Source organism: Ischnura elegans, assembly GCF_921293095.1.
Source record: "Ischnura elegans chromosome 13 unlocalized genomic scaffold, ioIscEleg1.1 SUPER_13_unloc_2, whole genome shotgun sequence".
Classification (NCBI taxonomy): Eukaryota; Metazoa; Arthropoda; class Insecta; order Odonata; family Coenagrionidae; genus Ischnura; species Ischnura elegans.
In genome coordinates, this window is record NW_025791658.1 from 8,001,032 (window position 1) to 8,104,966 (window position 103,935).

At 36.9% G+C, this 103,935-nt stretch overlaps 2 protein-coding genes across 3 annotated transcripts; both read left to right on the forward strand.

Annotated features, from left to right (window-relative positions):
• The first annotated feature begins 31,723 nt into the window (after nt 1–31,723).
• Nucleotides 31,724–61,499, forward strand: LOC124172672 (leucine-rich repeat and death domain-containing protein 1-like). Of its 2 annotated transcripts, XM_046552128.1 has the most exons (7): nt 31,724–31,808; nt 45,696–47,191; nt 48,218–48,860; nt 52,869–53,153; nt 56,503–56,714; nt 58,630–58,832; nt 61,420–61,499. In XM_046552128.1, the coding sequence occupies exons 2-6, from the start codon at nt 45,705–45,707 to the stop codon at nt 58,796–58,798; spliced, it is 2,796 nt and encodes a 931-aa protein (XP_046408084.1). In that variant the 5' UTR covers nt 31,724–31,808; nt 45,696–45,704; the 3' UTR covers nt 58,799–58,832; nt 61,420–61,499. The 2 variants fall into 2 exon arrangements, with proteins under 2 accessions (XP_046408084.1, XP_046408083.1); XM_046552127.1 differs by lacking the exon at nt 61,420–61,499 and having other exon boundaries at nt 58,630–58,874.
• On the forward strand, nt 61,428–95,633 carry LOC124172671 (protein artichoke-like). The gene is made up of 6 exons (XM_046552126.1): nt 61,428–61,579; nt 81,122–82,680; nt 83,516–84,170; nt 91,830–92,108; nt 93,557–93,768; nt 95,389–95,633. Exons 1-6 carry the CDS (start codon nt 61,508–61,510, stop codon nt 95,555–95,557), a joined length of 2,946 nt encoding a protein of 981 aa, XP_046408082.1. The 5' UTR covers nt 61,428–61,507; the 3' UTR covers nt 95,558–95,633.
• The last annotated feature ends 8,302 nt before the right edge of the window (nt 95,634–103,935 follow it).

Consider the following 103,935-nt stretch of genomic DNA (forward strand, 5'->3'; position numbering starts at 1 on the left):
TAAACGTTCCTGTTTTCTGAAAGACAATAAATAACTGTATGTTACTACAAAGTTTGAAAGAAATCGACCAGGTTAAAATTGACATAATCTTGTGTTAATCTTTTGGAAATCGTAATTTTCGGTGATTTTCGGAATATTTTAATTTTTTTCTGACTAACCAAGGACGACGAAAGAAAATTGTTACCTACATTTCGTAGACGATGTTATGAGCATATATAATAATCATTTTCGTTATCATACACTTGAAATTAAGTCGAGGGGAGCGGAAGTTATGAAAATATTTTCGAAAAACCACTTTTTGGACGCCATTTTGGCTGCAATTTTCTTAAAATGAAACTAAAAGCATTGCACAGTCACTTGGCCACGTTTATCAGCTTTTAAAAAATGCAATAATAATTCGTGTGGCACGCACGGTTCCCGCGCAGTAAAATAAAAACCGAAAGACGGTCCCCAGAAAAGGCGCGATTTCGGCCATTTTGTCGTCCTAGCGACGACACGTGGCGGAAACTTCCAGTTTTCGGATTTTTCCTCCGGATCATTTCGGAATCCCCGCACGCGTGCCAATTTTCAGCTCTCCAGCACTTCTAGAAGTGGTCGGGAATTTGTATCCATGAGTGAGTCAGTCACCACGCCGGCTGTATATAGATAGGATGAACCAGGGGTTAGGAAGAGTAGCAATCAATTTGGAGCACGCATTGTAGTAATGCCAGGTGTAATAAATGTCATGCTCCACTCGATACGTGCGAGTAGATAAGAACTCGACTCGATACTCAACTCTAGATCAAAATGGGCTACTCGCACATTCCTAACTTTAGGAATTACCTGATAAGCAAAAATATATGAATAAATTTTTAAAATTTCTTTTCAGGATCCGCCATTTGCCAGAAAAGATATTTCAACCATTCAAAACACAGAACGGGACATGTGTCGAGTTTGTTCTCGATATTAGCGGAAATCGTCTGGAAGATGTGCCGGAATTGTCGATACCGGGGTTGACACACCTGAACCTATCCAAAAATCATCTGACTTTGATCGAACCCGATATGTTATCGCAAGCACCACGTCTGTTGGAGGTCAACCTGTCGCACAAGTTTATTCATACCATACAAGATCCATTGAAGCTTGACGAATATAATGTACTCTTTAGCAAGTATTTGGTCAACTTGCAAGTCATCGACCTATCGTCAAACAGATTAACGGTTCATTCTAGCATTTGGCCCGTCCTGGCAACCTTAGAATACTTCCATCTCAGCGGTAACAAAATCACAAAGTTTGCGTTTTACACCGAAACCGAAGTGGTGGACTCTTATTGTGCGCTCATTAAAAAACTTTTACCTTTTGAAGGATTGCCATTTCAAGGTTGATTTCAGGCTCTGGAAATCTGCAAAGATGAAGCACGTTGACCTCTCCCGCAACCGGCTTGATCTGGAGGAATGCGTCGAGTACGTGAATTCCAAAAGGCTTGCGTGGGGCTGTTTTTCGCCCCTCATCTGGCCCCCAGCATTGGAGGTGAGAAGCCTTGTAGTGCATCTATTTTAAGGGACAATTTTTGCTAGGAAAATGACGGCCAAGGGGTACAATTGATTTTTTTTAGATTTCGGTGCTAACGTTTGGCGAAGAAAACAAATGATGTCAACTGAATGTTGACATCTAGGCTACGGGTACTTTTTACAAGTGTCGCGGGTCGACTTCGGGTTAATCGTTTTAAAAGTTTCATCATTGCTCGACGTTCTATAGCAGTTTGCCAACGTATTTTATTGCTAGTCCGGTAGATGTTTCACATCCATATAAAACAGCATCCATGCGTAGTTTTCACTATTTTCTTCCACAGCCTGGTCATGCTGTTACAGTATACCTCTCTCTTCTTATTATTTTTCTGCATTGCCCACAGCTTCCATAATAGCTATGGGAAACACGATCTCTAGCGACCAGAGAAGCAAGAACAAATTATCAGCAGTAAAGGTAAAGCCATGAGAGCATTCCAAGAATAGAGAGACCTCCTAACAGCGGGAAACTTGAATGTGCAAGTAGAGACACAACTTATCAGAGCAAACATTTGGAATATGCTTCTCTATTGTCTTTTTCTCCTTTAAACTCCTCCAGTCTTCAGTTAATATTTTCATTGAAAAGTATTATATTTTTCAAGCTATCGATTTTTGGGCCTCGATTGTTTCTGGGTGTGCAAGAAGACTACTTCATTTTTTAACAAGACGGGGAACCACCTCACTGTAGCAGCTTACTTCGTGAATATCGGTATGAATCTGTACCAAAGCGTTGCATTGGTTGGCAAGGATCCAAATGACACAGCATATCACACGTTCCATTTCACCATTTACTTCCTCAGACTTCAGGCCACGCTCTTTCATTATATTTCTCTCTTCTTAAATGCGATGGTGGTTGGCATAACATGGTGAAACTCCTTCATGATCACAAAGGTTAAGAAAATACTTAGCTGTTTCACAAAATAAAATATATTGCGACCGGTTTCGATACAGCGTATCATCATCTGGCTAGATGATGATACGCTGATGATCAGTGACACCCTGTTACATTATTCTGCGGGGTTTCGTTTAAGACCACGTTTATGTACCAACACTTCCTATGAGTCTATTTTTATTTTTATTTTATTCCCAAAAGGAGATGATGGTCAGATGATGATACGCTGTATCGCAACCGGTCGCAATATATTTTATTTTGTGAAACAGCTAAGTATTTTCTTTACCTTTGTGCTGCTCTCTTCTTATTAAATTATGAATTTCCCTCAGCTATGGTAATAACCACGGAACACACAATAAATAGTGACGGGAGGAGCAAGAACAAATTCTCAGCAGGAACTCCAAATCGATGAGAGCATTTCAAGAAAATAGAGGCCACCTAATAGCGGGACACTTAAAAATGGAAGTAGTGAAACAATTTATCAGAGCCAACATTTGGAATATGTTCCTATATTGTGTTTATCTCCGCAAACCTCCTCCAGTCTTAAGTCTATATCTGAAGGAAACTCTACCTAGCCGTTGCATTGGTCATCAAGTATTTGCTGACTTAGGCCCCTATTAGCCGAGGCAACCAGACGCGCAACCGGTGGCGCGTCTGGTTGCCTTGGCTAATAGGGGCCTGAGCAACGCAAGGTGGAAGGCGCGGTTGCAGGGCTCAGGCGACTGGAAAGTCTGGTGGCGCATCTGGTTGCCTCGGCTAATAGGACTCATTTGATTCTATGCCCCACGACTGACCAGTTCCACCGGTGGCGCGTCCGGTTGCGCGTCTGGTTGCCTTGGCTAATAGGGGCCTTAAGCATTTCTCAAATAGGTCCTCCACGGTAACTGAATTTGGCACCCTGTGACGTCTTTCTGTTGGGTTACGTCAATGTCTACGTTCATGTACCACCACTTAATAGGAATCTCTAACAGGTAAAGAACCGGATCCGTAGTGCCACAATATCAGTGACGAAGGACAGTGACACCCTGTTACATTATTCTGCGGGGTTTCGTTTAAGACCACGTTTATGTACCAACACTTCTTAGGAGTCTATTTTTATTTTTAATTTTATTCGCAAACCTCCGAATACAGCTCTCATAGGTCATTTTAAATCGGGGTCTTCAACAAATTCAACAATGAACGCCTTTTTTATGTCAGTTTTATGTCAAGGGTGTATCGCATGTGCGCATCGATTTTTTTGTGCCACACGCCATCAGTAAAAGAAATAAAATTATATGAATGAAATTTTTGGTGGAAATGACAAAATCAGAAATGGAGATACTTAAAAAAAAAGTCAGTAAATCGAAGAATAAATTATTCTCAGGTGGGCACATTTTCTGATAACTAGAATTCAATAATATTGCTTCAATGAGGGTTGAGGCCGACTTGAGGATCCCCTTTTGTAATATTCGTGATGAAATCTTTTAAATTTGATCGCAGGTCATCATAATTTCCCACAACGATATCGCCTACGTACCCATGCAGTTTCAGCCATTACAGTTTTATTATAATCCGACGGTTTTTCCAGGAGATTTCAAATTTTCATATGGCTAATGCCTCAAGGCCAAAATCCGAGTTTGAAAATTCACCCTTCACGACAATGTAAAATCGAAATCGTTTATTCCTCGGAATTGTTTCGACGTACGAAAATTCCAAGATAGCCAAAAAATCAAACAAAAAATCCTGCACCTTATATTTCAAGGAATTTGTCGTACGATCATTGCAAGTTGGTCAAAAAAATTCTAAAGTTATCCCATAAGAAAAGCATTGAAAGCGTTCAAACTATAATAAAAAAATACTAAATGTCAATTCGTCTCAATGGCAACCAAACCAAAAAATCTAGTTTATGTCAAAGTATTATAGTTATATAGTTAATTAATTATTAGAAGGCGACTTGATGATCCCCTTTTGTAAAATTCCTGATGATATCTTTTAAATTTAATTGCAGGTCATCATACTCTCCCACAATCAAATTGCCTACATACCCATGGAGTTTCAGCACTATCTGCCAAACCTGCGTTACGTCGACCTGAGCCACAACAAAATCATACGACTGTGGTATGGGGATCTCCTCTTCACCAGGGTCCGGGACTACATGGACCTAGAGGTGATTGGGAGAATAGAGCGAGAAGAATTGTGGTCAGGTTACACCCTCGATCGTTATCCAGGCTCGAGAAACTTGACGATCGACCGCAGGCACAACTCCATTGCTTCCCTGCAGCTCCCAGACGATAAGGTAATGTTGCAACATGTTGCAATAACATTATAAAAGTATTCTGCTGATTAAGATAGATTTCCGTGGTGTACTTAACCGATTAATCCCCACCCCCGCTTACAAATCATTCGCTTCTGCCGCTAACCCTGAATCCTTTCCTTCCCTGGCTACCCAAAATAATTCCTCTATTGTGGATGAAAGCTTCTCGGGTTTCCAACCGGGTCATGGTCTGCATGGTGTAGGCCGACGTTTCGTTGGGAGACTTTCCCAACATCCTCAGGGCTGATGATGCCGATGTCGCGGTGTTTCGATATATATACCCTCCTCCTTCACCTTGGTGGTCTCTGATTGGTCCGGGATTTTTCCTCCTTCCTCGTCCTATTTAATGCCAGGTTCCAAGCGCTACTTAGCTGCAGTCCTCGATCTCTATTGATATTGTTGGGGTGAAGACGGATCTCGACGGCTTCTTTAGTTATCCGGTCCCAATAGCCTCTTGTTCTTCCAAGTTGGGCAGTTTCTTCCCAATGGATATTGTGATTTTCCTGGACACAGTGTTCCGCAATGGCCGATTTTTCCAATTGTCCGAGTCGGAGGTGGCGTCAATGCTCCTTCACCCTCGTCTCAATGGTCCTCTCCGTCTATCCAATATACACTTTACCACATTCGCATGGAATGCGGTGAATGCCGGCTGTCTTGAGACCAATAGGGTCCTTGGCTCGGACTAACTGATCCCGGAGTTTGCCAGGAGGAAGGTGAATGCTACGAATATTGTGTTTAGCAAGAATCCTTGGTATCTTCCCCGAGACCGTGGAGACGTAAGGCAGGATGGCTTTTGATGCTGGAGGCCGTTCTTTGTTTTGTTTGTGCCTTTCCTATGTCTTACCTCCTTCCAATTGCAGGTTTAACTTATTTTTACTGGTACCTGCACAGGAATTCAATGTTATATGGAATCAAACTAATGCTCAATTCGACAAAAAAATAAATAATAAAGGATAAAATAATTGAAAATATAAAATAAAATAATTAAAAACTCTTTTGCCGTCTTTGCTGCAAAAGAGAATTCTTAAAAAAAAGAGAATAATTCCATAATTCAAAAAATTGCATTGTTTTTAATCTTTCCTTTTTCACAGTACAAACGTTTACACTGACAACGATACAAATGCGCCAATTTATTAAATTATTTTGTCAACTGGCTGGTTGTGGTGAGTTTGTTCTCATCGGTACAGCGGAATAAACGAACCTTCGGCGCGGACAATATTCGCGGCGCGGCGTGGTTTCCTATTTTTTTTAAATGCCTAAATCGAAAGATTATTACTCTTGGAGTACGTATTTCGCGCTTTTAGATTTTTAAATGACCATATCTATTTTTCGCGATTAAATGAAAAGTGAAAAATTTCAAGCGCGCAAAAACGCGACGCGTAAGAAGGAAAGTCCGTGCGACGCATTTCTGGTTCTCCCTCTCTCCTTGTGAAGTGACCTTGATCGAGGCTCTGAGCGCTGATAGGACGCAGGATGCTAGCGGATAGCTGAGTACCTTGCTGAATGGTAGCGCTTGGCTTAAAAAAGTTTTATTAATACCTTATCAAACGAAGAAAACTTTCCGACCATAGCCAGTTTTAATAGGTGATTATTAAGACATGTTTCCCTGAGCTCTGTGCCTCATGCATGCATTGGTAACCTCAGACGATGTATAACTCCTATCCTCTCGTGTAGAAACTAGGTCCCTGTGATGTCACGTGGAGTGGAATCGCATGGGCGCCAATCTGGCCTTTTTCAAATGAGGCTAAAATTGACCATTGCCATTCGTCTAAACCGGTATTTCAAAAACCAAATAATTTATATATTATGAATACACTAATGGTGGGTAACGAATCGCAATCAATGCCTATCGTTTTCTTTGATGAAGGAAACTACCCTATTAGCGTTATCGCAATATTATTGAATTCTATAAACTCAATTGTTTCAGGCTTTACTTCGTGAAAATCCATTGTAAACTATAAATAGTTATGGTACCTTTTCTCACGATTTATTCAAGAGGACCGGTTTCGTCGCAGAGGCGACACCATCAGGTACAGAAATCGTTATTTTTACAGTTATTTTGTTGTTCTTTATTGTTTTAAACCAGACAGCTCTCGGCAACCAGATAAACCAGCTAAACAACGACGAAATAACTGTAAAAATAACGATTTCTGTACCTGATGATGTCGCCTCTGTGACGAAACCGGTCTTCTTGAATAAATCGTGTGAAAAAGCACCATAACTATTTATTGTTTATTGAATTCTTATTCTCAGAACAAGTTTCTGCCTCAGAATATTTTTTTCTTCGATTATTCTGACTTTTTTAAGTATCTCTAGTTCTAATTTTGTCATTTCCACCAAAATTTTCATTCATAAATTTGTATTCTTATGACTGATAGCATTTGGCATAAAAATGGATGCGCACATACGAGACACATTATTTAAAAAAATGACATCCCCCAGCATGTCCTTCAAGGCCGAATGGGGCATTTCCACCTAAGTAATACTGATTAACTCCCGGCGAAGATGTCTAGTGTACAAATCAAGATAAAAAATGAAAGATGTAACCTAATTTTTTTTAATTATTTTTTTTCTATTTATTTACCGGAGTTTTCCCAGCGCTGCGTACACGCAGCATTTTCGTTTTCTTCAAGTATGAATGGAACTAAGAAAGAAAGTTTCATTTATTCATACTAATTCATTCTTATTTATTTTTAGTAATTAATATGTTTTTACTGTTATCAATTTCATGGCCTTAAATTACATCAATACCCTGCAGATATGTTTTTTTTTCGTGAAATCCTTTTCTTTGTCATCGTTGCTTCATTTCTACACATCAACGGTGATACAGTGGTTACTATCACAGCGATTACAATACTACAAGCGGATTAATTTTTTTGTTATATTTCCTTATGGCAATGATGCACGCTAATTTTTTTTTAGAAAAAAGACTTTCAAGTATTAAGGTGTCGAAGTAAAAAAAGGATCATTTTCTCCCTTTCAGATCAAAGTTGTGATCCCCGGCTGCGACATAGACAGCAAGTTTTCCCGCGTCAAATTACTCCTGGGACACAACCCTTTCGTTTGCGACTGCGAGGTCTTCAAGCTCTTGCGGTACGCCTCCAAGGAAATACGGCCAACGTCTGCGTTGGAGAGGCTTAATGGAGACAGGCTGGTAGTGGCAGCGGTTATTGACATACAGGACCTCCACTGCTCGTAAGCATCTACAGCACAATCCATTAACTGCCAAATTTGTTTTTTTATATTCTTTTTACTTTATTTGTGTCCGTCTACATCCCGATAGTTAGGAAAACACGCATTTTGAATCTCACGACGACCACGATGTCAACCGTGAGCCCCAGATGGGACTCGAGGTATTTGCTCATTGTTCCCAAGTGACGCACATTGGCAATACATAACGACGATTATAATATTGTATACTAACCAGGGATGAAGAAAAATTGAGCTAGTTGGAGAATAGCCACAGGGAAAAACGTCTTTTGTGCTATCAAAAGCCAGCTTTTCCCTCCACGACCAAACGGAGACCTCTGAGCGCAAACGAGCTCGCGTGCACATGTCAATGCATACACGTGATCATTTCATGTCTCCTTTCCCTAACGACATCCTGTGGGAAGACGCTAAGGTCCTGTTCCTATATATTGGTCATAGGTGGCGCTGCTATGTAGTTTAAAGTACCGGGTCTCCATTTGGGGATCATGGTAGTTAATGGGATAACTTGGTTAAAACTCTTACACATATACACCTCTGTGTATTATTAAAGCACGCTACTTATTCTGTTAAGATGACTTCTCCGACAACAATCAACACCTTTCATACTTTTTAAAGAAATTAACTGTGATAGGCAACAACCAATTCTAGGCACAAACCATTTAAATTTAACTTCTGACATTCATCCATTAATTTTAGGAACCACGTTATTATGGACGCTGTATATGAAATGGTTGCACAAGTAATTGATCAATAAAAATAAAAATAATAATAACAATAATAAGGGAGAATAAACAGTTACCATTTTTCATGAAATATATATGCTTTAATGTGTTCATTGGTGCAAATACGACTCTATTCATCAGTGATAGTGTTGTAATGCTTATAAACTCGATTGTTTCTTGGCTTTACTTTGTGAAAATCCATACTGAACAATAAAAAGTTATGGTAAGTACCTCTTCACACGATTTATTCAATACGACTGGTTTCGTCGAAGAAAAAGATTTCCACGAAGAAAAATAAAACTTTCAGTGATAATCATAGAAACTATGACGACCAGGAACAAAAAAAACTTTTAAATAAAATGTATAAGTACTGAATAGTTAATAGCAATTAGTAATTAATTTACAAGTAGCTGGTAATGTATACAATGTACATATAGTACAGAATAAGTACTGCAGATGATGTCGCCTCTGCGACGAAACCGGTCGCATTGAATAAATCGTGTGAAAAAGTACCATGACTTTTTATTGTTGTATTGCTTATATTTATGTAAAAAAGTCATCAAAATTAACGAGGGTGGTGTACGTAAACTTAGCCGCAGATTCCAATATGAAACTTTGTAGTGTTGTAGTCCATTGGGGGCTGTCCAACAATTACCTCCATATGGGACTGCGCAACCAATAGTTTACAGAATACCCGCAGTTAAACATTTACAGGTGTAATATATTAACATAAACGTTAGTTCTTTTTTCAGTATGAATGCTATCCCAATGTTTACGGTGTTCTCTTCTTACAAGGTAGTCCCCGGTTCGATTCTCGCCATTAACATTTTATTTAGACCATTATTCCAATTATTTATTATTTATTATTTTATTTATTAAGACTGTATTCAGGCCTTTTTACTTCGTTCTTTCGCATTGTTCTATTCATTTTGGCCTAAATAGATGAATTTCTGAAAAAAAAAACCTTTTTAATCATCATCATTGGTAAACAATCCTAGGATTGGTTTGACGCAGCTCTCCACTCAGTTCTCCTATCATCTAATCTTTTCACTCCTACGTATTTCTTCTCTTTCACATCTCTCTTTACTTGTTCCATATACTTTGTTGGAGGTCTTCCTTTTCCATTCTTGCCTTGCACTTGCCCTTCGACGATTGTCTTCATCAGGCCATCATGTCTCAAGATGTGTTGGCTATAAGGTCGTTCCGTCTTCTTATTAAGGTTTTCATGAGGCTTCTCTTCTCTCCTACTCTTCTTAGGACTTCCTCATTACTAACTCAGTCGATCCATTTGATTTCCATCATTCTTCTGTTCATATCAAATGATTTTCAAAATGATGCGTATACGCAACGCTGGGAAAACTCCGGAAAATAAATTCAAAAAAAAGCAATTTTTAAAACTTGAGTTACATCTTTTATTGTTTATCTTGATTTGCACACGCGACGTCTTCGTCGGAAGCTATCAGTGTTCCTTTGGAGGAAATTTCCCATTCTGCCTTTTAACGGACATGCTGGGGTGTGACATTTTTCCTAGGGTGTCTCGTATGTGCGCATCGATTTTTTTGTGCCAAACGCCATCAGTCGTAAAAATACAATTATGTGAATGAAAATGTTGGTGGATGTGACAAAATTAGAACAAGAGATACTTAAAAAGGATCAATAAATCGAAGAAAAAATTATTCTGGAGTAGAAAATTGTTCTGAGAATTAGGATTCAATAATCTTGCGTTAAACCAACGCTGGGGATTAATGGGTTAAAAGTTTTTTTTTGTTACTGGTCGTCATAGTTTCTATTATTATCACTGAAAGTTTTATTTTTCTTCGTGGGAATCTTTTTCTGCAATGCAGCAGCGTTTCCCCATGTTTTCAGGCGAAGGCCCAGTTTCAGGTGTTTTATTTAAGAAATTTATTATGTTTATTTGTTATTGGAGAAGTCGTGCGAGGCGTTTATGAAACCCGATGGTTCTTATTTGACCCAATACACATATATCGCGGTACCTACAGCATTATTAGCTTTTATCCTCCAAGTCACACACATTTTCACTAATTACTGCCATGATCGCATCAAATTTTCGTTCCACTTCGGGATCCAAACAAGTTTTAAGTGTCCTGGGCCGTCACCTACCCTACCCCCCAACCGCCCTACCACGTTCCTCTCCCGAGCCATAGGACTTGCCCTGAGTTTTTTCTTTCGTGAGAATTTATTATTTTTCTTTTATTTCAATCAATTAATTTTCTTGATAAACTCGATTGTTTCTGGCTTTACTTTGTGAAAATCCATTCTGGACAGTAAAGAGTTATGGAAATTTTTCACACCATTTTTCCAATACGACCGGTTTCGTCGCAGATGCGACATCATCGGGTACAGAAATCGTTATAACGATAGTTATTTTGTTGTTGTTTATCTGGTTGCTATTACGCGTTGGTAGGGAGGGTTGCGTTGGGGTTGGAGCGTTACTCAGCTTCAGGGGAATTTCCAATGGTTGATAAAAATATTCTCATTTGCTAAAATTCCACTCTTAACCCTTTGAGTGCCACGCAACGATATATCGTCGTTTGCAGAATGCGCCAGAAGTGCCAACGACGATATATCGTCGTCTATTATGAAGCCCGCTAAAACAATATTTTTTTCATACAATCAATATTTTTTATTGTGTATAATACCAGAATGGTTTCTTTTTTATCGCGTTGCATTATAATTTGAATTGTTAATTGCAACGATCAACATATTTTTAAATTTATATGACCATATGACGGACGGAAATTTCCGAGGATCATTTTAGGTCTTTACGAAACAGCTTCTTGATGTTGTACTTCATAAGCCACATTGTTTGGTCACCTGTAATCAATTGACTATCATCTTATACACCCTCTTTTGTAGTTATACCAGTTGTATTATTTTTTGCGAGCACCTATTTCTTTTTAAATTATTTGAAAAATGTTCTCCCCTGCGAAGCGCGTCGCATTCTTTTTCAGAGCGCGAACGATATATGATCGTTACAGGAAGACATGAGGTTTATATCTGTGCTCAGTTACTTCCAAACAGGTCATTTGTAGCTCAATGTGCCATTTCAATCGTGTTTTTGATATTTAGCACCGAAAGAGAGAAGTGAAGATACTATGTAATTGATACCGTGCTATCACTCGCAGCATGGGTATCGGTCAGCTGGAGCGCTGTGTCGACAATGTGACTCCGATTTCCAACCTCGTTTTCATGGCATCTAAGACAGTAGTAATTGAAATATGATGATGGTGAGCATAAAACAATACATTGTGTGCCGTCTTTTGCTATCTTCTATACAATGACATTTCCCCACCTATATAAAGCTCACAGTTCTGTTTGCGTAGCCAGTGTTCATCTGCGACGAGCGGGTTTGTAATCCCATTTTGCCTCCTCGAAATTGAAGTAGCCCATTGATTCAGTAAATGGCGTCAACATCGAGAAATGAATTTACGCTTGGTGTCGATGATGACCGACTAGTTGAATATATAAATTCGCTAAGTGATGGTGACGACAACTCTGTGCTAAGTGAGGACAGCGCCCATTCTCGTCGTAACAAGAGTGAAGAGGAAGTGACATCAGACTCATATGAAAGTGTGATATTATTTGCTAAGAAGAGACCGGCAAGAATTGATTATAGTGATGATAGTGACAGTTCTGATGAACTTGAAAGTGGAAGTGGAAGCAGTGATCGTTCTCCTGAATTTGTTGCAGTTCAGGACAATTGTGATTTACCCCAGGCTCCAGGTTTTGAATTCTTGGAAACTCCTGGGCCCAAACGTCTTCCGCCTCAAAATTCTCCTCCAATCGCATACTTCGACCTCTTCTTTACAAGAGCATTCTGGAACTTGGTTGTGAAGGAGACTAACAGGTACGCTGAACAGTTTTTGGCTTCACATGATGGACTGTCACCAAATTCGAGAATGCAGAAATGGCGTCCAGTCACAGTTGAGGAAATGAGGGCTATTATAGCGGTGTTCATGGAAATGGGTATCACGAGAGGAACATCCATTTTTTCCTACTGGTCTACTAACTCTCGCTTTATCCCTTGGTTTGGAAAGATGTTTTCCAGAAATAGGTTTCAACTGATTCTGAAATTTTTCCATTTGACAGACAATACGAAACTATTTCCACCTGGTCATAAACTATACGATCCTTGTACTAAATTTCTTCCCATTGTTGATCATGCTAACTATGTTTTTCGCCACCATTTTACCCCTCATCAGTACCTAAGTATAGATGAGTCATTAGTAGGCACTAAAAATCACTCCCAGCTATTGCAGTATTTGCCTAACAAGCACCATCATAAATGGGGAATAAAATTCTGGATGCTATGCGATTCTGTGGTGAATTATTGTCTGGCATTTTATTGTTATAAAGGGGCAAAAACCAAAGAAGACAGCGAAAAAATAAAAAAAACACGGCTTAGGGCATGTAGTAGTAAACAATTTACTGATTGCTGGAAACTATTTTTTGAAAGGGTATCATGTTGTAGTGGACAATTTTTTCACAAGTATAGATTTAGCTCGTGATTTGTTCAAAAAAAGAACATTTTTAACTGGTACGTTGAGACGTAATAGGAAAGGAATTCCTCAACCCCTCAAAGAAAAATTCAGCGTGGGTGAAAAAAAGTATGTTAGATGGGAAGAGCTTCTCCTCATTGGATACCGAGAAAAAAAATCACAGAAAAATCCAGTGTTATTACTTTCAACGAACTCGATAGCCAAAAGCAATTACGTTGTTCGAAAGGGTCAAACATTGCCAAAGGAAAGGCCACAAATCATTGAGCAGTACAATCGGTATATGGGTGGGATTGATACTTCGGATATGATGCTTTATGGTTATTTAGATGAGAGAAGATCAATGAAATACTGGAAGAAAGTAGTTTTCAATGTAGTTTCTAGAATGGTACTGAATGCCTATATCATCTATAAATCAAGCAATCCTGGAAAAAAAATTTCAAGATTGCAATTTATGTCTGAAATAATAGACAGCATTGAGGGTGAATGGTTTCTCACAAAGAATAATCCAAATCTGTCAACTCCCAGCACAGTGTCAACGGGAATATGCGGGATAAGGAAATTGCCAGGGAGGAGGGAAAAAGTTTGTGTAGTATGCAGTAGGAAAGATGGCGGCCCCGTCCACAGATCTAGAACAATTTGTGTTAAATGTGGAAAAGGTCTACATGGACTGTGTGTTTCCTATCATATTTGTGAATAACGTTACATTCATTTATTTCATTTGGAAGTAAGTTTGAAATGTTGCAATTTTTGTATGAATGTCAACTAACATATGTTTAATAACTTTTAGTGTAACTGTGAATAATTTTTTTGTAATAATTACCGCAAAGTTTTGCAATTATTATCCAGATATCTCTGTCATACAGTTTTCACATGTTTAAGACTCATGGGTGAGAAAATATTCGTATTATAATTTTCTTGATATCTCCTGAATTTTATGCAACTGTCATTGCAAGAATAAAATGTAAAAAAACTAAAAATTTGTGCAATTTTCTTTGCGATTATGTGACAATATTCTAGAAAAACAATGAAATTTTATGTCTACTCTTGTTTTGTTGATGTAGAAAGGATTTTACGTCTCAATTTTTGGATCAAAAGTGAAAAATTAAATAATTCAATCTCGTAAAATCAAGATTAAGCTACAACAATTGCGTTATACCAAGAAAAAACAAGCAAAATTTTTAATTTTTATTTTTAAGAAATAATTTACTCCTAAATACAAAAAGAATTATGCAAAAACAGCTATAAATGAGCAAATTATTAAGGTTTGCAAAAAGGCCTACAAAAATAGCAAAATACCCATGGCACTTCTGGGAGCACCCACCAAAAAGCCGGTGGCACTCAAAGGGTTAATATGCTTCCTAATCTCCAACTCCCCCAAGCAGTCCACCCTTCTTCCCTTTTTCTCAAGGCGGAGAATTTCCGGAACAAAATCGCTCCCGTGTTCACTCTCCCAAAAGTGTTTCGCGAAATGCAATCTGTCTAACTCCCCGTTTCTCAAATGCTTTCCTTAAATTATTAATTAACAATTAAATTAATTCCTTTAATTATTATTTAAAATTAATACATCAGGGTTAATTAACATATGTTTTAAGTTTAAGACTTGTACCTTTATTAATAAAGCGTCTCATTGAGCATCGAAAAGTGTTTGAAATTTTTCCTGGGTACGTCAGGTTCATGTACCTAGGTATAAAACCTTTTTTACCTTGGAACGCAAGGTAAATTGGTGAGAAATATTTAAAAAGGGAATAAAGGAGATGAATATGAATTTTTTATTGAATTTGAAAATACATCAGTGTGTATTATAAAGAAAATTAACGTAGCTTAGGTAAAAACTCAAAATATTTCACTCCTTTCAACTAAAAATAAAATTAGGGCAAACCATCCTAAATTAAAATCCATCTTTTAAGTCCAATAAGGTGATAAATTTCACCCTAAAAAAGCAAATAATAGAATACTAGACCATAACTTACGGCTGACTACCGAAGTAACAAACGCAGAAACATTTTCGTCGGTAAATCATGGTTCTTTAGTATAATAGGTAGTCATTCGTAATGTCCGCTGAATTTACTTTTTCAATATTACGTCTAAAATACCAAATAATTAGCTAATACTAATCAACATCATACATCAATTTCACTGATATTATGATATCCACTGTTGGAGTGATCCAAATTTGGAAAAAGACTTGAATATACAAGCAAAAGTTTTTTTTTCAGCTTCGAAAACTTCGCCTTATTTCTACCATTATAAATTTCGTGGTAATGGTGTCAAACGAGTATTGAGTATCAATATTATTCGGTAAACCGAATAAATAATGAACACAGCATAAATGTATCGTTCCAAGAAAAGAGAAAAATTTCTTTGGGGTGTCGATGACACCCCTTTCTTTGCATATAACGTTATATTTCAGAGTGTGCCTTCTCCCGGGTTAATAAAAATTCAATTCGTACAAGCAAGTGAAAATGATGCCCTAATGGTGGAAGATTCTTGTTATTTTCCCATGGACAGACCTTTAGTGCTCGGAGCCGCATATCGTTGAGGTTATACTTGTTACTGTCGCCCATGCGATGCCACTCCACGTTACGTCACAGACCTAGATGCTATACGAGTAGTCAAGTGCGAGAAGTGTCCTCCTATTCCCTTGATAACGCTCCCAGGAGGAGGAGCGAAACGTTGAGTGTGAAAATGTTACCTACGCAGCAATTCCCGAAAACAACCACCAACATTGATTAGTGTGTTCACAATATACAAGTTATTTGGTTCTACAGATGCCGGTTTAGACGAATGTTTATGGTCAATTTTAGCCTCATTTGAAAAAAGCCAGATTGGCTCCCATGCGATACCAATCCACGTGACGTCACATGGACCTAGTTTCTACACGAGGAGTAAAGAATTTTACATCGTCTGAGAAAATCAATGCGTGCATGAGGCACAGAGCTCAGGGAAACATCTCTTAATAATCACCTATTACAATTTTCTAAGCTCGAAATGTTTCCTTCGTTCGTTTCATAGGGTAGTAATAATCCTTCATTAAACCAATCGCTACCTGCTGACAGGGTACTACGGCGCAACTGCCATGCTCGGCACAGTATCATGGCGGCGTCAATAGCCTCGCACGAAGGTGGGCTCACACGACGGCAGCCGGAACCAGATTGTCATCACACGGTTTTTTCCCAGAATTCATACTTTGCCGTTGCATTTTGGGGCGCTTGAAATTTTTCACTTTCCATTCAACCGTAAAAAAATAGATGTTGAAATTTACTAATTTAAAAGCGTGAAATATGTTCTTCCGGAGTAGTAATCTTTCGATTTAGGCAATATAGAAATTATAGGAAACATTCCTTTTGTGTGAAGGGTATGTCAATAGAATAGAGAGAAGTAGGGAACTGAAAAATATGATTAAGGCAAAGCCAGTCACCGAAATTGAATTGTTTTGTGTGAAATTCACTGAGATGTTGGACTGCAATATCTCCACAAGCAAAACAAACTCTAATTTCCGTATTGCAAAGAGTTTGCGCATTTGTTCTGAGGGAAAAGCAACGATACTTTGTTGAGGGTTAAATATAAACCATATTATTATTATTACATAAATTGTTACAAGTCGACCATAATGTCGGGTGGTAACATAAAATCAGGAAGTACATAATACAAAGAAACAGAAACGGAATGGATATCCACGGTAAAAACAATACACTAATTCTGATCTCATACAACTAAGAATTAAACATTGTCCCAATAAAACAATTTAAAACAATCCATTAAATACATTAATTCTAATATAATAAAACTAAAAAATGAGCATTGACCCAACTTCACACTCTCCTTTTTAAACCACTATTTAATTAATCAATAAGTGATGCACACTTCTCCCTAAAAATTTTGGCATTTGCAGGGAAGATCTTAAAAATAACTTCAGGTAGGTGGTCATTCAACTCCTTCATTCCTCTATGCAGGAAGGATTTTCTCAAAATGTCTGTTTTCTGTTATTTTTTATTTAATTTTTAATTTATGGTCTTTCCTTCCTATGTAGCAGGGTGATTCCAGCTTCAGACCTAAATCTTTCCAACCCTGCTCTTTTGTAAAGGCTTTGTATACCCCGCATAGCCTATTAATGGTTCTTCTCACTTTCAGAAGTTTCCATCCTAAGCTCCCTAGCATATCTGATACACTTTCCCCTCTTCCATGTTTTCCTAGAGTGTACCTGGCTGCCTTTCGATGAACCCTTTCAAGCTTAGAAGATTCATTTTTTAGTATGGATCCCACACAGAAGTTGCATATTCAAGTACAGGTCGAACCCTGGTCATGTAGGCCATTTCTTTCGTTTCTTTTTTGCTCTCTTTAAATTCCGCATGACAAAATGCAGGGTTTTAAATGATCTCCCTACCACTTGATCAATATGCGCTCCACAATCAAGATTTTTTATGGTATGCTATTGTATGGTACTTGATGATAAATAGAGGAAACATATATATCTGTAGTCTTTATATTTTTTACGATGTGTTGGTATATTGATAATTGTACAAATTTGTTAAGATCTAGTTTTGTGCACAGATGGTCGAAAACTTCTGATATGTAGTGTTTGAACGACGACGCAGGCAGGCACGATTTTTTCCTCAATCGCCGAAGCGATTGTGTTGAAATGACATGAAAAGTAGGACATTATTTAAAAATGAATTAAATTCCTAATCAAACGCTTCGCCTCCTGTTCATGACCCATCACAGATTAACCCAGTGACGTGCAATTCTTGTAACACTACCAGTGAGGTGCGTCTGGGAGACCGCAATAAATCAAAAATTCATTAAATATTGCTACGCCATTTTTATTGTTTTGTTTAATTTTTCTTTGAATGCTCAACTATTTTAAAACTTTTATTAAAATTTTTATACTCCCAATAACAACCAATTTGTCATAAAAAATTTTATTTGAAGCAGGATCAAAAAACTTATGCCAAAAGCACTTCAGTTATAATTATTATATTTATGTATCAATATTTCGCCAGATTCAAAAAAGACGTTAAAGTTAAAGTTGTCTAAATATTAAAGTTGGGAGGCTAAATATTAAGTAGCCATGAAATTTATCCCACTTCTTACTTTTCTCTATGCATTCTTAGTAAGTGACGTGCGGACTTACACAGACTGTTAATCAAGTTCAATTACAAATTTATAGAAATTAATAAAAGGAACGTTAAATTTTAAGAGTGGGACGTCCTTGTTATTCAAAAATATGAAGCTAACGAGAATAATAGATATTTTGAAATCTTAATTTTGAAAATATTCATAATTTTACAAACTCAGCGGTCTCTCTGACCGCACGTAAGCGGTTAAGGGTTAAAAAATTCCTCCCTTGTCATTACATTAATATGCCTTATCTAAAAAAGTAATGCGTATTCGAAAGTAGACAGTTGATCCCAGTGAAAATAGCGAGTTTTGAGGAAAGAGGATTTTCTATTCTTATCATGAGGAAAAAAAGAAAGTGATGGAGAGCAGTATGCGTTTTCTAAGGATTCAAAAACTGAAACAGCTGATTGTGCGATTATAATTGCCTGAAACGATATTACTTTGACTTAGCAATTGCCCTCTGATCAAAATGGCAGAAAAGTTGTTTTTGTTTTAATATAAAATGATGTGTATGTTAATGAATATTGAGAGAGGAAATGTATATTCTGTTGGTCCATTTAGTTTTCACAGTGCGTTTTTACATTGAAATAAAGATCAAGTTTCGTGTGAAGGTGATTGAAAAGTTTTGACCGGTAGTGAGGTTTTTAATTTTCCGAATGAATTTCTAATCAGAGTTTTCGTGTTTACAGGAAGCCAGACTCGGTCAAGGGGAAAGCGGTCGCGGATGTGGAGTCTTGGGCTTACCATTTGTTGCCCCTGATTGGCTTTTGTTGGAACGACACTGGAGTTAATTCAGTGTTGGGACACAAGGCAACAAACTCCACTGAAGTAGAAGGAAAAGTTGAACCACCGGCATAGTTGAAGGACTGGTGAATTTCTAGGCGACAAATTGTGCAAATCTCAAAACATTTTTGGCGAATAAAATTTTGATCATGTTTTCCTGCAGAATTTCTTCGTAACTTTCCGAACTTTTTCCTCAATCAAGATTTATATTGTAATTTTTTTAAGCTAGTCTTTATCGGCGCAAATATGGTAGAACGCTGAAATTTAGACATTTGCAAGAATTTTTGCCGAAGCTCCACAAGTTCGCGTTATACATATAATTTTGCTCATTGTTTGTTCGACTACAACAATAAAAAAATTCACATTGTTTAAAAGTCGTCCCGTGGCAATTCATACCACCAGCATGGAGATATTCGTTTTTTAAGTTTATTTTAAGTAACAATATCAGTTTAAATTAGTACAACAGATTCGGCTGTTATATGGTGCAAGTTCTTTGATACTTTTCGACCAATAAAATGTTGACTAAATTTTTCGTAAATTTCTTCGTGAATTTCATAACAATTACCTCAAGCAGCTATTATATAGGAAGATTTTTTTTCAAACTAGCCTTTATCGTGATAAACTTACCAGAAAACTGAAATTTATGCATTTGTGAGAAATTCTGGCAGGAATAATGTATTGTTTTACTCATTCTTTATGCGACTACAACAGTGAATCACTTAAATTTATTTAAACATCGTCTTGCGGCAATACTTACTTACTTACTTACTCCCAGGGCCATACATATCTAAGTAGATATTTGGCCGCACCAACAATCCTCTTCCATCTATCTCTATTTCCTGCGTCCTCCTCGGTCGCTCCTAATCGCTCCAGGTCTACCTTCACTTGGTCCCACCACCTTCGCCTTGGTCTTCCTCTTGGCCTTCTTCCTTTAGGATTCCTCATTATAACTTGTTTTAAATGATTAGTGTCCTCTCTTCTCAAAATGTGCCCAGCCCATCTAATTCTTCTACATTTAAACTCGCACACTACATCTGGATCCTTGTATAGCTCTCTTAATTCTCTATTGTGTTTTCTCCTCCACTCTCCTCCTTCAGAGATAGGTCCATATATTTTCCTAAGGATCTTATTTTCAAAAACAATTAATTTTCTTTCTTCCTTTTTATCCAGTTTCCAAGTTTCACTTCCATATAACAGTACGGGTCTTATGATTGTTTTATATATTCTGATTTTAGTAGTGTGTGATAGTAATTTTGAGGACATGAGTTTGTTGCAGGCGTAGAAGCATCTGTTAGCCAGATTCAGACTGTTTTGTATTTCTATTGCTTCTTTGTTTTCTCTTGAAATAAAAACGCCTAAATACTTAAAGGAGTCCACTTTTTCAAATTTGTGGTTGTCTATGCAGAGAGGATTTTGATTTCTGTTCATTTCATTTCTTGTAAAGTGTATATATTTAGTTTTTCCATCATTTACTTTTAGTCCTACATTAGCTGTTTCTTCCATGAAAAGTTTTGTAAGCCGGCGTATGTCGTCTAAATTTTCTGCTAAAATTACCACATCGTCTGCAAAAGCAAGTATATTTATTCTGGAGCCAATTGTTACGCCTTCGTCCATTTTTGCTACTTTTTGAAGAGCTTCTTCTATTGCTAAGTTGAATAGGATTGGGGATAGTCCATCACCCTGTCTTACGCCTGCCTTTATCCTGAAAGGTTCCGACACCCGTGCATTTATTCGTACTGAGCATGTGGAGTCTGTCATACTTGTTTTAGCGAGGTTTATTAGCTTTTTTGGAATTCCGAACTTGTCCAACTTTTCCCACAGTCTCTCTCTATTAATACTGTCATATGCTTTTTGGAAATCGATAAATATTGCAAAACAATCTTTATTAAACTCCCAGTACTTCGCTATAATTTCTTTGAGAGTAAATATTTGATTTGTTGTGGACCTGCCTCTTACAAACCCTGCCTGGTGATCTAGAATTATTTCACATGTATATTCTTCAATACGATTTAATATTATCTTAGATAGGACTTTATAAGGGATGCTAAGGAGTGAGATTCCTCTAAAATTACTGCACTCTACTTTCTCTCCTTTCTTGTGTATGGGGACAACTATTGCTTCCCTCCAGTCTTTTGGCATTTCTTCTCTTTCCCATATTATTTTCATTAATTCACATAGCTCATCTATGACTATATCTCCTCCCGTCTTCAATAGCTCTGCAGATATTTCATCCTTACCAGGAGCTCTATGGTTTTTTAGGGCTTTAACTGCTGCTTTGACTTCTTCTCTAGTTGGTATTTCTACTTTGGGTTGTACATGATAGTAGATATCTTCGTTATCGTAGTCAGGTGTGATGTCCACTCCTTCTTCATTTAATAGTTCATAGAAATATTCTCTCCATCTTTCTACAACTTTCTGCGTCTCCGTTACCATAATTCCCTCTTTGTTCTTCACACCGTATGACTTCGGGGTGGATCCTTTTTTAAAGAATCTTACTTTTTTATAAAACTCTCTTGCATTATTTGCTGTCCGCTCTTGTTCTGCTTTTTCAATCAAACTGTTTATGTATCTTGCGGCAATGGACATGGCCTAATGGGCGATATTCGTATTTCCGATTTAATTTCAGGGAGAGGAACAGTTCGAATTAGATCAAACGTTTTAGGAGCTATACGGTGGAAGTTCTGATAAAAAAAAATTATTGCGGTAATCCGTAAACGAAGTCTTCACGCACCATAAAAAGCTCCTGCAGTAAATCCGGAGAAATAAAAAATCACTTTCTACTATCTTACTTCGGTTTTTTTTAATCCTCAACCTTTCGTGAATTAATTCTCCACAACTCTTCAACAAAACCTTGACCACCAGAGTACATAGTAATTTTTCCGTTGATAAAAACGACATTGTCCGGGATGATGCGAAATTATGTATTTAATGGAAATCTTAATATTTTCTACATATTTAAATAAAAGACGGCAGCACTTTTCCATAATATTTTAGAGCGTAACACGTGTTCTGGCTCACAGAGCCATCATCTGGTACAATTTAATCTCATGCATATATAAACATCACCTCATTATACATGAGGAGGTGGGTGTGAAGATTTCAAATGTTTCGAGAAGGGGTGGGAAAAAGACGTAAAGAGTGGAGACAGTGAGAGAAAATGCACCTAAAGAGATACGGGAAATCCAAGGTGGAAGGGGGGCTCTAGCCATGACAGTAGAATAACGGCACTAGAGAAGAAACACAGAAACCGGGAAGAACCGGGAAAGGGGGTGGATCAGATTAACCCGTCATTCCCCAGACTGTATGCATGGCTTTTAACTTCGGTTATTTCGCACTTTCCGATTCGCTTTGGCCTAATTAAGATGCATTTTAGGAAAAAAATATTTTCACCATATTATGCGATTTTTTTAAACGCTGTGTTCACGCAACGCTGGGAAAACTCCGGTTAATAAATACAAAATAAGTAATTTCAAAAAAATAAGGTTATATCTTTTGGTTTTTCATGTTGAATTGCACACTCGACATCTTCGCCGGGAGTTCATCAGGAATCCGTTGGAGGAAATTCCCCATTCTGCCTTTCAACGGACATGCTGGGGTATGTCATTTTTCATAAGGGTGTCCCGTATGTGTGCATCAATTTTAATTCCAAACGCCATCAGTCATAAAAATACAATTATATGAATGGAAATGTTGGTGGAAATTCAGAACTAGAGATACTAAAAGAAGTCAGTTAATCGAAGAAAAAATTATTCTGACGTAGAAACTTGTTCTGAGGATTAGAACTCAACAATGTTGCGTTAACGCAACGCCAGGGATTAATGGGTTGAAAAGAGGGTTAGGATAAAAAGGGAGGCCGCGTGTCGTAAGACACTGAGAAGTGTACATTGCGGAGGTGGAAGGAGATCAGTGTGGGAGAGGTGTCATTGCATTTTATTCTTTCATGAAATCCTTTTCTTATTACTATTGCTACATTTTTACCTATAATATATATAACTGTAGAGAGAATACGTAATACCGTGTGATCTCATTTTTTCCTGGCGCATAAGGTTCAGAAAATGTCCTCGGGTTTTCCAACAATTCATCATCTTCTCGTCCTCCTGCGATATGAGCAGCGACTTCCTCCTTCACACTAAGGGGATCTGCTGATTTAGAAGACGTTGGGTCACGTGGAGAACGCGGACCAATCGGAAACCGTAAAAGATTTCTGCACGCATATCCGTAACCTAACTGCAGAAAACTTTCCAACTGCGGTACATGCCCCACACAGAAAATAAACATCTATTAGATATCTACAGATAGATAAATAGTTATCTAATAGACATCTATCATAGATATCTATTAGATATATTAATGTCAAAATAGCAGCAGTTCCATTAGATATCTACGGTAGACGTCTCTTAGACATCTACTGTAGATGTCTATTAGATATCTAATTATCTGTTCTATACTTATCTATATCTATAAAAAAATTTCTCATGCCTATGCTTGATGCAATTAACATTAGTGAAAAAATTGTCGCCGTATGATCAAAATGAAAACTAAAAAAAATTACCAAGACAAGGCATTGAACTTGTGTTCCCCGTTCCACAGCCAAGCGAACTCACCACTACACCAACTGATCCTGTTGTCAAAATAGCGCTTTCTTGGAATTGTATAACAATTGTTAAAAATACGACTCAGAAATTAATTAATTACAGCCAAACTAAGGCCCATTCAATGGAATCATACATCTATTCATAGATGAAAATAGACCATATGTATAGATACAGTTGGCATAGTCGCCACGCATCGTTCTACGCGTCGCAAAATTTTTCAAGTCCGCCATCACTCCAGTAAGGAACCAAAAAAATTGTCCCTAAATCAAATGTTATATCGCTTCCATAGCTCATGAATCGCGTTTTAAATCACACTTTCGGAGATGTATCCAAAATCGCCCCTTGCCACCTGCACATCTAATAGATGTCTAATAGAAATCTATTAGATATAGATCTATTCATAGATGAAAATAGACAATATATAGATATCTATAGATATCTATTTTCCGTGTGGGGCATAGCATTTTCGTAAGAACATACCTGAAAGAGACTTAAAAGAGAGTTAAACTGAAATTTCGTTATACGGGAGATACGTTATGCGGGAAATTTCGTTATACGGGAGGTACGTTATGCGGGAAATTTCGTTATTCGACACCAAAAATAATTTCGTTACACTGAATATGTCGTTAAACTGTCGTTCGTTATTAAGAAATTTCACTGTATCAGGAAATAGAGTTTATAGGTTGAAAGAAGTCTCGCGAATCAAGGGCAAACTCCGATGGTATTCACCGGATAAATACTAGTGGTCATGGCAGCACTCTTCTCTCTGCTCAGTGCATTCACAGGGCCGCCAGGAAGTTCGCCGCAGTCGCTGACGCAAGAGTTGCGTATAGCAGTCTACAAATAGGACGGTAGTCAGGGCTGGGAGATTGACGCGACAGGACGACAATCGAATGAAGCCACCTTTGTTTTCTCTTTGAAGTCTTTGTTTTCACACCCAATTCGCCATTTTGAAGGTAAGTCCAACCTGCAGTTTTTTGCTATTATTACTGTATATCTTCCCATGTTCCTCTGATTTTGTGTGATTTGTGAGCTAGAACATTTCATTTCATTGGCTATAATAAAAGTAAATACCGTGTAAATTAATCCTATAGTTCATCTGGCTTAACAATTTTGGATGTTCGCCCTTAATACTATAAGGTAAATTTCACTGTATCGACATAAAATAACATCCATACATCATCGTATTGAAGCAATATGGATAATTTTCAATGATATGTAGCATGGATTCATTGTTTTCCAAGCACATAATATTAATTTTATTACCTCATCAACAATAGAAATGCTGCTTTGGCCTTCTATCGAATGTATTATTGTATCGTTTATAACTTCAATGGACCTCTGGACAAAATTTTAATTTGCCTTCAAATATGTTCTAAAAATCAACAAGGATAAATATATATGTAAAACGTTTATTATATGTAATAATTTTCCATGGAAAGTTTTTTAATCGCAAGAAAAGGAAGCTTTCTCACCAGCAGACACTCGCACCTCAATACGTATTTCCACTGGCTGACGGAAATATGACGTCAGCTCATGCAACCATGCGGCGGTACCATGAAATCCATGGGGGTTCGGCGGATTTGCTATGGGATCTTCAGCACGGATAGGCACTTCGCTAGCGTTTCACTTTGAGAAGTGTACATAATATGTTCATAGTCATACACTCGTAGTCTGCCTTGCGGCTAATAGTATCAATAATCGTAATCAATGGCAAAGTGGCATGAGAGCGATTAAGGAATGGATGTGAGGCTCCGGAACAGCATAATATCGCCGTGACGTGCTTTTCCGAAGAGTGAAAAAGTTACTAGGGATATTATTTTGCTTCTGTGGGCATCATGGATCCTGGTTTCGATAAGGGAGACGCGAGAAACTTGCCTAAATTTTCAACTGCCTTAATGTTTACATTCATAAGTAGAAACAGTAACTACATAAATTCTGAGACCCGGGGGAGAAGATGGCTAGGTGAGTATATCGCCACGATTGGAAATTGATTTACTTAGGGTATTAGTTGATGTTAACGTTTCTAAATCCTTTTTTCACATAGAGTCGGACGAGAAGAATAAGGCGATGATGCTATAGGTTACGTGCAAGTTAAGCGTGATAAAAATGCTCGTATTCGTAGGTTCGATCGAAGGCCAATGTTGTTGAAGCCCGTCTTTTGGAGGAGAGCGGCGAAATCGAAGTTGTGACTCTTTCGTGTAAGGATTGCATAGCCAGTTTGGGTACGTAAGACTTTACTCTTAAGTGGTATTGTATCTTTTTTATTTGGCATTTTAAGGTAAACAAATTTTCCCGTTATTTATGCGTGAAGAGCAACCTCATGAAATTTTTAAGTGGTGAAATCTCCGATTTAATAGACCTAACAATTAGTATTTCCCGAAGCGTGGAAAATATAATATAGAACTTCTTCGAAGTAGCCCACTTGCTCAAAATTTCACTTTTAAGTAACTTAATAGGACAAAAAAATTCCCCTTTTTCTGTTGCTGTTCCTTACATTCTTTACCTACAGCAAAAATATGGGAGATAAAACTATCCGCTTATTATTATTACATTTGTTACCTATCAAAGAGCTGTAGGGTTCTACGGTACTTATTCATTTGGTTTTGTAAGCATATATTCGACTTACTCTAACATTGTTAACTCCAGTCTTTCCCTAGTTTCAAGAGAAAAATACTTCAGTTAATGATATTAGAGTTTTCGTAGTAAGTAACAATAAATCAAGAAACTGAAATTCGTCGGCACTTTTTCATCCGAACAGTTTGTCGTCCACCGTCTTGGGGGACCGTGTGAAAATACTTATTTGAGGCATTTCCACTAGTATTACTGCACATAGGCACAATGCAGTACTTATAGCTGTGCTTCGACAAATCGACGAAATACGTAAGACAACAAATACGGCGTAATATCCACCATATCGCTAATTCTTTACCTCCTCTACACAAATGCGCACGGACACGAGCAACACTATAGCATGAGCTGACGTCATTCAAGATGGCAGTGGTGCGAATTACGTTCTTCTTGCATGGCAAGTGACAGCTATTTTAAATGCCCGAAATAAAAAAAATGCAAGATTATGCGGCCAAAGTGTTACACCAGTTAGCTTAATATTTACACGAACTTTTCAGAAAGGTCTTTACCTTGATAGGTGTCCAGAGGTCTATTGCATTCACTGAAACTCAATTTGAACAATTTCATTGATCTCCTTCAAACGGAGTCGTTTGAATAGGAAATATGGTTATGTTCACCTTATAATTAATCGTAGAGGGCGTAACTTGGTGGAAATCCAAAATATCACGAATACAAGGATCAAGAACTTTGCTATTTCCGCATAATATTTTATTAGCAGGGTACCTTACAGGGGACCTTGATATTGTTACCCTGTAACGAAACTATGGTCGGTGCTAATAAAATATTATGTGGAAATAGCAAAGTTCTTGATCCTTGTATTCGTGATGTTCACCTTAACTTCACAATAAAAATAGATGTGGATATAAAATAAAATATAAGGTGAGCTTGGAGACTTCAAGATAACCACATGCTTATACTACCTGGCAATACTCTGAAAATATCGGACTGCATCGTTCATAAGTGTAGGATAAAATCAATCTAATCGACGTAACTTCATATCGTTATTAGTAAGCATTTTTGGTAAACATTTTCTATATCTCCGTAAGGTATTTGGCCGTCCTAAAAATCTTACAGTTTGTTTCATCCCAAAAATAATACTTTCCATTCAAAATGCGTCTAACGAATGCACAGTGTATCTATAATAACATTTATTGAGACAAGGGAATTTATAATTTTCGTTTGATTTAATTTTCATCTTATTTCACACCATTACAGTTATTTTTCTTTCATTCGCATACTTTGTTAAACAAAAATTACACTCGAGTATAAAGTGCATCCAATGAGATTTGTATCGGTGTAACTCGATTATGAATCGCTCCAATGGAATGGCAATCAATGAAAATGTTGACTTAATTTAAAATACTTTACCATTAATACTTCACTCATCATGATGATTACTAGAAGATTGAATATGACATGCTCCACACAAAATGGCGACAGTGAAATTTCAAATGCAGGCTATATTTTTTAATTTAAAATCAATTAACCAAGAGGATTACCGGAAAAGTAGTGTTAAACGCGAGGATAAGAATTTATTGAAGATTCAAAATAATCGAATGCCAGAGCCTGAAGGTCGAAATTCGAAATTGAATAATATTATTCCGGTGTCATTCATTAAGTAATGCCCCACATTATTTTAAAAAGAAAATTAATATACATAGATCATTGTTCTAGTCGGTGCTTCACAAATCATGTATGTTCCCTGCGCTGGTGAAGTTTGACGCCGTTATGGCAGATAGCAGAACCGTAGTACAGAGTTAAAATGACGTCTACATACCTCTCACGTTAAAAGCAACGTGCTGTTATTGAATTTTTGTGTACAGAAAAAGAAACCGGGATGAACGTCCATAAACGTTTGAGTGCGGTGCATGGTGACGCTGCATTTGGTAGGAGAGAAGATGGGCGTTGGGCAAAGAAAGTTACATCCTCATCAGGAGATGCAGAAACAGAGCTCCATGATCAGACCACGCTCTGCATGGCATCGACTACAAGACAAGAGCTTTTACCACGAGGGAATAATACATGCACCCCCAAAACTTTAAAATTCTAGGTATTATTTCGCAAATTTATTATCACATCAGTAAAACTACGAATTATTTTTTAATTTAAAAATTTAGGTTTCATTTCGTATTTTTACTATCTCAGCAGTAAAACTACGAATTATTTTAGAATTTAAAATTCGAGGTGTCATTAGGCTTTCTTATTATTTTCTCAGCAGTAAAACTACGACACATTTTAGAATTTTAAATTCTAGCAGTCATACCGTATATGGATTATTTGAGCAGTAAAACTACGAATTATTTTAGAATTTAAAATTCTAAGGTGTCATTTTGTATTTTTATAATGTCAGCAGTAAAACGACGAATTATTTCTGGAATTAAAAAATTTAGGTTTCATTTCGTATTTTTATTATCTCAACAGTAAAACATCGAATTATTTAATAATTTTAAATTCTAGGTGTCATATCGTATTTTTTTTTTCTCAACAGTAGAACTACGACTTATTTTAGAAATTAAAATTCTAGGTGACATTTCGTATTTTTATTATGTCACGAGTAAAACTACGACTTATTTTAGAATTTAAAATTCTAGGTGTCATTTCGTATATTTATTACCTCAGCAGTAAAAATACGACTTATTTTAAAATTTTAAATTCTAGGTATTAGTTCACAATTTTAATATAACAGTAGTAATACAACGAAATAATTTTGGATTTAAAAATAAAGTTGTCATTTCGTGTTTTTTAATTACGACACCAAAAATATTAAATTCTAAATTCATTCGTAGTTTTACTGCGGAGATAATAAAAATACGAAATGACACCTAGAATATTAAATTTTAAAATAATTCGTAGTTTTGCTGCTGAGATGATAAAAATAAGAAATGACAAGATAATTTTAAATCCTACAATAATTCGTAGTTATACTGCTGAAATAAAAATTACGAAATGACACGTAGAATTTAAAATTCTAAAATAAGTCGTAGTTTTACTGCTGAAATAATAAAAATACGAAATGACACCTAGAATTTTGAATTTTAAAGAAATTCGTAGTTCTACAGCTGAGATAAAAATTACGAAATGACAAGTATAATTTAAAATTCTTAAATAATTTGTAGCTTTACTGCTGAGATAAGAAAAATACGAAATGACACCTAGAATTTTAAATTCTACAATAATTCGTAGCTTTACTGCTGAGATACGAAAAATACGAAATGACACCAAGAATTTTAAATTCTAAAATAATTCGTTGTTTACTGCTGAGATAATAAGAAAAACGAAAGGACACCTAAAATAATATATTGTAAAACATTTCGTAGTTTAATTGCTAAGATTTAAAAAAATACGAAATGACACCTAGAAGTTTAAATTCTAAAATAAATCGAAGGTTTACTGCTGATATAATAAAAATACGAAATGACACCAAGAATTTTAAATTCAAAATTAATTCGATGTTCTACTGTTGAGATAATAAAAATATGAAATGAAACCTAAAATTTGAAATTCTAAAATACGACGTAGTGTTACTGCTAAGATAATAAAAAAAACGAAATGACACCAAGAATTATAAATTCTAAAATAATTCGTAGTTTTACTGGTGAGATACTAAAAATTCGAAATAATACCTTACAATTAAAATTCTAAAAAAAATCGTAGTTTTACTGCTGAGATAATAAAAATACGGAATGACAACAAGACTATTTAATTCTAAAATAATTCAATGTTTTACTGCTGAGATAGTAAAAATACGAAATGAAACCTAGACTTTGAACTTCTAAAATATGTGGTAGTCTTACTGCTTTTACAATAAAAATACGAAATGACACCAAGAGTTTAAAATTCGAAAATAATTCGTAGTTTTACTGCTGAGATAATAAAAAAACGAAATGACACCTAGAATTTAAAATTCTAAAATAAATCGTAGTTTTAGTGCTGAGATGATAAAAAAACGATATGACACCTAGAATTTAAAATTCTAAAAAAGGCGTAGTTTTATTGCTGAGATAATAAAAATACGAAATGTCACCTAGAATTTTAAATTCTAAAATAAGTACTGGTTCTACTGTTGAGAATATAAAAATACGAAATGATACCTATGAATAATAATTCTAAAATAAATCGTAGTTTTAGTGCTGAGATGATAAAAAAACGGTAAAAGCGGTAAAACTACGACTTATTTTAAAATTTAATATTCTAGGCATTATTTCGCAATTTTATTATTACAGCAGTAAAACTACGAATTATATTTTATTTTAAAAATTTAGTTGTCATTTCGTATTTTTATTATCTCTGCAGAATATTACGACTTTTTTTAGAATTTTAAATCCTAGGTGTCATTTCGTATTTTTATTATCTCAGCAGTAAAACTACGAGTTATTTTAGAATTTAAACTTCTAGGTGTCATTTCGTATTTTTTTAATCTCAGCAGTAAAACTACTTCTTTTTTTAGAATTTAAAATTCTTGGTGTCATTTTTCGTTTCCTTTTATAGCTCACCACTTTTTAACCGGGCGTTTGATAGTGAGATGTCTACGCATTGCTGATGAAGGAATATGTTATGTATCCCATGTAACTGCTTGCTTTGCCATGTGTCTTCTAGCTCCTCTTTTTTTCTTCATCTATTGCGTTGTCTCTGACGTTAAGGTGGAGTGGTGTTGCTCTATCATCATTTTTTATGACTGACTTATATAGTTACTCGTCTCGCTTTTTTGGAAGAAGTCATTTTTAAGTGTATCTATAATTCTGTTATGTAGGTGCTTAATGCGTATTAAACCTCTACCACCATTATTTCTTTTAATATATAACCTTTTGATAGCAGCATTTGGATGATGTGCTTTATTATCTGTTAATGCTTTCCTTGTCATTCTATCTAGGTCTTCTAAACCTGTATTCGTCCAATGAATAACACCAAATGTATACGTTAAAGTTGGAACATCAAATGTATTGATGGCATTTGTTGTATTCCTGCTATTTAACAATGTTTTAAGTATAAGTTGAAGCCTATTTTTATATTCTCTAGCGCCTTTTTCCTTAATTTCTTTCAGTGGGATTTGAGTGTTCTGCAGTATGCCAAGATATTTCTATTTTTTATGTTCTTCCATGTTTTCGATTTTTCCGCCATCTAAAAGAATATCTTGCCCTCTTATTGTTATTATTATATACACACAAAAACAACGGTGTTCAATTTTTGGAACACTAGTAACAGGAACGGGCTGGATTGCCCTCCCGACGATCCTGTGTTCCCCTTGTACGATTAAGTACGACGCAAAATAAACGGAAAAAGCGCTTCCAGATATTGCAACATCCTTTGGGCGTGACAAATGACGAGTTGGCTCCGTCTGCCGAATTCTTTTTCGTCGCCACTATTGCGGACGACAAGGTTGCGCAAAATTTGACCTTAAAGAGGAAGGTAGTTCCGGGCAGGGAGATAGACGCGAGAGGTCGACCAACGAGAGAAGCCACAGGGCCACCAGTGTCATCACATCCAATTTCCTTGTCTAAACGTAAGTCCAACCCATAGTTCTTCTTTACTATTATTCTTTATGGTCTCGTTTCTGCATAAATGTGTTTTCTGAGCTAGAAAAGTTAATTTATATTAGCTATAATTAGAGATGCGTGAAAATCGCAAATGCGATGACTGGACATTTATGATACTTTTACGCAAATTTGCCTTTTTTCGACGGCGAAATTCGTACTTTTTTTGCCGAGCGCAGTTTTAATGCTCCGCCCACACTCATCGCTTAAAGCATGTGAGCTGACGGGCCAGCTGCTAGGTTGGCTGGGACTCTACGTGGCCGCGAACTACAAGTGAGTGCGAGCAAGCTTCACCTCCGCCACTGTATGTCTCATTCCTTAATTTATAATTGTTCTACGCCGTAATTATTTAAAATATTCTGCATTTTGTCATATTACTGAGTTTCACTACATCCTATCATCAGCTACCTCATTATGAAAATAAAAAATAGACGCAAACAAATGCGATAACCTGTTATTGAAAGTGCGACAAAATAAAAATAAAAGTGCGATTTTCACGTATGTCTAGCTATAATATAAGTAAGTACCGTGCAAATCAATCTTATAGTTCCCCTTGCCAAACAATTTTGGATATAGTCTGTATACCGTGGGTCGGCGTACGGGTCTGCCGGGTTCCAGAGTCCGTCCCATAGTTTTTCTGTTCGGTCCTTACCTCCACCCAGCGCATTGTGGGCGGAAATGGAAAAAAAGCTGGCCAAAACCCCAATTATCACTACTTTTTTAAATACATAAGCTGCATAGTATTGTTCTATAATGTCTATAAACCCAAATACGTTAACTTTTTTATATGTTTATCTTTATTTTATGCGTAATATCCTTCGAAATGTGATGAAAAATCGCAAAATTCCAAATTTACGTTTTAAGCCGCGGTGCTCGCGGACCACATCAGGTAGTTGCCGGCTCCATGCGCCACCCCACGGTATGCAGACTATAAGTGCCTTTAATTAATTCAGATAAATTTCAATCTATCGGAATAATTGTACATAGATAGAATATCGCATTGAAGCAATATGGATAAGTGTAAATAATATGTTGCATGAATGCATTTTTGTCCGTACAGTCACTCAGTCAGTACACGACATTAATTGAATTTCCGTGACGACAGTAAATACGCTGCTGCGTGCTTCTATTGAATGCATTATTTTATCGATCATAACTTCATTTACTAAATTTGTTAGCTTTAAGATTTATTTGATTGGGTAGCTTATAATTTATTTCCATTATGAGTTTCAGCATCGCATTTCATCTAAATGGAAAACAAAATTGTTAGTGAAAAGGCGAATCTAAGGAAAGTCGTTTTGATATTACTTTTAGAAAAGTAAAGCAGGTGGACTGTTGGTCTTGTTCTCATGAGACCGTTAATAAGGAATATGGCCTTGTAATTTCATCGATCTCGTACGAACGGAATTGTACGGAAAGGAAAAATAGTTATTTCTCATTAACTTAACAATGATAATAGAAATGGATATAAAATTAAAATCAAGGTCATTATGGAAGCTTAAAGATAACGAAATACTTATTTTAGCAGCCCCGTAATACTCCGAAAATATCTGACTTCTACGCTAAACAGCATAGGATAAAATCACTCTGATAGATGTATCTTCATATCCATATACCTTTTGTTAGTAATCATTCGTAGTAAACATTTTTCTTACTTACATAAGGTGTTTTGCTGTCCAAAAATGTCATGTAAGTTTTATTAACCCATAGTATTGATTCAAAATGCGTCTATCGAATTCACAGTTGTGTCACCCACTATAACAAAAGAATTCGTTTTTTACAATACTAAATATATAAAATGATGTTTCCTGGAGTTTAGGTCAATAAATTAATATTTAGCAGCCAACGTTTCGTTTTATTTTAAAAACATCTTCAGGGCTATGACATCGATAACCTCAGCAAAATTTATTTTTATTTAATACATCAAAATTAATGGTAACCTAGGTTGTGGCAATACCGTAGAAACCAAATATCAATAAATGTATTCAAAGTTTAGAGGTATGTCAAAATTTTTTCTGTATATTCCATTCTGTTCAGATATATATGTTTATATATATATATTTCTATATATTATATTGTTTATAAAAAAAACCGATTGTTCCTTTTTTATGTATATATATTGTATATTGCCTTATTCTCTGCATTTTATATTGTTTCACATTTTTTTTTCCTAACACAGCCCTGAAGATGTTTTTAAAATAAAACGAAACGTTGGCTGCTAAATATTAATTTATTGACCTAAACTCCAGGAAACATCATTTTATATATTAAAATAAGGTCAGGAAAAAGAAAAAAAAATAATAATACTAAATATCACAAATTAAAATCACAGTAAGGGTTTCAGTGGCACACATTAGTAAAACAGATAATAGCGGATAATCAAATGCAGGGAAAGTAGTTTTTTATTGCTGGTTGGAAAACAGATCGAGTGGAGTGCCTATCACTGCCAAATGTGACCTTTAAAATAAGGACTATGTCGTTCGATTAAATTTTCGTTCATCTCACCAAAAACGAATCATAATTAGAAGTATTTGAGGCTTTTCCCCTAAAATTTAATTTGCGATAAGATATCGATAAAAAAATAACCGTTGGCATGCCGACTGAAAGATAACTAAATTTTTATATTACCAGTTAATTTATACACTTAAATTTTTGGACATAAACGGTTACTATCATAGGAGAAAAGGAAACTTATCGATATAATTTCATCATGAAATATTACTAAAGAAAATACTTTTCATGAGTTTATAGTACGTTACTGTCTTAGCTTACTGTTAAAACTCTCACCCCAGAAAATAAAATAATGAGTCTGCAAAGGTGAGCTATCGAAAACACACTTGCGTAGACTATAATTTCGATTCTAAATTTATGATTCGATTCATTTTACTTTTGCTTTTTTCACACAATCATTGTTGTTTTTCCTATAACTTTCAGTGCCATACTTTGTTCAACAAAAAAGTTATTGGCGAATAATGCGTGTTCAAAGATATTGGAATCGATATAATTCACTCATTAACCCGGTAACGCCTCAATTGAAAACTTTATGCGATTTTTATGGAAATCATTTATCTAAATGTCAATGAAACTCTCAGTAATTAGGTGCAAAATTAATTCTTTTACCACTAAGAGTTACGCCAAGCGGTACCATATGGTACCACCAACATATTTCGCATCATAACATCCCAAATATTAGGCTTACATCAAATAATCATACTTTATACAAGACATAAGGGTAGTAGTAAAATAGTAATTACATAATAAAACCTTTGCAATAGCAATACATGGGGCGTAAGTAAAGAAAATGAAATGATTGCTTTGAAAAATTCCGTTTTATTTTGGGCTAGTTGATAATTCTCAAACTTCAAACGGCTTTAAATGCGTTAAATGCAGCCATTGAAATACCAAACTTTTAGAAAATGTCATTAAAAATGTTCTCAGCAATTTAAAACTCTCAACAATCCTAATACATTACGATAAATAGTATAAAAGTTACGTTTAAAACTGCACTACCGGCTGGTACCATTTGGTGCCGCATGGTGTTAATGGGTTAATCTATCGAGTGGAATGGCCCTCAGTGGAAAAAGTTGACTTCAATCCTCTGGACAGGCAGGTAGTCAAGAAATTCAAGATCGCATTCATCAACAAAAATGGCAACAATGAATTTGCAAGAGCAAGATACTTTTCGGATTTCAATAATGAATAAAACAAGATGGTGAGGATGCGAAATACCCTCAACGGTTTTTCTTGAAGATTTGTCTGACGCCTGTCTATTCATATAAACCCGAACGGCATAATCCAAAGTTGAAACTTCTCTGACCTCCACAATGGAAAATCGAAAATTGTTTTCACCGCGACAGTTGCTTCAACACATGAATTTTCCAAGATAGTCAATTATCAATAAAAAATCTAGTTTTTTTTATATTTAAAGGAATTTTTTTCGCTATTACAGAAAGATGTGAAATAAATCCAGAGGAAGGTCCATAAAAAAGCATGAAAAAAAATATGAAAGCGACCAGGATCAACTACCAGAAAAATTATAACTTGTTGTCCCAACGATATTAGACGATTTGTCGATGAAAGAGAAAAAACTAAAGATGAAATCGTTGGAGACTGATAGTGGGGAGCAATGCGGTTTCGAGCGACTTACGGTCCAATATTATTCCGACCCTGCTGGGCGCGATTCGTCGTACAGAATACTGAACAGTACTGGCGCTAAGTAAATTTTGAGAATTACGTCTGCCGGTGGAGTTAAAGCACGTATTATGGACGTTCAGAATAACGTATTGCAACAGAGTCGGAATGCGCAATATTATTACGCCTTATAAATGTAAAGGGTGTTTCAAAAAGGACTTTACAACTTTGAAAATTCATATAAATTTTATTAAACAAGGTACAGAGCTGGTTTTGGTGGTTTTTTAAAGGAAAAACCTTTAATTTTTTACCTAAAACTATAAATGTTCTATGTGGCTTCCGTTGGTTATTCTGCAGACATCCCATCGGTAGTCTCACTTTGTCTAACTTGCTCAACGACTTCGTCAGATGTGCTTGGACGATCTGAGGATTTTTTATGTTCCACTGAGCACCCTGTTTCTACAAAACACCTATGCCACTTATAAATTGTAGGCCTACTAGGAGAATCTTTAGCGTACTTGGTACGAAAATTTCGCTGAACTGTAGTCGCAGACTTCGATTCCTCAAACCAAAACACACAACTAGCACACTCCGGTCCAGTGAAGGCATCCATCTTTAACGTAACTGTCACTAGCGCTTGTGCAGCGTGATAAGGTACTAGCGGACTATGCAAGTCCAAAGTTTAACTAATTTCCTTTAAAACAACACCACAAACAGCCCTGTAACCTTGTTGAATAAAATTTATATGAATTTTCAAAGTTGTAAAGTCCTTTTTGAAACACCCTGTATATGCGAATAGCACGTTGTAATTCCATCCAGAATGACGGCCGTAGAGTTGATCGAGGGTAAAAGACCGAGGTGTGAGGAAAGAGGAAGTTCGATTCGTTAATCTCGAGACAACAGAAAATCAAGTATTGTTCATCTGCGCCTCATCAGGAGATGCAGAAACGGAGCTCCATGACCAGCCGCGCTCGGCATGGCATCGCCTACAACAAAAGAGCTTTTACCACCAGGAAATACATGCTCCCACAAAATGCTGGAGCTAGGCCTTAGAACGTAATGGATACTCTTTAGAAAAATAGGGCATGGACAAAGACATGTTGATGCATATTGTCACCAAATTCTGAATCATTACAATCAATTTGTTCTGAGTTTAAAACGGGTATTACTTTTTGAACTTCCCACGTAAATTAAAAATATTACATATAAACAACGTTTTTCTTGCCACCTTAAAAGAAGAAAATAAATTTCTCGTCTGCGTCTTGATACATCTCATGTCGTGATCGTCGTCATATCTGCGCCTTGATATGAATTGTCTTGATATGAGTTGTTAAATGATTTTCAAATGGTGGGATACTGTATGACAATCATTGCGACCAATACGGAAACGTTTGGTGCATATAAGGTTGCATGCTGTGTTTGCAAAAAATATTAATTTAGATTACTATCATTTACAGATGGGATTTACATCGTTATTTAAATTGATAATATCTGCTTTTAATTGATACTTTACACTATTATTAAGGTTATTTAAAATTCAGTTTATATTGAATGAGAAGGTTATGCTCAGTACTTAACATTTAAACGTGTTAGAAATTAGAACCTAATGAGTTGATTTATTAATATTAATATTTTAGAAGCCACCAGATAACGTTTAAGTACTCAGCAATTGTGCATGAATGGTTTATTACCTCACACGCAATGTTTGAAGATTTAATATCTGAGCGTTTTTGATTCTGTAATAGTTATCATACATCATTTAAATCTTCAGCTATTCAAATTTGTTGATTTTGGATAAGAATATGGTTGGTAAATGAAATAGCAGTTTGATTAGAATTTTTAAGAGAAATGTCACCTATTCAGAAACTTCAGGTTAAGAATATAGAATGTCGTCTACATATGTATACCAGTATATTGTGTTATTTGTCGTAGTTTAATTTGAGCTCAAAATTCTTTTCTCCAAGTTATTCATCAAAATCTCTGGTAAGAGAGGAGAAAAAGGGGAATCTATAGCAAGCCCTTCCGGAAGTTTAAAAACTTGGTTATTGGATCTGACATAATCATGATATTAATAATAAATACATTTTTTCTTCTATTCTTGACCTCTATTTTTTAACGATTTGAGCTCTTCGAGTTCTTATCATGTATCACCCTTGCTAACTATAGCGTAAACAATAGCCATACTTTCGATTTGGGCAAACCGAAATATTAGATTATTCAATTAATGTGAAAAAATTCAAAGAAATGGTTAACATGTTTAAATCAATCGACAGCTGTAATAAAAAATCAAATATTCAGAATTTTCGTATAATTTATTTTCATTTAATCGATGGAAAGTGATGGTATCCAACGTAATTAAATATTTACCTTTCCTTTAATCGCGAAAAATAGATATCGTCATTTTAAAATCAAAACGCGTGAAAAACGTACTCAAGGAGTGATAATATTTCGATTTAGGCAATTTAAAAAATAGGAAACTAACCTATTGTCTAATATCCACGAAAACTTAGAAGAAAACAGCCTATTATTCTACAGAACCACTTCTTACACCAACGCATTCTATTTTGACCGAGCATAATTTGAGACATATATATCCCTTGGGTCCTAAAGGGTAAATGATGCATTATTATTATAAAAGGTTTGACTACATTTTAATAGCTACTCTAGCTGCAATATATTTTTGATAAAAAATTGTTTCTCAGTGAAAGTAGTCTTTGAATTTATCACAATATTTATTGTTCGGACAAATCCTACAGGGAAATATGCCATTTTATGACGCAACAATCTTCAAGTAATGTTTTTATTTCCACCTATAGTCACATTTTACGTCATAATATTGCTGAAATGCCGTTATTTATAAACATTTTTATATTAAATATTTGGTAAATTGTCAAAAACCATTTCAAACAATATATTTGCACTTGAAAACCATTTCCCAGGGTACCGCCCAATAGAATGCTTACGAACACCTCTCGCGCGAAGTAACGAAGCGGGACACTTCCCTTTAACTTGATTTACCCATGTTAAGTGACCATTTGTTTTTAACTTTTACGATCATAGTAGAAGGAAAAATCGATAAGAAAATCGCTTTTGGCAATCTGTTAAGCTCCACCCCATCATGTAAGCCCGTAATTTTACTTAGAGTTCATCGGATTTTGGTAAATCATTTTTCAGACAAAAAAAGGACATTTATTGCGGATGATATACAATTTATTTACAATATCCGTTTTTTAGACAGAACTTACGTTTGCAATGTGATTATCTAACTGCAGGTGATAATCAAATATAACACTCCAAGATATTTCACTGTTTTTCCACTTTGCTGAGAGGGAAAATGTGAGCAGAATCTTAAATTGTTTCAGGCAATAATATGCGTAATCTCCTGTTTGCGCAGTTTTTAAGTCGTTCGTAACCGCAAACTGCCCACTATCACTCCCCGTTCTTCCTTTAGATAAGAATTGAACATCCTTTTTCGTCATAACCTCCTCATTCCACCATGATCAACTCTAACGTCGCTATTCTGAAAGGAATTACACCGTGCTATTCGCATATATAACGGCACAAGGAGTAATATGATTGCATTTTCCGACATCGTTGCAAAACGGTATTCTGTACACCCTAATATAATCCATAGTATATGAAGTAATTTTCTATAGCCTGGTTGAACCATAACACCGTCATAAATAACATGAGCTCCAAAGTTTAAAGAGAAATTTATTTGAACGTTAAATGTTTTCAGGCAATCGTAATCGCATTCTCTTGTTTTCGCAGTTTTTAATTAATCTGAAACCGCAAACTGTCCACCATCACTCCCCATTCTTCCTTTAGATAATATTTCAGCTTCCTTTTTCCTCAAATGTCCCGCATTTCCCCTTTGATCGACTCTACGGTCGTTATTCTGGATGGAATCACGCCGTGCTAATCGCCAATATCACGGGAGAAGTCGCAGTAATATTGCGTTATCTGACCCTGTTGTAAACTCAACGGTAAATTGTTTCAGCCAATCCTTTAATCCATTGTTTTCGCAGATTTTAAGACATTCGAAACAACGAACTGCCCACCATCACAACCCTTTTTCCCTTGAGATAAGAACTGAATTTCCTCTCTCCTCAAACCTTGCTCTTATTCCTTAGGCTACAGCCACTATTCCGGATGGAATTACACCGTGTATTTCGCATATATAACGGTAGAAGGCGCATTAGTATTGCGTATTCCGATCTTGTTGCAAAACAGGATTCCGTACGGGCGTAATCCATACTTCAACTCCACCGGTAGACGTACTTCTCAAAAAATTTTTTATCGCCCATACAATTCAGTATTCTGTACGGCAAATTATGCCCGGTAAGGTGGGAATAATATTATACCGTAAGTTGCCCTTAACCCATTACCGGCTAAGTAAAGAAATTCTGGAAAATGTATCACTTTTTCTCTTAATTTTACCAAATAACATTCTAAGTAAGGTAAATTGAAAATATGGACCTTCCAAATAATTTGCTATGGTAGAAAATAAATGTTGCGTTTTCGCAACTTTGGCTGAATCAGGTGTCTACATGTAGTTATGCAACCCGCATAGCAATACAATGCCTTCTCAGAGAAATATGCTATTTTTACTGTCAGATATAATCCTTTGCCTTTTTATGCGACGTATATGAAAAATATCGTCATATTGGATAAATAAAATCCTTTGATATTATGTTTCCAATTAGTTGTTGTATTATTTGTCCTAACTCCAATATAAAATCGAAATGCTTTACGGTTTGAAAGAAATAAGTGAAAGCAAAAATTTTCTCAAAAGAGAATGCATTTCACATTTTTTCATTGACATTAATTTTATCATTGCAGATTGAATTACAACAATTAATGACTATATATGAAATACTTGCATTAAGCATTTTGGACTATTCAAGACTATTAAAGCATTTTGGGTGCAATGGAACATAAACATTTTTTACATTCAAACATGGTTTAGCTTTTACACTGTCGTTTCGGCAATTATTGAATTTTTTAACTCTTAAGCCAAATCCGTCATTTCACGATTCCGTGATGAGTTAACAATAGAACCGCTGAGCTTTCCAACCCCACCAAAACCGCGGCACGGGACGTTTTTGTCCCATTGATAAAATACCTATCGTGTTGATCCCATCGTGTTGATGTTGATCCTATCGTGTTTAAGTATAACTGACGGTTTATATGTGGTTTTTGTGAACAAAACACGTGTTAAGGTAATGTTTAAAACGCTTTATTAAGCATAACTAGGAATACTGTATACTTATTTTGACTCAGCAAGCGCAGACCTGAAGACGCGCCGGGCAGAGGTGAAGCGGCCGGCGCTGCGTGAGTAGGCGGCCGGCGCAGTGCACATATTATTCCCTTCTGCGCTTCTAACTGGCAGAATAACGGTATCCATGCATCGATCCCCTTCGCAATAAACTGTTATCATGCTAATTACAAAATAAGGGTACTAAAAAACCCGAAAAGGTATGTTTTCCCCATACGGGACAAAAAAGTCCCAATCCGCGGTTCTTGGTAAATCGTCGCTTTTCGCGCGAACCAAATTTGTAAAATATTTTTGATATAACCAATAGAAAGTGAGTAGAAAATGAGTAAAATTCTGTAAATTTCAAAGGTATCAAACCACTAGTACATGAATGGTAAACGTTTGCAAAGGGCGATGGGACAAAAAAGTCCCTTCCGCGGTTCTAGTGTCAAATGGCCTTGTTTATGTTTATGGACGTGGATCGCATAGGAGTACGTCATCTACTGACTGATTCACTTCACTTTTTAGATGCATCCCTGCTAGATAAGATTTGATATTTCCCAATGACATTTATTTCCATTGCATAACCTGTGCAATTTTCTGGCGTTAGTGCAAACGCCGTCCAGTAAGTTGAAAAGCTAGGTCCTTCTTTCCCCTGAATTCTAGTGCGGTAATTTGCATTTGCAGTATCAAGTAGGTCCACACCTATCACGTATTTACTATACTCCTGAATATCACAAGGCTGTGGAATTGTATTTTATTTTTTCTGATGAAACATTTTCCCGTACCCAACGGAAGTGCAAAACTTGTATTGCTGTCAACAGTGGCAATCTATTTATCATTCCATCGAACAATCTTAAGAACTCCAGCTTTATCAAATGTTTGTTTTAATTTTCCTCTTGGCGATGGTTTTACTATATTCTATCAGTTACTCCTTCGTTATATTTTACGGATGGCTGTGACAAATAATCCTTTTTCTTTCAAAACAAAAAATGGTCTGACAGATGAAAAGAAGTTATCGAAAAACATACGATGATTCGAGGGTTCAGGGATAACCTTGAGAAATTCCAGAATAACTCTAGCTTCCAAAAATTTTCGATCAAACTAATTTTCTATCGCCTGGTTGAACCCTAAAACCGTCGGAATAACATAAGCACCAAAGTTTAAAGCGAAATCTAAAAGGATTGTTTTTAAAGTACATTTATGCACTTGGTGTAAGGTACCATCTGCTTATTATTTAAAAATTGATGTGCAAATATTCGGAATTGTATTAATCTTTAATTCAAGTCGTCAAATTAAGGTCATAATTTACAAATCTGTAATTTTTGTCCAGACAGGTATTGTTTGAAAAGTGTAGATTATTATTAGTAATCTAAATATGTTTTGGTACAATGATTTCCGAACCAAATCCACGCCTTATTGTCTTCTTTTGACCAATATCATCATATCAATATCTCGCTGTGGAAGTCGGTGATATCGCTGAGTCGTGAAGTAAGGGAGGACTAATTCGGAATGAATGTACAAAGTTTTGTTTTATATTGCACCCGAAATGCTTTCATGTAATTCATAAATAGTCATTATCTGTTTTAACTCAATCTGTTGTTGAAAAAATTTCAATAAAAAACAGGAAAATACGTTATCTTGTGTAAAAAAATTCAGTTTGACTCATTACTTTCAAACCGCAATACATCTCTTTTCTATATCGGGGTTAGGTTAAGTAATGCAGCATCATTGAAAACATAATTTATAACAATATTAAGTATCAAATATGAAGATATTTGTCAGATATGTGGCATAAAAAGGAGTAGGATTAGATCTGACAGTAAAAACAGCATATTCCAACGAGACGGAAATTGTGGTAATACGGGTTGCATAGCTGCCTATAGATTCGGCCATAGTTGCGAAAACGCAACATTATTTTCCCAATCCGATTTTTGCTTAATGTTGATTCCCTGACGAAATATGAGCCTTGATATCTATTATATGAAATTTTTACGTCCACATGGACGCATAATAAACTTAATAAAGAAATTAGTTACTCTTAGGAAAAATTTTTTATCTTGCGTAACAAGTGACTTGAAAATTGACACATATTGAGTTCTTTTTATAAAAATTGAAATACCAACGAAATGTCATTATAATCTCACTAAAAATCAGTATAAACTTATTTTTATCGAAAAAAGCTTGAATAAAATTCAACTGAAACGTTTTTTTTTGCATTTCTCAATAATGTTGCGTTTTCGCAACTTTGGCCGTAAATGAGTTAACCGTAACTTGTTAACTATCGGTCGCCTTTCTTCCCTTAGATTAGAATTGAACCTCCTCTTTCCTCAACACTTACTCTATTCCCTTATATCAACTCGACATGGCCTAAAGTGCTTGTAAAATATGAGGTTTTTATTAACATGCAGCATTTTATCTTAACTCCTCTGCACGGTATAATTAACTTAAAATTAATGCAGAATGCGTTAACTTGTCTGAACTGTATCGTTAACTTAAAAATAATGAATACGAAATAATTCAAATTTATGCCAATATGATCGGGCGCCGAGAGGGAGCACCACGCCCCCCAGTATTCAAACACATTGTGTCATTAATCGAATTCCAGGATTTTCGAATTTATTTTTCTTGCTGGAAAATAGATCTAGCGAAATGTCGATCATTGATAAATGTGACCATTATGGTGAGGAGTATATTATAATATTTTGGTTCGTCTCGCAAAAGAAGAAACTGATATAAAACGATTTTATAACATCCTATTATTAATGTGGAGAAATACAGAAATTTCCCCCGTTATGTTTACGATTCGAAAGCTTTTCGAAAGGATATGCATAAAAAAACGAGTAAAATAAATGGAAGAGAGCCTGAAAACATTCAATAGCTTCCCTTTTTAAACTGCAACCACCCGTATAGCATCCAAAGGTCGGGAGTATGAAATTAATTGGCTGTTTTAAGGTAAGTCCGACAAGTAGTTTTTCCCTATTAATCCGTTTAACGCCTAGCCGTAGCAAATGGTACCAGCTGCTAGTGCAGTGTTAAACATAACTTTTTTATTATTCATCGTTTTTTATTAGGGTCTTTGAGAGTTTTTAATTGCTGAGAACATTTTTGATGACATTTTAAGAAAAGCTTGTTATTTTAAAGCTGTATCAAACGAATTTAGAGCCGTTTGAAATTTGAGAACTATCAACTAGCCCGAAAAAAACGGAATTTTTCAGAGCAAGCATTTCATTTTCTTTACTTACGCCCCTTGTATTGCTAATGCTAAGGTTTTATTACGTAATTACGATTTTTCAGCCTGTATATCTCGTAAAAAGTATGATTATTTGATGCGAGCCTAATATTTGGGATGTTATGATGCAAAATATGTTGGTGGTACCATATAGTACCACTAGGCGTACCTCTTACTGGTAAAAGAATAAATTTAGCTCCTAATGACTCAGAGTCTCATTAACATTTAGATAAATGATTGCCATAAAAATCGCAGAAAGTTTTTAATTCAGGCGTCACCGGGTAAATAGCATGCGTCCCTTCGGGAAATAGTAAAATTCAAAGATGGTTTAATTCTTTGTACTGCAACAAAGTGTGGCGGAAAAAACTGTTATTAATATTAAGTGGAGAAAATTGTAGGAATGCAAAATGTATTATTTTACTTCGTCTTACTGTCAAAAGTACGTGGAAGGGAGCACAAAATATTGCAAAAAAGTACAATGTTTACGTTTGAATGATGCTATGTAAATTAGTTTTCGGCAGAAATAATACTAACGCTGCTGCAAATGTTATAAATACGTTGAATAAAAACACATCATAATTTGATGAGTTTTTACTCTCATTTTAATGGCACAATACTATTGCTGAAAATTTTTATTAATTTTTTAAAATATGTATTTCCAACATCCACGTAAACTGCTCACGGCGGCCATTGCAAAGGGTATTGCAACATTAACAAATGAACATCACAAACATCGATGCCCTGGATAGAGACCACCTACCCAAGTGGGATACGGACCCGCGATAAAAATAATTGTTTAATTTTTTATTTTTCTCCTGAAACATTCATCAGTTTTAAATGAGTTGTTTTATAGTAAAGAGTTACTAACGTTACCCTTCACTGTTCTTTCTCGTTGAGAACTTTCCTCGTGATACGGGAGGTTAAAATTGTTACAGCCTTCTGCATTTTGATGAATGTATTTGGATAAATTTTGATTATTGTGAAACCATTTTGTATATCTTTTGGGATGATACCGGTGTTAAAGATGACAATCGGAGCAATATAAAAGTGTTCCATATTCCATATTCTTTTTATTTTTATTGCCATTCTTGGTACCTGTCTCTGCTACCAAATATTGTCTTTCCGACGTTATACGAAAGCGGTACAGCAATATCAGCTTAGTAACATATTTCATTGCATTTCTCGTATATTTATTATTATTATTATTTATTTTTATCGGTATTCATTATATTTCAGGTCTCAAGAATGCCTGGAGCTCCAAGGCGCAGTGGCTTCAATGTAAGCATCGGGGACAAATACTTTTGCATCTTCCTAATCGTGATATCCATCACTAGTTGCTCTTCCGAAAAATCATCGCCCGATAGCGAAGATGAAGGAATGAACGGCTTCCATTGTAAAGAAGATCAAAGATGCCTCTGTATGAAAATGGAAATGGGACATTATGAAATGTTCTGCGAAGACAAGGTTTTAATATACCGAAAGTCACTTACACCGGGACTCACTAATAAATCGGTACAATATGTTATGAGATGCCATGCACAAACAGAGGTGGACCCTTATCATTACCTCGCAATGATCATGTTCGCAAACTTCTCATCATATGATTATACGGTCGCAAATAACGCCCACTTGATGGTGTATAATTGCTCAGCTCCGTCTAGTAATCAATCAGTCTTATTTGAAGATTGGAGTACTGGTTCCATCGGTGGCTTGAGGGATCTTCCACTGGAAAGATTATCAATAGACTGCAAGGATTCAAAAACTCTCCATTTTCCCATGCATCATTGGAGTGGCTTGGAAAAGCTGAAGGAACTCAGAATAAACTGTCCAAAATTGCCGATGCTTGACGAAGATCTTTTATCAAGGATATCAGAACGGCTAGAAATCCTTCAAATCAGAAACACGGAAATACAATATTTACAAGAAAGATTATTAACGGACGTAAAAACAATAAATATTTTAGATCTTAGCCGAAATAAGCTCGGATCATTTAGTCGTATTAGTCGTAATTTTCCGAGCAGCATGGGGAATTTAAAACGCCTCTATCTCAGTAAAAACGAGATAGAAAGCATTGACTATGATTTTTTTCTCAAAACGGAGAATTTGAGTCATATTGTTTTACGACATAACTCACTTACAACATTACCAACTAGTTTGTGCATGCTGAAGAAACTTGAAGTTCTGCATGCAGGGTACAATAGGATCAGTGTCATTCCTGAAGAATGTTTATACAGTCTCCCATCCTTGATTGTTTTTACCATTTACGGTAACAAACTTGTAACACTGGGACTCCCATCGGTTAGCATAACACCCACCCACTACAAAGTATTGAGTTCTGATATAAAGTTTCCAAACTCGTCTTCAGTTGTTGAGAAGTATGAAGACTTAAATAATGTATGGATCGCCTGGTCTTTGATTCGGAACCTTCATCTGGACAATAACTCCTTATCGTCCCTGCCGGATGAAGCCTTTTACGGTATGGTCAACCTCGAATATTTGAATATAGCCAGCAACAATATTGCGCACTTGCCTGAAAACATATTTTCCCGGAACAAACACCTAACCTGGCTCCTGGCTTCGAACAATCTCTTCAAAAACATTTCGGCAACACTGTTGAAAAACAAAACTAGACTGGTCGCACTGGACCTCTCCTACAACCTCGTTGAGACTTTGGACTCGGATTTCTTCAGTGATTCATCTTCATTATGCTACATACGCATCAACAACAACAGGTTTGTTATCTCGTAGTGCCCGTAGTTTCCCGGGTTGAGTCGAGTAGAGTTATATCGGTTACGAATCAGTGGAGGCCAGTGTGCTAAAAAAATTGCCAAAAGGAAACAAAATCGTGAATTCTGGTAAAAATATAGTTTCTAGTCCATTATTCCCTAGACTGTATTCAGGGCTTTTAACTTCGATTGCTTCGCATTTTCCGAATTATTTTGACCTAATTAGGATAAGTTTCAGGAAAAAAAATATTTTCATCATATTTTATGATTTTCAAACTGCTGCGTACGCGCAACGCTCGGAAAACTCCGGAAAATAAATACAAAAAAGTAATTTTTAAACATTAGCTTACATCTTTTATTTTTTCGAAGTAGTCTGAGTGGACCAATACATCTCTTATACTTTCATATGAGATACTCTTGTAGCCTTAATTATTTTCTATAATCTAACGCCGAGTGAATAGTTTAAAAATATTTATGATTTCTCGAAGAAAAAATGAGAGGAATGAGAGATCTTTAAGATTTTCAGGAACAATGTTGGTTTTTCCCGATATTGACAAACTTACCATAAACGTTCCACACTATCATTTATTAAATTTATCCAAGGATTCAGAATAGACAATTAAACAGGGGATTGATCAAGGTAGAAAGTAATTAAGAGCATGCATTGTAGTATTTTCAGGTTTAGAAACTATCATGCTCGACTCGATACTCGCGAGTAGATATGGACTCGACTCGTAATTCACGAGTAGATATGGACTCGACTCGATACTCGACTCGACATCAAAATGGGCTACTCGCACATTCCTAACTTTTAGGAATTACCTAATACAGTGAAATGTCTTCATAACGGACGCCAGTGTAACGATATATTTATTATAACGGAAGTATTTTCCGCACCCATAACGAAACTTCCCGTATAACGGAACTCCAGTTTTACGAACGTGTTTCGTCGGTCTGCAGGATTTCGTTACAAAGACATTTCACTATAAGTGAAAATATATATAAATTAACAATTTTATCATTTCTTTACAGGTTCCGCCATTTGCCAAACAATATATTTCAACCATTCAAAACACAGAACGGGACATGTCACATGTTTCTTCTCGATATGAGCGGAAATCGGTTGGAGGATGTGCCGGAATTGTCGATTCCGTTGTTGACACACCTAAACCTATCGGGAAATCATCTGACTTCGATCAAACCAGACATGCTATCGCAAGCACCACGTCTGTTGGAGGTCAATCTTTCCCAAAACCTTATTCATACCGTAGAAAATCCATTGGAGCTTGACGAATACAAAGTTCTCTTTAGCAAGTATTTGATCAATTTGCAAATTATCGACCTATCTTCAAACCAATTAACGGTTTATCCAAGACTATCGCCCGTCCTAAAAACCTTAAAATACCTCAATCTCAGTGGCAACTATATCACAGAGTTTGCGTTTAAACCTTATATACGAAGGACACTTTACACTGCATTGGAGACATTCGACGTGTCACGAAACCGTTTAAAGTCGGTGAAATTCTTCGATCATTGGCTTTGGGAATCTTGGACGACGAAATACGTGGACCTCTCCCATAACCTTATTGAGATGGGGGAATGCAGAGGGTATATGGCGAGATCAAGGATGGTGTGGGGCTGCTTGTCGCACCTTTGGATACTGAGAGCATTGGAGGTGAGAAACTTTGGAGCAATCCCAATTCCTTCTCCATGCTTATTTTCAGCTCTTATTCACCTATAACCCTAACCTTAAATTAACATATCATTACCCTGCATGTCTAAACCAAAATATTTCTAAAACCTATCTTCGTCTCTGCTATGACGACTATGTCATCGGAAAATGTAAGCATGTTCATTTTTTCTCCCCCAGGATGTCCGCTCCCGAACCCTGTTTATGTGTTCATTAATGTCTTTGTTGATGTAAAAGTGGAAAATTACTTGTGACGAAGGCAAGCCATGTTTCATCTCTTTCCTGATTCTTGCTTGTTCACAGCTAGACCCTGTTTTATCACCGCTACCTGGTTTTCGCATAAACTCTGGTATATCATTCTGCCATTATGAAGATTTTCAATTTATTTCAGAATTCCCATCATTTTTTTCTATCAAAGTTGCCAAATGTCTTCTCTAATCTTACAAACGCCACAACCGAGAGATGGTAAGCGGAAAAATAAAATCCAAGGGGTCTGCATAGAGAAGACCCCATTCCATCCCACAGATAGCTGCTTTCGGCGGCCACGTATGTCACTATTTCGAGAAATTTACCAGAGTTTTCCCTATTATAAATATGAATCTTTTAACCTGAAAAGAGAAAAATAAAAGGCAAACAATTATACTCCAGGAATACATAGAAGGGGACAGAGTGTAACAGTATGTTTGGAAACCTCTACAAATGTTTACAGCCGAAAGCCTCCATTTGGGAAAAGATTTTTGAAAAATTCATGAAAATTTTATTTTATATCTGTGATCACGTCTGTAGCTTTTATATGTAATTGAGTATGGAGGTTTTAAATTTTCAAATGCATGACTTTTGCAAGCGTTGATCGTTAAATATAATTTTTCAAATTTGGTTATTTTCATCAACTCTGTAGTGAATGTGCGGTTTATTCAAAATTATTCCCCCACTCTCGCTCTTCCGTAAAAACACTCATTTATTAAAAAATACAAAATAAAAATAATAAATGCTAAAGTAGTTACCTTCATCAACGAAAACGAAAGGCATTGATTGCGATTCGTTACCCACCATTAGTGTATTCATAATATACAAATTATTTTGGTTTAGAAATACTGGTTAAGACGACTGTTTACCCATTGTTAAGTAGACTGTATGCAGGGCTTTTAACATCGGTTTTTTCGCATTTTTCGATTTATTTTGGCCTAATTAAGACGAATTTTTGGAAAAGAATATTTTCATCATATCATATGATTTTACATAATGCAGCTTATACGCCTCCAGGAAAACTCCAGTAAATAAATATAAGGAAGTAATTTTTTAAAATTAGGATGCATCTTTTATTTTTTTATCTTGATTCGTACACTTGACATCTTCCCCGGGATTTAATCAGTATTCCTTTGGAGGAAATGCCCCATTCTGCCTTTTAACGGACATGCTGGGGTATCTCATTTTTCCTATGGTGTCTCGTATATGCGCATCGATTTTTATGCCAAACGCCATCAATCATAAGAATCTATGTATCATAAAATCCCCTAACGACCACTCATTCACTCATTCATTCATTCACTCACTCATACAAATGTTTGGGGTGAACGAGACGAGATACGGTAAAAAGTCTAATGAAGACCCCCTCTAAAATTGTCCGAAACCTCAGGAAAAATTATGAAAACACTGAATTTACAATTATTTATCTGTCTATTCATATAAAATTGAGTATGGGGATTAGTTCAAAAATGGCCACCAAATTCCAATGGCGGCGCGGCAGTCATACAAACGAACAATCATAGCAACATATTTGTTTATGCGAACAAGAGGAGCTAAATTTGGAAAGAAGATAAAGGAATTTAAACGAAAAACTGATAAATATAAGGAAGGAAATTAAGAAAGTAATATTTGAAGTGTCTATTTCTTTGCGTCTTCTTTCCGCAAGAACAAACATCTATTAATATCAAAGCGCATTCAAATGAAAAGCGGAGAAATATAAGGTAGGAAATTAGTTGTTGTTTTTGGTATATTACATTGAAAGTGTGGTGGTTATTAATTTCAAAGTTAACAAGTGCACTAAATGCCAATTTAGAAATATGATTCATGCTGTTGACTATAGTTCGTTTCTTGATGGCGATACACGATTGTAGTAGAAAGACATTCAAACAAGTCTTACATAATATAGATTGGTAAAAATGATTTTATTTTCTTTTTGTGATGGTGATAACTTTTCATTTTTGTTTACGTTCTTTTTTCCCTTAATGTACTTTTAAATGTACAATGTTATCCGTGAGCTGCAGGAGTGAATAGGCAGTGTATAATACAATATGTAAGATACGTGCAAATAAAGGTATTTCTTATTCAATGATTTGTCTTGCGAAAATCACGTTTCCTTGAGTGACTAAGTTATTCAACTGTGAAAATTATCGAAATCTTGACATTCACAATGTCTTGTACACCAAAGGCTGTGATCCGTTACTCACCAGATTTATTGCGCATTGCGTTGGATATTAAAGCTGAGATATTTGTGTATCCCGATTCATTAAAACTTTAAATAGAGGTATTTCTGAAGTGAAATCATTCGCGATCACGATAAATAATATTTCGATAAAATTCGTTATACTAGCCCCAATTCATGCTAAGGCACATTTGTCTCTAGATATTGATATTCAGTCCCAACTTAATTCGCTTACGAAGGGGAACAGATGTTACATGTTATTCGTATATCAAGAATTTGGTTGAGTTTTGTGGAAAATAATTAATAAACGTGTTTTTTATTGTAATTAGTAAATTCGTTATGTTAAGATATTACATATACATTGGGGGTTACAGTGGAACGTGGTCTCAACGTTTTTTGTATTTTAATTGAATAAGTTAGAGAAACTCGTAGAAATTTATTTTACCTTTTTTAGTCCCTCAGAAAAAAAATTCTCTTTATAAATATTTACATTCATATTGTAGCCTACATACCATGCGCTCGTTTTACGTGAAAGTGGAAATATTGCTTATACCTAAGCTAGCCAGCTCAAAAGTAAACGATCCTTAAGTAACAAGTAGCAAACAAAAAGTGTAAGACCTCCCACAGTGAGCATAACAGGCCGCAGGCCTATTTCGGGGGGAACATCTTCGCCGGGAGCTATCAGCATTCCTTGGGAGGAAATGCCCCATTCCGCCTTAACGGACATGCTAGGGTATGTCAATTTCCCTAGGGTGTTTCGTATATGCGCATTGATTTTTGTGCCAAACGACATCAGTTAAAAAAATACAATTATATCAAAGAAAATGTTGGTGAAAATGACAAATATAGAGCTAGAGACACTTAAGAGAAGTAAGTAAATCGAATAAATAATTATTCTGAAGTAGAAACGTGTTCTGAGAATTAGGATTCAATAATTTTGCGTTCACTTAACGCTGGGGATTAAAGTGTACCGCTTTAAGACCATCTATTTTGGTGTCCCGTTATCTTTGCTTTGGCTTTCCTGCTGATAATTTCTTTCCTACTTCTCCAGTCGCTGGTGATCTTGCTACCCGAATTTAACTATTTATTAGCCACTCTAGAACTGCATCCACTAATTGTTAAACTTGATAATATTTATAGATTACATTATCATGTTAAAAAATGCGCTTTACTCTTTTTAACCCTATATATGGGAGAAACCAAATTTCAAGATTTTTTACTTGGAAAACTTGAAATTTTACACAAAATTATAATTACTTAGCAGCTATATATTTCGTCATTAAAATATACACTCTTAAATAATATTTAGTTTCGATAACTCCTAAATAGAGCTGAAACCTAAAACATTTTTGAAGTTGCTTGGAAGCAGCATTGCGTTATCAAGTGTTGGTACCCCTAATCATACCTTATTTCCCCGTGAAACTCATATCAAACTATACGTCAGCGACGCGAGTGGCAACTTTTGTAAACACGATTTTAATGGGCAGTGGGTGACAGCACATGTAGAGGCCGGCTAGAAGAAACTCATCTCTAATATTCCTGATGATATCTTTTAAAATTAATTTCAGGTCATCAGACTATCCCACAATCAAATTGCTTGCATTCCCATGGAATTCCAGCACTTCCTGCCAAACCTGGCTTTCGTCGATCTGAGCCACAACAAAATCAAACGACTGTGGCACGGAGACCTCCTTTTCACCAGGGCCCGGGACACCATGCACCTAGAATCGTTCATGTTAAAATCCATTCATATCCCTCAACATTGGTACATAAATCTTTTTCCAGGTTCGAAGAATCTGACTATCGACCTAAGACACAACTCCATCTCTTCTCTGCAACTCCAAGACAATAAGGTAACGTAACATTTTCCTTTTGTGTTACCCTGTGTCCCTAAAAATGACCCGATTTTAATTAAGGTTATTGATTAGGAAGAAGGGCTTAATATCAACATATTGTATACTAAATTACTCACAAATATCAAAAGTTTATAAAAACCCATCATAAATGTTCAATATGTCTTCAATTGGCTGCGCGGACGACATCAAGCTGATAGCTGAATTCATCCCAAACTGAGTGTAAGGTGTCTTCTGTCACTGAAGCTACAGCAGCTGATATTCTTGTTTTTAGTTCATCAATGTCACGAGGTAAGGGAGGAACGTAAACACGATGTTTAACATTTCCCAAAAGGAAAAGAATTGAGTGGTGTTGCGTCAGGGGACCTAGGAGGCCTAGAGTGTAAAGCCTGGTCTCGTGATCCTGTACGTCATCTTCAGCGAGATTGGCTGCACCTTATTAATAGACCAAATTGCTAGACTCTAAGGGTTTCACGCTCAACATCAGCGCCTGTAGTGAAATTCAGCGAATTTTTCTAAAACTATATAAAATGCCGATCATATCTGGCGCTGTTTCGCTTGCCTAGTGACATTTGTTTCAATATTATTACAAGTTAAATCGGATCATTCATTTTGGGACACACTTTAATTTTGTTCAGCCATTTAAGGTAGGTTTCCATGGAGTACCTGAAAATCATTTCAAGAGACTCCCCATCCTGTGAGCACTACAACACAACCCGCGAGAGGTATGCAACGCATTGAATGTAATCGTTGATTGCTAAAACTCAGGTTCTATTTATCAATATTATTTCACATATAAATAGTAAAAAACAAAGTTACTTTACCAGTGAAATTATTGATAATTACACTTACCAGTGAAATGAACTCCGTTCAACACGATATTCAGATATTTATACGAGTGTTCCGGTGGCTTAGTTGCTGGAATACGATTCTGAAGTTTCATGTTCGAAATTTGTCCGCAGTTCATTTATTTCTCATAATTTCATTATACTTTTCCCATTTTCAGAAACTTGCTATTCAAAATCATATTCATTATGTAAACTGAAAATTGTAATTTTGTGCGAGGAAATATTTTTGCACATTTGCGACGTCTGATGTTTTCCGTTTCATTTTGAAATTGCAACTGGACGCATTTTTAAGATACTTACGTTGTCTTTCATTTTGAAATGAGGTACTTTGAACTGATTCTTATCATTTACGCCTAGATTTTGAATGGGATTAATTTACTAGTTGAAGTTTTAACTCCTTGAACAGTTACCGGAAAAGCTACGTTCTTCAATGATTAAAATAGTTGATTCTCTTGATGGAAATAGCAAATTTTACGAGCAAGATATTTTTTTCTGAACCCTCTTCCTATATGAGTTCCACCTACTCTGTAGATAGAACACATTTTATCCCTGGCTCGCTCTTTCTTGATTTCAACGGTTCTTTTCAAACGAATTGGAACCTTGGCTTAGATTGCAAGAGTCCAAAATATCGTACAGCAATATAAAAAGAATGCAAGTATGTTTGTATCTTTAAAATTTGTCTTTCTGCGACCAGGAAATCATATAATTAATTGTGATAACATCATATGCAACATGAGCAGTAAAAGTGAAAATCATGACAATAATGGTGTAAAGCAGGATTTTGTAATAGAAAAGTATGAAAAAAATTATTTAACAAGTGCCGAAGTCGACACTCAAACTTTGAACATCGGCTTATGAGCAAAGATCGTAAAGAGTGGACCACGACAGTATTTGTTACATTCAAAGTTATGAACTGAATGCAAAGCCAGTCATATTGACAGCTTCCGATCGTTGCGTCACTAGTGGCTAAGGTTGAAGTGCTAATAGGGTGGTTTCCTTATATTTTTTATTTGCCTAAATCGAAAGATTATTACTCCTGGAGTACGTATTTCACACTTTTAAATTTCTAATGACGATATCTATTTTTAGCGATTAAATGAAAAGTGAAAATTTTCAAGCGCGCGAAAACGCAACGGGTAAGTATGAATGCCGGGAAAAAGTCCGTGTGACGTCGTTCTGGTTCCCGCCGCCGCACTGAGATGACCTTGGGGCGAAGCTCTGAGCGCTGATAAGACGCAGGATGCTAGCAGGTAGCAGATTACCATGCGAGCTAGTAGCGCTTGGCTTAAATAGGGATTATTATTACACTATCAAACGAAGAAAACTTTCCGACCTTAGCCAGTTTTAATAGGTGATTATTAAGACATGTTTCCCTGAGCACTGTGCCTCAGGCATGCGTTGGTAATCTCAGACGATGTAAAACTCCTATCTACTCGTATAGTAACTAGGTCCCTGTGATGTCGAGTGGAGTGTAATAGCATGGGCGGCAATCTGAAATGAGGCTAAAATTGACCATTGCCATTCGTCTAAACCGTTATTTCTAAAGCCAAATAATTTGTATATTATGAATACTTTAATGGTGAGTAACGAATCGCAATCAATGCCTTTCGTTTTCTTTGATGAAGGAAACTACCCTATTCATGCGTGGAGGCCGGTTTCACAGTGACGCGGCAACTGCATCCTGGTGGCGACTCCAATATTAATGTAACTCACATTTACTACACACTCCCCTTGAGCACACTCACCTGTTTTTGGTCTCTCTCTTGAATCTCACGCGCAGTTGATGACGAAATATTACAATTTTGGGGTTAATATACAACAAGCTCAACAGATTTAGGCTTCAATTGGTGGAAGTTTGAAATATGTAAATACTTAAATAAAAGATCGTAATACTTTTCAACAAGAATTTTTAATGCGTACAGCGCGTTTCGGCTCACTGGGCCACCATCTGATACGCGTTGAACGCATTAACAAATCATTTGGAAAAGTGCTGCGATCTTTTATTTATTTTAATACACAATGAGTGGAATTAAGAAAGGAGATTACCATTTATTGACAATAGTCTATTATTTATTGATATTATTTCGATAACATATCCTGATATAACGTCAACATTCTGCATGTTTGATTTTTTTTCCATAAAATCTTTCTCTTGTAATTGCTGCCTTATTTTATCCGCATCACGGTTGATGCAAGTAATCAGTAATATTACATGTTTATAAGCAGGTTAATTCATTTCAGTTACATGTCCTTAGAAAAATGATGCAACGGCAATTTTTTATATGGAAACTTATCTTTCTCTAGTTACCGCTGCCTTATTTTAGCGAATCACGTATGATGCAAGGAGTTACCATCACTACGAAATCAATATTATAAGCAGATTAATTCATTTCAGTTCCATTTCCTTTATAAAATGATGCATACGCACTTTTTTATGTATAAAATAATCTTTCAGGTCTAAAAAGGTTATTTTATCATCTGTGTTCTTTTCTCCCTCTCAGATTGAAGTTGTGATCCCCGGATGCGACATTGATAGCAAGTTTTCCCGTGTCAAATTACTTCTGGGACACAACCCTTTCGTTTGCGACTGCGAGGTCTTCAAGCTCCTGCGGTACGCCTCCAAGGAAATACGGCCAACATCTGCGTTGGAGAGGCTCAATGGACACAAGCTTGTAGTGCCAGCGGTCATCGACATACAGGACCTCCACTGCTCGTAAGCAACAATTCGAGACTCAAATCACCGATGGCGGCGCTGAAGGCAGTGACGTAATTTGCCAACATGGCCGACGCATCGAGGATATTGTTGTGATGATTACATAGGTGTAACAGGATGAATCGTTGAGCCACTGCAAAAATTAATGTATAAAATATCAAAGAAGATTTCTATTGCCTTTGAGGTGGTACTTCGATTCCTAGGGACTGCGACATAAAATAGCAGTTAATATTTAGGAATTCATACATAAAAGCTGAAATATCCTCTACTAATGCACGGCGATAAATCAAATGGTTCTTTATCACAATAAATGAGTGATTTAGGTATAAAAAATCATTCTTGAGGCTAGAACAGAAAAAGTTCAATGCGTAGGTTAACGCAAGTGCTTTAAACAAAAAAACCACCGTCCCAGTAAATGGTGAATTGTAGCAATGAATGGCAACTAAAAGGCACTTGAATGAATCTGAATGCATTAAATATATAACTTACGAAGTTATGATTGCATAATAAGAAAACTATAATTAGAAAAATCAATAAATTTCCAGAGATACCAATGATTTGTTAACGTGGTTCCCATAGGAAGTACTTGGTATCCTCGAATCTTTACTTCCCAATTCGGCCGATAGTTGGCGTATTAATTTTCTAATATACTACTTCATTCATTCACACGGCGCAAACATACAAATAAATTCAAAGGCAAGGAAACAAAGGGATAGGAACATGTAATAGAAAAAGGACGAGGACAACGATGCTGTGGTAGATGGAAAAAGCCAGAAATCAGAGGGTAAAAATGCGGCCTGACTGGGAATCGAATTAAGAACCTCCCACTCGCCGGCCGGGTGCTCTAACCAGTTGCGCTACCAGGAAGCACTCGATTATGAAATGTTTTCGGCGGGGATTTATACAATGAAAACTCTCTATGCTCTCTATGCTAAAAGAAGGAAAGATAAACAAACACACGATAGTAGAAAATAGACAGTAACCTGGGTTTCGGGGCATGCAGAGTCCAAGTGAGATAAGCCAATATGGCCGATACACTACTTCATTCATTCACACGACGGCTTAAGCACAAACATTAAAATAAAGTCAGAGGGAAGGAAAGAAAGAGATAGGAACATATATTAGATAAACAACGAGGACAACGATGCTGTAGTAGTTGGACTTTATGTTGAACTGGTAATAATTGCAGAAACACAACCAAAATTTATTTCCGGATAGCCAAGAGTTTGTACATCTGTTCTGAGAGCAAAGCGTGTATACCTTCTACAATAATAATTATAATGATAATAATTGTTTATTCATACAGGTGTTAACCCAATGTACAGTAAAATTGTTACATGTAGACATAGCATTACATAATTAAACACATAGAAAAAGCATATAAGCATTAATAAGCATAATTTAACACATTTATAAAGTAAAGGGTAGCGAAAGATAGCATGAAATAAACATAATAAGTTATAAAATAACAAACATATATGGAGCATACAAAAATTAATAAGAATAATATGATCACGATAAAAACTTAGCGTTGCGAAAGATAACATTTGATAATATAAAAAGTAAAGGGTAGTAACATCAAAAGCATTATTTCACTCGTTAAAAACAAGTACAATGTAGCAAAAGATAACATATTATCAATATAAAAAGCTATAATATAAAATATGATTAAATCACGCTAAGAAATATAAAATATACCAATACCAAAAAACAAGCTCAAATATAAACCATATTACACGTTAATTAATGATGGAAAGAGGAAATATATATTCTTTTGGTCCATTTAGTTTTTACAGTGTGTTTTCACATTGACATAAATTCAAGTTTCGTGTGAGGGTGATCGAAAAGTTTTGAGCGGTAGTGAGTTTTTTTAGTTTTCCGAATGAGTTCCTAATGAATGTTTTCGTTTTTACAGGAAGCCAGACTCGGTCAAGGGGAAAGCGGTCGCGGATGTGGAGTCATGGGCTTACCATTGGCTGCCCATGATTGGATTCTGTTGGAAAGACACTGGAGTTAATTCAGCGTCCGGATACAAGGCAACAACATCCACTGAAGCAGAAGGAATGGTTGAACCACCGCCATAGTTGAACCACCGGTGGTTTTCCGGCGATAACTTGTGTAATTTGCTGAACATTTTTGGTGAATAAATTTTTTGCTATATTTTTGCAGAGAGTTTCTTGGTAACTTTCCAAACTTTTTGCTCAACCGGGAATTACATTTTTATATTTTTAAATATCTACGTTTATTCGGCGCAAAAATGGTAAAGCCCTTAAAAGGTCTAGCAGGTTAAGATGGTGAAAAGTGCCCCCCGATATTTTCAGAAATAAAAAATATACACTTAGAGTACATCCAAAATTATGTGTTTACCCAAAGTTTAAGGCCGCAAACATGGAAAATAACCCCGAAAATTATTGAAACACGATTTTTAGTTTTTTTAACCATATCTCAAGTTTTTATTTTTGTGAAATCGTTTTTTTATTTTAAATTGTGTAAACTTTTATGGTCTACCATCCTGATTTTTTCCAAAGTTTGTTAACCAAAAACGAAACTTAAACATAAGTTTGAAATTTTCAAAATTAAATTAAAAATTTTAGGAAACAATAGACACGCCGAACAAAATATATGTTGTTACTCCTGCCTTAAAGTATAGTCCTAATTTTTTCAGATTTTTAAAATTGGTGAAACAGGGTAAAAAACACGAATATCTGATTTGCGCCATTTGCATCTATGCTTTCCAGAAGGATATTTGGTTTGATTGTTGAGGGCAACGATTGTTGATCAGTTTCTAATATTATTGATTAAGAATAACCATTATCATAAACAATGCCGATCACACTTAGATTAGTTGTAATTTTTGTTTATAAACATGCTGTTAAGCTTAAATATCCTAATTTCAAATATGACAAATATGACAGAAGTCGTGATAACTGGTATATCGTCTTTTCGAACATAGATAATGGCCGTTTTACACAAGGCAATTCATTACGTAGGTTAGCGTAGAAAAAAATTGTTGAAATTGCGAGAATCCGTGACTGCAATTAGAGGAGGACCTATTTTCCCCTCCAGCAGCAGTTAGTTCTCTCGTGCGTTGTAACAATTTACTGATTTGCTCGAAGTAAGTAAAACGGCCTAAGTCCCACTATTACAGAATTTATGGCACCAAATATCATTAGGCCAGACCACGAATTTATATTCCTTAGAAATTCCTTCATAAACTAAGCTGTGTCGAGCAACTTTTTAAGTCCGAATATTTCCTTGCAGGGAATGCCACGCCTAACACAATTTCATCCATATTCTGTCTCCATGTAGACTTAAAGTTCCATTAGAACATATATTGGCATTAATTTAATATTCTACCGATGAAGTTAAAAGCGGTCCATATTTGGAAAACCGAGAAATAGAACGGGTATGCAATTTAAAAATGTATTCATATGTTACAGTAGCTAAGCTTTGCCGCAAAATAGTTTTAAACAATATCTCCATTATATGATATCATTATTAGAAATGAGAAAGTTTTCAATCGAAAAATCTCTAAATATATTGGTATGGTATGGCATTTGGAGGAAGTGACCGACAGCTGAGGTCATTTACGCCATGAGGGAAGGTTAGGCAAGGAAGGGTGGAGAAAAACCCGGCGTCGCCATTAGCCTGCTCTAAAATAAAGGCGCCAAGGGGACCACGGCTTAACGTCCCATCCGACGGACGGAGTGTTGCGCTTGAAATGTCCTCCACACGACATTAAAGCAGGGATCGGGCAGTCTCTGAAAATTGCCGGGATTTGAACCCGGGCCCGCCGAGTGTGAAGCCAACACTCTAGCCACCACACCAACCCGATCCCCCTTTAAATATATTGTTACTGTAAAAGTTTCATTATACTATCGTTAGCATTACAATCTCTAACCCTGTCAGGTATTTACTATAGGAAATCATAATACATCGCATTCCTCAACTTGGAAATGGAACCCTCTACAACCCTACGTCGTGTGGCATAGGGCAGCAGCCTGGTTCCTATGGAACACAATAATTGCTCAAATACCACCAATGCGCCTTCCGAATGTGTTGTCTCTGTTATCTTTTCCATCTCAGCGAATACCAGGTTTCAACGGACGAGATCCTTTGACTGCCCCACCTATTTCCACTGAATGTGACTAACCCCTACAACGTACACGCTCTTTTATACGCAGCGGAACATTCATGGAAAATATAACATTCATGGAAACCAGCATCTCATTTAGCAATTTTCTTCGAATAATTTTCTCTCTGTCTCTCTTTGTTGCAATTGACTCGTCTGTATTGTTTCTAACTCACCGATTAAAATTGAGCATCAGAGAATGCCTATTGCTGGCATTAAAAAATGATAAAAGGTCATCGCTTCGTCGAAAAGTGGTCCTCGAAAATTCAGTCATATTCTCGCATTGTAAGGGAATTTGCTAAAATTTTGTGGGTAATTTCGTGAATAATTGCAGTCAGGAGACATGAAAAAAATCATTTTAGGCAGACTTGGTATTTCTCGAAGCTTGAAGACTAACTTAATATTACGTCAGGCACAATATCGGAATTGCTGAGTTGAGGCGCAATGTGCCTAAAAGGAACAGATGTAAAATAACATAATTAACTCTTATCACGGCTCTGTAGTACACCTTTGAGCTTAGAACCATTATTAGTGTAGGCTATCGCATTAATGATATCTTATACTCCTATACAGGGCCGACAGGAAGTTTGCATCCGTCGCGGACACGAGGATTACGCTGCGCAGTCTTCAAATAGAACGGTAGTTCCGGGGAGGGAGATAGATGCCAGAGTACGACCATCGACAGAAGCCAATGGGGAGTCAGTGTTATCACATCCAATTTGCTGTTTTGAAGGTAAGTCCAACATGTAGTTTTTCCCTACTAACCCGTTACGCCTAGCGGTCCCAAATGGTACCAGGTGGTATTGCAGCGTTAAGCGTAACTTTTTTATTAATTATCGTAATTTATTAGGGTCTCTGAGAGTTTTTAATTGCTGAGAACATTTTTAATGGCATTTTCCGAAACTTTTGGTATTTTAAAGTTCTATTTGACGCATTTAGAGCCGTCTGAAATTTGAGAATTAACAACTAGCCCAAAGAAACGGAATTTTTTAGAGCAAGCATTTTATTTTCTTTACTTACGCCCTATGTTTTGCTAATGCAAAGATTTTATTATGTAATTATGATTTTTGTAGCCTGTACATCTCGTATAAAGTATGATTATTATTTAATTTGAGCCTAATATTTGGGATGTTATGATGCAAAATACGTTGGTGATACCATACTGTACCGCTAGTCGCAATTTTTGGTGATAAAAGCATGAATTTTGCACCTAATGACTAAGAGTATCATTGGCATTTGGATAAATGAATGCCGCAAAAATCACAGAAACTTTTTAATTCAGGCGTTGCCGGGTCAATATGGTATACCGGCCGGTCTCTGAATTTGTGCATTTTATGAGCTGGAACATTTCATTTCCACTGGCTTTAATAAAAGTAAATACCATGTAAATTACTTTTGTACTTCCTCTAGCCCTACAATTTTGGATACGTGCCTTTAACCCTCATATGGATTTACAAATTTAGTTACGTCGTTGGATTTTCGGCGCCGCAGCGGTGCCGCGTCATTTTTTGTTATTATCTTTCAAAGTCAGCGTTAATTTACAAGTTTTCTGATTGATAATGGTAAATACATCTATTATCTTTATTTCTCACCGTGTTTTGCTATATTTGACCAATTATTGTGGAAGTTATAACAAAAACATCTTTAACGCTGAATTATTTTCCATTTGTTGCCGTAATGGTCTCTATTTCTGTTCCCTTTGTCTGTTATTTTCGAATGAAAGTTTTAATTTCGTGTGTAATGGTTGTTTGAAATATTTTTTCTGATATGCTGTGCTGGAAAAACCCCGTTTTTTAATGTTTATGTTGTTTATATTTTGTGTATCTAAATACTAAAAATGAGGACCGAAAATAATTCGTTTATGCCCATATGACATAATTTTCTTTCACTGTGTTCACCCATATGTTTTATCATTGCTGTGTATACAGAAGGATAAGTTATTAAACGTTAATAAGGAAACAGCTGTAGGTCAAGTGAGAAGAAACGAAATCACGAAATCACGAAAATCACGAAAGTGTTACTTTCGTGATTTTTACAAGATTCTGGCGATCCATATGTGGGTTAACCCACTATTCCCCACTATTGTATAAAAGGCTTTTTACTTCGGTTTTTTCGCAATTTCCGATTTATTTTGGCCTAACTAAGATGAGTTTTCGGGAAAAAAATGTTTTCATCATATATTATATGATTTTTAAAATTCTGCGTATACGCAACGCTGGGATAACTCAGGTAAATAAATACAAAAAAATTAATATTTAAAAATAAGTTTATATCTATGCTTGAGGAAGTTCTCGGGTATTGCTGCGTACGGAACATTTCCACTCAACGTTTCACTCCTCCTACTGGGAGCGTTATCAAGAGAATGGAAGGAATTTATTCTCGTCCCGAGCTTATATATGTTTTTCGTTACCCATTGTTGTCCCGGATTTATATTTTAGGCGATAGTCGTTGGTCATTATATTGTGCTAGGAACCCTCTCCATATACGGCTGAGGTTATACCCATCCTCCCTATTAAAGTTATTAGGCTTTTTCGCTATCTCGATGGATTCACGTATAAGACGCGGATGATATTCTTCCGTCTTCGCCAATACCCATGTTGCGTTAAACATTATTTCAGGGGCGGATCCAGGATTTTTTTCTGGGAGGGGCACAAGCAAGGCCGAATCCAGGATTTTGTTCAGGGGGGGATAGGTTCAAGGATACCTCGTAATACAAAATGAACGCAATGGTAATGGGACCGTATTAAAAATCTTGCATATTTTTGAGGGTCTGGGGGGGGGCACGTGCCCCCGTGCCCCCCCCCCCCTGGATCCGCCTATGCATTATTTTATGCCCAGGGCTGGAAGCATAATGTTCAGCGACAGCTGTTGCGTCCCACTGATGTAATTTTAACGCCCTTTCGTGCTCTTTAAGCCTTTGGGAGATTGAACCTTTGCTGTGTCCCACGTAGCTTCAGCCGCAGCAGCAGGGAACCTCATACACTTCCATAGATTGAAAAGGAGGATGGCTATCCTTCGGTGAAGGTAAGATATTTTGAATTTTCGTCTTAATCGCGAGTCTTAATGCTGTCTTTTTGAAGTATTCTGGCGATTCTATCGCTGACCCCGGAGATGTATGTAATTTTAGCGTATGTTAATGGTTTCTTCCCTTTGTGGTCGTCATCTTGAGACGGGTGACTTTCTCTCATCGCTCTTTTTTTGAAAGAGACACTATAACCATTACCTTTCAGTGCCCACATAAGGTGTTGCATTTCATCACTGATATTCTCAGCATCACACACGATTTTGGCTCGGTGGGTTAGCGTTTTAATGACGCAGGCCTTTTGTTGTGGGTGGTGATGCGATGTTGAATTCAGATACCTGTCTGTGTGGGTCTTTCTTCTGTACACTGAATGTCCTAGGCTTCCATCCATTTTTCTATTAACCAGGACATCTAGAATAGGGAGACAACCTCCTTCTTCAAGTTCTTTTGTGAATTTTATGTCTGGATGTACTGTGTTTAGTTGTACGTGGAATGCCTCAATTTTTTCTTTTCCATGTGGCCAGATCATAAAAGTATCATCCACATATCTCAACCCGCATGATGGTTTCTTCTCGCTCGTCTCAAGTGCCTTCTTCTCAATAAACTCCATATATAAATTGGCTATCACAGGTCTTCTGGTAGTCCATCACCTGTAAGAGGTTTCACAATTTCCACTGAATCAGGGACAGGAACTTTGGTGAACAGCGACGTGACATCAAAGCTGACTAAAATATCTCTTTCGGTCACTCGAAAGTCTTTCAGGATCTCTATAAAATGCGCCGAATTTTTATGAAGGAGTCCGTTCTACCGACGAAATCCTGGATGCCTCTAAAGAGATAACGGGCTAACTTATTGGTAGGCGAACCAATGGTATTTACAATAGGTCTCAAAGGTGTACCTTCCTAATAAATCGCTAATGTAACGCCAATATTTAAAAGTGGAGACAAGGAACAGCCATCTAATTACAGGCCGATATCTTTAACGTCCATCTCTTGTAAAGTCCTTGAACACATCGTAGTCAGCTCGGTAATGAAACACCTAGACGCGCAAAACTTATGAATGGGAACTCAACATGGATTCAGGAAAAGCAGATCGTGCGAAACTCAGTTAGCGCTTTTCGCCCACGATATTTTAGTCTCCGGGGAAGACAACATTCCAGTAGACGCGATTTTTCTTGATTTCAAAAAGGCATTTGATAAAGTACCCCACGGAAAGTTAATAATAAAACTGAAATCTTATGGTCTAGACGAAGATGTCATTTCCTGGATTAGAGAATTTTTGAGCGACCGCGTCCAAAGAGTAGTATTAGACGGTGCAGTCTCCAATAAGATTAGAGTCACTTCTGGCGTTCCTCAGGGTAGTGTCATTGGCCCACTCCTATTCCTTCTTTATATAAACGACATTGGCGAAGTAGTGCAGAGTAAGTTACGATTATTTGCAGACGACGCTGTAGTTTACAGAGAAATCCGTTCCAGCAAAGATATAGATGAACTAACGAATGACCTTGCTGCTATCCAAGCTTGGTGCGATGCTTGGCAGTTAGAATTAAATTTGGAAAAATGCGTCGTAATGAATTTTTGGAAGAAGAATAACTCCCTACAGCGTAACTATATCATTCGGGACACCCAGTTAAAGGCAGTTGAATCCGTGAAATATCTTGGTGTTAGACTCAATAATGATCTATCGTGGAATAAACATATTCGAGAAATAACCGGTCAAACTAATCGTAAAATGGTTTTTTTTTTAAAGAATATTAGGCAAATGCGACGACAAAGTGAGATAAATTAGCTACTTTTCCCTCGTTAGACCACATTTGGAATACGCTGCCAGTGTTTGGGACCCTCATGAAAAAGGCTTAATAACAGAGTTAGAACGCGTGCAAAGAAGAGCTGCCAGGTATGTGAAAGGTCGTTACGATAGTCTTGTTAGTGTAACTGACCTCTTACATAAACTCGGATGGGAATCTCTGTCGGACCGTAGATTGAAAAATAGACTAAACCTTTTAGATAAATTCAAGAGCAGTGTCTTTTCTGACGAAGTTAACCATATCTTGCGGACGCCAACGTACTACGGAAGATCAGATCATATAAATAAAATAAGAGAGATAGATTGCAGAACAGACAGATTCCGAATGTCATTTTTTCCACGATCAATAAGGGATTATAACGGCAGCAAATGAACTCGTAAATAGATTGCATGACTTGTAGTGTAGCCTACTAACCTATGTAAAACTTAATGCATGTTTCTGAATTTCTATTCTATATTCTATTTCTAACAGCATATAGTAGTATAGTTTGTTATTATACAGGACGTTTTTTGGACGGTGTGGTGTGCATGTGGGAGTCCAAATGCATGCTGCATGCTGGTGATTGATCACCCCCTGTCAAACACCCTATAGGTGGCTCGCAGGGTAATGTGTAGATGTAGATGTTCCTCATGGATTTTTGGTAGACCATATAAGCGTGGAGCTCTGGATGCGGAGGGCATTAATTTCCAATGATTTTCCTCGGGAATTGAAGACCTCTTGATCAATTCTCTCACTTTGCGCTCGATTCTGGCTGTTGGGTCTTTATTTAGTTTCTCGTGTCGCCATCCAAAAGGGAGAAAACTTTCTTTCCATATTCTTCCTTATCCATGATGACCGTAGCATTGCCTTTGTCAGCTGGAAGTACGAGGATGTTGCTATCACACTTTAATTCGTTCAAGTAACGTAGTTCAGCTGCTGGTAAATTGAATTTAGGCATTTCTGAACGTCGAAGCACTCGCACAGTTTCGTGTCTCATGCTGTCAGCCTTGTCTGGAGGAAGTAGACGTATTGCAGCCTCTGCTCCTGCAATTATGTCTTCCGCTGGTAGGTATTTAGGCGCAATTGCAAATTTCAACCCTTTTGAAAGAACTGAGACTGTCTCTTGGGCCAAATTCTTCTTCGATAGATTATAAACCGCACTTGGTAGTTCAGTCTGCGGCTTCTCCTGCCTCAATGCGAAATTTGCAAATTTGCGCTTCTGCTTGAGAGTGGTATCTTTGAGAGTATTAGCGGATGAACTATTAGTAATTCTATGTACGATGTCCCAGTACTCACGATTCAATATCCCAGAAAGCTCCAAATGAAGGTGATATAATTCCTCTGCCACCATAAAAAGTGACATACGCGTAGCACGAACACGTTCACGTAGGAGAGCTAGGCTGGTTTGCTTGAGAATATTCTTGGCCTTTGGAGTTTTCGGGTGGTGTTTCACTCTCACACAAATTGGAATTATTTCTTTATCCCGGCACCGTTGCAGGAAGGCAAGGGATGAGAGAAGTTTACTCTTCTTATTTCGAAGACATTACAGTCTTCTTATCTTCTTATAAATGTCCTCCCCGTAGAGGATATTAATTTTCGTATGAAGATTTTCGCAAATAACAATAGGGAGGATGGGTATAACCTCAGCCGTATATGGAGAGGGATCTTAGCCCAATATAATGACCAACGGCTATCGCCTAAAATTCAAATTCGGCACAAACATTGGGTAACGAAAAAACATGTATAAGCTCGGGACTAGAATAAATTCCTTCCATTCTCTTGATAACGCTCCCAGTAGGAGGAGTGAAACGTTGAGTGTGAAAATGTTTTCTACACAGCAATACCCGAGAACCTCCTCAAGCAAAGATAAAAGAAGCTGCGAAAATCATCATACGAGAAAAAACAAGGTTATATCTTTTATTTTTATCTGGAATTGTACAGTCTAGATTGTTAGCTCAAAGATTTATATGATTGGGAGGCTTATTATTGATTTTTAATAAGAGGTTAAATACCTAATCATAATTAACCCTCAGGTGCACGCGTCTGCAAGTATAGCGCCAGTGCACGCTAGCGGGGTTTTTGCCGCACTTTAACATTTTTGATTTTCCCAAGAATAAATTCAAATTTGAGGGTATTTTAACGTATTTGGGTATTTTCTAATAAATAAAAGCCTTAAAATATTTTTCCCATTCATTTATAAACTAAAATATCACATAATTATATGCAAATTTCTTGAAAAATACTTCGACTAATTTTTCTAAAGGAATTGCAGACGGCAATCTAGACAAAAGGAAATCTGGAATAAAGTCAAAAAACACACACAAAAACGGAAATGATAGGCTAAATCGTTAATGCAATAATTAAAATTTTAAAATAACAAAATTTACAAGCAAAATTAATTTTTCAATTTTTCCATCCTTATTGGCCATCACTGCCTCTGACATGACATTTGTGACATTTTTTGACGCAGATGGAATGATTATTGCATATTAATAGAAAACATTCGTACATTTACCGTTTTATAATTTTCATATTTTCCACGTGTAAAACAATGACCCGCCCTACATTGACGTTCATATGCAGAAGCAGATAATTCAGCAATTTTCCCAAGTCTCATTGCTAGAAAAGCCTATGTGTCTGCTGGAAGATTACCTTTTTTCACCCTGGACTTAAAATGTTTATCTGCAAGGCTAAATGCGAGAGCTTCCATGAACTCCATTCTTGATCTTCGACGGATTTTTCAAAATTCTTAGCCACAGAAATCACGTGGCCACTAAGAGTAACTATATAAATAAACCGGAGAAATTGTGATAGAGGCCACCTTCGTGTTCGTCTTGTAGGGGAGTAATTTACACACTTCTGGTTCACAGAATCGAAACCTCCCTTGCTTTAGTTGTACTTCAGGATCATTTCAGGTTTTGAAGTTCGTTTCGATGTCCTCTTTGCAGTGCAACGTAGAAAGCACTTCAAAAGAATTTCTCATTTGTTTCGTTTAGTACAGTACGAAACAAGAGTGCAGGTATCCTGGAAACCAAGAAATGAAGTTGCAGCCTATCGAATTTTTCAGGGTAGAAACTCTCTGTGGGTTTAAGGATTTTTTCACGCTACCTAAATGTTAGACCATTTACTAGCAAATAAATGGCTAAATCAAGACTTGAATAGTAATGCTTTGCTGTTATTTTCCCATTCCAATTCATGAATTCCCGTTTCAATCCCGAACGCTGTTCTGTAAATCATCAGGCCTGTTCCATCTATTTTAAAAGCTCTTCTAGCATCTCCCTTTCAACTTTTATTTACAGATAGAGTGTATTTAATTCCAAACAAAGATATTATTTCTATACGAGAAGTAGTGATGCAATCTCTGATTCTAGAGTACACATGAGATAACAGTTTTCCTTCAATATACAGGTTGGTATTCTCGACATTTTTTTCAATCACGTTAAGTAAAATCGTTTTCGGCAACAATTCGAGTTCAGTTGCGGCATTCTTAGGAAATGATGTTGGCCCTAGTGAAATACGAACAATGTATTTAGCTTTTTTGGGCTGTTTGCAAATTGGATCTAAGAGTTCAGCCAAAAAGTGTCACCGTTTTCCGTTGATCTAGACAAACGTTGAAATTATGTGGTCTTCTAGCAATATTATTATCATCAGACTGCTAGCTCTCGCTGAAATGTAATGCGTCTTCAAAAAAATTCTTCCTCCCCTTCACTTTCATGTGAGAAATTAAAAAAAATATTTTCCATATCGTGGTTTACCTGCTCTTCCCTCCCATCTTCATTATCAAGCTTTTGAAGCTCTCGTTAGAACTCAACAGGGTTATAAATACGTACTGACCTTGGAATATCATATACTCTACATTAGTCATCACCGGCTCGATTTGTTCACAATTCTATGAAATCATAATCAAATTTATGTCCATAAGGAGGTTACGATTCCTGAATCTTGATGTAATGCCCTTGCAGCATTATGTTCTTTTCCCGCAGGTAGATACAAAGAGTGCCAACCCTTGGTCTTCAAACTCCAACGCATAAAACATTATAATAAACGTACATCACTCATTTTTCGATCACTAGTTAAGTGTATGTAGTGCATTTTTACATAAATGTAATGCATATTTGAGAATGAAGACGAAATTTTTAAATTACGACATGTGGTTTGAGGTTGACATAAATTATACAAATAATAATAGTAATGAAATGATAATGCAAATGCTTCCAAAAATATAATAAATACGAGAAAACATATTGGCATAGTATTGCAAAAAGGATTATGCTTCCAAGTTTCCACGGTAACGACAGATTATCAGTGGTTCCTTAGTATCGTGTTTACGCCATCTAGCGGCAAATCGCCCAAAGTTACGTCGTTCTAACTTTGTACGATTCTAACGCATTAGTTGGTCGTCACATTGACGTAAACATATGTTCTTCGTGGAGGGAAAAGTACAGAGATAGAATAACAAAGTATGCCACAAGTGATCCATTCACAGTAAACGCGCTATTTCGAATTTTTGAAAAATGCGGCAAAATCCCCGCTTAGCGTGCACCTAAGAATTAAATGAAACAATCGATATCGAAAAGTCAAATCCAAGGAAAGGCAAATTAATAAATTCAAGGTACCCTTCCTTTGACATTAAAAATCGAGTTCAAGGTCACCATCGTGGTTGTCCCCTTAAAAACTCTAAAACTTTTGTCTGGAGCATTTTTTTGCTCAGATTTCGAGATATTCGGGGTGGGAACTTAAAATGGGACCTCCCGTATAATTAGAGAGACTATAGTTTTCTAGAGAGCACTCACATTTGCAAAGTGTCTGTCCCATTGCAGGCGGTACACTAATATGTTACTACCAGATGCAGAAGATTCCGGTTAATTGGGACATATGCGGACTTGAGCAATATGCCCCAATTAAGCGGCTGCCCCAATTAGGCGAACTATCCTGTACATAGGCATTAGCAGAGGTTGAAATGATAGAAAGAAGACTAAAGAATGTTTATAATGCAACATAAGTTTATTAAACTTTTAATTTGACTGATAAATCAGCGAGTATAGTTAATTTATTATAATTTTTAAGATTATAACAATTTAGTTAAGAATATTTTTCACAGCCCCGGGCGACGCTGAATGAATATTATTTACTAAGTTCTACTAAAGAAAATTCCTATCCTCTTGCGGATCAGCTTCAGGTTGGATGGCGATATTTGGTGGAACTTGTTCGCAGGAAACATAATGAAATACACTTTTGTATGTTCCACAAGAGATTTTAATACCGACCCAGGCTCGGCAGTACACACTGTCATTATCAAGGTACCTTGATATCATTACCTTGATAATGACAGTGTGTACTGCCGAAACCTGGGTCGGTATTAAAAACTCTTGTGGAACATACAAAAGTGTATTTCATTATGTTTCCTTTTGCGGATAATATAAAAACAAGAGATTTCAAAATAGGGCAAAAATTGGAACATTTGTGAAAAATAAAGACTAAATCAAAAGAGGAAAATATAAAAAATAGTATTCTGAAAACAAAAAATTTTAATTTAGACGCGAGTATGGAGTCTATGTCGCCAAATCATGGCCCAATAAAGCGGCATGCTGTCCGAGTTAAGCGGAGAAGACTCTGGGATATTCCTCTATTGGGTACTGTCGTTCAAGATCTGTCCCAATTAAGCTGCTGCCCCAAGTAACCGGTGGACCCATTAAACAGAATTTTCTGTATTTCATACCTACCATTTTGATGAGAGGGGGATTGCAACCTTAAAGTATAATTGCAGTCTCTTGTTTTCGCAGTTTTCAAGTCGTTTGAAATCGCATACTGCCCACCATCATCTTCCTCCTCTCTTCAATGAGATAAGATTTGAACTTCCTCTTTCCTCATAACTCGCTCTTTTCCCCTTGATAAACTCTACGGCCGCTAATCTGCATGGAAGTACACCGTGCCATTCGCATTTATAACGGGAAAAGGCGTAATATTATCATGTATTCCAACCATGTTGCAATACGGTATTCTGAACGGGAGTAATCCATGCTTCAAATTCCCCGGGAGAAATAAAAGGGTAGTTTCCTTCATCAAAGAAAAGAAAAGGCATTGATTGCGATTCATTTCGGTGCCAATCAGTGTCATTCAGAGCCATTACAGTGGAGCAATACAGGATGTTACATTTTTGTCACATTGGGTGGATCCAGGTTAAGTTTAAAAAACATATGATTGTATGTATATCATATGACTGTATACCTTTAATATTGCTGTTTCCTGATAACCTAATTATCATAACAGATGGCATGCATTGCCATGATTTATATGTATACTAGCTGACCCGGCGAACTTCGTACCACCTAACAATCAATTAACTTACAGTTTACTTACACCATTTATAAATCAAGAGCGGCTGTATCGTTTTTAATCATATTTGATTTATTATAATAAAATAAGGATACAAATTCAATAAAGCTACGTAAATGAGTACCAAAATTGCTTGTCAGAAAGAAATTTTCTTTATTGAATCTACATAGGGTGGATCGGAGCAGGTTTACGCGGATTTTTTTCAACAAATTTTCTTACGTTTTAGTTTAAGAAATTTTGGGCATTGTGGTCTAATAAAGCAGTTCATGAAATAAAAATTATACGCATTCAGCTGTAAAAAAATGTTTTTAGGTCCAAGTCTGTTGCATACACTTGGCCCATTCAGGGGGCAGGTTGACACAACCCCAGACCGACGCTTGACTGATGCTCAAAATCGTGCAAGAAAAGCCCCTATAAAGCAGCATTCGCATTAAATGACTTAAGGCGCGCCAGTTTTAGTATCTCTGTTTGGAAAAATGCACTGCGTAAACGTACTGCATGCGTAAACGCACCACGGTGAGCCCTACACATTCGGGTTTAATGTCTTGCCTCAAGCACCTTCTGATAAACAACAGTTTTTGTTTTGTTATCAGGCGCAAGATGAAGCGGATGAAGTTAAATAAATATAGTGAAGCAAAGCAGTGACGCAGCGAGGGGAGGTTTTGGGGGATTAACCCCCCCAAGAGCTTAGAGAATTTTTTTATGAAAGATTATGTTATTAATATTAGGGGGACGGACGACTAACAAACAAAACATATTTAACTATTCACACAGCCGCAAAACCCACTATTTTGAACCATTTATCTTAAAAAATGTCTGGGGGAAGTGCCCCCACACTTCCCGCTTACCTTAGCGAGTTTTCTATGCCCTACAGACCCGTAGTATTAGCTGCGCCCAAAACCCCCTATCCTAGCTACGCACTTGAAGCGAAGGAAGAAATACAGAGGATGGTTTATCGACTCGTGAACATAGCACGCTAAATTGACCATGGGAAAATCATGGGTTTTCATTAGCACATGAGCACAAACAACACAAAAACTGAAAGACTGACATGACCATTTTTTAATCGTTATCACGAATGCAACACGAATTGGAAATTGAATACGTTTAAGCTCAAAAGGGCATATGAGTTGAGATCATAGAATCTACGGAATGAGGACTTCCTCGCCTTTGAATTTTCCTTTAAGTTGCGTAAATCACATTCATTACCAATTTTTTTAATCACCAAACACGTTCCGTTGGATAGTTATGGTTGGTTTAGGCTTCGAAAGATCATGAGCACAGAAACTACATTTTTCTGTAAATCGTGCCTTGGTAAGCCAGGTACGTCCAAGTACTTAAAATATTCAGATAGATAGTTGGTGATTTCGTCTTCGTTTGTTACACATTTAAAAGATTCGAATAGTAAGAACTATTTGAATTTACCAGAGTAAGAACTATTTGAATTTACCTCGTTTTAGTCATCCACATCTTCGTTCTTGCTCGCTAAATCAACCATCTTTGATTCTTTTGGTGATCAATCATATTCTGGAACTCTTTTTTGATGAGCTCACCTTTCGCTGAAACTAATTTGCAATCATTCCAAGGAAATGAGTTAAAACTACTCGTTTCCTCGGCAGGAATACGGACATTAACGTTTGTCAACAATTGCTTGGAGATTTGTTTACAAACACGGTAGTGAAGTGTCAACTCGAGCTGGGCCACGGCTGGGCTTACAATTAGCTCGAATTAAATTTTTTAAATGTAATTTCAATTTAATTAATATTTTGAATATATTTAGTAATTAAAATGTTATATTGTTACTAAATTCAGTTATTAAAGTGGTAAAAACCAAACAAATTATTTAATTTGTAGTTTTGACCGACTTATCAATTGTTGTGTTACTGTAACTCCTAAAAGCATGTCCATAGGAAAGAGATGAATTTTTTTTAGAAATTATCCTTTTTTAATGGCCTATATGTTAACCCCGCCTGAGATGAATCCAAAGAACCAAATTTCATTGAAATCGGCGCAGCCGTTCTCGAGTTATAAGTGTTCTAACTAACACGATTTTCGACTTTCTTTTATATATATATAGATTTGTAAGCACTACTCGGAAAGGTGTATGGAACCCACTGACAAGTCCAAGTTGCTTAGTGGGACCTAGATTGATTTTTTTGTTTTTTTAAATTTAATAATTTGTTCAAAACTACATGTGTACAATGTACATTAAAATGTTAAATATAATTACATCAAACTAGGTCCCACTAAGCCCCTTGGACTTGTCAGTGGGTTCCATACAAATTTAAGAGTAGTGCTTACAGTTATGCATATAAATCATAGTAATGCATGTCATCTTTTATCATAATTAGGTCATCAGGAAAAACATATATTAAAGGTTACACATGCAACCTTAAAGGTTGCATTTTGAAAAATGTGCAGTCGATAATTTTTAGCTATTTTAGAATTAGGAGACCCACTTCGCCACAACAGTCTCATCAAGCACATCATATTAAACCTTTTAATGCACATTGTATTCTTGATTTTTTGAATAAATTATAATAATTAAATAAAAATTTATTATTATTATTATCATTATTATTATTAGTATTATTATTATTTAAAATATATTTTCACAGCATTTTTGCTGGTTTTAGGCGAGGTACGGGTATCACCTAGTACTCTCGTCTTTTTACTTTGCGTTGAAAAATTTTCCTGACAGTCCGACAAGTATTGAAAATTACTGCTTTTTGTATTGTAATGAACAAGTTTCTCGGCAGTCCAATAGTTCGAAGACCTTGATGGATTGAATGAGACACTACTCCTGTGGCAGAGATAATGATTGGTATTATGTGTACTATGTGGGAAAAAAGTATACCGACAAAGTTTGTGCCGCCACTGTCGCACCGCGGGTTAGTGGGTTTCCTTTCCTTTGGTTTGCTATCCTTTGGTCAGTGAGGGAAATTCAAACAAGAAAAACCGTTTCTTATCTTCGTCGTCCAAATACGCGACCACCTACTGAGTCTCCCACAACCCAAAGCATGACTGGCGATGAACTCCGTAGAATAGAGACGCATTCGACGGCATCACGTGCGCACATTGGGAACGCTCCTCTGAATTTTCCTTCGCCTGTCTCAACGAAACGACAAAAATCACTATGGGCTATTGAAAGCTTTCTCTTAAGCTAAACAAGACATTCAACGAGAATAATTGCCCACGTATTTGAATGCAGTTGATTTGAAAACGTTTAAGCTTTTCCGGAACGACTGTCGTGCACATTGCTAGAACGCGTTTTTTTTCGATCGAGAAGGATATCTTCCTATCTTGATTTAGGATACCTTTGTCAGCAGGCAAAGGAGGGAAAAGTAGTCAGATTGTTGGAGGCAGGTTTAACAGTAGCGGAAAAATAGCGAGGGATAAATAAAAATTGAAGTACCGTATATTACTCGGAGAAACGCAACAGGAAGGGTAATGAGGCGTTGTAAATTCGGAGAAGACCACCTGAGAAGTGACCGATTAGGACCTAATTGTACAACAGAAGATGTTGATGCTAACTTAAAATTCATCAAACTGCTGCTAAGGTTTCGAATTTAATGAAAGGTGAGATATCGTACCAAGTGAAGTGTGAATTCATTGGAGTATATTTTTCGTCCTTCATTTTTTTGTCCACATTAATTAGGATATTTTATTTTACTTTTATATATTGTCAAAAGTAATTTGTTACCAAATTTTCATGCATTGTTTTAATTTTACAAAACTGATTTTCAAATAAATGAAAAACAAGGTGAGGTATCAAATTGTAGAAAATAAAGTTTTTTTGCCACTGGCTAGGAAATTGTAAAATATTAATTTTGTTTTCCAATTTATGAAATTTGACTCGAAAAATTGTGTTTCATCAATTAAATTTGTAGCAATCATGTGCACATCATTGAGGAAATTTTCAATCGCAATTGACGCGCGAAATCTTTTTAAAGTGATAATTGTTTAGGTATCACTGGTCAACATAGATTTCGTTGTAGAGACCTTGTAAAGCGATCTTGGTCGTATTTTTTTGCGCTTATTCCGAGTCTGTGATTAGATTCTTTCTACCACATCTAGTTTCATTAGGACAGCTTAATGTATGTTTTTACTCTTACGAAAGTAGTAATTCAATTCATTTATGTATCATGATAGCATGAGAAAGTGAAAATAAAACTTTCCTGCCGAAAACATATTGTCCTACGATGTCATGCCTTCCTATCCTGTCAAAATATGTTTAAAATTGTGCTATCTTATCGTTTTGTTCAAAGCAATGCTGCCTCAGCAGCCACTTCACATCAGCATATGACCAGCTGAAGGAGCGAGAAGACGTTTGCTTTCTCTGAAGATAGTAGAAGATAGAGACTTTTGTTGCTCGAAGAAAATTACAGCTTATTACAAGGTAATAGCTGAGAAGTGGCTTAGCTTTAATGAGGCCCAGTGCGTGAACCACCCTGATGATTTTGTTATGTTTACGGTGAAATTACTTTCAAGGCTCTAAGGTGGAAAATTACTCCCTTTTTCAGACAGGGTTATAAGCTTTATTTTGGTGGCCTGTTGAGTGTCCAAGATAAAGGATGGTATCTCCATGTGTTATTTGGCACAGTGTAGACCTTCTTACTGGTTGGACTAGGGAAAACTTCATAAGGAATTTACCGTCCCCATGATTTGGCAGATCATTTTTCAGACTGTTATTATTGTTGAAGAAATGAAAGGAATCACTTTGAAGTCTAAACGCACTGTAAAATATCCGGACAACTTTGAATAAGCGATATTACCGCTCCCTCACTCCGAAAATTTACAAGTGCCGAAACCAATGGAGTATGTTAATCTTAGCAAAGATTCAGAAAGTAATCAAGAACATGATAATTCGGAAGGATTCGGAAACTCGAAGGGCTCAAATTTTCGACCGAGTAAATCTGCTGGCCCTCAGTTTATGACGCAAGAGGGTTTATAAGATCAAGTGCGTGATTTAAATTTTATCCAAAAAGCAGGGAAAAATCTTACAATCATGATTTAAGGGTTGAAAATTGTTGGATCCAAATTCAAAACTTTTGATGTCCCGCTCTCACCATGACGAATTTGACTTGGTTTCTTTTTTCCGATAAACCATTTGCTTTTTGCTATGATGTTTCCTCTGTTATGGATACTCTTAATTTTGAATTAAACAAGGATGGTTAGCGTTTGTTCATTTATTCCTCCTAGGTAATTTTAAAGGCTGATATCTTACATAACGGCAATGATCTCCCATCAATACTGTTAACTCACGAAACTGCAATGAAAGAATCGTACGAGAATATGCAGTTACTTTTAGAATAAAATCACTACTAAAAATATAAATGGAAAATTTGTGGCCACTTAAAGTAATTGCAATGCTACTATCATTACAGCTTGGCTACACGAAATGTTGTTGCTTCTTCTGTGAATGGGATATCAGAGACAAAAAAAATATTATTTGAAAAACATTTGTCCAGAACGTAAAGAACTCGTCCCTGGTTCCAAAATGTCCTTTTTCAGCCTTTCGTCGAACAAAAAATATTCTTTTCCACCCATGCATATTAAATAAAGACTTTTTTATTTTGTTGAAGCCATGGACATATATGGTGCTGGTTTTACTTATTTGTAACAAAAGGTCATTCAATTCAGTGAGGCAAAGATCGAATAAGGAATTTGTATTGGGCCACAGATTAAGGATTGAAGGGTTCAGAAATTCAACAGCAAGTGAGGTCAACGGAGAAAAGCGCGTGAGACGCATATATAAATAAATGTATCTGAACAAACCACAGCGCTGTTAGAGATGAACACAGTGAGCGTTTCGACCAAGTTATTTTACATTTCTAAAAATTCAACCAAGGAAATTTCAGCTACATGTTAGCATATTACTGATTGACACTGAATAGGGACTTACCAGATGCTAAATATACGAAAAAATCCTATGAAAGTACCTATTTTTCACATTTTTAAAATCACGATTTATTTGCTTTAATATCCTTGAACCCTTATTTAGTTCGGTTTTCCTAATGTAAGTAGACGTGATAAAAAATATCTGAGCCCAGATTTGCTATCAGGACGAAGAGCACCTCAAGAATCATCCAGCATCATCTCTAGGATAGAAAAAAGTTTTTTGTTGACCAGTGTATTTAGAGAAATTCCTGATGCTAAAAATCGCTCCTTGCCACTGCTGCCTTGCAGATTACGTCTAGTGAATATTTATTCCGTAAATTTTCAGAGACCAGAAAATGAGGAAGAGGAGATGGGCTTTCAGTGAATTTTATTACGCATACCGGAGTAGGTGCAAAGAAGGAACGGAAAGGAGGGTTAGAGGGAGATAGCGGGTAAGGCGATGGCTCTATTCCTAAGGATATCGAATGCGCCAGGATTCTGGAGAGGATAACGAAATACGTTCGAGCCTCGGTGCGAGGCAGGCAAATTCACCGTCATGACCTTGGGGGCTGAAATAAGACCGTATCTGAGTTTCCCTCGTCTCATTCCAAGGATTATATACTGTTAGAATGGGAATCCATTCTCCTGCGAAGCGATGGTGGCGGCACAAACTCTGTTGGGATACTTTTTCCCCCCATGGTACATTATATTATTTCCGCAGTCTCTTATTTTATTTTTAAATTTTTCATACCTTTCCATTTTGCTGGTGTAGGCTGTAGTGATAGTATGCGAATTAGGTGCGGCAAATGTCAATGAAGTACTTTTAATTTTGAGTTTTTTCTTGCACTACTAGATCAGGTCTATTGCTAAAGACTGTTTTATTGGTAATAATTGAACGGTCACAATAAATCTTACAGTGATCCTTTTCAAGGATGGTTTTAGGAGTGTTCTATAATAACGAACTCCATTTTCTACGAGTTTATGCTTCAGAGCTAATTTCTGGTGGATGATCATCCATATTTGATTGTGACGGTGAAGATAGTCTTTTTGGGATAAGTTACGTGCATCCACTTGTGATGTGCTGTATCGTATCAGAGGCATTATCACATTTTCTGCATCTTTCATTTTTCATATTTTTTGTTTTGACCACCTCGTCTTGTATTGTTATCATATATCCTTCTGCTTCTGGGAAGTGTTGACCATGCCTGAGGCATGCGTGCGATGCATTTTTATCAATTCCAGGGACCTCCAGTGCATGAGGGTGTCTCCCGTGAAGGGATTTAGCTTTCCATATTCACATTTTACTGTCTATAGTAACAGTGGGATCAATAAGTTGCGTACTCTCGTCAGATAGGTTTAACGGTGTGTATTTATTGTCTGCGTCACAGATAGTTCTCAGGAGATCCGAGTAAGATTTCTCGCTGAAAAAATATTTCCGTGACTGAGAATGTTGTGAATTGTGCTGATTCTTGATGTCTACGATACCCCTTCTACCAAATTTTCTGGGCAACGTGCTCCTCCCTATATTCGAGTTTTTTATGGAGCATATTTTTCTCTGTCATTTGGGAACGAATTTTTCTTTGTAGGTCGTCTAGATCTGTTTGTGACCATTTGATTATATCAATGGAGTTTGTCAGGAGAGAGATGGCAAAGGTATTAATTGAATTAGTGAGGTTTTTGCAGTTTAATTTCGTGCGAACAAGTTTCATGGTTCTAATTTGGAATTCAGTCGAAAGTTTTTGCTTTATCGTAGAGTGGTCTAGTCGTCTTGCTTGTTGGAATCCTAGGTATTTGTCGGTATCTCCATTATTCATGGCCTCTGTCGTTTGCCCATTTTGTAGTGGAATATCATTCCTGTGTACTTAACCTCGGACTATTCAGATTTATTTCAAAAAATCTATTTAAAATTTCATTTTTTTATCCTTAGAAAATGTTTCAGTTAAATTGACTGATTGATTTATATTATTATTAGATCATGCATACCGCTTGAGATCGTCCAAATAGATAATATGTGACAGAGCATGGCATCTTGGCTCATTCCCTTTTATTTTGACTCCATATTGAGTATTATTCAGCAGGTTTGACAAAGGGTTTAGCGCAAGGCAGAACCATAACGCACTCAAACAGTCACCTTGAAATATTCCCCGTTTCATTTTGATATTATTTGTCTGCAATGGACCCTCGTAAGTTTTTATGTGCACGATAGTGCTCCATTTTTTCATCACGGTATGGAGGTGTTTGATATTATCTGGGTGAATTATGTACATTTTAAGTACTTCTATAACCCAGGAATGGGGAACAAAGTCAAAAGCGCTTTGTAATCTATGTAGCAATTGTGTAAGTTCCTCTTCTATCCTTTTTTTGTGTAAGAATCATTGAATCCATTATTTAAAGTTCTTTGCTCCCTTCGTTTCCCCTGTGACACCTCTTTTGTTCTTCCATTAAAATGTGGTTCCCTACTCTATGGTTGTTATATTTCTATATTATTATTACGATTATTGTCTTTATTATTATAACTATTTTTTCCTTTACAGTTTCTGTAGTTTTTACTAAGTTTTTTAGTGTAAAGAGCAAGGGTTACCACCAAGATAACTCTTCGCTACTGAATTGCGTTGAGAAATTTTCTCGTGATATGACAGGTTGAAATTATTACAGACTTTTGCAATTTGATGTATGTATTAGGATGAAGGCTGAGTATTTTGAAACTGCTACATGTATAATGAAGGATCTAAGGTTTTCCCGGAGAATGGACTGGAGGAAGATTTTTCGGGTTTTCAGCCGAGTCCAAGGGGTATTCTGCACCGACGTTTCGAAGGCTAAGTCTGCCATCGTCTTCAGGGTGAATGGATTAGCCAAGAAGTGTCCGTCCCAATGCAAAGGTATGTAAGACGGACACATCTTGGCTAATCCATTCACACTGAAGACGATGGCAGACTTAGCCTTCAAAACGTCGGTGCAGAAAAACCCTTGGACCAGGCTTGAAATCCGAAAACTCTTCCTCCAGTGCTATATGCATGTGCTTTGGTATGACACTGATATCTGAGGTGACAATTGGAGCGATACAAACCTGTTTCACAATCAATTTTTTCTCTATTGCTAATTCTTGGTACTTATTTATTTTACGGCAATTTTCTTTTCGATTTTATGCGATAGTTGTACAGTAATATCAGCTATGTAACAGGTTGCATAGCATTCTTGTATGCTTATTATAGTTATAATTTAATTTTTTATCAATATTCATCTAATTTCAGGTTCAAAGAATGTCTGCAGCTCCAATGCTCAGAAGTCTTATGGTAACCATGGGAAAAGGGTGCATTTACATCGCCATAATCGTGATATCCATCATTGGTTGCCATTCTGAAAAATTGGCGACTGATAGCAGCAAAGATGGAGTGATGGCGGGCTTCCACTGTAAAGCTGATCCCAAATGTCTCTGTTTCAAAAGGGAGAATGATACAATCTATTCCAAATTCTGCGAAGAAAAGGTTATATTAAGCCGATCGGTACTCACGTCTACGGTACACTTTAATATGGAATGCAAGGCGCAAACGGAGGTGGACCCTTATTATTATCTCTCCAATTTTTTATCCACCAACTTCTCATCTCCAACCGATATGGATTGGGCAGAACTTCTCATGTACAACTTCTCCAACTTCTCATATCCTATGTCTCCAACTTCTCATATCCTCCAAGTTCTCCTAACCTATATGTATAGGGCAGAACTTCTTGTGTCTAATTGCTCAGCACCGTCTAGTAATCATTCAGTCCTACTTGGAGATTGGAGTACAGGTAGTATTGGTGGCTGGAGAAATCTTACACTGGATGTTTTCACAATAAAGTGCGAGGAGTCAAAAATATTCCACTTTCCCATGCATCGTTGGAATGCCTTGGAAGAACTGAAGATACTCAAAATCATCTGTCCAAAATTGTCGATTATTGACGAGGACCTTTTCTCAATGATATCAAAAGAATTAGAGTTCCTTCAAATCACAGACACGGAAGTGCGAGATTTACCAAAAAGATTTTTCACGGGCATAAAAACGATAAAGAGGTTGGATCTTAGCCGAAACAAGATCAGATCATTTGAAAGTAGTTTTCTGAGCAATATGCGGAATCTAGAAGAACTCTATCTCGGTGAAAACGAGATAGCAACCATTGACGACGATATTTTTCTCAAAACAAAGAATTTGATTCATCTCAGTTTAGGAAGAAACTCACTCAAAACATTACCGACTAGTTTGTGCAAGCTAAAGAAACTTGGAACTCTGAATGTAGAATATAATCTGATCACTTTCATTCCTGAAGAATGTTTAAACAGTCTCCCATCCATGTATTTTTTTAAACTTAGCGGTAACAAACTCTTAACATTCGGACTCCCATCGGTTACCATAACACCCAACCACTACAAAGTAGTGAGTTCTGACTTTCCAAACTTATCTTCAATTGCTGAGCGGTCTGAAAACTTAACTAATGCATGGATCGGCTGGTCTTTGGCCAAGTATCTTCATCTGGACAATAACTCCTTATCGTCCCTTCCGGATGAAGCCTTCTACGGAATGAACCACCTTAAAATCTTGGATATTTCCAGCAACAGAATTACGTATTTACCTGAAAACATATTTTCCCGGAACAAAAAACTATATATACTCCGGGCTTCGAATAATCTCCTCACTCACATTCCGGCGACACTGTTGAAAAACAACACCGGACTAGAAATACTGGACCTCTCCTTCAACCTCATTGAGACTCTAGACTTGGATTTCTTCAGTTGTCCAACTCCATTTTGCTACGTGCATATCAACAACAACAGGTTAGTTATCTCGTAGTTCACGTAGTTTTCCGGGTTGAGTCGAGTCGAGTTCTATCGGTTACAAATCTTACGAGGCCAGTAAGTTTAATAATATCCAAAAAGAAAAAAAGTCATGAAATTCAGGTAATAATATCGTTTTTAAATTCGAATCGTCACTCTTATGCCTTGTCCTGGGATTTCATCCTACCGTCTGTCGTTTTAGGTCTGCCGTCTTACCAACCCTTTGGCAGAGTATTTTCAGTGAACAGCTGCATCGCTAATATTTCCTTATGCCATGCTTTTTTACCCTTCATTTCTTTCTATATTCAAACACCGACTTAATTGAAATGAAAATTTAACATTTTCTTGAAGAAAAAAATAACTTTAACGTTCTTAGGGAGTTTTCCCGATTTTGAAATAATTACCATAAACGTTACTTATTGTCATTTATTAAATCAGGTTTAAGTTTCGTAATGCCAAAGGAACCAGGGGATTGCTAAAAGTAGGAAGTAATTTCGAGTATGCTTTATCAGGTGTAGAAATTACCATACTCGAATCGATACACGAGAGTAGATATGAACTCGACTCGATACTCAACTCTAGATCAAAATGTGTTACTCGCACATTCCCAACTATTAGAATAACCTAATACAGTGAAACATTTTTATAACAAACGCCAGTGTAACGAAATATTCAATATAACACAGTTATTTTCCGTCCCGTATAACGAAACTTGCCGTACAACGGAACTTCAGTTTTACGAACGCATTTCGGCGGTCCGTAGGATTTCGTTACAAAGACATTTCAATATAAGTGAAAATATATATTAATAAATAATTTTAACATTTCTTTACAGGTTCCGCCATTTGCCAGAAAAGATATTTCAACCATTCAAAGAAGCATGTAACCGTATATGTGAAGAGTTTTTTCTCGACATGAGCGGAAATCGTTTGGAGGATGTACCAGAATTGTCGATTCCGGGGTTAACACACCTAAACCTATCAAACAATTGTCTGACTTTGATTAAACCGGATATGTTTACGCAAACACCACGTCTGTTGGAGGTTAATCTGTCCCACAACCTTATTCATACCATTGAAAATCCATTGAAATTTAACGAAATTAAAGTTCTCTTTAGCATTAATTTGATCAATTTGACAATTATCGACCTATCATCAAACCGACTAACGGTTTATCCAAGCATAACTCCCGTCCTGAAAACCTTAAAACACCTCAATCTCAGCAGAAATTACATCACAGAATTTGCGTTTGAATCGGAAGCAGAAGAAATTATTCCGAAAACTGAGTTCTCATTAGAGATCGTTGACTTGTCACATAACCGTTTAAATACGGGTGACTTAGATGAGAATTTGTTCTTCGAATTTAAAAATTTGAAGCACCTGGACCTATCCCATAACCGGATCGACCTGGAGGGATGCATGGAGTATGTGGAATCCACAACTCTTGTGTGGGGATGCTTGTCGCCAATACACTGGCCCTCAACATTGGAGGTGAGAATCTTTGGATTATATACATTACAAAAAAGTGATAAGTGGGACGTGAAACTCGTACATACAATGAATACAGTATTTATGCCTTACACGTGAATAAATGCAACATTGGAGCGATGACTGGAATTATATTCTGATTTTTAAAACGTATTCTTGACTTTTTCAAGGCCAATCCCTTAAACGGTGACGTGCCATCTGAGATACCGCTGCGATTCTAAAATTATGAATATTTTCAAAATTGCTATTCCCAAATTTCTACAATCCTTGTGAGTGTCATAATTTTTTATATAATAAGGACAAATCACTCTTGAAATTTAACGTTCTAGTTATTTATCACTGAAAATTTGCAGCTGATTTTTATAAGCGGTCTGTAAGACCTCACCTCAACAAATTGGAAAAACCAATAAACGTAATGCCGGTGGAAGTGAATCAAAAAGTCGTAAAAAACTATTCATGGTGATTTTTAAAAAAATAATAATAATTAATAATTTTTAAGGAAGCATTTTTAGTTGCAAACCGTCGATAATGAAGTACTTAATTTAAACCATTTCTTTTCAATGTTGCGTGAACGCAACGCAGACTTTGCGGTTTTTTTCTCCGTATTTGTTATCGATAAGTAGTTAATATTTTTAACATAGGTAGTTCAATGCTTTCTAAAATTTTATGAATTTTTCTACGGAAGAAATATTTTAACTTTTGTTTTACAATGGCCTTTTCATTTACATGTAAGTCGTTTTAGGTTATGTTCTAAGTTTACACATTATATTAAATCTGAGGCACTCGATGATTATATCTCCCTGCAAATACAATGATGCATTTGTATTCTAGGCCATTGTAACAATTTGGGTGAATTTGACTGAGTGGTTTTCAAATTATTTAAGAATAAAGCAATTGTTGCGTTCACGCAACATTAAGAGAAACCCGGTAATCCAGTGAAACGGCACCCGCGGCGGTAGTCGTGTAGAGCGTTTCTTTTTGGATTGAAAAATGAAAAGCTTATCAAGAATTTGTTACCTTTTTATGGTGAAACTTTAGTTTCTGGCAATTGTACGGTATTTTAGTCCTAAATATACATCTACATAAGTGATAAAGGGTCTTTACTAGGATGTTTGGCTGGTGGTGAGTTTTCCCCGAGTTGTGACTGTTTGATACTTCTAACTTCGCGTATCGAGAAAGATTCAATCAGCGTTTTCTTGCGCTATAGTGGATATTTACTGTGACCTAAACATAAAAGATGCATAAAAAGGTTGCTATGGATTTGTCCAAAAAATTGCCCAGATTTCTGTAGGCGTCTGGAATTCCAAGATATACTGGCATCCTATGGTAAGAACGATCTGTTTACCACAGTTGACAAGTATGCTAAAACAAGTGGGTATGTAAGGGTTAGCAAATACATCGTAAATTCGTATTTATGTGGTGTTGTTGCCTAGGATCAAAGGGAAGGTAGTGGGAGGGAAAAAAGCATAGTTAGGCTGGGACGGGATATCCCGGCACCAATGGGTCTCCGTGCACAGCGGGGGTTGGCGAGTGAGCACAAAGAATGCAGAGGTATGAAGGATCACAGTATCGCAGTATTTCCTGGGAAATTCATGCTCACTGGCCGCTGAAGATAATGAGGCTCCAAATGAGGGCGCAGGGAATGTCTAAAGAATTTTTTGAGAACTATGAGTGACGATGAATGCCTTGGGATTCCAAGAAAAATATTTCTTGGGTTATTGACTCAGGTAATGCCTCAAAGGGATAGCTTGAACACTGGGGATTACGGTATATAGAATATATATACGGTATGTACGGAGTTCCATCTGCTTTTACTATACCTGTGGTTGTCTGATGAACAATCGTTTCCTCCAAATTACCTGATCCCACATTTGCAGCCTAAGTTGCTCACTATCGCCAGTGATCATAGTGCGTGAAATTCTCAGAAAATATTACAATGGCTTGGTATTTCTTCTGTTATGATGTTTAGTGTAGCTCATTTTGTGTTACGTTGATAATCTATACTAACAATGCTTTAGTGCGTACATGAAAGAACAACTAATGTAGTATTTAAAATTCGTTCACATCAATATTTTATAACAGTATTTGTTCTACACTTTCTTTAGCGAGAAGCCAAGAATGTGCATTTCGCACATTCTTGGCTCCTATGTTTCTATATTGCCTTTTTTCCGTTAATCTCCCTTAATCTTCAGCGTTTACACTTTTTTTAAAGTATTTTTTTGCCCAAACTATAAATAGTGCCTCACTCAAGTTGCCAATTGCATAAATATATATTTATGAAACTCTGTATTGAACCGTTCGATTGATCGTCGGATTTTATACCCTGTGACATAATTCTGTGGGGTATCGTTAAAGTCTGTGTTAACTATAACCACTTCCTAGCAACCTCTGACAGGTAAACAACCAGATCAGTAGTGGACGGAGTACATGCTTGCCCGCTTGGCTATAGCTTTTCCTATGTGCTATTTTTACCATCATGAGTGTCGAATGTTTCGGAGAACTTTGTGTCTTGAGCGATATTGTTACTGTCTCTCATTGAGAACGTATTGAACATCTGTTATTAAAACTTATGAAGTTTGATCCAAGGTTTCTCCACATCAGTCTCGGCTTCCTTGGTATCAAAAGCAGGATATGGGAGCATGAACGTGCCACGGAAATGAAGCAGTGCCGCTTTGGAGCAATTTTGGTGGAACCAGGCCACACTGTAGTCCTATGTGATTAAGCCGCTTCTATCCTAAGGTTTATCTGAGAAGCTAAAGAGATAACTAGGCATCAGAAGAATTACAACAGAGAAGTTTGTATAGGAACATATTTCAAATGTTGGTTCTGATAAATTGTTTTTTTTCCTCCATTTTTAACTTTCCCGCTGTGAGTAGGTCTCTTTTATCTTGAAATGCTCTCTTCACTTTGGCTCTCCTGCTGATAGTTTCTTCCTTGCTTCTCCGGACGCTACTGAATGTGCTTCCCAAATAACAATATTCTTCCACCTCTACCAGTTTTGGCTCCCCTATCGTAATATTAGTCTTGACATCTTCTATTCTGCTTCATGCTATTATCTTAGTTTAGTTTGAGTTTATTCCTAGGTGATATGTACCCATTACCCTACTCATGTTAACCAGAATATTTTTCAAATCCTTCTTTGTGTCTAATATGGCGGCTATGTATTTGGAAAATGTAAGCATACCCATTTTTTTCCATGGATATTCACTCCCTATGTCTTTTCTTTGACTTAAATATTTTTTCCCCGATGTAAACGTTAAAAAATTGCTGGTGACAAAGCCAAGTATTGCCTAGCCTATTATAGTCTTGTCTAACCCCTTTCTAATGATTGCTTCTTCACAGCTTGGACTTGGTTTCATCACTGCTACATCGCTTTCACATAAACTGTGGATGATTTTCTTATCATTGAATGATATTCCAATTTTCCTCAGGATTCTGAGTATTGTGTTTCAATCCACAATGTCAAATGTCTTGCCCAAGTACAAGAACGCAAGGAACAGGATAGGTGGATGATTACGACATCCATTCCATAGATGGAGATTTCTGTTGCCAATTCCGTCGCATTTTTAATCAGTTTTAAAAAAGTCCGCTGCATGGTGATAAGTGCCATGTAATACGCTTTTCTCCAATATTTTTCATTTATATGCTGTTAACCCTTGAACGGCTAGCGCGCCCATATGGGCACAGCTGCAGTGGTCTAAATAATTTCGTATAAATTCCGACCCAAACATCATAGAGCATGCTGTTTTCGCCAACAATGATAACAATGTATCACTTTATTCGGTTCGTGTGCTTACGGCCAGTATTCATAACAGCAGTTGACTGTGGCTGGATAAATATTCTTACTCACTCTGTTCGAGGAGGCAAAAGAGAAAAAATGGCGAAGTGTCCCCAGTAAATGCGATTTTTTCCTTTTTATTTTTTATACTCCGCTAAGTATTTAATTTTATCCTCATAATGAATGTTGTCAACTTCGGTTTCTTTTGCCAGCATTGCGATATCTTTCGTCTGAGACAAGGAATTTGAATTTATTTTTGGGTGATCTCATATGGGCACGGTAGCCGGTAAGCGGGGGTGTCTTTTTTTGGCGGGTGTCCTTCGCTACAAACGTCGTTATTGGGTCTGTTATCAAATAATTTCGATATAAAACGCTAAGTTTTAGTCAATCTTTCATTTTTTCTTATGTCACTCGATTTAATGACTTCAATATTTTTTACGCATTTTTTTGTAATATTTCCATTAATGTTTAGTACAAAAAATACATTTTATACTATTAATTTTTTCATTTCATTTCATGACTTAAGAAATTTATTTTTCTCTGTTCTATTAAATTCTATTCTGAGTGGTTGTTGCTGTCTGCAGGAAGAGAATTTTTGGGAGAGTGGCGATGATGTCCGAAACAATTTGGTGTACAGTGACATTCACAAGGTTGCAAAATATGAGGGATTTTACTGTGCAGATAATAATCACTACGATAACAGTGGAAAAATGTTCACACTTAGGTCATTCATAAATATGATAAAGTACGTTTGTTTAGAAAACTATGTGCCAACCCTCGAGCTAAAACACGGTGAATCCCTGATAAAATATTTTGGCAATCATAGCTGCAAACAGTTCATACGGGGTGAACCTATAAGTTTCGGCTTTATAATATAGTGCTTCAATACTCCTCAAGATTACTTGGTGGACTTCAGCATATAACAGGGACTGAGTGCTGAATAAAAAAATAGCTACCATAAATTCGTAGGTAAATGCTCTTCGTATTTGCTTATCATGTTGGACAATTTATTAGAGCAAGCGATAAATCTTTTCCATTTCTTTTGAAATTTGTTTAGTAGCTTTCCTCTTATAAGTCAGCTGAGAAACAGAACTGTTTTTTTCAGAACTGTTCCATTGATGGAAAAATTGAGCTATCTAAGCAGCCCCCTGCTCCCATGCTTTTGCACGGGAGAAAAGGAAATATTGTTGTTGTTGGATAGAGTGACTATTCTGTAGTGACTGTCAAGCCACCTTGCAAATGTGTACACCGACTCACAAAGGTCAAGATTCCCACGTGTTACCTAAAAAATGGTACAGGTTAGGCAGGCAGCAGTGGTCTCTAGCTATAATATTTAGATGGGTGGAACTGATCTCACGGATCAAAATATCAACAGGTACAGGAATGTTATGAGAGGAAAAAATAGTGACGGTCCACATAAAGCTATCTCCTTGATGCTGTCATTGTAAATTCCTGGATCTGTACGGAAAATTCTGGTTCAAACATCCGAAGTAAGCCTTTAGGCGAGAGATTGCATAGGTGTTTTTGTAACGAAGCTGTACTTTTCCCAGACCTGGTGGTCGCATTTAATATTCCCTATCAAGTGCAACGAATCATAGAAAGTCTGATGACATATGATATGCTGGCAGAGATAGCCATTTTGTCCCGTCTCATAGACGCCGATGTTCTTATGAAGAATATTCTTTCCGCGCGCGCTCAGAATGTGCTAAGTGCCCAGGACTTTGCCTTCTATGAAATTCTGACTATCATACTCCGCAATTGAAAACCCAATATATAGTATTCAAAGACTCTACCAGCAATATAGGTCTAATTTTGTTAATAAACCCATTTATAACATGTTTTTTTCATTCAATAACTGTTTTCAAATCTGAGTTTTATACTGTTAAGTTCTTTGGACAGCCAAAAAAATGTTTAAACCGAAAACATATAGTATAATGATTTTAAATTACTTCAAATTACCAAATAGAAGAAGTATTATAGGTGAAATGCAAAAATATATGGCGTATCACGCAATAAAAATGAGAATTATAATGGTTCGAGCGATTCTTCAAAAGAATGCAGAGCGATGACCGGAACGACTATCGTGCCCATATGGGCATACTCCCTCTGGCAAAAGTTTTTATCTGAATCCTTGGGAAGTAATTAAGCAGTTTTTAACGGAAAAACAAAATAAAACTACAAAAAAAACTCCGCTGTTTAAGGGTTAATTATAGCAATAAAAAGTTATGAATTTGAAAGATCACATCATAACCTGTGTCGAATGCGATTAACCCATTATTATTCCCCAGACTATATTCAGGACTTCTAACTTCGGTTGTTTCGCAATTTCCGATTTATTTTGGCCTAATTAAGATGAATTCCTGGAAAAAAAATATTCTAATCAAATTATATGATTTTCAAAATGCTGCGTATACGCAACGCTGGGGAAACTCCGGTTAATAAATACAAAAAAGTCATTTTTTAAAATAAGGTTACGTCTTTTATTTTTTATCTTGATTTGTACACTCGACATCTTCGCCGGGAGTTAATCAGTATTCCTTTGGAGGAAATGACACATTATGCCTTCACGGATATGCTGGGGTATGTCATTTTTCCTAGAGTGTCTCGTATGTGCCCAGCGGTTTTTATGCCTAACGCCATCACTCAATAGAATACAATCGTGTGAATTAACACTAGAACCGCGGACGGGACTTTTTTGTCCCATCGCCCTTTTCAAATATTTACCATTCATGTACTAGTAGTTTAATCCCTTTGAAATTTACTGACTTTTACTCAATTTTTTACGTTCTTTAGAGTGGTCATATTGAAAATATTGTACAATCATTAATTAGCGTAAAAACGACGTTTTACCTAGAACCGCGCGATGGGACTTTTTTGTCCCATATTGGGAAAATATACAATGTCAGTTTTTTTGTACACTTATTATGTATTTAGCATAATAACAGTTTGTTACAAAGGGAATCGATGCACAGATACTCTACCAGTTAGAAGCGCAGAAGGGAATAATCTGTGCACTGCGCCGGCCGCCTGCTCACGCAACGCCGGCCGCGTCACCTCTGCCCGTCGATGCGCCCCTCTTGACAAACAACACTTTTGCTGTCAAAATAAGTTTACTGCATTCCTAGTCATTCTTAATGAAACGTTTTAAACATTACCTAATCACGTGTTTTGTTCGCCAAAACCACAAAAAAACCGTCAATTATACTTAGGCCCCTATTAGCCGAGGCAACCAGACGCGCAACCGGTGGCGCGTCCGGTGGAAATGCTCAGTCGCGGGGCATAGAATCAAATGAGTCCTATTAGCCGAGGCAACCAGACGCGCCACCAGACTTTCCAGTCGCCTGAGCCCCGCAACCGCGCCTTCCACCTTGGGTTGCTCAGGCCCCTATTAGCCGAGGCAACCAGACGCGCCACCGGACGCGCCACCGGTTGCGCGTCTGGTTGCCTCGGCTATAAGGGCCTTAAACATGACAGGATCAACGTATTTTGTCAATGGGACAAAAAAGTCCCATGCCGCGGTTTTGGTGGGGTTGGAAAGTTCAGCGGTTCTAGTGTTAAAATGTTGGTGGATGTGAAAAATTAGAGCTAGAGATACTTAAAAATAGTGTGTAAATCGAAGAAAAAATTATTCTGAAATAGAAACTTGTTCTGAGAATTAGGATTCAATAATGTTTCGTTAACGCAACGCTGAGGATTAATGGGTTATCATTCCTAATTATACCCTATTTTTCTCGTAAAATGTGGATAAAGTTGACTGTCATCGACGCCAATGACGACTTTTGTAAACCGTTTCCTTTGCGAAATGGGTTACAAGACATTAATAGGCCGACTTGAGGATCCACTCTCGCAATATTCGTGATCATGTCTTTCTAATTTATTTGCAGGTCATCATACTTTCCCATAATGACATCGCCTACATACCAAAGAATTTTCACCACAATCTGCCAGAGCTTCGTTTCGTCGACCTAAGCCACAACAAAATAAAACGACTGTGGCACGAAGATCTGCTTTTCACCAGGGTCCGGGACTACATGGACCTCCGTGTGGCCCCGAAGGACTTTGATTACCTCCCCATTGAACCTCCCAGGCTCCCAGGCTCAAATAATCTGACGATCGACTTGAGGCACAATTCTATCTCTTCTCTGCAACTCCCAGACGATAAGGTAATATAACATGTTGAATTGATTGATTGATGATGCGGTGGGGGATCAGCTGCTAAAACACTTAGACCTGTAGGTCCATTGTGCTAACCACCGATAACTGATAACCCATAGAGGCCTATGTCCTTAGCGAAGGACAAGAAGTCCGCAATGGGAAGATCTCTTGCCTCCTTGGTCTGTATAAAAGGTGATCCCAGGTGTCTATATCGAGTACTCATGATTGCAGGGCCCTCAAATATTAGATGGGTAGTTGTTTCCTCTCCCGTCTCACACCACCTACACCTATCTCAGTCTGTTACCCCCCAGCAGGTGCATGTGCCTCATTACATGATAGTGTCCCGTAAGCAGGCCTACTACCGTTCGCATTGACTTTTGTTCATGAGGAGAAGTCTTCTGTCGATTCAAGGAGAGAGCTCTCCTATAAGGGATCTAGCCTGACGTAACCCTGTTGTTTCTCGCCAGATATGGGTGATTCTCGCCAGAGTTTTTGGTAGATCACCACCGTCTGGTTGCAGCCATCCCCTTTGAGGGGCCAAATGGCACCATTGGTCTTGGGCCAATAGGGTTCTGTTCCGTGCCGGCCCTAGCCAGTTAATCTGCCTTTTCGTTGCCGGTAATACCTGAATGTCCCGGTAGCCAGGTAAAGTTCTATTTTTCAACGGCTTCCCAAGATATTGAGAGCCTTGTAGCATTTAGCCAATAGCTTGGGCCTGCACCAAGTTGAGTTCAGGGCTTTTAGAGCAGCCTGACTGTCGGTGCATGTATGGATCGGTCTCTTACAGAGACCGGTCTCCTTAATAGCGTGAACACAGGTTAGGATAGCAAAAATTTCTACCTGAAAAATTGTGGCTTATCTACCTAGGGGGACATGTATGCTCCTATGGGGAACATGTTTCATTAATATCATCATAGAATTCTCAAGATTAAAGTAGAATTCCGCGGAGAACTAAACAAGCATTCCTAAAGCCCCCTACGCTTTGAGCCCTTCCCATTTCTCTATGATAATGGTTCCCATTTCTCTTGGATAAAGGTTGTCACGGTCCAAGGTGCGTAATAAATTTTAAAATAATGAAAACGAAATTTTTATACAGTGCAGTAATTGGGGTATGCGAATCTTAATATAAGCCTAAAATAAACGTTATTATCAATTATGAGAGATTAAACAAAAATATAGTCCTCTTTATGTTTCTTTGTTTTTAGTTCAGATTATAATATGCTCCACAACGAAACTTTTTTGCGCACATTTTATAAAAATGAATTATTTGTCCAGAATTAACAGTCCCATGTCGGTAGGTGGTTGTGTGACAAAAATACATGCTGGGTGTTTAACGGCTAATATTTTTTAACTCGATTTCCGTAGGAAAATGGTGCGAAGGCAAACTCAATATGGAAAATAGACTTTCAGGTCTGGAGTGGACATAGTATCAAATTTTTCCTTTCCCTCTTTCCAGACTGGAGTTGTACTCCCCGGATGCGACATTGACAGCAAATTTTCCCGTGTCAAATTACTCCTGGGACACAACCCTTTCGTTTGCGACTGCGAGGTCTTCAAGCTCCTGCGTTACGTCTCCAAGGAAATGAGGCCAATGTCGGCGTTGGAGAGGCTCTATGGAAACATGCTTGTAGGGCCAGCGGTCATTGATTTACAGGACCTCCACTGCTCGTAAGCATCTACAGTTTAAGTTGATTAAAAATGTTAAAAATATAAATATCTATGTCTTAATCAGTACGTTTCTTATTCTCTTACGTTTGCTACTCCGACAACAATCACCACCTTTCATAATTTGTAAGAAATTATTTGTAACTAGCGGCGAATAAATTCCCCGACAAACCATTAAAATTTAAGTTCCAACATTCATCCATTCATTTTAAGGACCACGCTATTATTCACGCTGTATCACAGTGACACTATGAAAAGCTTACAAAATTAATTGATCAGTAACACAGGAGGAAAGGGAAAAAGTCCTGATTTTTCATGGAATATATACTTTGATGTGATTATTGGTGGAAATAAGATTATGTGCCAATGAGAGTGATAAATTATTGTAACTTTACGTGAAAAAATAAATCAAAATTAACGAGGGTATTGTTCAAAAAACCGGGTCTCGGATCCCAATCAAAGTTTGCTGTGTTCTGTACCACTTTTCTGAACTCACGGCGGTTCACCTTGAGCGTGCTCGAAACCCAACCACTCTTCTAGCCAATCACAGAAAAGCGACAGATGAGAAAGTGTATAAGATCCCACAGTCTCTCTCCGAACTCCGAGCAGTGAACATAGCTCTCCAGCTACCAGTGTTGCCAAGCCGAATCTTTGGAGATTGCACATCGCTCGTTCTGCCGCCCCCGAAAGTACCGTTATTCCCAAGGATGGCAACACCGGTCGGTCGGATGGAGAAGAGCGGAGAGGAAAAGGGAATGGGATGGAGGGAAACGGAGAGGTGGAAGGGGCAGCGCTTCTCATTGGCTAGTTTCTATTTTCCACCCAGCCGCCTTCAGTTCGGAAAAATGGTATAGTCTATGTAGAGCTGTCTACGAATAACCTTCTCATATAGGATTACGTAACTAATAGTTCAAACAATCACTGCAGTTATACATTCGCAGGGGTAATATATTGCCTCAAAAACTATTTCATTTTCACAATCAATGGTATCCCTGTGGTTATGCTCTTTAACTCCTTCAAATACGTCCCAGGATAGATACAAGCTTTTTATTTGAAGAATTTATTTCTAATTCTCATATTGAAAATGCACCCTGTCATCATTGTTAGCATGTTATTCACTGATATTTTTCTGCATAGAAAACTTATTTTGCAATACAGCAGCGTTTTCCCATTGTTTCACACGGAAACCCAGTTCCAAGTGTTTTATTTTAGGAATACATTAAGTTATCTTGGTGATGGGCGCGTGAGGTTTTGATGACATCCCATGGTTCTTATTTGACCCACTGTACGTGCTTGGTGTTAGTTCTTATACCTTCAAGTCACACAAATTTTCACTAAATGCTACCAGTATCTAATCAAATTTTCATTTCAATGCCCTCCCATCTCAAATGGCAAAAAATTGAAGTTTAAATTTATTTTTTTAATATAAACCACTTTGTATGTAATGATGGAGAGAAAAAATATATATGTTTTGGTCCATTTAGTTTTTACGATGTGTGTGCCCCTTGAAAGAAAGATCTAGTTTCGTGAAATGGTGATCGAAAACTTTTGACCAATACTCGGAATCCTTATTTCCCGAATGAATTTCTAATGAGTGAATGAATGAATTTTTCGTGTTTACAGGAAGCCAGACTCGGTCAAGGGAAAAGCGGTCGCGGATGTGGAGTCATGGGCTTATCATTTGTTGCCCCTGATTGGATTCTGTTGGAATGAGACTGGAGTTAATTCAGTGTCGGGACACAAGACAACCAGCTCTACTGAAGCAGGAGCAGTACTTGAACCACCGGAATAGTGATGGTGGTCTTCCGTTCACAATTTTAGAAATTCTCTTAACATTTTTCAACAATAAAATTTTTACTGTTGTTTAACAGAATTTTTTCGTAACTTTTCAAAGTTTTCCCCAATCAGCATTTAAATTTTTCCGTTTTTAATCAAGCTTTATTTGGCGCAAAAATGGTATTATGAAAGTATTCTTGGAGTGCTTACGAAGAATTCCGGGAGCATCCTCTTACATCTTGCGCTTCCCTCTTCAGTGCACAATAAGACATACTACCTTTCATTCAATCTAAAAATCCTATTCTTTTCCTTCCCCTCCCTCGATTACCTAACATTCTTCCCTCTATAACACTGTTTTCAACATCCCATCCTCGCAAAGTACTCACTCCATCCACACCTTCTGCCTTCTCCGTATCTCATCTAAAATCTGCCTATCCTCACCCATCATGTCCAGCACTTCGTCGTTCCTCCTCCTCTCCGTCCATTTCACCCTCCCCATTCTTCTCCATACCCACATCTCGAATGCCTCCAATCTTCTCTCGTCTTCTTTCCTCAGTGTCCACGTTTCCGCACCATAGAGAGCTACACTCCACATCACACTATTCACTAATCTTTTCTTTAAATTCTTACATAGCGAACCTCCCAGAAGCTCCTGTCTGTTCACGAACGCCTCCTTTGCTAATGAAATTCTCTTCCTAATATCCTTATAACTATATGCAATTACAATGTGCTGCCTAAATGGTTGAACTGCTCAACATACTCAAGTTTTTCACCACCCACCTTTATCGTAAGTCTGACATTCCTCGCTCGTGAGACTTTACAAAACCGCATAACCTTGGTCTTCTTGTGATTAATCCTCATCCCATATTCCTCGCAACGCTCGTGTAACGCATCCACTAGATCCTGAAGCCCCCTCGCTGACTGGCTAACCACCGCCTGATCATCAGCGAATCTCACTGATCTGAACATCATTCCTCCCACTTTTACTCCAGCTTCTAACTCATCCCACGCTTCTCTTACCATCTCCTAAGCGTAAACGTAAAAAAATAAGCGGCGATAGAGGACAGCCTTGCCTTACACCTCGGCCAATGCTTGCCCACCCAGATTCCTCGCCCGCTACCCTCACTTGCTCAGTCTGCGCCATACACAGATTACTAATCAGACGCCTATTCCTCCAATCTACACCTATTCACTTGAGAATATCCATCAGCTTAACCCAGTTCACCCTATCAAATGCTTTCTCAAAGTCCACGAAACAGGCATATACGTCTTGGTCATATTCTAGGTTCCTCTCGACGAGGGACCTCATTACTGCTATTGCATCACGAGTTGGCTTCCCTTTTCTAAAACCAAACTGATCTTCACCCAAATTCTCGTTTGCCCTCGCCTCCATTCGTCTGTTCAATACCCTCAGTACAACTTTCGCCGCGTGAGATATTAGGCTAATAGCTCTATAGTCCATTCACTTAACAGCTTTCTTCTTTTTCGGTAGCGGAATTAGAACCGTCTTCATGAAATCTTCCGGCCAAAACCCATCCTCATAGATCCTGCGAGCTAGCTCGAAAAACCTTTTCCTACTATCCCTCCCTAGATTCTTCAGCAGCTCGCACGGGATATTGTCCACGCCTACTGCTCTCCTGGCCTTCATATCATGAAGTGCTTTCTCTATTTCTGAATCTAATTTCCCCGGTCCAAGATTATCCTCCTCCTTTTCACCTTCTTCCTCTAAAGCCAATCTCTCTGTTCTATTCCTCCCTTCATAGAGATCCTCCACGTATTCCTTCCATCTACTCTGTACCTCTTCCCGCTCGGTTAGCATCCTTCCATCTTTCACCTTAACGTTAGGCATGGTTTGCCCTCTTTTACCGCCCGATAGCGACTTATTTGGCATATAACGCACCTACTTTTCATTCCTACTGAAACTTTTCCATTTCCTCATGCTGTCTTTTCCACCAAGCCTCCCTTGCCCTCTTAGTTTCACGCCATAATCGATTAATAATTTGTCTATACATTCTTTTGCCCTTTTCTGTGTCCACGTTCTTCCACTTCCTCATCTCCTCCATTTTCCCTAATCATGTTCTCCGTTATCCACGGTTTATTTATCCTTCTACGGTCAACTTAACCAGTTGACTCCTCAGCCACTTTGACTATTCTAGTTTTAATATTATCCCAACTTTCCTCAACATTTTTTGTACATTCAATCTCCCGGGTGCTATTTGCAACAAGTTCCTGATATTCTCTCCTCATACTCCCCTTCAGAGCTTCTACATTCCATTTCTTCGCCTTCCTAACTTTCATAAGTCTTTTGAATCTGACGTTGCATTTCATAAGTACTGAATTCTGGTCTAAATCCGCATCCGCTGCGGGGAAGCAGCTCGAGTTTTTCACACTATTTCTAAACCTCTCCTTTTACCATGATGTAGTCTATCTGATATCTCCCAATGTCCCCAGGACTTTTCCATGTGTACCGTCACCCTTTGTGATGATTAAACCAAGTGTTTGTAATGAATAACTTGATTCTCCTGCAAAATTGTGCTGGTTTCTCTCCCCTTTCGTTCCGAAATCCTAATCCAAACTCTCCTTCTTCGTTTCCATCCCTCCCTACCCCGACTAAAGCGCTCCAGTCCCCCATTACTACCAGATTTTTCTTACCCGGTGTTTCTCTAATTATTTCTTCCAGCTGTTCGTACACCTTATCTACATCTTCCTCCCTATGATTGCTTGTGGGCAGGTTAACTTGAAACGCCACAAGGTTGGTTGGTCCTGCCTCAACTTCTACCACAAAAATTCTATCGCTTACCTGCTCTATGCCTACCAAACGCTTATCATATTCCCGTTTAGTACTAAAGCTACCCCTCGTTGACTTTCCTCTCCAACACAATGTATAACCCTGTACCCGTCACTCCAGTAGTCCCCACTATCCTTCCACCTAACTTCGGATAGACCCAAGATATCTATCTTCCCTTTCTGTATTTCCCTTTTTATATTTTCTAGTTTACCCGCCCTCATCATAGTTCTCACATTCCATGTCCCTATATTCATCGATGCCTTCTTCTTCTCCATCCTCTTGGTCTTCTTGTCCTGCTCCTGGGATGCTACTGCTGATGCTGAAAAAGATGATGATGATATGTCTCTGCAAGGATTTCGCATGATACGGACCCCGAGGACCTTGCCGATTTCGTTGCCACCTACGACACCCGCCCTTCAGGGCTGGGTCTCGCGATTAGACCATCCGAGGCTAGTTTGATCAAACTCCATGTTTTCAGGAAAGAGATAGTTGGTAGGGTTTCCCACTTCCATTCCAACAGTGTTTTTTACGTGACACCATCACGTGGACTACCTTTCGTCTGGCTCCTACCCTTCGACCTATCTGGCATGGGTGGCCCTACCGGGAATAATTGCTAATTAATCCCGCCAGCGCAGATCTAGGGGTCATATGAATGCGCAAGCCTTTCCACCGCGACCGGGTTATAACCCAAGGGAAAGTGCAAATATGGTCGAATGCAGAAATTTAGTTATTGATATGATATTCTGCCGAAGCACCATAGGTTCGTGTAAAACATATAGTATTGTTCATTCACTATACAATGAATCATTTTACATTGTTTAAACGTCGCTGCGAAGCAAGGCATATTTCCAACATGGAGTTATTCCTATTTTGTGGTTAATTTTAAGAAAGGAGAACAGTTTTAATGAGTATAACAGATGCTTACCTACTAATAACATAACATACGCTTTTTTTGCATTTAAATTGATTGCTTTCCGTAGACGATAAAGCTCTACTTAACTCTTTAGTCTTACAGATGTAAGCACTTTGATTGTCCGCTGCTAAATTTAAAGTCCTATTGAAAAATCCAGCCATTTTTACTATATTCGTTCTTTTTTAAAATATAAGCATCAAAAATATATTAATATCGATGTACATTTCAATAAAATTGGACTTTACTCTTCTTTATGAATGAGTTGAATAAAATATATTGCTAATTTTTAAATATATAATTTAACAATGAAAACCCACTCTTTTTTTTAAATAAAAAAGTTGCAACACATAATGTACCACCATAACATGCATAATATTTTTTAATACGCTCAATTTGAACTATTTAAAGCATGGCAATAATTAAAAAGCATTGTTCAAAGCATTATAAATCCTGGATGACAAAAAATGGTCAATGCACCCTCAACGAACAGTCCATTGGCCCAAAGAATTTTCGCACAAAGTGGCCAAAGATGAGGATGCTGGTAGATACAGAGGACCATCCGCCCTCAAGACATAATGTGAACTCTTTTTTCATCGAGCAGTTGATTTTTGAAAAACCAAAACCTCTAAGCATAAACTGGAAAAGTACTGCGGGCGAAATATTATGGCTTCACGCATACAAAGCCAAATAAATGGAAAGAAGTAACATTACTCACATCCTCATAATGATTAGCAGGACGAAATATTACGTCCTTGGCATGCAAAGTGATAGAGGCAACTCCTCGTTGTAAATCTTTTTTACGACAAGAGAAATGCTCAAAATAATAGTGACTAGGTTGATAACATGTTTGGACTTTAATTTCTTAATTTTGGTGAGCCAAAGAAAGTCATCAAATGTTATAGAAAATATAAATCGAGGCATAATAATATGATGAAGCTGTTGTGAACTGAAAGAAAATTGGATGAGATAAATTGTAATGAAATGGAAGGCCGGAAAAGTAACCTTATTTTCTGAGCATTATTAGTGAGATTTGTGTATTTAGGAACTGAATACATCATTCGTTGCTGCTGTATTCCCAGCGAAAACTTCATTTAATACTAGATGCGCTGAACTTTCCAACCCCACGATAACCGCGGCATGGGATTTTTTTGTCCCAATGACCAAATACGTTGATCCTGCCATGTTTAAGTATAATTGACTTTTTTGACCTTTTTTGTAATTTGAGTGAACAAAACACGTGTTTAGGCAATGTTTAATGTTTAAATGTACAGCAAGGAGAAGCGTGTTGGTTGTAAGCTCAGACCTGCAGACGCGCCGGGCAGAGGTGACGCGGCCGGCGCTGGGTGAGTAGACGGCAGGCGCAGTGCACAGATTATTCCCTTCTGCGCTTCTAACTGGCAAAATAACGGTATCTGTGCATCGATCCCCTTCGTAATAAACTGTTACATATTATGCCAAATACAAAATAAGTCTACAAAAAAAACTGAAATTTTATGTTTTCCCCATATGGGACAAAAAAGTCCCATCCCGCGGTTCTAGGTAAATCGTCGTTTTTCTCGCGAACTAAATAGTGTACAATATTGTCAATATAACCATTTGAAAGAGCATAAAAAATGAGTTAAAGTCATCAAATTTCAAAGGGATCAAACCACTAGTACAGGAATGACAAACATTTGCAAAGGACGATGGGACAAAAAAGTCCCATGTCAAGCCAAAAGACAATGTCAAACAAAAAGTCCCATGTAGCCAAAAGACCATGTAGCTTCAATTGCGTTTGTGTGGGCACCTGTATCCGGATCCTTGAAATTCACATTGTGTTGGACCTTTAAATGTTTAAAGCCTTCTTTTTCCAAACAATTATGGGCCTTACAGCAATCGGAAATTATTTCAGTTCCGGGCAATACCCATTTCTTGATAACACCAAGTAATTCCTCAGCTGACCTATTAGGAACCACTTGGAAAAAAAAATTTTTTCGTCCGCCTTTCAATTCCAACAAACATCCATTCACTCTTCACATTCACCCTCCTCTTCCATACTTCATTTTACCAAATCTACTTTCATCAATTTCGACAGTCATTCCCACACCTCCAATTTGAGTACATTCTTCAATCAATACAGTCTCACACTCTTCTCTACAAAATGTATACCAATCAGTCACTGTTTTATCCGTCACTTTCAAAACTGCCACATTGTTCTTTTGCATACACTGCCCTAACCATTGACTAGTCAATTTTAAAATATGACATATACTTAGATGACTATTGAAAAACCAAGAACTTACAGATCGTGAACATTCATGCGGATTATTTTGAGTTTGATTTTTACGTACCCATTCATACCCATCAGTCTTCTTTGGTCTCTTCGTTAATTTCATTTGCCTTTCACACTTAGGACATTTATAATTTCACGCAATCACAACTTCATTCGTGCACCAATTTAACACACACTTTTGTCCGTAAACAGACAATAAAGTTAAATATCCACTAGAATATTTAACCTCACTTGAAAAATATTCATCCAAATTCTTTTTGTAATCCACTTCAACCAAAGTCATGTTCGAACTTTTTTTGAAATGGTATTTTCGATAATAAATCCGATTTGTCGATAAACATTTTGAAACCATAAAGCGCGGGGAAAATAGTTCTGGAAACCGCCGCCAATCCGCCAATTGGCGAGTAAGGGGCTCCAACTCCGGTTCACCCACAGATACCTACCCACTAATAACATAACATAAGCTTTTGTTGCATCTAAATTGAATGCTTTCCGTAGACGCTAAACCTCTTTAAACCCTATTGTCTTACAGACGCTATAGATAACTCCTACCACTTCTAATTTGGTCGTTATAAATCAGTTTTACGACAAGAAAAAATACACAAAATATTAGTGACTAGGTTGATAACATGTTTGGACTTTAATTTCTTAATTTTGGCGAGCCAAAGAAGGTCATTTAATATTCTAGAAAATATTTATCTAGGTATAATAACATGATAAAGCTATCGCGAGCTGAAAGAAAATTCAATGAGATAAATTATAATGAAATGGAAGACCGGAAAAGTAACCTTATTTTCTGAGCATTATCAGCGACAGTGGTGTATTTAGGAACTGACTACGTCGTTCATTTCTGCTGTGTTCCCAGCGAAAACATCATTTAAATAATTTCCAAACGAGCCATTCCATGAAAATGCCATTTTCACTTTCTATAACGTGAGTTTTTGAAGCAAATTTGTTTTCAGATCGGCAAGAGGAACCCGACATAAGTGGCGAATAAATTACGCAGCGTGACCGGCAGTGTACCACTTGCGTACCTTTCTATCTGTATCACCTATAAAGGGTATAACTGGTTAAGTTGGTGAAATGGGCCCCCAGATATTTTGGAAAATAAAAAAACACACATTATAAGTAAATCAAAAATTATGTTTCAGGCCTTAACAATGCAAATTAACTCCCCCTAAAAAATTGAAACACGATTTTTGGTTTTATAAACCATATCCACAGTTTTTTTGTAAAATTTTCTCCTTGATTTTAAAAAGTAAATATATTTTACCATCCTGATTTTTTTTCAAAACGTTTTCACCAAAAACTAAACCTCTTTATAAATTAAAAAATTTAAAAATTAAATGAAACATTTTAGGAAACAATAGACACTCCGAAAAAAATATATGTTGTTACCCCTACATCCATCCCATACATCCTACAGACATCCTACATATATCCTAACCATACTATCTGCTTTATTAGATTCAAGATACAACATTTGCCCAGCACGACATTCCCAGTGGCCAAGACAGAGCTTCGAACTGTTCCGCCCATGTTAATTTGATGTATAATAGTGTTGTTTCCTATTATTTTTTTATTACCTAAATCGAAATGTTATTGCTCCTGTACTACGTAAATGAAAAGTGAACATTTTCAAGCGCGCGAAAACGCAACGGCTAAGAATGAATGCTGGGTAAACTCCGTGTGACGTCGTTCTGGTTCCCGCTGCTGCAAGTGAGAAGACATTGGAGCGAGGCTTTTATAATTGATCATCTATTTGATTTGTTTTAAAATGTCAAATTTCAACTTTATAAACAGCATTCGCAGTGAAAGTGTGCCACTTAGCAATGTGTAAAATTTATCACATAAATAATTTTAAACTAGAAGGCAACAGCCTATTATTCTATGGAACAAATTCGTATAATCACATACATACTAATTTTATTTTGAGATTATTTCTATAATTTTGAGCATATATGTCCCTTGCATATTAAAGGGCAAATAAAGGGATATCATTACTAATATTTCAATATGTACTCTAACTTCAATATATTTTGGATAAAAATTAGTTCCCAGTAAAGTATTCCTTGAAATTTTTACTATATATATTGTTGGAACTAATTAAAAAGGGAAATACATCATTTGATTACGAAGTAATCTTCAAGCAATGTTTTTATTTCCACTAAAATCTTACATTATACCAGACTTAAGCTGAAATTCAGTTATTATATAATGATTTGTATTTAAATTATTTAATAAAAATATCGATACCCATTTGAAATAATGTTTATAATTTGAAAATGATTTCCGCTCCATGGGTCTCACACGAAGTAATGTGGCTGGACAATTCCCTTAAGCATGATTCACCTTTCATAATGGATAATTTATAAACCTTTCCGATCATATTTGAAGGAAAAATTAAAAAAAAATTGGCTG

Coding starts and splice junctions, on each gene's coding strand:
- LOC124172672 (XM_046552128.1), top strand. CDS start 45,705: ATGCCTGGAGCTCCAAGGCGCAGTGGCTTCAATGTAAGCATCGGGGAC. Junction 47,192..48,217: donor ATACGCATCAACAACAACAG/GTTTGTTATCTC, acceptor ATTTCTTTACAG/GTTCCGCCATTTGCCAAACA. Junction 48,861..52,868: donor GGATACTGAGAGCATTGGAG/GTGAGAAACTTT, acceptor AATTAATTTCAG/GTCATCAGACTATCCCACAA.
- LOC124172671 (XM_046552126.1), top strand. CDS start 61,508: ATGCCAGAGTACGACCATCGACAGAAGCCAATGGGGAGTCAGTGTTAT. Junction 92,109..93,556: donor TGCAACTCCCAGACGATAAG/GTAATATAACAT, acceptor CCCTCTTTCCAG/ACTGGAGTTGTACTCCCCGG. Junction 93,769..95,388: donor TTACAGGACCTCCACTGCTC/GTAAGCATCTAC, acceptor TCGTGTTTACAG/GAAGCCAGACTCGGTCAAGG.